A 144,179-nucleotide genomic window follows, 5' to 3' on the forward strand; every position below is an offset into this window, starting at 1 on the left:
GAATAGCTTTAACACATATATAGGTAGAGCTGACAAAAGAATTCATGTACTGGTAGATAAATCAAATGAAAGTATCATCAAGGTGACATATAAAGATAATGATTTAGAAAATAAGAAATAGCTATTAACACATATATTAGTGTTTTTTTTCTATCATAACAAATTGCCACAGATTTACTACCTTACACAACACAGATCATTACCTTTCAGTTCTATAGGTTGGAAGTCCAGTACAGGTTTTACTGGATTAAAATCAAGGTAGAGCCGACTGCTTTTATTTCTGGAAGTTGTCAAGGCAAATCTATTTCCTGCTTATCTGGGTTTTTGGAAAAATTTAGTTCCTTGTTGTTATAGGACTGATATCCCTCTTTTCTTGCTGGCTGCAATCCAATGGTCGGTCATACATATCTGTGTGAGGCCGCCATATCTCTTGACTCATGGGCCCCTTCTTATATCTTAGAGCCAGCAACGTCCATCTCAAGTTGAATTTTTTTGAAACACTCTTTTATTCATCTCCCACTTTTAAGGACTCATGCATATAAATTGAAATTACTCTGATAATTCAGGATAATCTTCCTATCTTAGGATGTTGGCCTTAATTATATCTGCAAAGTCTCTTTTGCCATGAGTGGTAACATATTCAAAGGTTTGGAGCTTAGGAATATGGGCATCTTTGAATGAGTATTATTCTATTTCTTGTAACATATAACAAAGGTAGAATTATGTGTAACCATAATTACATAAAAAGGAAAAAGAACGTAAATAAAAAATATGTAAGTAAACAGTGGCTGGTAATGTTTTCAAAATGATAAAAACACTAATCCCCAAAGAAGTTCAAGAATCTTCAAATGCGGGACGCCTGAGTGGCTCAGCAGTTGAGCATCTGCCTTCGGCTCAGGAGGTGCTCCCAGAGTACCAGGATAGAGTCCCACATCAGGCTCCCTGCAGGGAGCCTGCTTTTCCCTCTGCCTGTGCCTCTACCTCTCTCTCTCTGTCTCTCATGAATAAATGAATGAAATCTTAAAAAAAAAAAATCTCTGAAGCTCCAAGCCTGGATAGCTTCACAGGTGCATTATGTCCAGTATTTAAGGAATAATATCAATAATACCAGTCTTACATTTAAGTCTTTCAGAAAATTAAGGAAGAAAGAATAGCTCTCAATACATTTTAGGGGGTTTTCATAGATATGATACTATATCCTGGTGATTATGCTACAACAAATACAAATCAATATATCACCTATTCTCAAGGAGGAGGAAAAAGTGTCAGCAAATTGAGTTCAGCAGTATATAATTAGGAAAATGCATCATGACCAATTGATATGTATCATAAGAATGCATTAGAAACTTACTAATTATATAGCACATTATAAAGAAGGAAAATAATATATCACACTAATAGATGCTGTAAAAGTATTTGACAACACTTAGCATATACACATGCACACACACACACACAGAGAATAATCTCTTTCAGCAATCTATGAAGAGAAGGGAACTTCCTCAATCTGACAAAGAACAGTTGTGAACAAAAATCCAACACCAAAATAAATGGTAAAAATTGAAAACTTCCCACTAAGACAGGGAATATGGTGGAGATGTCCTATTAAATTATTTGCATTTGGCATTGAATTGGAGATTCTAGACAGAACACTAGAAGAAGAAAAAGAAACAAAAATTGTAAATATTGTAGAAGAAGAAGCAAAGTATTTTTATCGAGATGACAAAATTATAAATTTAAAAAATCCAAAGTAGTCTACAAGCAACTACCAGAACTGGTAGGTACAATATTGCAATTTGAAAAGTTTAGAAGTAATCAATTATGTTTCTATATACTAACAATAAAATATTAGAAAATAAAGGTATAAAAGCTATCATTTAAAATAGTAGAAAAAAAATAAAATAGAAAAATTCTAAGAAATCAATTTAAGAAAAGATGTACAAGACCTACATACTGAATATTACATAATATTTTTGGAATAAGTTAAAGATCTAAGTGAATAGAGAGATATTACATGTCTAAGGATTGGAAGAATCAATATTGTTATGAGCTATGTTTTCTCTCAATTAAATACATTTTATTCAGGCTTTTATCAGGCTTTATGAAGAAATTGACAAAATTATTTTTAAATTTATGAAAATACAAAGGACTTCTTGAACTAATGTCCTTTGTGCAGTGACTTAGCAATCCAGGAGGCAATGATCTTTTGCTCTAACTTTAAAACGGGAGTGTTATTCCATAGTAGTGACAAGAGAGGAGATAATTTGTTTGATTACATAGTTCATGGAAGTCATATTGACTTTGCTTACAACCCCTTGGCCGGAACTGACCTATGACCCCACCTAATTTCAAAGAGAGAAGGAAATCTACATTATTCGATTGACACTCTCTTGACTGAAAGAAGAAGAAAAGTGAAATTGATAAACATTAGGAATCTAGCATTGTGACCTTGAGAAAGCAGGGACATATGTGCAAAGTGACATGGACATGAATATTCACAGCAACATTATTCATAATAACTAAAAAGTTAAAATTACCCAAATACTGTTATTATTACCAAATAATACTGTTAGTTTGTAAAAATGAATAGAGGGACATCAGTGGGAATGGTGGAGCAAGGACCTCCAAAAATCTGCTCCTCCATAAAAGCAGCAACAAAACTGAAAAAAAAATTGTAAAAAATAACTTTTTCAGGACTCTTGACATTACCTAAAAACTAGCAACAATCCATAGAGCTATTAAAAAACGGCTAAATCTCAGTAAAAACAGTGACCTTGGATGTATATTAACTTGCCCTGTTCCTGTTCCATTCCTCTTAGGTCTACGGTAGCCTCAAAAACTAACAGCCCTAGTATTTCATTTTTAAAATTTTTTTTATTTATGATAGTCACAGAGAGAGAGAGAGAGAGGCAGAGACACAGGCAGAGGGAGAAGCAGGCTCCATGCTGGGAGCCCGACGTGGGACTCGATCCCAGGACTCCAGGATCGCGCCCTGGGCCAAAGGCAGGCACTAAACCTCTGAGCCACACAGGGATCCCCGTTTTTCAATTTTTAAAAATATTGTATTTATTTATTCATTTATGGGAGACACAGGGAGAAAGAGAGAGGCAGAGACACAGTCAGAGGGAGAAGCAGGCTCCATGAAGGGAGCCGGAGGTGGGACTCTATCCCAGGATTCCAGGATCACGCCGTGGGCCAAAGGCAGGTGCTAAACCACTGAGCCACCCAGGGATCCTAGCCCTAGTATTTCAATGAAAAGCAACAGTTTAGCTGTCCACTAGAGAGGACATATTAGAATTGGAGCTCTAAAAAACATCATTTTCAAAAAATTGTAATTATTTTATCTGTCTGGCAATTCCATGGAAACCCCCATTTGCAGGGCTAGTCTTTATTTGACCTGACTCAAAGCTAACTCAAGTGCAAATAGCTTTTTCCCAGCGGGGCAAGGGAATTGTCAAAAATAATCAGCAGCAACTGTTTAAATCATAACTGCCTGAGGCTGCAATAATAGTTGGGGCAAAAGAAGAAGAGACCAAAAACACTTAAAAGGAAAGCTAAGAGTGAAATATCCATTTGAAATTTTGAATTGCTCTAATATATTCCTGGGGATCTAGAGTCCACGCACATGTATAGGACAGTGCTCATACCTAGGGCTATGCAAATGCCCAGGAAAAACCTGAGAAAGCCTCTACCTAATCTTAATCTTCTGCATAAGCAACTGTTAAAGATAAGGAAAAGTTGTAAACTGCCTGCCTGAGTGAGCATTGAAGGTATTACCCCAGCACACACACAGAGCCCTTTGGCAAAGGTTTGGAGACTTACTTGTTTTCTGGGCTTTAAGATAAGCTCTATCTGATGATTAGCTAAGTACTAAGGAATACTAAGCTAATAAGATAGTTCAGTGGCCACATACAACAAAGAAAAGAATTTTCAAATTACTTCTGGAAAGTCACTAAACAAACAAAAAGCAAAAACAACCATAGCAACAGCAACAAACACTGGAGATGGGAAATCTAATTTACAGAGTTGAAACATTAATATTGTTTAACTATCTACTATTTAATAAAATGAGATATACAAAAAAAGAAAATATGGCTTATAGAGAAAAAACTAGAAATAAAAACTGTTCCATACTTAAATGTGAAAAGTCATACTTAAATCAGCTATTATAAATATGCTGATTATATTATAAATATTATAAATATTATAAATATGGCTGAGTTCAAAAAGGGTGTGGCCTGTGCTCTCCTTGAGGATTTTGATGGAATCTTGTCTCACATTTAGATCTTTCATCCATTTTGAGTTTATCTTTGTGTATGGTGAAAGAGAGTGGTCTAGTTTCATTCTTCTGCATGTGGATGTCCAATTTTCCCAGCACCATTTATTGAAGAGATTGTCTTTCTTCCAATGGATAGTCTTTCCTCCTTTATGGAATATTAGTTGACCATAAATCAGGGTCCACTTCTGGGTTCTCTATTCTGTTCCATTGATCTATGTGTCTGTTTTTGTGCCAGGACCACACTGTCTTGATGACCACAGCTTTGTAGTACAACCTGAAATTGGCATTGGGATGCTCCCAGCTATGGTTTTCTTTTTTAAAATTCCCCTGGCTATTTGGGGTCTTTTGTGATTCCACACAAACCTTAAAATAATTTGTTCCAACTCTCTGAAGAAAGTCCATGGTATTTTGATAGGGATTGCATTAAACGTGTAAATTGCCCTGGATAACATTGACATTTTCACAATATTAATTCTGCCAATCCATGAGCATGGAATATTTTTCCATCTCTTTGTGTCTTCCTCAATTTCTATCAGAAGTGTTCTGTAGTTTTTGGGGTATAGATCCTTTACCTCTTTGGTTAGGTTTATTCCTAGGTATCTTATGCTTTTGGGTGCAATTGCAAATGGGATTCACACCTTAATTTCTCTTTCTTCAGTCTCATTGTTCATGTATAGAAATGCCACTGCTTTCTGGGCATTGATTTTGTATCCTGCCAAACTGCCAAACTTCTGTAGGAGTTCTAGTAATCTTGGGGTGGAGCCTTTTGGGTTTTCTATCTAGAGTATCATGTCATCGGCGAAGAGGGAGAGTTTGACTTCTTCTTTGCCAATTTGAATGCCTTTAATGTCTTTTTGTTGTCTGATTGCTGAGGCGAGGATTTCCCGTACTATATTGAATAGCTTTGGTGAGAGTGGACATCCCTGTCTTGTTCCTGATCTTAGGGGAAAGGCTCCCGGTGCTTCCCCATTGAGAATGATATTTGCTGTGGGCTTTTCATAGATGGCTTTTAAGATTTCGAGGAAAGTTCCCTCTATCCCAACACTCTGAAGGGTTTTGATCAGGAATGGATGCTGTATTTTGTCAAATGCTTTCTCTGCATCTAATGAGAGGATCATATGGTTCTTGGTTTTTTTTGTGCTGATATGATGAATCACATTGATTGTTTTACAAGAGTTGAGCCAGCCTTGTGTCCCGGGGATAAATCCTACTTGGTCATGGTGAATAATTTTCTTAATGTGTCATTGGATCCTATTGGCTAGTATCTTGTTGAGAATTTTTCATCCATGTGCATCAGGGATATTGGTCTGTAATTCTCCTTTTGGTGGGGTCTTAGTCTGGTTTTGGAATTAAGGTGATGCTGGTCTCATAGAATGAATTTGGAAGTACTCCATCTCTTTCTATCTTTCCAAACAGCGTTAGTAGAATAGGTATGATTTCTTCTTTAAACGTTTGATAGAATTCACCTGGGAAGCCATCTGGCCGTGGACTCTTGTGTCTTGGGAGGTTTTTGATGACTACTTCAATTTCCTCCCTGGTTATTGGGCTGTTCGGATTTTCTATTTCTTCCTGCTCCAGTTTTTGTAGTTTGTGGCTTTCCAGGAATGCGTCCATTTCTTCTAGATTGCCTAATTTATTGGCGTAGAGCTGTTCATAATATGTTTTTAAAATCGTTTGTATTTCCTTGATGTTGGTAGTGATCTCTCTGTTCTCATTCATGATTTTATTAATTTGAGTCTTCTCTCTCTTCTTTTTAATAAGGTTGGCTAATGGTTTATCTATCTTATGAATTCTTTCAAAGAACCAACTCCTGGTTCTGTTGATCTGTTCCACAGTTCTTCTGGTCTCGATTTCGTTGAGTTCTGCTCGAATTTTAATTAACTCTCTTCTTCTGCTGGGCGTAGGGTCCATTTGCTGTTTTTTCTCTAGCTCCTTTATGTGTAAGGTTAGCTTTTGTATTTGATTTCTTTCCAGTATTTGAATGGATGCTTCTATTGCGATGTCTTTCCCCCTCAGGACTACGTTTGCTGTATCCCAAAGACTTTGAATGGTTTTATCTTCATTCTCATTAGTTTCCATGAATCTTTTTAATTCTTCCTTAATTTCCTGGTTGACCCTTTCATCTTGTAGCAGGAAGGATGGTCCTTAACCTCCACGTGTTTGAGGTCCTTCCAAACTTCTTGTTGTGATTTAGTTCTAATTTCAAGGCATTATGGTCTGAGAATATGCAGAGGACGATCCCAATCTTTTGGTATCGGTTCAGACCCGATTTGTGACCCAGTATGTACTCTATTCTGGAGAAAGTTCCATGTGCACTTGAGAAGAATGTGTATTCAGTTGAGTTTGGATGTAAAGTTCTGTAGATATCTGTGAAATCCATCTGGTCCAGTGTATCATTTAAAGCCCTCGTTTCTTTGGAGATGTTGTGCTTAGAAGACCTATCGAGGGTAGAAAGAGCTAGATTGAAGTCATCAAGTATAAGTGTATTATTATCTATGTATTTCTTCACTTTGGTTATTAATTGGTTTAAATATTTGGCAGCTCCCACATTCAGGGCATATATATTGAGGATTGTTAAGTCCTCCTGTTGGATAGATCCTTTCAGTATGATAGATTGTCACTCTTCACCTCTCACTGTAGTCTTCGGGGTAAATTTTAGTTTATCTGATATAAGGATGGCTACCCCTGCTTTCTTTTGAGGACCACTTGTATGGTAAAGGGTTCTCCAACCTTTTATTCTCAGGTTGTAGGTGTCCTTCTGTCTAAAATGAGTCTCTTGTAGACAGCAAATAGATGGGTCCTGCTTTTTTATCCAGTCTGAAACCCTGCACCTTTTGATGGGGTCATTAAGCCCATTCACGTTCAGAGTTTTATTGACAGATATGAGTTTAGTGTCATCATGATATCTATTCAGTCCTTGTTTTTGTGGATTGTTCCACTGAACTTCTTCTTAAAGGGGAATTTTAAGAGTCCCCCTTAAAATTTCTTGCAGAGCTGGTTTGGAGGTCGCATATTCTTTCAGTTCCTGCCTGTCTTGGAAGCTCTTTATCTCTCCTTCTATTCTGAATGAGAGCCTTGCTGGATAAAGTATTCTTGGTTGCATGTTCTTCTCATTTAGGATGCTGAATATATCCTGCCAGCCCTTTCTGGCCTGCCAGGTCTCTGTGGAGAGGTATGCTGTTACCCTAATACTCCTCCCCATAAAGGCCAGGGATTTTTTGTCTCTTGCTGCTTTCAGGATCTTCTCTTTATCTTTGGAATTTGCAAGCTTAACTACTAAATGTCGAGGTGTTGAACGGTTTTTATTGATTTTAGGGGGGGGAATCTCTCTATTTCCTGGATCTTAATGCCTGTTTCCCCTCCCAGATTAGGAAAGTTTTCAGCTATGATTTGTTCAAATACATGTTCTGGCCCTCTGTCCCTTTTGGCGCCCTCGGGAACCCCAATTAAACGTAGGTTTTTCTTCCTCAGGCTGTCGTTGATTTCCCTTAATCTGTCTTCATGGTCTTTTAATTGTCTGTCTTTTTTTCCTCAGTTTCCTTCTTTGCCATCAACTTGTCTTCTATGTCACTCACTCGTTCTTCCACCTCGTTAACCCTCATCCTTAGGACTTCTAGTTTGGATTGCATCTCATTCAATTGATTTTTAATTTCTGCCTGATTGGATCTAAATTCTGCAGTCATGAAGGCTCTTGAGTCCTATGGTTTTTTCTAGAGCCACCAGTAGCTTTATAATAATGCTTCTGAATTGGCCTTCTGACATTGAATTGTAATGAAGATTTTGTAACTCTGTGGGAGAGAGGACTGTTTCTGTTTCTTTCTTTTGAGGTGAGGTTTTCCTTCTAGTCCTTTTGCTCAGTGCAGAGTGGCCAAAAACAAGTTGTATTGTCAAAAGGAGAAAAGAGAGAGAGAGAAGAAAAGAAAAGAGAAAAAGAAAAAAGAAAAAGAAGAAAAAAAGGAAAAAAAGAAGACAAAGAGAAGGTAAAAGAAAGAAAGGTGAAAAAAAGTGTGGCGGAAGCAATCAGAAATCAAAAAAGAAAAAAACCACAAAAGCAAAAAACACGGGGGAGTATCCTATGATTCTGTATACTTTGAGTCCCTTGACCTCCCCTGGAACTGGTCCGTCTAGCTGGTCTTCTGGGGGAGGGGCCTGCTGTGCTGATTTTCAGGTGTTAGCACTTGGGGGGAGCTGCTCTGCCCCTGCCTGGTGCAGGGCCCAGTGGGGGGTTTTCACCCCGTGAGGCCCCAGGAGGAACAACCGCAGTAGCGGGGCTAGCTCTGCAGCCCTGGAGTCAGCTCCTGCAGTAGCTCCGGGGCTCTCCCTCTGCAGGGCCTGGAGGCTCCGGGGCGGGTCTGCTGATCTGCTCAGCTTGGGGCAAGAGCATGCTCGCTCACCTGGGCCCTCCCGGCCTCTGGCTGTCCCGGGGGACGCCGGATCCTGGGCTGTCCCGGCACCCTGTGCTCCGGGGCCTACGCTGTTGGATTCGCACTCTCGCCCCGCAGTCCCCTCCGCGGTGCCGCCTCCTGAGCCCCTCCGAGCTGCTCCAGGCCCCGCCGGGCGCGCTTCAGCCCTTAGGGAGCTCGGCGCACTCTCCAGGGGGCGCAGGTGCCTGTTAGTGTCCCAGGGAGCCCGAGGGCATCCCCGCCCTCCCGGGTCCTGCTCTAACTCCCTGCGGGCCCCTTTCTGCCCAGGAAGGTTGGTGCAGCTCCTGCTTCTCCGGGACGGGGCTCTCCTGTCCTGGGGACACTCGCCCCAGCCTTAGCCCGGCTCTTCGCGGGCCCCTCCCCCTTGGAGGCCTTTTGTTTCTTTATTTCATTTTCCCCGTCTTCCTACCTGCTAGAAGCGCGAACTCTTCTCACTGTAGCATTCCAGTTGGTCTCTCTTTAAATCCCAGGCCGAATTCATAGATTTTCAGGATGACTTGAAGGTTATCTAGGTAATTTGGTGGAGACAGGTGATTTGGGGACCCTACTCTTCTGCCGTCTTGCCCCGCCTCCTCGTTTTCCTCGGATTTAAAAGACATCTACAAAGTAATACATATAAACCTATGCTGATATAGATATAATGTATAAATATGTGATTTTTATCATAGTAGCACAAAGGAGAAGGGATGGGGCTATGTAGGAGCAACATTTCTATTTATTTGTTTTATTTTTTTAAAAGATTTTATTTATTTATTCATGAGAGACACAGAGACAGAGAGGCAGAGACGCAGGCCCAGGGAGAAGCAGGCTCCCCGCAGGGAGCCCAGTGTGGGACTCAATCCCATATCCTGGGATCATGCCCTGGGTCAAAGGCAGATGCTCAACTGCTGAGTCACCCAGACGTCCCAGGAGCAATGTTTTTAGATACTATTGAAATTAAGTTGGTTTTAATTTAAACTAGATTGTTTTAGTTATTAAATAAACCTCTTGGAAAATATCAGGGCCAGAACTAAGAAAATAAAAACCTGTAGTAAAAGAAATGACAGGTGAATTAAGGTGGTACACAAGAAAATATTTTGTTATAATTTTTGTACAAAAATTGCTATAATTATTTATAATTTTTGTACAAAATTTGCTATAATTATTTTGTACAAAATAATATAGTATTGGATAAATTGAGGAGTTAAAAAGACACAGACCTATATTAAAACATATAGCAAAATGGCATATGTAAATCCTATCTTAATGTCAACTACGTTAAAGGTAAATGGGTGTAACATACCAATAAAAAAGACAGAATTCAGCATAATGGATTAATAAAAAGTATAATCCAACTGTATGTTGCCCACAAGAAGCACATTTTATATTATATGGTGGAAATAAGTCAAAATTAAAAGATACAAGTAGGTTGAAAGAATGGAAAAAGATAAACAATGCACAAGGTAGCAAAAGAGAGTTGCTATGCTAATCTTAGGCAAAACAGATTTCAAGACAAAAATGTTGTTAGTATAACATTTTATAATTATAAAAGGGTTAAATCACCCAGAAAACCCAAAAATTATAAATGTATACAGGCATACTTCAGATATATTGCAGGTTCAGTTCAGGACCATTGCATTAAAGTAAATATAGCAATAAAGCAAGTCAAATGACGTTTTTGTTTTGTTTTGTTTTCTAATGTATATACAAGTTATGTGTACATTAGACTATAGTCTTGTAAGTGTGCAATAATAACTTTATATATAAAAACAGTGTACATAATTTAAAAATATTGTTTAAAATGCTAAGAATCATTTGAGCTTTTAGCAAGTCATAATCTTTTTAATTTGTGGAGGGTCTTCCCTCAATCTTGATGGCCACTTACCGATCAGGGTTGTGGTTGCCGAGGTAAGAGTAGGTATAGCAATTTTTAAAAAATGAAACAACAATGAAGTTTGTCGCATCAATTGACTCTTCCTTCCATGAACCATTTCTCTGTAGCATATGATTTTGTTTGATAGCATTTTTCTCGCAGTAGAATCTTTTTCAAAAATTGGAGTCAATCCTCTCAAACCCAGCTACTGCTTTATCAGCTAAGTTTATGTAATATTCTAAGTCCTCTATTGTTATTTCCGCAATCTTCATAGCACCTTCACCAGAGGTAGATTCCTTCCTAATAAATCACTTTCTTTTCTCATCCATGAGAAGCAACTCCTTATCCAGTCTAGTTTTACCATCAGATTGTAGCAATGCAGTCGCATCTTTATGCTTCACTTCTAGTTCTTCTATTTCCACCACTTCTTTTTTATTAATTTTATTTTTACTTTTTTTATTTCTACCACTTCTGCAGTTACTTCTTCCTTTGAAGTCTTGAGATCACTAAATTCATCCATGAATTCACTTCTTTAAAACTCCTATTAATGTTGATGTTTTTATCTCTTCCCATGAATTGTGAATGTTCTTGATGGCATCTAGAATGGTGAATTATTTTTGGAAGACTTTCAATTTACTTTGCCCAGATTCATCAAAGGAATCACTATCTATGGCAGCTAAAGCCTTATAAAATACATTTTTAAATAATAAGACTTGAGATTTGGAGTTACTCCTTGATCCATGAGCAGCAGAATGGATGTTGTGGTAGTAGCCATGAAAATATCACTCTCATTATACATTTCCATCAGAGTTGTTGGGTGACTGGGTGCATTGTTGGTGAACAATCATATTTTGAAAGGAATCTTTCTTTTTTTCCAGTAGGTGTTGACAGTGGAGTTAAGATGTTGAGTAACCATGTTGTAAACAGACGTGCTATCATCCAGGGTTTGTTTATAGAGCATAGGGTTCAACTTAAAGTCACAAGCTGCATTAACACCCACAAGAGAATCAGCCTGTTCTTTGAAGCTGTGAAGCCAGGCATTAACTTTACTCTCTAGTCAAGATAATCCTAGTTGGAATCTTCTTCCAACAGAATGTTGTTTTATTTATGTTGAAAATCTGTTGTTTAGTGTAGCTGCCTTCATGATTTATATTAGGTAGATGTTCTGGATAACTTCTGTAGTTTCTACATCAACACATGTTTCTTCACCTTGCAATTTTATGTTACAGAGACAGCTTCCTTCCTTAAACCACATGACCAGCCACTGGTCGCTTCCAACTTTTCTTCTGCAGCTTACTCAACTCTCTTAGCCTTCATAGGGATGAGAGAGTTAACGCCTTGCTCTGGATTAGGCTTTGACTTCAAGGAATGTTGTGGCTGGTTCGATTTTCTATGCAGATCACTAAAACTCTCCATATTAACAATACGATTATTTCACTTTCTTATTATTCATGTGTTCACTGGAGTAACACTTTTAATTTCCTTCAAGAAGTTTTCCTTTGCATTCACAGATTGAGTAACCAGCACAAGAAGTCTGCCTTTCACCCTATCTCACTTTTTGACATTCCTTCTTCACTAAGCTTAGTCATTTCTAGCTTCTGATGTAGTGAGATATGTGCAACTCTTCCTTTCACTTGAATGCTTAGAGGCCATTATAAGGTTATTGACTGGCATAATTTCAATATTGTTGTGTCTTAGCGAATAGGGAGGCCTAAGGAGAGGAAGAGAAATGGGAGCAGCCAGTCACTGGAGCAACCAGAAAACATACAGGTATTGATTAAGTTCACCATCTTATATGGGTATAGTTCATGGAACCCAAATCAATGATAGTAGCTTCAAAGATTACTAATCATCATAACAAATATAATAATAATGAAAATGCTTAAAATGTTGCAAGAATTACCAAAATGTGATACAGAGACATGAAGTGAGCAAATGCTGTTGGGAAAATGCACTGACAGACTTACTCAACAGAAGTTGCCAAAAACCTGCAGTTTGTAAAAAAAAAAATGCATGTCTGCTAAGTATAATAAAGTGAAGCACAATTAAACAAGATACACCCATGTAAACACGTAAACAGAGCCCCAAAATTACTGAAGTAAAAAGACTGACAGAATTTATGGGAAGAATAACCAATTCACAACATAACAATGTAAAACTTCAATACTTCACTCTCAATCATGGATAAAGGAACTAGAAAAAAGATCAACATAGAAGTAGAAGACTTGAAAAACACTATAATAACTAGACCTAACAGACATCAGTAGGACACTCCAACCAAAAACAGCAGAACATACATTCTTCTCAAGTGTGCATGGATACTCTCCAGGATTGACAGTATATTAAGCCGTAAAACAAGCTTTCCTAAATTAAAAAGGATTGTGATCATACAAATATGTTCTATGATTCCAATGGAATGGAATTATAAAATGATAAAGAAATTTGTAAATTAGTTAAAATATGGAATTTAAAACTTTCCTAAATAACCAGGTAGTCAAAGAACAAATTTCAACGGGAACTTTATTACTCTTTGAAGTAATAAAAAAAAAGAAAGCATACAAAACATAAGGAGTACAGCTGGAATGGTGCTAGAGGGAAATTTATAACTGAAAAAAAACCTGTTTTAGAAAGAAAAAAAACCTCAAATCAATGATCCAACCTTTCATTTTAAAAAGCTATAAAACAAAAAGTAAACTCAATGCAAATCTGCAGAATAGAGGAAATAATAATGACTAGAGAGAAAACAAATTGTAAAAACCCAGAAAAATAATAAAGTTAAACACAAAAGTTGATTCTTTGAAAAAAATTGATTTTAGCAAGAAAAAGAGAGGTTTTTAAATTTCTAATATCAAGAATGAAAGACAATACAGTACTACTGACCTTAAATAAATTTAAAAAATAGCATATCCTATACTATGAACAATGGTATGACAAGAACATAGATAACCTATATGAAATGGACAAATTCCTACCAAGACACAAATTACAGGATGTGACTCAAGAAGAAATAGGGAATATTAACAGACTTACAAGAAGTAAAAATATTGAACTAGTAATTTAAAAATAAATGAACATTCTGTAAAAAAAAAAAAAGGCTCAAATGGCTATTTGGTCTAATTCTTCCAAATATTTAGAATAGAAATAATATAAATTTTTACAAACATTTCCAGAAAGTAGAAGAAGAAGGAATTTTTCTCAATACATTGTATGAGACTAGCCTTTATATTAAATCCACATAAAGCCATTATAAAGGAAAAATGTGCAGAACAATTTTCTTTTTTTTTTAATTTTTTTTTAAATTTATGATAGTCACAGAGAGAGAGAGGCAGAGACACAGGCGGAGGGAGAAGCAGGCTCCATGCACCGGGAGCCTGATGTGGGATTCGATCCCGGGTCTCCAGGATCGTGCCCTGGGCCAAAGGCAGGCGCCAAACCGCTGCGCCACCCAGGGATCCCCCAGAACAATTTTCTTAATGAAAATAGACAGAAAAATCCTAAGCAGAATTACTAGCAAACTGAATCCAGCCATATACGCAAAGTAGTATAACCATAGCGTAGTAGGATTTATTCTAAGAGTGCAAGGTTATTTCAACACAAAAATAAGTCATTGTAGCACAACAAGTAAATAGAATCAATGATGATAAAACATCATTTTAGGGGGTCCCTGGGTGGTTCAGTGGTTTGGCGCCTGCCTTGGGCTCAGGGCACAATCCTGGCAGGATCAAGTCCCACGTCGGCTCCCGGCATAGAGCCTGTTTCTCCCTCCTCCTGTGTCTCTGCCCCTCCCCTCTATGTGTATCTATCATAAATAATAAATAAATAAATAAATAAATAAATAAATAAATAAATAAATAAATCTTAAAAAAAAACCATCATTTTAGTAGTCACGGAAAAAATTAGCACAAGATCCAAAAATCCTTTCATAATAAAAATACTCAACAAACTAAAGGTACATGGAACTTATCCAATCCTATAAAAGATACAAAAAAATCTAGCACTGACATTATACTTAATGAAAGACTGAACATTTTCTTAAGATCAGGAACCATGTCTAGTCTCAGTACATGTATTCAACATTAAACTAGAGGTTCTAGCCAAGACAATTAAGCTAGAAAATGAATTGAAAGGCATTCAGATGGAAAAGAAGAAGTAAAATTTTACCTACTGTAAATGACACAATCTTATATAAAGAAAATCCTTGGAGACTACAAAATTAAACCAACAACCAAGTTCATCAATGTCATAAGATTCAAAATCATTGCACAAACTCAATTATATGTCAGCACATTAGCAATGAACAATCTGAAAGTGAAATTAAGAAAATGATTCCATATATAATAGCATCAAAATGATAAAGTACTTAAGATTAAATTTAACAAAAAAATGCAAGTCTTCTACACTGAAAACTATAAAACAGTATTAAAAACTTGAAGACAACTAAATAAATGGAAGTCTCTATGTTTCTGGATTTAAAAATCTAATGTTGATCAACAGATTCCACATTTCATATGAAATCTCATACTGCATTTTTTTTGACAGAATTTGACAAGCTGATCCTAAAATTCAGAAGGAAATGCAAGGGGCCCCAAAAACCAAAGGGATCTTTAAATGGAACAAAGAGAATTTCAAAACTTAACACAAAGTGATAGTATCTAGACAATGTGGTACTGGCATGATAATAGACATATAGATCAATGAATATAATTGTGAGTTCAAAAATAAACTCTTACCTGTATGGCCAACTATTTTTCAATAAGGGTGCCCAGATAATTCAGCAGGGAACAACAGTCTTTTCAACAAATGGTTTTGGGACAACTAGAAATCCACATTCAAAAAAATGGATGTGAACCCTTACATGACACCCCTTATCAAAATTAACTCAAAATTGATTTTATTCCTAAATATAAGGGTTTAAACTGTAAAACCCCTAGAAGCAAATGTAGACATAATCCTTCATAGACTATGGATTAGGCAATGGTCTCTTAAATATGATGCCATGAACAAAAGCAAAATAAATAATAATAATAATGCACATTTCATCAAAATTGTATGCTTCAAAAGATGCTATCAAAAAACTGGAAAGAAACCTCACAAAATGGAAGTATATTTTCAAATCATATTCAATAATGGACTGGTATACAGAATATATAGAGAATTCTTACAACTTAATGAATAGACAACCCAATTAGAAATGGGCAATGCATTTGAATAAACATTTAGCACATAAAAAGATGCTCAACATCATAAGTTGTCATTATCAAAACAACAATGAAATACCACTTCACACTCCTAAGATGACTGTAATAAAAAGAAAAAGAAAAGGAAAAAGACACATAATAACAAGTGTTGACAAAGACATGGATACACTGGCATATATTTTTGGTTGAAATGGAAGATTATACAGTTGATTTGTAAAACTTTGGCATTTCCAAGTAAAACTGGGAAAAAAATAAAGTCAGAAATAGGAGTTCATTTTGCAATATGCTTATCAAGCATATGAGTTTTATTTTCTTTTCTAGATTGAAGTCTCAAAACTAAAAGCTATATCATATATTTGTTTGTACTTCCTCATTGCTTCTGGCTCAATTTTGAAGACATATTAAATAGTGATATGCTAGCAAAAATCTAATAAATGGCCCTTAGCATAGTGGAGGAAAAGATCTAATTTGTAATATTAGCCAAGTCCAGTGATGTAAATACTCCTATGATGAATGGACTATCCATGATATATAGAAAGTAGTAAAAATAATTTGCATATTTTAAATATAAGGTATCTTTAGAGAGAGTGAAAGAAAAAGAGAAATCAATGCATGGGAAGTTAGTCTGACCTACAAAGTATTTTATCAATAATTATAGAAGTACTTTTTCCATGCCAAAATCAATAAATTATCTGTCACTATTGATGTCCATATGATGTCAGCAAATAGAACTCATTATTTTTATTTTTAATCAGTTATTTTCTACCAATGTATACCAGGGCTGAAGAAGAAAATTTTTTTAAAGTATTTTATTTATTTATTTATTCATGAGAGACACAGAGAGAAACAAAGACGTAGACAGAGGGAGAAATAGGCTCCCTCTGGGGAGCCTGATGTGGGACTCCATCCCAGGACCCCAGGGATCACGACCTGAGCCAAAGGCAGATGCTCAACCACTGAGCCACCCAGGTGCCCCAAGAAAAAAAGTATCTAATATGTAGTAAGTGTGAATGAGTCATTGAGAAGTTAGGGTACTGTCATCAATTACTTGCTGCATTAGTCTACTTGGGCTGCAAAGTAATACCATAGACTAAGTGGCTTAAAAAACTGAAATTTATTGTCTCTGGGAAAATTCAATTCCTGTTGAGAAATCTCTTCCTGGCTTCCAGATAACTATCTTCTCACTGTGCCCTAACAAGACCTTTCCTTTGTGCTCACAGAAAGACTAGATCTCTGATGTCTCTTCCTCTTAAAAGGATACTGGTCCTATTTGATTAGAGCTCCTCCACCCTTATGAACTATTTAACCTTAATTACCCCCAAAATATTGTGTCCAAATGGCTTTTTCCTTCAGTGTGTACTTTTGGGGGGTAGGGACCACTATTCGTCCTGTAACACTTGTAAGTTTCCCATAAAAATATTTCTTCTCTAAAAGATATATGATAATGTGTGTTGTGCAAAGTAGATGAAGACTCAGTGTTTGAAGCGCAGTTAGGTAATTTATAAAAAGTGTTTTTGCTCCAGGGCAAAACCTTTATTTTTAAAATAGTCTAAAAAATAAAAATAATAAAGTAGTCTTAAATACCATATAGATATTTCCTTAGAGAAATATTTTTATTTGTTTTCTGTAAATTCTAGAAAAATTTCCATTTAGAAAAAAAAAAAGCAAAACAAAACATTTTCTTAGGTCTGTGGGAAATTACAAAGTATTTCATCAGATGATATGAAGCCTAAAATTCAGAAGTAAAAAGGTTAGCCTTTGAATAATTCTTTTCACTAAAAGCCTCACAAAGTGAATGCTTTAAATTATTAATGAACCAATTAACCTATTATCACCTAGAAAGTAAAAAGCCTTCAAAAATGCTAAAGGGTTGTTCTCCTTAGTAATAAAATTCTGGTCTCCTAAATAAAAATGTAAGGGGTATATAATCACTTTTCCCAAATACTAAACATAAATTCTAATACATTAATCTGTTAAATAGGAACACAGAGACATTGTGACTCAATGCCCTGTAGGAATGCCTTGGCTCTATGAATTACACTATTTTCTTTATAGTCCAAGATAATGATATACCATATATTTTTTTGAAAATGATCTTTTAGACCAGTGATTCAAGACTCCATATTTTAAAGTAAAAAAGAATAAGCAGAGTGTATAATTTCAAATTGAAGAATGAAAGAAAACTCAGCCTTAATATGATTTCAGAATCTAATTCTGATATACTGCTATTCTCCAAAAAAGCAAAAAGGCAATCACATTTCCCTGGGTGAGAAAAATACTGTCAAATCAAATCAGCTATCTTCAAGGGAACAGAAACCATACAAATTAAATGAAAACATGATTTCATTACTAATCACCAATTAGAAAAAGTGGCTGAAATCATTTGATTGGTCTTGTATGGACAGTGGGATGACATACTTTTTTTTTTTTTCATTTGAATCACCTGATTTTTAGCTTTTCTTCTAAACTGTTTGATGTCATGCAGAAAACCAATCCCAGTCAGGTTCAGACCAGTATACTAGAACCAAAAGCTGACTTTTATCAATTTAAACAGATGAATTGATTCACTCAAGCAAGAAAAGAAAAGCAAATTTGGGGCCCAAGTTATTTACCTTGGATGATCTTAATAACAGGGTGATAGCCACATCTTTATTTCACACAGTGTAATATGAGCAAAGCTAACGTATAGAATATCACAGCCCAAAGTGAAAGTGGGGATTGACCCTCATCTGAGTAATTTATATTGTATGGATTTGCTATCTGAACAATGTAAATCAAACAAGATTACATAAGATGTCTTTTGTCCACATGAAGTACCCCAGTTGCTATGTAGCTGTACATATCTAAGAAAGTCAAAGTAAAGATTAAGTTATGAGTATGAAATGTTATGTAGAGATTGATGCTGTTACCCTCCCAGCCCCAATCCATTTTCCAGCAGCTGTGAGGCTTGACCAGTAATGGCTCACGGCTGCAGCCTCAGCCAATGGAGCCATTTCCCCTGGAGGCTATATCTCTCCCTTCCTTTTCCCTTCCCCAGTCAACATGGACAGTGGCTGAGTAATAAGAAGGTACAAAACTGGTTTCCTTATTTCAAGGTAGACTAGCTCTCTGATGTAGTTAGTGCTCCAGAACACTTCCTTCTGTTATCAGAGTATAGCTGGTTCCTCAGCCGAAACAAAAATTAGGGTTAGCTATTTGTTAACTGTACTTTTTCTCATTATTGCTTTAAAAGACATGATTCCTTTTTTTAAGTGCACATTTTTATCTGTCACCAGTCTGTTTTTGTTTACTTGCTTATTTTTTTAATTTATTTTTATTGATGTATAGTTGACACACTCAGTTATAGTAGTTTTAGGTGTACAATATAGTGACTCAACATTATGCTATGCTCACCACAAGTATAGCTATGATCTGCCACCATACAATGCTATTACAACACCATTAACAATATTCCCTATATTTTACCTTTTATCCCAGTGCCATATTCATTTCATAATCAGAAGCCTGTACCCCCCAATCCCCTTCACATATTGTGCCCAACCCCCACCCTACTCCCTCCTGTTAACTATCAATTTGTTCTCTGTATTATGGGTCTGCTTCTGCTTTTTATATATTTTTGTTTTTACTTGTTTTGTTTTTTGAGATTCCATATAGGTGAAATAATATGGCATTGTCTTTCCTTTGATTTATTTCACTTACCATAATGCCTGCTAGGTGTATCCATGTCAATGCAATATATATAAGTTCCACATCTTCTTTATCCTTTCACCTATCAATGGACACTTGGGTTGGTTCCATATTTTGGCTATGGTAAAGAATGTCCAATAAACATAGGAGTACACATATCTTTTTAAATCATATTTTTATTATCTTTGGGTAAATACACAGTAGTGGAATTACTGGATCACATGGTATTTCTGTTTTTAATTTTTATAAGAAACTCCATACTGTTTTCCACAGTGGTTGCACGAATTCATGTTCCCACCAACAATACATGAAGGTTCTTTTTTCTCCACATTCTTGCCAACACTTATTTCTTATCATTTTGATTCTAGTTGTTCTGGCATATGTACTAGGTGATATCTCATTATGGATTTAATTTGCATTTCCCTAATGATTAGTGATGTTCAGCATCTTTTCATGTGTTTGTTGGCCATATGTAAATCTTCTTGGGGAAAAAAGGTCTATTTCTGTCCTCTGGTCATGTTTCAATATGATTATTTCAGGGTTTTGTTTTTGGTTTTGTTTTTTGGGTTTTGTTTTATTTTGTTGTTGAGTTGTATAAGTATTTTTAAAATATATTTTGGGGATCCCTGGGTGGCGCAGCGGTTTGGCGCCTGCCTTTGGCCCAGGGCGTGACCCTGGAGACCGGGGATCGAATCCCACATCGGGCTCCCGGTGCATGGAGGCTGCTTCTCCCTCTGCCTGTGTCTCTGCCTCTCTCTCTCTCTATCATAAGATAGAGTGTGACTATCATAAATAAATTAAAAAATTTGAAAAATAAAAAAATTTTTAAAAGATTTTATTAAAAATAAATAAATATATATATATATATATATATATATATATATATATATATATATATATATAGGATGTTAGCCTCTTATTGGATCTATCATTTGCAAGTAACTTCTCCCATTCAGTAGTTTGCCTTTTCATTTTGTTGATGGTTTCCTTCACTATGCAAAAGCTTTTTATTTTGATAAAGTCCCAATAGTTTATGTTTGCTTGTGCTTCCCTTGCCTAAGGAGACATATCTAGAAAAATGTTGCTAAGGCCAGTGTCAAAGACATTACTCCCTATGTTTTCTTTTAGGAGTTTTATGGTTTCAAGTCTCACACTTAGGGCTTTAATCCATTTTGTATTTATTTTTGTCAATGCTGTAAGAAAGTGGTCCAGTTTCATTCTTTTACATATAATTGTAATTTACATGTAATTACTAAAAAGACAGGGATTTGGGTTAGTTTTTCTACTCTAACATACTTCCCTCATTACTTTTTGTCTGACAGCATTCCCTCAATTATTAGTTTCCAGATGATCTCCCATTCTGGACTCTGCTTTAAGGAAACTTTACCTAAGAAGCAGACTTGAAGAAGGTGGGTCTACCACCTGGATAGGAAAGAAGACTCTATTACTTATAGTAGGTTGACATTGGTGGTCTTTGGCATGTTGTAGCATGTGAAGTTGCTTAAATTTTCAACTGTGATAAATTGGGGTGAGATACAAGTGGAAAGAAAAAAAGTGCTCTACCTGGGGTGTTTGAGAAGCTTCAGAAAAATAGCAACTATAAGGATTTGTTATTGAATGGCTGCTGCTGAGCACCACTGATGCTTCTAAAAGAAGTATTGTAGTTCAAATCTGTTAGTTAACAACTTAAAACAACATGTGTGACTTAGAGCTCTTCCTTGGCAGCACTTAGACTTATCTCCTGCCTGTAAAGGTCAGCCATGGCTAAAGATCAGGCACATAACTTAATTCTTTGTGTTCCAAAACTTCAGAGGACAATGAATTTCCACCTTGAGCAAACCTCCTATGCAAAATCAGGACATTAATAGGAAAGAAGTGAACTCTGAGTCTTGAGATAGGCCTGTATAAAAGATACGCCTTTCACATTTAATGTGAGATACTAATTTGTCATAGTTATATAAAGCACATCTGAGCTGAATGGCAGTCATAGGGCCTGACCCATTGGCAACAAGGGAAAAGACTCAGAACATTGTGATTTTAGAAGCAAGTTAAGTGACTGGAGTGATTGGCTTTGAAGATGGGGAAAGGAAGTACAAACCAAAGTGACCAGTAGGGACTTAAAAAGGCATAGAAGCAAATTCTGCTTTATGGCCTCCAAAAGGAACCAGTCCTGCTTACACTTTGATTTTACCCTAGTAAAACTTATTATGGACTTCTGACCTCTATAACAGTATGATAATACATATATTATATATTATATATTATATATTATATATTATATATTATTCCTTCATAAGATACTAAATCCATTGAATGAGAATAAAACTACACAATTTTAGGACCCTCAAGTTAGCAGACTTTTGGGTCTAGTGGTCTGGACCATGCTGGAAGGGTAAAAAGTACTGTATTGCACCATGCAATTTCTACCATTAAGATAGCCCTCTAAGTTTGGGAGGCAATGTATTCTGTTCTTGAAACCACCACTCAAGCATATTTATTAGATAATATGTATGCTGAAACTGTTGAGTGACACCCCAAACAATAAATAGAGGAGAGGTAAGATAAGGTAAGGTAAGGTAAGGTAAGGTAAGGTAAGACTGTTATACAAACAAGACTGATTGGGCCATGTGACTTGATAGATCCTATGGTGTTAGAGATATCTGTTAGAAAAGGACAAGATGCTTCTGCCAAGCCCCAATAGGAAAGTCACAGTGCAGAACTCAAGCTCTAGAACATAGTAATGCTGTCTTTATCAGAAAATTATAGACTATAAAAAATTTCTAATATGCTACTAAACTCTGATGTGGAACATTTTACAATGAGCTGCCAAGTGGCTATGAAGCCAGAACTGTTCTGAGTGAACTGAATACTATTATACACACCAAGGTCCAGTGGCAATCAGCCCTAATTCCAAAGTGGAAAATCTGGGGAAATGAGCTGTGTGATTGGCTTATAGACACACTTATTGATAGTCTAGAAACTTGGTGGGAGGAAATCCTCCCAATGAACATTGTCTGACATGATCTCTTGTTATCCCTTTGTATGGAGAGGGAAGTAGCCCATGGTATAGAAATAGACCTCACTTTCCTGGGTGGCTGTGTGCTTCCTCTTCTCCATACCTCAGCCTATTGTTGATTGACATGGGGTACCAAAAAGTACTTCTTGCTTTAAATCTATGATGGAATTGATGTTTACTACTCTCCTAAGAGGTCATCCCATGGCTAGTTTCTAAAATCACACTCAGATTTTTCCCCTATACTATCTTGTTTCCCACATACTCCTTTCAAAACCACACAATCAGAAATTTCCTTTTCAAGCCCTGCTTTCAGGGAGCCCAATCTAAGACATTAGATTAGGCCACAGTGTTGATGGTACCTATTAAGTGATTGTAAATCTCTTCCCTGACCTACTTTAAGAAATTTACTATCAGTAACCTTAATATTAGCACTGTAGTAACATATTATAAACTGACTTGGCTATTTAAATAAGCTAAGATTTAAAAATCTAAAATAAAGTTTGTTCCATCTTCTGGAACAAAGTTTAAGGAAAATGCTTCAGCATTATGTTTCTATTATGGCTCCCTACAGTCTTAAAATGATTCAAAAACTTAAATGGTAGAACCAGGGAACTGGTTGATGGATAACATCCCAAAATATTTTTATAAATGGAAAATTCATCTATATTATAAAAAGTCAGATCAGTTTGTCCAGTATCTCTTACTTCCTGATCAAGTTTCCTGTGTGGACTGCCTGGTTGGCAAATCAACATAGATTAGGATAAATTTCAAAGAAAACCAAGTGGAAAAGTTCTTTACAAGGAGATTGTTGACTATGCCAACATTAAGCCAAATTAGGCTTAATTACTAAAACAACTTGAATCAAGCCAGCTCTCTTTTTTGACTTCTGAATTTACAAAATTGTCTAAGATGGGCTCTCAAACTAATACTTTATCTACCAAGATTTTTAATCATTTAAGAAAATAAATGTAAATCAAATAATATAAGTACAGCTTCTAATCAGTATTTTGTAAAACTGTAGCCTAAGAAGAAGAAAGTAAGAAAGTGTACTTAAAAAAAAAAAAGTTCCATTGAAAGTGTGCTTCACTGCATGATTTTGAGTTGGATAAATGAGTAACGCCACTAGAATGTCAAAGGCCTTCAAATAAATGGATTATAGCAACTAACCCTATATTTATTTGTGGCTTTTGACATATAATAGAGACTTTATTTTTATTCCAATAAATATGGATGGTCAAAATCATCAGAGATTAACCAGTTGTTTTGTCAAAGATCACTCTAGAAATAATATCTATCTTTAGCCTTTGGCTTTCTGGCTTCTGCCAGCAGTATATTACTCAAATTCCACTCTCAAAATCACTGACAATCTTATAATCACCAAATTTCATAATTCTTAAGAGTCAAGGGAGTAAAATCAAATTAAAATTTTTCTTTGTGTTTTCACTACTAATAGCATCTAATCAATACTAAAACAGTCTGGACAAATAAGATTATCCAGCTGTTAGTGGCTTCTGTTCAGGTAGGAATGAATGATGCAGGCAAAAGATATTTCTAAAGAAGTCCATCATCCCCAAGAGCTGCATATGAAAGGATATTGTAACAGAACATGTTTGATTTATCTTAAGGTCACAAGGGAATTTTATTTCTGCTTTCATTTGAAGATTAGGTATTTGAAATCACATAAGACACCTGTTACTCAAAACAAGGACCAAAATTCAAAAGTGACTCAATAGGGAAAGTTGAGATGAAGATTGAGGATTTAAAAATACTAAAAAGTGAAAGTCAATCCAAGAAACGTAATCCAGATAGGTAGATTAGAAACTGGGAGAGTAATCTTTTTTGTAAATGGAGTAAAAATGGAAGGAAATACAGCTTCTGTTAGTAGAAGCTTCTGGTCCATTGTCTTAAGAATCCAACTTCAATCATTGTATATCAAGGCATATAGTAAAGGGTATGTCTAGAAGATATAGGGAATACACTGTTCACTGGGATTTCCATATAAAGTAAATCTCCTCAAAAACCTGTCCATTCTCATCCAATACATTAAATTTCAAAGCGTTTTTTAGAGTTTTCCCACATCATTGGAAGTGAATTCTGCCAACAACATGAATGAGCTTGCAAGACGATTTTATGCTTCAGATATGGATTTGGGTGTCAATACCTTGATATTAGCCCTCTAAGAACTGAACAGAGAACCCAGCCTTACCTACCCATTAATATGATCTTCAGAATTTATGATAAAAAGAGTGTACATGTGAAATAAGAAGAGTGTACAAGTTAGCCAGTCCCCAAAAGTAGATGCAGACAGCTGATTGTCTTTTTTTCCCAAGATTAGCAATGACATATTTGAAGTCCTTGAAGACATCTCATGCATTAAAGTTGAAATTAAATTCACAATTTGTCCATAACCTCCACTTCTCCATATTTTTACCCAATTTCATTTTGGAAAACAATAGTAAAGCCAGTCACCATTTCAAAAATCAGGAAATCATTCTACTTAGTTCTTCTCATTCAGGATGCACATCCACAAAAATAACTAAGTATTGTTGTATCTGGCCCCCAAGATCTCTACCCCCTGATATGCATGCCTTGTATAATTTCTTTTCCTTGAGTATGAGCAGGATTTATGAATAAAATGGGAAACAATCTGTGTGATTATGTTATGTCAATATGGTACACTTGACCTTAAGAGGGGATTATCCTAGGTGGGCCTCTCCTAATCAGGTGATCCTTTAAAAGGAACTATAATATTCCAGAAGAAAGAGATTGAAACCTGAGAGAATTCAGTGTGAAGGAAGCCACATGGCAAGGCACGTGTGTAGCCTCTAGGAGCTGAGAGCTGTCCTCAGCTGATAACAGGAAAACAAAAACTTCAGTCCTATAATCACAAGGAAGTGAATTCTGCCAACAACCAGAGTGAGCTTGCAAGACAAATTTATGCTTCAGATATGAATCTGGGTTCCAATACCTTAATATTATCCCTTTAAGAACTGAACAGAGGGGGATCCCTGGGTGGCGCAGTGGTTTGGCGCCTGCCTTTGGCCCAGGGCGCGATCCTGAAGACACCGGATCGAATCCCACGTCGGGCTCCTGGTGCATGGAGCCTGCTTCTCCCTATGCCTGTGTCTCTGCCTCTATCTCTCTGTGACTATCATAAATAAATAAAAATTAAAAAAATATATTTAAAAACAAAGGAGAAAGTGTGGAAATATATGTGGGTGAAGAAGTTTCTAGCACATTATTTTATTTTATTTTTTAGGTTTCTTTTAGTTTCTAACACATTAATATTGCAATTTCAGAAATGAGGCTTATTGAGGAAAAAGTGGAGCTAATAAACTAAGAATTTCTAGAGAATTTTTTTTGTAAAAAATGCATAGTAAAAACTAGGCATTAAAGAATATACTTCACCACTCTTAAAAAACCAGCAGCTCCCCAAAACTCAGAAGCACAGCTTTTCCTGTACACACCAGGTCCTAATTGTAGAACTCTTGTATGTATCCATGAGTGCTGCAGCACTATTTTAATTAGAAAATGTTATGTTCACTTTTGCTTTAGATTATTAATTCCAAGTCCTTGTATATCTATTCTAGTAGAACGGAAATGGCGATAATTACAGCTACATAAAAAAAATAATACTTTGAAGCAACTGTCCACTTATTATCAAAAAGATAAAATCTCCTTAGGAGAAATAAATTTGAGCAATATAAAGAATATCAATCTCTTTAAAGGCCCCTAGAAGTGACTGCACCCTAACAATTTCTATAGTGCCTTAAATAAACAGAACGTAAAAACACAGCCAGGGGATATAAAGTCAAAGTCTCCCATGTGATTATCCCATTATGCAAATTACAATCAGATCTATAGTCCTACTTCACTTAGAATTATACTTTATATATTGTCCAATAATGAGGACAAAATTATAAAAAGCCACAAGGTAGTATAAGCGGCTTAAATTTTACAAGTAGAATCGTACACAGGTAACAGTGTTGCTACATATATTATAATCCTCTGCAATTTGTGATTTTTGATTACATCATAGAATGGCTAATATGTAGAATGCTTGGCAGGACCTTGCACAAGCAATGCTCAGTTTTCCAAATAGAGCATTTTCAGTGTCACATGAATTAAAACATAAGACCTCAAAGTTCCTAATTTATGAGACTTATAAATCTAGCATTATCTAGATACTCTGTCCAGGATTTAGGCAACTCAGCTTAGCTATCAAGCACAAAAAGATCAGATCATCATCACCCTATAGTTTCACAGATTCAGAAATTCTCCATATTCAACAGAGGATGAGTGACCTTGAGAGGAGGGGTAGTTCAGAATAAATTAGGGTGAGTCTAGGAATTTTTATAGGAGTTCTCAGGATCTGATATCAAATTTGCTTGAGTACTTACCTCTAGGGCAGGATTGTTAAATTGCTTTTAAAAACTAGAAAATTATTCAGATAAATCTAGATTCATGGTAATCTAAACATTTTCTGTGTTTGGTTTTGTTGAAGAGGTATTGGCTCTTTGACTTCAACAAACTTTCTTATATTTCATCATATGCTTGTCAGAAAAAATTAGACTCTGCAACTGTTTATCTTTCTCTCAGGCTGTAGTGCAGATACCCTAATTCCCTGGGAGAACATGTACTCATTTCCTTTTTGCTATCAGTCTTATGTGTAACAAATGCTGTATTTCTAGAAGATGCTATGTTGGACATTCTGTGACTTTCAGTTAACATGAAGCAATGTAATGCACTGTTCAGGACACTATCCTATTTGTATGCTTTGGCAGAAACATAATTATGTGCAACTCTAAGAATCCTGGATTCCTTAATGGAAGAACATTTCCAATGTCAATAGCAGCATATTTAAAATAAAGTTTTAAAAAAGACCTGCCTAAACCTGAAAATGTGAAAAACTTCAGAGGTATATTTTTTAAAGAAAATCTTGAATTAAATTGAAATTTTTATTTTAAGTATTTATAGTTTTAGAAAGCCAAAATTGATTTGGTTGAAAAGTCCTACTTTTCACAGTGAATACCTTAGAGATGTGTAGTTTTTTTTATTACTTATGAGATTTTGTTTCTATACTTTGACAGCTCCCACTACTTTGTTTTTCAGTTACAATTAACTTTCATGTTTATCAGTAAAATTGCCTTCTCTCTCTTCAGTCTTATATTTCACACTTTCTAAATATGTTCTCTATGTATATAATTACAGGATGATACAAAGATCTGTGAAAATATTCTCATACTTTGTTTCTAAAGGTGTTAGTTAATTGATTTATTATCTTTTTATAGTAGGAATTGGATAGATCATATGAAGATGAGTTAAAATATAGTTTATGGCCTGCCATGCTTTCACATAAAATTTGTATAGAGATCTCTGCTCCTTGTGGTGGCAGTTAATGCATATAAAGTGGACTGTCACCAGCCCTTTGGCACATTATATCTGCAGTTTTTTTTAATACCCAGAATTACATAATTAATATCTAGTGCTTTTATAGCCTACCATTTTAAAGTTCTCTGGTAATAGTTTATTTTTTGCCTTTGTTTTCCCTGCCTCAGGAGATGTATCTAGTAAGAAGTTGCTACAGCAATTATCAAGGAGGTTACTGCCTGTGTTCTCTTCTAGGATTTTGATGGTTTCCTATCTTACATGTAGATCTTTCATCCATTTTGAATTTATTTTTCTGTATGGTGAAAGAAATGGTCCAGTTTCATTCTTTTGTGTGTGGCTGTCCCATTTCCTCAATACCTCCAGCTTCACTTTTCTTTTTCAAGTTTGCTTTGACTATTTGAAGTCTTTCTGGTTCCATACATATTTTAGGATAGTTTTCTTTACTTTGTGAAAAATGTTGGTAGTATTTTGATGGAAATTTTATTGAAAATGTAGATTGCTTTGGGTATTATAGACACTTTAACAGTATTTATTCTTCCAACCCAAGAGCATGGAATGTCTTTACATTTCTTTATGTCCTCTTCAATTTCTTTCATCAGTGTTTTTTAGTTTTTGGGCCCCAGATCTTACACCTCTTTGGTTAGGTTGATTCATAGACATCCATGATTTTTGGTACAACTGTAAATGGGATGGATTCCTTGACTTATCTTTCTTTTTTTAAAAAAGATTTATTTATTTGAGACTGAAAAAGAGTAGGGGGGCAAGAGAGAGAGTAAGAGGGTGAGAAGCAGACTCCTTGCTCAGCATGGAGCACAATGTGGGGCTCAGTGTAAGAACCCTGAGATCATGAGCTAAGAAGAAACTAAGACTCAAACTCTCAGCTGACTGAGCCACTCAGGCACCCCTCCTTGATTTTTCTTTCTGCTACTTCATTATCAATGTATAGAAATGCAACAGATTTTTTTCTTTTTTTTTTAATTTTTATTTATTTATGATATATATAGAGAGAGGCAGAGACATAGGCAGAGGGAGAAGCAGGCTCCATGCACCGGGAGCCTGACGTGGGATTCGATCCCGGGTCTCCAGGATCACTCCCTGGGCCAAAGGCAGGCGCTAAACCGCTGCGCCACCCAGGGATCCCGCTACAGATTTCTATATGCTGATTTTATATCCTGTGACTTTACTGAATTCATTTCTCAGTCCTAGCAATTTTTTTTGGTGAAGTCTTGGGTTTTCTACATAGAGTAGCATGCCATCTGCAAATGTGAAGGTTAGACATCTTCCTTACTCATTTGGATTCCTTTTTGTTTGTTTGTTTGTTGTCTGCTGTGGGTAGGGTTTCTAGTACTATGTTAAGTAACAGTGACGAGAGTGGACACTCTTGTTTTGTTCCTAACTGTACAGGAAAAGTTCTCAGTTTTCCCCCATTAAGGATGATGTTAACTGGATTTTTTAAAATAAAAACCATCTGCACAGTGAAGGAGACAGTCAACAAAACTGAAAGGCAGCATTCGGAATGGGAGAAGATATTTGCTAGTATCCAAAATCTACAAAGAACTTGTCAAACTCAACACCCAAAAAGCAAACAATCCAGTTTAAAAATGGGCAGCAGACATGAATAGACATGTTTCCAAGGACATACAGATGGTCAACAGACACATGGAAAAATGCTCGACAACACTTATCATTAGGGAAATACAAATCAAAACTACAAGTGAGATATTACCTCACACTTGTCAGAATGGCTAAAATGAAGAGCACAGGAAACCACAGGGGTTGAATGTGGAGAAAGGTGAACCCTGTTGCCCTGTTGGTGGGAATGCAAACTAGTATAGCCCCTCTGGAAAACATTAGGGGTGGGGTACCAGGGTGGCTCAGTGGTTGAGCATCTACCTTAGGCTCAAGCCATGATCCCAGGCTTGGGATCAAGCCCCACATCAGGCTCCTCGCAAGCAGCCTGCTTCTCCCTCTGCCTGTGTCTCTGCCTCTCCCTGTGTGTCTCTCATGAATAAATAAATAAAATCTAAAAAAAAACAAACTATGGAGGTTCCTCAAAAAGTTAAAAATAGAACTACCCTGTGATCCAACAATTTCACTATTTATGCAGAGGATACAAAAATACTGCTTCAAAGGGATACATGCACCCTGACACTTATAGCAGCTTTATCAACAATAACCAGATTATGAAAAAAGCCCAAATGCTCATTGACTGATGACTGGATAAAGAAGAGGTGGTATATATGCACAATGGAATATTATTCATCCATCAAAAGAAATGAAATCTTGCCATTTACAAGCATGTGAATAGAACTAGAGTGTATTATGCTAAGGGAAATAATAATTTGTCTTTTTTAGAGAAAGACAAATATCACATGATTTCACTCAATGTGGAATTTAAGAAACAAAACTGATGAACATAGAACAAAAAAGAGGCAAACCATAAAACAGGTTTTTAACTATAAAGAACAAAATGAGGGTTGCTTGAAGGGACGTTGGGGGGATGGGTTAAATAGGTGATAGGTATTAAGGAGAGCACTTGTGATGAGCACAGGGTGATGTGCGTAAGTGATGAATCACTAAATCTTATACCTGAAACTAACACTACACTGTATATTTACTGACTAGAATTTAAATACAAATTTGGGGGAAAAAAAGAAAGAAAGCTCTCTGGCACAAAACAGAAACAATTTTGAAAAATGGTTACAGCGTTTAGACTGATGATAAAAAAGAATTCAAGAACTAGCTTCTAACTTTCAAGGACTACCTTCTAAATACAGTGATCAGCTCCTCAAGCCCAGTCCTTCATAATAGCATCATAGATTTAAATGAGACTCTTTTTTTTTTTCTCAGACGAACTCAAGGAGTTTGCCCAAAGATTGTTGATTCTTAAAATTCCCAAAGATTGTTGAGATATCTATAGGTATGATTTCTCTTATTATTCCAATTTTCAATGAAGTTAAAGTTGTTGTAGCTTATATGTTTAAATAAAGTCCTTCTCAGAGCTTTTAGGAGTGTTTGAAAGATAATTATGTAATGAAGACCTCAGAGCTTTTTCTTAGGGTTTTACCTTCCTCTGCATTCCTCACTTCTCTTTGAAGAATCGGGTAGATCCTATTATAAAGACATGAGAAAATATAATGTTTTTACCATAATACAACCTTCTTGAGTGCAATGTTTGTTCAAACTTATTCAATAAATACAACACAATATGGAACTTCTGTGAAACCAGTATATGTGTGAAGAATAGCTTTTAGAAAAAAAAATAGGAGAGAAAATTTTCCAAACTCAGCCTGTTAAAAAAAATAATAATAAAAGCAACAAACTTGAAAGGTAGTATCAGAGTCTAGATTGAAGAAACTAAAAAGACGGCTTATTTTATTGATTAAGAACAAGAGCAATTTATCTGTCACGAGCATTCAATAGAGGGTCAGTTTGCAAACAGAGGAGTTATAGATCTTAACAACATAGTCACAGAAAATAAAAACGACTGTAAAAGGACTTTAATATCATTTATATAAAGCTTGTGACTGCTGTCAACTCTACCAAAAAATGCACAGATTCTTTCAGATACAAGTGGCTTTTTAGCAATGTTGACATAATTTTATTCACCCCTTTGACGAAGATGGGAAATTGGTTAGTGTGTTGAGGAGCAGTGTACCCAGTATTACCACATTGTTCTTCTTTACAAATAATTTTGTGATGAAATAAGGCACAACGAGTGGAAGGAAGAAAGCTTAGACGGCAGTGACTCTACAAAGCTCGTCCATTCGGCTTCTAATTTTAGGTAAAGACATTACTGAGGAAAATATGTAATTACTCTAATATATTAATTTTAAACTGAGGTTTTTCATATTCAAAAAAGTGAAATTGTTTTCACATATTTTTTCCTAACAAAGGAATTCTAACATAATTTGAGAAAGACAACACACACATATATACATGCTCATGAGCTGCGGTATTTATTCTCTACAATTTGCCTGACATAAGAGTATATAAAATATGAAAGATAATTAAAATATAAGACAGAAATAAAGTAATTTTAACTAATTAAACAAAATTCCAATAACATTTTAATTTTTAATTTAAAAATTTTTTTTAAGATTTTATTTATTTATTCATGAGAGACACAGAGAGAGAGGTAGAAACATAGGCAGAGGGAGAAGCAGGCTCCCCCAGGGGGCCTGATGTGGGACTCGATCCCAGGATCCTGGAATCACACTCTGAGCTTAAGGCAGACGCTCAACTGCTGAGCCACCCAGACATCTCCCAAAACATTTTTAATTCAGGCCAAGTTTTGGAACGAGATGTAAACATTTTAAACATGCACACACACACACACACACACACACACATACACATATATATATATGTAAACACACACAGGACAGTCATTCAGAACTAGAATAAAAATATAGACAAAATAAGTAGGCTCATAAATTGAAAGGGGCATACAACATAAACTTAATGAAAGCAGGAACTTTATTCTGTTCTTTGTTGTATGACCACAATTTTATTTTATTTTATTTTATTTTATTTTATTTTATTTTATTTTATTTATTTTATTTATTTTATTTTATTATTTTATTTTATTTTATATTTTATTTTATTTTATTATTTTATTTTATTTTAGATTTTATTTATTTATTCATGAGAGACAGACAGAGAGAGAGAGAGACACACACACACACACACAGGCAGAGGGAGAAGCAGGCTCCATGCAGGGAGCCTGACGTGGAACTCGATCCGGGAACTCCAGGATCATGTTCTGGGCCGATGGCAGGTGCTAAACTGCTGAGCCACCCAGGGGTCCCATGACCACAATTTTAAACAGACAAATGTTTAATATATATATATCTGGTAAATGAAAAAAATAATGGTAGTTTTTCAGAAAAATATATGAAATGTATAGTTAATGCAATATCACAGAAAACAAAATTCTGACATATTCATTATATGCAGATGTGAAAGCCTCAGAAAAAGTTTTATTTAAATATACCAACTACAGGGCAACCCGGGTGGCTCAGCAGTTTAGTGCCGCCTTCAGCCCAGGGCGTGACCCTGGAGACCCGGAATCGAGTCCCATGTTGGGCTCCCTACGTTGAGCCGGCTTCTCCCTCTGCCTGTGTCTCTGCCTCTCTTTCTGTCTGTGCCTCTCATGAATAAATAAATAAAATCTTTTAAAAATAAATAAATATACCAACCACAAAAAAATTTGCAAAATCGGATTAATAAAAAAATCAATATTTTATTTTTTATGAAATAAATAGTATTTTATTAAATTTGTTTTCAAACAAGGAAGCAGAAAGTAACTTATCAGTTTAGCAATATGCTTAATTAACACATGATTTATTATATTATTGATACATTATTAGGTAATTTTTAAATTTGAAAATGTGACATTAGAAACAATATAAGGGTAAGGCTTTACTAAATTAACATGGGGAAAAATTATACTTTATCATGTATGTCTCATAATAGTAAGATACAATTCCATATAGATTGTAATAGCAAGAAGAGACTTTAGTCTTCTGTTTATGCTTATAAAATATTTCCTTGAATATTTGTTTTATAAAAATTAGTAATTGTATGAACTTATTAGGGCAAATACTCAAATTGTGTATCAAATGTTCCAATTTGAGATGTTCTATATTGATTGAGTTAATGGCCCATAACTTTGTTGCATTTTTCATTCTGATTCCAGGTTTAGCCTTGAGACTTGCCTTGAAAATTCCATATTAGTAGACCCAACACTAGGAAAGGCTACTTTGAGAGTACTTGCTCTCTTGTGTCTAGGCCATCACCTCGAGAACATACTCAGGCTAGTCTGCTGCATGGTAAGTGATGTAAATATCAGAGTCAAGTTACCCTAGTTTTCTGTGCCAACGCCAGCTTTGATGCACAAACAGGCAGATATGTGAGTAATCTGGATAATCCAGATAAGAATAATGTTATCTGGATAAGAACAGGATCTGGCCAACCACCCCAGAGGCAAACAAGTTATTGTCTATGCCACTGCAGTCTCATAGGGCTTGTTTTTGTTGTTGTTCTTATCATTGGATAACAGATATCAAAGTACACACAAAAAAGTTACAGTGCTTATTTCCATGTTCCTTTTGGGGTTTCGGGGCAACCCACTAATCTTATGCCATTAAATCACAAGCATACATTTTTCGAAAAAATTTGGTAATAATTAATTCAAGCTCAATTTATCACTACTAAAATAACTGAAAAGACCACAGTAGCAGTGAAAGGATTGATAATGTCCTTTTTGTGTCCTTATGGCAAACCAAAATTTGACCTCATGAACTATTCTGTTGATATCCCAGAGGAATTCTCTCAAATGTTCTCCCTATAGATTTCTTTTTAGTTTTTCCTCCAAGAGCTTTTAGGAATTCACTAGCAACAAATAGAGATAAATCTATTTTCACTTGCAATGCCTGATTTTCTCCTGGTAATTCCTGGGCCCTTAAATTTGGAATTCACTGGAAACCTAAAGACATAAGCAAAAGCCTTTCCTTCTCCTTTTCTAAGGTTATGTAGTATAAGTATCTTGGACCAACTAAGTCAGTTTAATTTGTCCTAAAACGTATGCATATCTTTCCAAGCTTTATCATTAATACCATTTTATAAACGTTGAAAATTCAAAATATATGTTCATTTTTTCTCAAACAGCAAGTTTCAGTGTAGTGGCCTGGTAGTATATGTAATTAAATTCTGAACAGGTTGAATCAAGTAATTTAAAAATATATTAAAGTTATTTAAAAATATGCCTATTTACATATTGGGGAATTGTAGGATGAAAACTGGCCCCAAAATATGTCCACATCTTCACTTCTTGAGCCTGTGAATGTTATCTTATATGGCATGAAAGGCCTTTGCACTAAGGGGGGCACATGATGAGATGAGCACTGGGTGTTATACTATATGTTGGCAAACTGAATTTAAATATTTTTTTTTAAAATGGACTTTGCAAATATGATTGAGTCAAGGATTTTGGAAATGAGAGATTATCTGTTACCCCTCCCTGGTGGATCTGACGGAATCACAAGGGTCCTTATAGGAGGGATGTAGGAGTCTCATATCCAGAGGCAAAGAGGATATGATAATGGACATAGAGATGGGACTGATGCACGTGGAAGATGGAAGAAGAGGTCACTAGCGAAATCATACACACAGCTACCAGAAGCTGACAAAGGTGAGCAAGCAACTTCTCTCATCAGAACCTCTAGAGGAAACCAGTCTTGTCAATATTTAGATTTTACCCCAGTGAAATCACTTCAGTACTTCTGATCTCCATAATGGTAACATAATACTTTTGTGATATTATAATCTGCTAAATATGTAATAATGTAATATGGTATGGCACCAATGAGAAACTAACATGAGGCTGGTGACTTTATATGTCTATTACCTGCTATTTTAAGACAGTGTTTAATTTTATTTATCTATCTATCATCTATCTATCCATCTATCATCTATTTATCTGTTTTTTTGTTTGTTTATTTATTTATTTTTCCTTCAAATTTTGGTTGTTTCTGCTTCTGACATTCCAGTGTTGACTTCATAAATGTTTGGACTTGAAATCCATTACCTCCTCACATAGTTGGATCATGGAGTCATAGCAAGTGAGTCTGATTCACACATGGTTCTCAAAGCTATAAATACTATTACACTTGATCCTTAAACAACACAGATTTGAACTGTCCAGTTCCAATTATATACAGATTTTTAAAAATAAATACAATATAGTACTATGAATTTATTTTATCCTCCTTATGTTTCTTTTAATAACATTTTATTTTCTCTAGCTTACATTATTTTAAGAATACAGTGTATGACAATAATATGCAAAATATGTGTTAATTGACTATTTATCAGTAAGGACTCCAGTTAATAGTAGTATCCTTTAGTAGTTAAGTTTTGAGGGAGTCAAAAGTTATATATTTATTTTTGGCTGTGCAGGGATCAGTGCCCCTAATTCCCACATTGTTCAAGAGTCAACTGTACATAGAGTTCTCTGAGAAATGCGATACAAGAACTCATTTGAGGGAATTTCCCTGGGATGTTTAGGTTTGGCACAGATTATAGTAGTTGAAAGATTATTGCCTTATTATTAAAATTTTGTTCCAGTTGTTTTATGTAATACAAATTTCCTGTCTGTCTACACTTGATGTAATTTGCTGTAAATTTTACAAATTTTTCTACACTTGTATGAAGCAACATTTCCTTGTATTTGTCTTCAATGTACTATTAATCTTTCCTCAAAATGTTCTCCTTAATCTTACTACACTATATAGCAAAGAAGCCTGTGTTCTTCTACAATATAAAATATCTTGACCATTTTGACAATTTGTCTTACTTTCTTTTACAAAATCAGAGATAAAAGTTTTCTCACCAAACTCATAAATTTATGTCTTCACACACTTTGGTAGAGCCATTTACTCTTCACACAAGACTTTCAGACTTGGTTTCTTTCTTTCTTTCTTTCTTTCTTTCTTTCTTTCTTTCTTTCTTTCTTCTTTCTTTCTTTCTTTCTTTCTTTCTTTCTTTCTTTCCTTCCTTCTTTCTTCTCATTCTTTCTTTTTCTTTCTTTCTTTCTTTCTTTCTTTCTTTCTTTCTTTCTTTCTTTTTCTTTCTTTCTTTCTCTTCCTTCCTTTCTTCTTCTTCTTCTTCTTCTTCTTCTTCTTCTTCTTCTTCTTCTTCTTTCTTTCTTTCTTTCTTTCTTTCTTCCTTTCTATTTCTTTCACTTTTAATAGAATAAATTTTGGACAAAGCTGTGTATTGGACAAACATGTGCCTTATTGCTTTTATACTTTTCTAGCAATCAGACATTATCGCTTTCCTTCCTAAAACAGATCTTCTTTCTGTAACACCTATCATCCTTGACTTCATTCCAGAATTATCCTTATGTTTGCATGAGCTCTCCAACAAGATATGAGTTGATCTCTAATGAACTATGCTGTTGGCAGAAAACCAGAGGGGATCTCCCAGGGAGTCATTATAGTTTATTATTTTTTTTAATTTTAAATTTTTTAAATTTTTATTTATTTATGATAGTCACAGAGAGACAGAGAGAGAGGCAGAGACATAGGCAGAGGGAGAAACAGGCTCCATGCACCGGGAGCCTGATGTGGGATTCGATCCCGGGTCTCCAGGATCGCGCCCTGGTCGAAAGGCAAGCGCTAAACCACTGCGCCACCCAGGGATCCCAGTCATTATAGTTTAAAGAGAAATATTCAGTCATAAACTTTTTCAAAATTAAAATAATAAAACTTCACAGCTAATCACATGTGATAAGGAGGTTATTTTGGATACATTTTCCTTGTGTTAAACCTTAAACCACTCCAATAGTTTATATAACTGAACTTCTTCCCTTTTAAGTAGCTTAAAATAATTTGAGTCCGTGGGAATTCTCTTAAGAATAAGCTGCATGTATATAGTGAGAAACCATTTTAATTACACATAATGATTAATTCAAAGCCACTGAATGAAAGCACCTTTAGGTAAAAACAAAACATTGGTCCTTATCTTGTGTGTAATGCTAAGCATGCACACAGAAAGAGATAGCTTATTATACACTCATTGTATATGTTTTCCCTTGAATTACTTTATAGTGCTTTGTTAATTTTCTAATTCAGTGAATTCAGATAAATTGATCAGAGTTTTTTTTCTAAAATTCTCAATAATTAGAAGTAAATATTCCAGATAAAGGTTAAAATTCATAACTAGTGTTGGCAATTGTATTTTTGAAGTGTTTTATAATTTCTATCAAGATGCTACAGCACCTTTGGTTTTAAGGGTGCAACATCACTACGTTGAAAGTTTGTTGATAGAATAGGGAAACACTTCTTGACATATTCTCGTTTTTCAAACAAAATTATTGTGGCTTGCTACCCATATTCCTGGGTCTTTCCATTTCCTAATATTCATTAACTAAGTGCCCTTTACTGCCAGTCAAATCACATAGATGATGACATCCAGAGAGCAGCATTTCTCAGACACATTAAAGTTGCAACTTTGGCAGAGGTAAAAAATGTTGATATTCTGAATCAAAGAAGTTTTCTGAGTGGAAATCAATAGTCAAGTTCTCATAACAAATCAGGAGTGTAGGGATTGCAGATAACACATTCTAAGTTGCATTTGAGTTTACTCAGAAGATATATCCATGGTATGAATATGTGTGTGTATGTGTGTGCGTCTGTGTTCATGGCATGTCTTGTCCCACCACAAAATATTAGCCTACAGTCTAAGCATTTGTATTTTATATGTTATATGCAAGTTGACATTTCATGAAGCTTGAAAATTTCTCTTGTATGGAATGACACTTAGTTGCTTCTGGTTATTAATTCCACTAGGTTTCTGTTTTGTTTAAACAAGTACAATCTTAAGAGTTTGTTTATAGTTTCAATGTTTGGAGCAAAAGGTCCTTATAAGGATGTCTTCTCATAATGGCTTCTTTGAGAAGAAAACGGAAATAGATATACAGTAAGGATCTAGTTTTTCTTGTTGCTGTTGTTGTTATTGCAAATAAATATCAAAAAAGAATGAGAGGAAAAATGTTTAAGACTAAAAATAAAATCAGAGACTGCTTATCCTATCCTTCCTCTCCTGTTCTTTTTTGACCAAAATTCCTAAAGGACATGATCTTGCTGATTAGTTTTTCCTGGTGAATGTGAGGTTAGGTGAAACTGGAGATGGATGAAGTTAGAATCAACGAAGTGAGTAAAGAAGTATGTTATTACGGGTGAGATTACTGAGAAGGAGCCTTGGAACTATATTTTTCCTGTTGCAAAACAATGTTTCTGAATTTAGCAGCATGCTATTCGTCTTCCATATTAAATAATTGTGAAATGAATATACACTTTCAAATACAAAAAACTTGGCTTTTTCTTTCAAAGGCCTTTGGTCTTTTGCTACTATAATGATATAATAATATAAATTAAAATATGGTAAGTGTCATGTTCCTATGGTCTTACTTCTCATGAGTAACTACCTATTTTCAGATAGTCATGCAGCCTTAAGAATAAATCATATATATTTTCATCTAGAAACATTCCTGCTGACAATTACTCATTATTCATATCAATCTGAACATTTTTAGTGTGCTCAGAATTTATAATCATATACATAAAATATTCTCAATGCATTGTTACTCGTAAGAATGTGTTAAAGCTACAGATCACACATAATATATGCATTGAGTGGTAACAGCATCTTCAGTGTGAATTATATTTACATATTTATATATTTATTTAGATTGGAATAAATTATCAGTTTTGGCAAATTTTATCTAATATAATATCCTTAAGGATATCCTAAGGATAGCTTGTTAAAAAATTTTAATAACGTATATAACCTAGAAAACCTATTTTTTAAAGTACTTCAGTTTCCAATGCTATGTAATAAATGTTGGCCAAATAATTAACATTAAACATATTTCTTTTTCACAGAACTTATTAAAAAGAACCGAAATTTGTATTTACTGTACTTAACATATATGAAACTGCTTAGATATTTGGATACTTAGCGTATAATTTAGAAATATGACACAAAGAAGTAATTTAATAATAGTTTAATAGTTTAGAGCATCATCTTTGATATCAAGCTACTTGAGTTGAAGTCTTAACACTTAAATTTATTATCAAGGTGACCTTGTAAATGTGGATAATACTATAACATAAGCCAAAGTTTATTGTGAGAAAGGAATTATATGTATAGTTCTTAGAAATACTGACCTTGAGAAAAAACTCTTTAAACTATTTTTACTTTGCACTACGTTGTAACATTTTTGTCCTGTTATCATTTTTATATTTTCTTTCATTTTTTTCAAATTTTCAAATTAGATTACCCTAACATCTTATTTAAGATCTTATTTATATTGCTGAAATATGCTGTTAACATTCAATTGTTCCTTATTCCCAAATACTACCAGTTGAGGTTCTAATGAGTCAGATGTCTAGGAAGCTGTCTAAATAGAGCATTTAAAATGCCATTGTTCATGAAACATTGTTCATGAATGTAAGCAACAGCACCCTAGTGTAGTTCTGTCTATTAAACAAATCAAGACTAACATTCCTCATATTAACAGACTATGAATGGAAATGTACTGATTCTAATGAGGGCTTTACCTTTGTTATTTAAAACAAAAGACAGACAAGACATAATAGTACCTCCACAGATCTAAATAACATTTTAAATTTTTGATAAATGTAGTTATTATTAGTATAGGAGTCGGATCTAGATTGACCTTGTTGGACATATGTAGATGAATCATGATTATGACATGGATGATGAGACTTAAAACCTATTTGTTTTGCTTTTCCTTAATTTTTAATAGCCTTTATAGGATTTCTACAGTTATGTCTGTCTTATTGCTACTATACATACATTAAATTTTCATGCATCACTTATATACATTTAGAAGAGACAGTGCTTTCTAATTAAAGTATGGCTTTGGAATGGAGAGTAGAATACTATTATAATTTTTCTGTGTAACCCAATGCAAGATAAATGGTGAAAATAACTTGTGGTGGGACGCCTGGGTGGTTCAAAGGCTGAGTGCTTGCCTTTGGCCCAGGGCATGATTCTGGAGTCCCAGGATCCAGCCCCACATTGGGCTCCCTGCATGGAGTCTGCTTCTCTCTCAGTCTGTGTCTCTGCTTCTCTCCTTGTCTGTGCCTCTCATGAATAAATAAAATCTTAAAAAAAAAAAAAGAAAATAACTTGTAGGTTTTCAAACAGCTCATTTTAACTCTTACTAAAATTCTATTGGTCCAATTACTTTGACTTTTGTATTGTTATTCATGTTTATACATTTTAAAAATTGTATATATTCCTTTTTTCCTACTAAAACATTTTATTTTTTTAAAGATTTATTTATGATAGACATAGAGAGAGAGGCAGAGACATAGGCGGAGGGAGAAGCAGGCTCCATGCCGGGAGCCTGACGTGGGACTCGATCCTGTGTCTCCAGGATCACGCCCTGGGCCAAAGGCAGGTGCTGAACCACTGAGCCACCCAGGGATCCTCTCCTATTGAAACATTTTAAAATCAGGTGAGCATTTGTGGTTCTATGATTTAATAAAATTGTATTTTATAGATAAGCTTATGTTAGTCCTCTTCCCAAATGAGAAAAAAATGCATAGTAGTACATTTTTATAATACTATTTTTAAAGCTTGTTACATTTAGTTCACAGAATTGTCCTTTATTTTTAAAGTATAACTATACTTTTATTAGTATAGTAAGTGTGGCAAGTGATAGTGGCTAATTTTTTTTTTTTTGGTAAGATGTTCTTTCTTTACAAATAAACAAACAACAAAAATAAATAAAACCAAAATCCCTAACAATTATACAGGTCAATTTCCTCTTTTTTAAGGATTTTTGATATCTTATTGCTCTAGATGAAGCATAAAATTAAGAAGTCATTTGCATATTATAAATGTTCTCAATTGGTATGCTAAAGTTAACTCATTTCAAAACCTTTCCAGGTGACCAAAAGATTTGAAATACTATTACAGTTTAATTTGACAAATAGCCAATTAAACTGAAGAAGCCAAGAAATATATTTGTAGTGATATTTTTTAAATTCCAGGTATAAATCTAGTAGTGAATAATCACATCAAGCTGATTACAAACAATTAACAAGTTTCTTTCATATAGATACTAGATCATTGCCTTATGAGCCCATATTGGAATGTGTGCCCAGGGCAGTAAACCATTTAATTCAAGTAGTGACTAGGTACTGAAATGACTGAAAAAGAATGCATTATTTGTAGAAATATTTATAAAAGATGGAAAACATTGCTATAATTAGTAATTAAGTGATAATAATTTTGGGCTTCTTGTACATTCTTGTACATTTATTCCTTTAATAGTACCAAATTCCTACAATGATGTTAGAATTTCAAAGAATATTAACACAAAAGATTTAGGTGCCACTGCTCTAGTCCATGGTGTGGCATGTGAATGTGCTTGTGTTAAGGCCACCTCAAAATAGTTCTACATACAATGCACAAACACACATATAGACTAATTGTTGCAAAGGTATTAGGAAACTGAAACACAGACATGTGGAAAGTTAGGTGAAAAGATATGCATCAATAATGCTTTGCACCCTAGAAAGCATACCTTGCTCTATGTGGTAAGTGCTGGGTGTGTATTTAAAGGGATTATAATTGAGCATCTGCCTTCAGCTCAGGTTGTGATCCCCAGGTCCAGGTCCAGAGACTGAGTCTCTCATTGGGCTCCCGCAGGGAGCCTGCATCTTCCTCTGCCTGTGTCTCCACCTCTCTCTCTGTGTTTCTCATGAATAAATAAATAAAATATTAAACAAACAAACATTCACAGCCTAGGAGAGACGTATTGAGTAACCTATTAAAACACAGCAGGGGGGCAGCCCCAGTGGCCCAGCGGTTTAGCACTGCCAAAGGCCTTAAGTTAAGTGCTAGAAGGAAACTGAAGTCCTGTGCCAACACTAGTGGAATGTGGGCAGGCACAAAGAGATCTTAGGAGACCTAGAATTAAAACAGTGAATCTCCCAGAGAGAGAAAGAGAGAGAGAGAGAGAGAGACAGAGAGAGAGTCTCCCAGAAAGAGAGAGCGAGCCCCAGGCGTGATCCTGGAGACCCAGGATCGAGTCCCACGTCGGGCTCCCTGCATGGAGCCTGCTTCTCCCTCTGCCTGTGTGTCTGCCTCTCTCCTTCTCTCTCACTCTCTGCGCCTCTCATGAATATATAAAATAAAATCTTAAAAATAAATAAATAAAAAATAAAAATAAAATATGGCAGGGTCTAACTGCCAGATAGAAATAGAGGAAATGGTAATTTTCATTTTACTTTTGTAGTAAATAAATAAATAAATCTGGCTGTGATCCAAGTAAAATATAGATTATAAATTAATATATGGGAGAAAGCAGAATCTGGCAACTTTACTTCTGATTCACCATCACTCCCAAACACCACATACACATACACACACACACATGCGCACACACAGATATATATGAAAAACAGACCAAAGAAATCCACAAATGCATACACACACACAGGTGCACATGAAAGACACACAAATAATAATAATAATAAATCACAGACACATAAACACAACTATATAAAGAACTTCTAAACTTTGAGACCAGAAAGAATTGGAAGGAAAAGTGGAAAAGATCCTAAGGACCACTGTGAAAGATGTATGCAAGTCCTACCCCAAACCTGGATTAAGATCCACAGGAATAGTAGATAATTCTCCAGGAAATTTGGGGATTCAGAAGCAGAGGAGATTTGTACCCCACTTCTTTCTGTGATTCTGGGCAATGGCAGGCTCACAGGCCTTCTTTACATCACAGTGGTGAAATCAACAGAGGAGACACAGCTGAGTGGGACATAACTGTACCAAAGTGACAATATATCATTGTGAGGAAGCACTACTAACTACTGGCATTCTTCTAAGGAGAGGAGAGAGTGACCATAATTTAAGGTTCTGTCATGGATTGCACACAGAAAGTAATACCTGGGAGAGATAGCTAGCAGATTCGAGAGGTACTCTGTGCACATGTGTGCTGCCAGGAGATACAGAGTGGAAGATTAACTTGATAAGATGAAGATGAGAGTATCTCAGTGCTTGATTGTGCAGTAAAGTGAGGAGAGATTAAGAATTCATCCACGTGTTCATCTCAGCTGATGTAGGTTTAGAAAGTCATTGCCTTTCCAAAGACCAGACACATCTATTTGATATCATAATGCCAGATCGGACAACAGGACAAAGAAAAGAAAAATACTTAGAATTTTGAATTTATGATTACAAAATAACTCATTTTATTGCACTCCTCAGATATCACGTTTTTCACAAATTGAAGGTATCAGACTGCAGTGAAGGAAGTAACAACAGATGTGGTAGAAATAGCAGGAGAACTAGAATTAGAAGTAGAGCTGGAAGCTGTGACTGCATGGCTGCAATCTCATGATAAAAATCTAAAGGCTAAGGAGTTGCTTCTTATGGATGAGCAAAGAAAGCATTTTCTGGAGATGGAATCTACTTCTGGTGAAGATGCTGTGAAGATTGCTGGAATGACAACAAAGAATTTAAAGCATTACACAAACTTAGCTGATAAAGCAGCAGCAGGGTTTGAGAAGATTGACTCCAGTTTTGAAAGAAATTCTACTCTGCATAAAATGCTGTCCAACAGCATCACATGCCATAGTGAAACTGTTCATGAAAGGATGAGTCAATTGATGCTGCAGACTTGACTGTTGTCTCATCTTAAGAAATTGCCACAGCCATCCCTGCCTTCAGTGACTACCACTCTCGTCAGACAGCAGCCATCAGCTTCAGAGAAAGACCCTCCACCAGCAGAATGATTGTGACTTACTGACAGGTCAGATGATGATAGCATTTTTTAGCAACAAGGTATTTTTAAAATTAAGCCTCATACATTGCTTTCTTAGACAAAATGCTATTGGACAGGACACTAAATAGAACACAATTTAGTGTCAACATGACTTTTACATGCACTGGGAAATCAAAAATTGATTTAACCTCCTTGTAATGTTTTCTTTATTGTAGTGGTCTGGGACCAAACCAGACCAGATCTCAGAGGTAAGCCTGTAAATGTTTTACATTGAGGGTAACTTCTTTTATTTCTATTCAAAGGATAATATTTAGAAGAAATCCATTTAACTGACAAATATAAAAGAAAAACCAAAACATGTCCTTTAAAAATTTTTTAAAGTTATTTATAGATTGGGATTGGGTGAAAAAGTCAGAATGGCAACATTACTGATATCAAAAATGAATACTCAGCAATAAACCTGTAAGAGTATGAGTTAACCAATAAAATATATTTAAATGCAGGTTGGTCATGGAGTTATACATTTTATTGTTTATTTTATAAATATAAATTTAAAAATCTATCAATGGAGCCATTAGAAATCGTAAAATATAACATGACAATATTTATTTAAAAATTGCCTTATTGGAAATTAACTTGTATAGCCTGCATAATCTGGAAAAAATATTGAATGAGTCTAGAATATATTCTATTTTGCTCAGATTTCAATTCTTAGATTCCCCTTTAGGTCATTTTCAATAGTGAATCAGAGATTCTTTTTTTTTTTTTTTTTTTTTTTTTGCATAATTCATCCACCGCTACTCTTTTTTGTTCTAATTGTCATTGGTCATGCTGATAATTATTTGGGTTTCAATATTTATCGGGTCTTCTTATTTTTGTGAAAAATGAAACAAAATAGGCTTTTGTTTCATTTAGAGTTCAGTTGCAAGCAGGATATAAAACTCTGAAGATCTTGCATTTGAGCACTGTGAAAAGATTACTTCCATAGTTTTGTCATCAACTGCTAAACTAGGAGCCAAGCATGCCCAGATTATGTCAAGAGAAATGATTCCAATTCCAATATGAAGAGTTTGAAGAACCAGACATGGGGATGATACCTGAATTATCTATTTTTGCATGTTATCTTTCATCATACTAAAAACCCAGAAAGTGATTTAAGTAAGTAATATTATATTCTTTTTTGAGAGGCCAGTAAGTGACTCCTATGACACTACTTATAGTTTGATCAGTAATACATAATAGGGCTCTTTCCATCATGATTTAAAAGCTTATTTCCTCTATTCTTCTAGAAGAGAAAGAGCAGTAGTTAGATTATCCCTCAGGAAGTGGTTGTTTGGGCAGATATAATAGAAAGGATACATACATACACATTGATAATAAGACTAAGTATACGCTTCAGTCTCTGCCAGTATTAAGCCATATCTGCCAGTAACAGATTGTAAGATTGTTATAATATTAACAGATGAGTAGAACAGTCATTATCATCTTCTAACAGGAATGTCTATGGGTCTCTCGGGAAGAGAGCTGAGGGAAAATATTTTGGTTAAGGTAGTGTTAAAGTATCTGAAGTTTATCTAGTTTTAACATTAGAATCCTATTTGCTTTCTATCATCTTAGAAGGTTTAGGATCATTTCAGCAGCGAGAATTGGGTATGAATGTATGAATGTATGTATGTATGGATGGATGGATGGATGGATGTATTTAGGAGAGCAGCATACCTTTAGAAGACATAAGCCTGCCATATTTTCTGTTATTCTGGATGAACTGTGGCTAATTTATCCCTAATATGATGAGTTGTCTCAGTTTTTATTAACATCCATTTGAGATGATTTTTCAAGAGAGACATTTTATCTTTGCCAGATTATATCTTGGATTTTATAGTTTGATACTTTCCACAGTTTTCTTTCCTCTTAATTTTGTGCCAAATTTTGTGCCTTTCTCCTACAGTCCTTCAACCAGTCCATATATTTTATCAGAGATTCCTGTATAAAAGCATCAGTCAGGGTGGCCCCAAGTGGCTCAGCGGTTTAGCGCTGCCTTTGGCCCAGGGTGTGATCCTGGAGACCCGGGATCGAGTCCCTGCATGGAGCCTGCTTCTCCCTCTGCCTCTCTCTCTTTGTATGTCTCTCATTAATAAATAAATAAAATCTTTTTAAAAAAATCAGTGTGGTTTCCTTAATATAAAATATGCCAAAGCATTTCTCTTTCATAAACATACAAATAAAATGGTTTTGTATTAATCAGAAATCCTAAATAGGTAGTTCATGGAGAAGCCTTATTAAAGGCCAAATTTCTCAATGCTAAAATCTAATGAATTGAGTCACATTTTTTTTAAGTTTTTGTTTAAATTCTACTTAACATAGTGTGATATTAGTTTCAGGTGTACACTATAATGATTCCACTATTTCGTACAACACCTGGTGTTCATCACAACAAAGCACTCCTTAATCTGCATCACCTACTTAACCCCTCTCCTCACCTACATCCCCAGTGGCAACCACCTGTTTGTTTTCTATAGTTAAGAATCTGTTTCTTGGCTTGCATCTCTCTGTCTTTTTTTCCCCCTATGCTTGTTTTGCTTCTTAAATTCTACACATGAGTGAAATCATATGGTTGTTTGTCTTTCTCTGACTGATTTACTTCATTTAGCATAATCTCTAATTCTATTCATGTTATTGCAAAAGGCAAGATTTCATTCTTTTTATGGCTGAGTAATACTCCATTTTTGTGTGTGTATATGTATATACATATACACACATATTTATGTATATATACATACATATATACACACATACACACATACACACGTGTATATATATATATGTATACAATATATAGGTGTGTTTGTGTGTATGTGTGTGTATGTGTGTACCACCTCTTCTTTATGCATTTTTTACAGTCAGTGGACATTGGGCAGTTTCCATAGTTTAGCTATTGGAGATAATGCTGCTATAAATATTGGGGTAATGTATCCCTTTGAATTAGTAATGTTGTATTCTTTGGGTAAATATCTAGTAGTACAATTGCTGGATGATAGGCTAGTTCTATTTTTTAACTTTGTAAGGAAACTCCATATTGTTTTCCAGAGTGGCTGCACCAGTTTGCATTCCTACCAACAGTGCAAGAGGATTTCTTTTTCTCCACATCCTCACCAAAACCTTTTGTTTCTTGTGTTGTGTCTTTTCACCTGTCTATTGGTCATCTGTATGTCTTCTTTGGAAAAAATGTCTATTCATGTCTTCTGCCCATTTTTAATGGGATTATCCTTTTGGGAGGTGTTGAGATTTACAAGTTCTTTATATGTTGGATACTTCACTAGATATGTCATTTACAGATATCTTCCCCCATTTCATAGTTTGCCTTTTAGTTTTGTTGATTGTTTCCTCACTATGTAGAAGCTTATTATTTTGATGATGACCCAGTAGTTTATTTTTGCTTTTGTTTCCCTTGTCTCAGGAGACATACCTAGAAGAAAGTCGTTATGGCCATCATCAAAGAGATTATTTGCTGTGTTCTCCTCTAGCATTTTATGGTTTTAGGTTTCATATTTAGGTCTTTTAATCCATTCTGAAGTTATTTTTGTGTTTAGTGTAAGAAAATGGTCTGGTTTCATTTTTTTTTTTTTTTTTGCATGTAGCTGTCCAATTTTCTTGTTGAAGAGACTGACTTTTTTCCATTGGATATTCTTATTGTAATCTTATTACAAACAATCTTGTTTTTGGCGCAGTTGTAAATGGGTTTCCTTAATTTCTCTTTCTGCTGCTTCATTATTGTTGTATAGTAATGAATAGATTTCTGTATATCAATTTTGTATCCTGAGACTTTATTGAATTTTCTAAGCCATTTTAGCTGTTATTTGATGTAATCTTATGGATATCATGTTGTCTGCCAATAGTGAAAGTTTCACTTCTTACTTGCCCATTTGAATGCCCTTTCTTTCTTTCTTTCTTTCTTCTTTCTTTCTTTCTTTCTTTTCTTTCTTTCTTTCTTTCTTTCTTTCTTTCTTTCTTTCTTTCTTTCTTTCCTTTTCTTTTTCTTTTTTTCTGATTGCTGTACTTAGCTCTTCAGGTACCATGTTAAATAACACTGGTGAGAATGGACATCCCTGTCTTGTTCCTGACCAAAGAGGAAAGCTCTCATTTGTTGCCCATTGTGGATGATAATAGCTGTAGTTTTTAACATATGGCCTTTATATTGTTGAAGCACGTTTCTTCTCAGCCTACCTTGGTGAGGGTTTTCAATCATGAACGGATATTGTACTTTGTCAGATGCTTTTTCTGCGTCTGTTGAAATGATCACATGGTTCTTATCCTTTCTTTTATTAATGTGGTGTATCACCCTGATTGATTTTTGAATATTGACCCAAGCGTGCAACCCAGGAATAAATCCCATTTGATTATGATGAGTGATTTTTTTAACGTATTGTTTTGGATCCGGTTTGCTAGTATTTTATTGGGAACTTTTGCATCCGTGTTCATCAGGGATATTGGCCTGTAGTTCTCTTTTTTAGTAGAATCTTTCTCTGGTTTTGGTATCAGGGTAATACCGGCCTCATAGAATGAATCTGGAAGTTTTTCTCCCTTTTCTATTTTTTTTGGAAAAGAATGAGAAGAATAGGTATTAGCTCTTGTTTAAATGTTTGGTAGTTTTCACCTAAGAAAACATCTGGCCTTGGACTTTTGTTTGTTGGGATTTTTTTGATCACAGATTCAATTTCTTTGCTGGTTATCAGTTGTTCAAGTTTTCTATTTAGTGTGATTGGTTTATCTGTTTCTAGGCATTTGTCCCTTTCTTCTAGGTTGTCCAATATGTTGGCATGTAGTTTTTCATAATATTCTCTTATAATTGTTTGTATTTCTGTGGTGTTGGTTGTCTCTCCTCTTTCATTTGTGATTTTCTTTGGGTCCTTTCTCTTTTCTTTTTCATATATTTGTCTTGCAATTTCAGAATATGTTGTAATCCATTGCCTATAAATAGCCAATGAGTCCTAATAATACTTTTTAGATGGTTGGCCTTGGATAATCCTCAAATATTTAAGCTTTTCCTTGAAGAAGAACCTCTCTTCCACTGACAGGATATAGCTAATATCATGGAAGTTTTATAAAATTTTAGGTTTTTCTTGGAGATCATGTATTCATTATCAGTTTTTTAAAAAGGTTATATTAACAAAAAAATTAAAAAGAAGTTCTAGACATTCTCATAACTCTATAGATCAGAAGAATTAAAAAGTCAATGCCTCCATATTAAATCAGTGGAAACTACAAGGAAATTATTTTTAATTTTCTGTTTTAATCTTTTTTAAATAAGATGGGATTTCTAGGCCTATTCAGCTTGCTATAACAAAGCACCAGAGACTGTGAAGCTTATAAAAATTAAAAACAAAACAAAACAAACAACAACAAAAATCCCATACCAGAATATTTCCAAATACAGGAATTCCAGTGTTCCAACTAAGAACACAAGGAGTCCCACTGCAAAACACATTATAATTTAAATGAAAATGTTAAAGACAAGAAGAAAATATTAAAAATAACAAGAGGAAGCCAAGTGTTAAATACAAAGAAACTCCCATAAGACTGCAAATTTTTCAGCAGAAGCTGAAAGAAAAAATTCCAATCAAGACTACTCTACCCAGTAAAGTTATTGTTCAGAAGTGAAGCTGAGATAAAGAGTTTTTCAGAGAAGCAAAGGCTAAAAGAGTTTATCACTACTAAACTAGCCTTACAAAATGTGTTAAGGGATTTAGGCTGAAAATAATGGGTGCTAATTGGTAACAAGAACATATATGAAAGAATAAATCTCAATGGAAAGGTAAAGGTAATAAAAGTAGTGGATTAATTATTTATAAAACTAATATTAAGGTTAAAAGACAAAAATAGTAAAAAATAATAACTATCATTACCACAATTTGTTAAGGGATACACAAGATAGAAAGATTTAAAATGTGATATCAGGAGCATAAAATGTTTTTGGTGGGGAGGAATAAATATGTTGAATTTACAATGGGATCAAACTGAAGTTCTTATCAACTTAAAATAGACTATTACAGATATAAGTTGCTACATGTAAACCTCATGATAACCATGAAATAAAAACATTTAGTAAATACACAAGATAAAAAGAAAGGTATGTAAGCATAACACTAAAGAAAGTCATCAAACCACAGAGGAAGAGAGCAAGAGAAGAAAGACGAGCAAAGAAGAACAACAAAAACAGCCAGAAAACAATTAACAAAATGGCAATAAGCACATATCTATTAATAATTTACTTTAAATATAAATGGACTAAATCCTCCATTTGACCAACATAGAGTGACTGGGTGAATTAAAAAAGAAAGAGAATAGAAAAAAAAAACTGTCTATAAGCTGCCTACAAGAAACTGACTTTAGATGTAAGGACACACACATACTGAAAGAGATGGCATGGACAGATACTTCACGTAAAAAAAATAAAAAGAAAACTAGACTATCTATTCTTCTATCAGCCAGGTTGGCTATAAAATAAACTGTAATAGAAGACAGAAGGGTGTTACATAATGGTAAAGGGGTCAATCCAGCAAGAGGACATAACATATATAAATCTTTATGCACCCAGCATAGGAGTGCCTAAACATATGAAGCAAATATTAACACCTAAAGGGAGAAATAAATGGCAAAATTAGAATACAAGGGGATTTTAATAGTCCACTTACATCAATGAATAGGTCACCCAGATAGGAAGCCAATAAGGAAACATTGGCCTTAAATTACAAGTGAGATTAAATTAATTTAACAGATAATTTACAGAACATCCCGTCTAAAAGCAATAGAATTCACATTCTTTTCAAGTACACAGGATTATTTTCCAAGAGACATTGTATGTTAGGCCCCTGAATAAGTCTTAATAAATATAAGAGGATTGAAATTATTTCAAGCGTCTTTTCCAACCACAGTGGTATAAAACTAGAAGTTAATTACATGAAGAAAACTGGAAAACTGACAAATGTGGAAGTTAAATAACATGCCACTAACTAATTAATAGGTTAAAGAAGAAATAAAAAACACTTGGGACAAAAAATAGAAATGTAAAATACCAAAATTAATGATATGCAGCTAAACAGTTCTTTTTTCTTTTTTTTTTTTTTTAGATTTTATTTATTCGTTCATGAAAGACACACACACAGAGAGGCAGAGACACAGGCAGAGGGAGTAACAGGCTCCATGCAGGACCCTGACATGGGACTCAATCCTAGGTCTCCAGGATCACACCCTGGGCTGAAGGTGGCGCTAAACCCCTGAGCCACCCAGGCTGTCCTAAAACAGTTCTAATAGGGAAAATTATAGCAATAAATGCCTACTTGAAGGAACAAGTCTCAAATAACCCGAAATTACATCTGAAGGACCTACCAAAAAGGAACAAAACCCAAAATTAGAAGAAATAAATAGTAAACATTAGAGCATAAGTGCATAAGTAAACACAACAGAAACTAAAAAGAAAATCAGAAAAAAATCAATGAAACTTAGAGTTGGTTCTTTGACAATATAAACAAAATTGGCAGATCTTTCACTAGACTCAATAAAAAAAGAGAGTGAAGCCTCAAATGGAATCAGAAATGAAAGAGGAGATGTTACAATCGATACCACAGAAATAGAGAATCATAAGAGGCTACTTTCATTAATTATATGCTAACAAACTAGACAAGCTAGAAGTAACAGATAAATTCCTAGAAACATAGGAATTTCTATGGCTGAATCATGATGAAATAGGAAATCTGAACTGACTGATAATGAGAAAGGAGATTGAATCCATAATCAAAAATCTCTCAACACAAAAGATTAGGAGCAGAAGGCTTCACTGGTAAATTTTACCAAGCATTCAAAAATTAATACCAATCTTTCTGAAGAAGAAGAAGAAGAAGAAGAAGAAGAAGAAGAAGAAGAAGAAAGAAGAAAGCAGAAGCAGTAGAGGGAGAAACTCTTCCAAACTTATTTAATGAGGCCAGTATTACCATGATACCAAAACCAGATGAGGATGCCATAAAAAAAAGAAAATTATAGGCCAAGATCCCTGACATATATAGGTACAAAAATTCTCATTAAAATATTAATAAACCAAATTCAGCAATACATTAAATGATCATACACGATGATCAAGTCGGATTTATTCCAAGAATGCAAGGATGTTTTGACATTCACAGCAGTTCATGTGATATACCACATTAACAAAATAAAGAACAAAAGTCATATAATCTCAAAAAATGCTAAAAAGCCTTGACAAAATTCAACATACATTTGTCATAAAAACACAAAAAGCAGGTATAGAGGGAATGTACCTCTACATAATAAAGGTCACAAATAACAAACTCACAGCTAAAGTTATATTCAGTGAAGAAAAGTGGATTTTTTTTTTCAGAAACAAGACAAGGATCCCCATTCTTGCCACTTTTATTCAGCATAATATTGGAAATCCTTAGGCAAGGAAAATATATCAAAATCATCCAAATTGGAAAGGAAGAAGTAAAACTGTGACTATTTGTAGATGACATGGTATTATAGGTAAAAACCCTAAAAGAATCCATCAAAAACCTCTTTGAACTAATAAATGAATTCAGTTAAGGTGCAGGATAGAAAGTCAATAAATCAATTTTACTTCTATACACTAGTAATTAACTAGCAGAAAGTGAAATTAAAACAACTCCATTTATAATTGCATTAAAAAGAATAAATAAATATGTAGCTCAAGAGGTGCAAAACAGGTATATTGAAGTATACAAAACATTGATGAATGATATTGAAGATGATACAAATAAATGCTCAGAGATTAGAAGAACTAATTTTGTTAAAATGTCCATATTACCCAAAGGAATCTATGGATTTGAGGTAATTCTTATCAAAATCCCAATGGCATTTGTCACAGAAATAGAACAAACAATCCTAAAATTTGAATGGATCCATAAGAGACCCTGAATAGACAAAACAATATTGAGAAAGAAGAGCAAAAATGGAAGCATCACTCTCCCTGAATTCAAATTTTATTACAAAACAGAGTAGTATTGGCATAAAAACTGACATCTAAATCAATGGAATAGAATAGATAGCTCCTAATATAAACATGCAATTAATTTATGACAAAGGAGCCAAGAATAAGCAATGAGGAAAGGATAGTCTCTTAATAAATTGTGTTGAGAAAATTGGACAGTCACATGCAAAAGAATGAACTTACACCATACACAAAAATTAACTCAAAATGAATTAAAGAGTTGAACATAAAACCTGAAACCATAAAACTAGAAAAAAATATAAGTGGTAAGCTCCTTGATATAGTTCTTGGTGATAATTTTTTAACATGATAGGAAAGCAACAAAAACAGAAGTAAACAAGTGAGACTTCACCCAGCTAAAACTCTTCTACACAGTAAGGCAACCACCAAGAAAATGAGACAGCCTATTAAAGAACAGGAAATATTTACAAATTATATATCTGATAAGAGGCTTGTATCCAAAATATATAAAGAACTCCTATAATTCAATCACAAAAACGAAGCATCTGCTTAAAAAATGGACAGATCTGGGGCACCTGGGTGGTTCAGTCAATTAAGTGTCTCCCTTTGGCTCTGGTTATGATCCCAGGGTCCTGGGATGGAGCCCCATGGTGGGTTCCCTGCTCAGCACGTAGTGTGCTTCTCCATCTCCCTCTGCTCCTCCCTCCTGCTTGTGCTCCCCCTCTGTCTCTCTCAAATAAATGAAATCTTTAAAAAAATATATCTAAGTAGACATGTATCCAGAAAAGACATGCAGATGGCCAACAGGTACATTTTAAAAGGATCTATATTATTAACCAAATCACCAGGGAAATGCAAATCAAAACTACAATGATATTTTACCTCCATCTGTTAAATGGCTATTATCAAAAAGACAAGCAGCATCTGGGTGTCTCAGTCAGTTAAGCGTCTGCCTTTGGCTCAGGTCGTGATCTCAGGGTCCCAGATCAAGCCCCTGTGTTGCACTCCCTGCTCAGCAGTTAGTCTGCTTCTCCATCTCCCTCTGACCCTCCCCCTGTATTCTCTCTCTCTCTCTCTCAAATAAATAAAATCTTTTTATAAAAAACACAATAAATAACAAATATTGGCAAGGATGCAAAGGAAAGAGAACCTTCATGCACTGGTAGAAGGAATGTACATTCATGCAGCCACTGTGGAAAACAGTATGGAGATCCCTCAAAATTTTAAAATAGAATTATCCTATCATCTAGCATTCTACTTCTGGCTATTTATCCAAAGAAAACAAAAGCACTAATTTGAAAAGATATTGCACCCCTATGTTCATTGCAACATTATTTACAATTGTTAAAATATGGAAACAGCCTAAGTATTTATGAATAGATGGATGGCTAAAGATATAGATGTAGATACAGAAGTTGGAAATAGTTCAGATTTAGCTCCAGACCATTACAATAAAGTGAATATTGGAAAAAGGAAGTCAAATGAAATTTTTGGTTTCCCAGTGAATATAAAAGTTGTGTTTACACTATAATGTAGTCTATTAAGCATGCAATATCATTATGTCTAAAAACAACAGTGTATACACCTTAATTAAAAAATACTTAATGGCTAAAAATGCTATTATCTGAGCTTTCCACAAGCTATAATCACTGATCGTAGATCACCATAATACATTTAATAATAATGAAAGAATTAGAGATATTATGAGAATTAACAAAATATGGAACAAGGACATGAAGCGAATTAATGCTATTGGGAAAATGGGGCCAATCGACTTGCTTGATGCAGGGTAGCCAACACCTGCAATTTATTAAAAAATGCAATATCTGCAAAGTGCAATAGAGTGAAATATAATAAAATGAGATATGCCTGTACAGTGGAATATTATCCAGCCATTAAAAAGAATGAAATTTTGCCATTGGCAATGCAAATGGACTTCAAGGGCATAATGCTAAGTGAAATAAGTCAGACAGAAAAATACAAATATAGTATGATATTTCTGATATATATTAAGCATTTTTTTTTCTAATTTGAGAATTACTTTTTAGACAATCACTAAACCTAGATAAAATAAGTTGAGGTTGCATCTTGTTATGCTAATTTTATCTTACATACAAGCTTTGAAATTTATTTTTAAAATATCAGTATATGTAAAAATGTCTTACTAATTTTTTGTTTATTGACCATCAATATTAGACATTAGAGCATTTCATATAATAGTAAACTACAATAAAGTTATTTTTATTCACTTAAAATAATTCTTGGTACCATATAATGTGATTACTGAGTCAAAAGATAAACATCATTCAAACACATATTTTCTATACTTTCAAGTAATTTTTTTATGAATTTATTTATTCATGAGAGACATGAATAAATGGAGAGCGAGAGAGAGAGAGAGAGAGAGAGAGAGAGAGGCAAAGACACAGGCAGAAGGAGAAGCAGGCTTCTTGCAAGGAGCCTGATGCGGAACTCGATTCCAGGACCCCATAATCACGCTCTGAGCCAAAGGCAGATGCTCAACTTAATGAGCCACCCAAGCATCCCTCAAGTAATTCTTTAATTAAAATTTTGTGGGGTTTTTGTTTGGTTGGTTGTTTTTAGAGAGAGAACATGGGGGAGGGGTGGCAGAGAGAGAGAGAGAGAGAGACAATATTAAGCAGACTCTATGTCCTGTGCCAAGCGTCTGACTGTGCCGAGAGTCTGACTCGGGGCTCAGTTTCACAACCCTGAAGTCATGACCTCAGCCTAAATCAAAAGGTGGATGCCTTAGTCTGAGCCACCCAAGTGTCCTTTAAAAATGTGTTTTGTTTTTTTTAAAGATTTTATTTATTTATTCATGAGAGACACAGAGAGAGAGAGAGAGAAAGAGAGAGAGAGAGAGAGAGAGAGAGGGGGGAACAGACATGGGCATAGGGAGAAGCAGGCTCCATGCAGGGAGCCTGACATGGGACTCGATCTGGGGTATCCAGGATCACACCCTGGGCTGAAGGCAGCGCTAAACTGGTGAGCCACTGGGCTGCCCTAAAAATGCGTGTTTAATTGAAGATTTGCTTAGTATTACATTTTAAGAATGGATATATGATTCTCCTACCTTTTTTTTTTTTTAATACAGGAAAGCAGTGGCTTTTCTGTTCTCAAAATTTAGAATATTCTTAGCCAACTATTAAGGACTAAATGTTTGTGTCTAATGCAAAATCCATATGTTGAAATCCCAGTCCACAATCTGATTGTATTTAGGAGATGGAGTCTTTGGGAAATTATTAGGACATGAGCATGGAGCCCTCACAAATAAGTGCCTTTATAAGAGGAAACCAGAGAGCTTGCTCTCCCTCTTTCTTGTTCTCTGCCCTGTTGAAGACACAACTAGAACTTAGCTAATTGCAAACAGGCACTGCATCTGGCATTGGTGCCTTAATCTTGGATTTCCTAGTCTCCAGGACTATGAGAAATAAATTTCTCTTATTTATTTACTTTTTTTAATTTTTTTTTTAATTTTTATTTATTTATGATAGTCATGGAGAGAGAGGAAGGCAGAGACACAGGCAGAGGGAGAAGCAGGCTCCATGCACCGGGAACCCGACGTGGGATTCGATCCCGGGTCTCCAGGATCGCACCCTGGGCCAAAGGCAGGCACCAAACCGCTGCGCCACCCAGGGATCCCAAATTTCTCTCTTTTTTTTTTTTTCCAAATTTCTCTTATTTAAACCATCCTTTTTTGGGTATTCTGTTATAGCAGCCTGAACCAACTAAGACAACATAATAGAATTTTCATTTATATAGATCAAGAGGGTGGAAAAAAGTTTGTTCTTCCTTCTGGAATATCTTGAACATGGGCTTATAAAAGAGAATATTATTTTTTATTATATGCAACCATACCACATAAAACCTATCCCTTTTAAGTTATACTCAATTTAAACACTATTTAAACTTCTAATCAGGATATGAGATTGGGCTTTTCCTTATATAAAGTGAAAATTTGCATTTGAGGTACATTGGATTGATAAATCTTTATAATTAAGAGATAAAAATTATAGGGTTATGTGTGTGTGTTCTCCAGATTACTTAGATATAGCAATAGTTTTCAACCCTAATATATCTTAGAACCACCTGATGGTCTTACAAAAAATATTACTTTTGCTGACAAAAAAGTAAGTTAAAGGGGGAGAAGTGAAGACTGAGAATTGGTATAATTTACTAGAACTCCAAAAGATTTCATTGTGCAGTGAGGGTTAAGAACCGCCTGCCTAAGTACAGGTAGATAATTGGACAGCATTTTTTTTTTTTTTTAGTAAATCTTGCTTCTGGTGAGAGAGAGAGAGAGAGAGAGAGAGAGAGAATAGTTAGTATTAGTTGAGGAAAGCTATTTTCTTTCCTTTGGTAAAAACATATTTGTTCTTTGTCCTAGGAAAGAAACAAATGTTGAGACTGAGGGAACTCATTTGGGACTAAAATGTATTTTGGGCCATTTCCCTTTCTGTCTATCTGGGTGAAACCTTGTGACCTATCATTTTCAATATTTCTTGGTAACCTTGAGGTACTTTAACAAAGGGTTGCCACACTTGCTTTATATACTCTCCATTTCCAGTATGAGCAAATTTAGATTCATTTTCAAGTTTTTTTGCTGTAGCCAGAAAAATAAGAAAGCTTAGGCATCTACACTAAATTGTGTTTGTCTTTGCAGGGAGTACTAACAAGTTTGTTTAAGGTATTATAAGAGTTGTTGGGCCATTTTATTTTTGAGGCAGTGTAATGCCAGGACAAAAGTGCACAATCAGAAATATGTAATTTTTACATACGTCAGAGTGAGAATGCATTTTTATAAAAGTGCTCCACATTTATTACTTTATGCATTTGATTTGGCAAAATTCATTGCCATTTTCATGTACAACGCAATGCTAGTTTCAAATCTGTATATATTGAGTTTGAAAGGGTAGAAATGTGCTTGATGGATCTGTCAATAAACACCATTAGTACCAACTGTATATTTGATAATAATATATTATTAAAACAATGTCCCCATAACATTTTAACGAATCCATCATGCTTCCAGATGGTGAACATGAGATTCCGTTTTAACTTAATATCATCTTAGTTTTGGTGAGATGATGTGTATAAATTGTAGCCTTAAGAATAACTGGAGCAAACAGAGCTGTCATTTCTCCTTTTCTAAGGAAGGAAGGAAAGGAAAAAAGGACAACTGGAATTCTCTAGGACCTGCTCCTCAAACATATTTGAAGAAAGAGAGCAGAACAATGAAGTAGGTAGGCTGTGGCAGACATGGAGATGCACTTCCTAAATTGTCTTCTCAGGTAGGGTGAGTTGGCTTGTTTTCTGTATGCATATGCAAGGGATACTCATCAGACACCCTCTAAACCCTCTGCCTCCTTCCATATTGACCCTGGCAGGGTCTTAAGCTACAGCTAATGAGGGAGAGAAGGAAGGAGTTGACTTGAGAAAGAGAGGGAGGAATGATAATGATTGCTTTTGAATTGCTAAAATCCTTAATTATGGGAGGGGCAAGATGCCAGATCCTGTCCTTTGAGGTTACATGGATACAATTCTGAGTTTCAATGTCATTTTGTGGATAAGGAGAAGTTTTACGATTGAATATGATGGAGATGCTGAAGACCAAAAAGAAGTTGTGTTTGCAACCTAAAGAGTCTCACAAACTTTCATGTAAAAGGCTACTAAAATAAGTTAGGTATCTGAGGAATTTTTATCTCATTAAAAATGAAGAAACACTCCACACTGATTACATTTTAAAAGGATGGTGGGAAAGAAAAATGTGTATGTGCCTTGATTAGGTCATGAGACAATTCAATATATTCGTCATTTATATTATGTCATGTATAAGCTTTATATGATGTATGAATATACGATATATTTTAATAATTGTAAAGTATATAAATATCAATATCATGGAAACACCATGAGGGTTCAGGCTTCTTATATTTCCATTGAATGCTATAATACCAACTGTAGAAGCCTGAGCCCTCATGGTGATTCCGTGATATTGATATTTATATAATACTTTAAAATTATCAAAAGATAACATGTTCAGTTTCTTACAGTTCCATTGAATGCCATAAACCTATTATCAAAAATATTATTTTTATTTATTAAATTATATGCTATAACATGTATAATCCTAATGTTTTTATTGGGTTATATTGTTTTCTTTCTTAACATATATTTCTTTTCTTAATGATCTAAACTTTGTTGCCAGTGTGTAGGTCTGTAACTCAACTTACTTTTTTTTTTTTCAACTTACTTTTTAGACCAAACCCTTTGCTCTTCTGCTTACATTTATAAATTATTTTTTGCCATATTGTAAATTTGTTCCAAACTATATAGTGCATTATAATGCTTTACTGTTGTCTATTTGAACAACGTAGTTATTTATTTGTTTTTTATTTAAGTAGGCTCCACAGTCAGCATGAAGCCTAATGAGGTGCTTGAACTCATGACCCTGAGATTGAGACCTGGGCTGAGATCAGAAGTTGGATGCTCAACCAACTGAGCCACCCAAGTGCCCCTCAACAATGTAGTTTTAAATACTGAATTTTATCGCAAGACTTTTGAATGTTTTGGATGTGTCTTGTAATTTGTTGCTGTCATCTGTATCAGATGATGTTGTTTTAAAAAAAGATCTAGTCAATCTCCCTTGAGTTCACAGTGCAGCTATGGAAAGCTTACAACCTCTCATATCAAGCACTTTTGCTTCTTTCCTCTGGCTTTACTATCTAAAGGCTTGCTTGAGAATTTTGGGGATTCACTTAGCCCTCATGTACAGGATCATACTAGGGATTTCATGTTCCTCAACCAATGAGAGACAAGAGTTGACAGACATAACTCCTAGCCTCTCTATTCCATACAATTCTGATAGGAGCTGCTCAAAGAATTCCCAGCAGGATTGAGTCCAGTTACTCACACTGAACACTTTTTCATTGGAACACTATTGGCTGGTCTCTCCTTACTTTGTCAATTCTCTATTATTACTTGTACTTTCTAGTATCACCTCCCAAATGAAGTACCTGCCTTCCAGTGCCTGGATGTGCTTTCCAGGGAATCCAAATCAGGACAAGATCTTCTTCCATTTTTGTGTCACTGGCTCGTTTTCCTTCAGAATTAGCCTTAAGTAACATAGTACGCTGAATAATCGTCTCTCAAAGATGTTCACATCATAATTCATGGAATATGTGAATATGTTACCTTACATGGTAAAAGGGACACATGATTAAGTTAAGGTTTTTAAAATGAGATTGTCCTGAATTATCCAGGTGGTTCCCATGTTATCACAAAGATACTTACAGTGAAGAAGAATCAGAGAAGAGTAAGAGAAGAGAGACTGGAAATAGAAGACACAGTAGAAAAGATTGTATATTTCGGGTTTTGAAGATGGAAGAAGGACCACAAAACAAGGAATGTAGGGTGACATCTGGAAATTGAAAGGGCAAGGAAACAGTTTTTCATAGATCCTCCAAAGGAATGCAGCCCTGTAGACTGCATTCTTAGACTTCAGATCTCCAGAAGTATATGGCACTTAATTTGTGTTTTACGTTGTAGTATTTGTGATAATAAGTTACAGCAACAATAGGAATCTAATACAAATGTCTCTACTTAAAAAGTTTTTCGGGGGATCCCTGGGTGGCGCAGCGGTTTGGCGCCTGTCTTTGGCCCAGGGCGGATCCTGGAGACCCGGGATCGAGTCCCACGTTGGGCTCCCGGTGCATGGAGCCTGCTTCTCCCTCTCCCTCTGCCTGTGTCTCCACCTCTCTCTCTCTCGCTCTGTGTATCTCTGATGAATAAATAAATAAAATCTTTAAAAAAAAAGTTTTTCTTTATCCCCTTAACTACAGAAAATTTCCCTCAAACAACATATGGAAAATATGATCTGGTTTTGTTCTGTCCCATAGTAAGTGTCCTGCATTAAGTCAAAAATAAGGATTTCATGCACCTTTATTTTACTATTTATAGTATTATTGTCACTCAGTATTATGGAAAAATCTATGTTCCCATCTCTAACTTATGATTCACATTTAAAGATTTATTCCAAGATGGTGTCTTACCACAATTTCTGAACTTTTTCACAGACATCATTTCCTCAGGCTATTTTAGTGAAAACCCAGATAGTTTATTTTTCTGCCTTCTCAATTTGTGAGGCTACATATGCTTTACAGTTCAGAGATGTGTGTGATTTGCCAGGCACACAGTGATTTTGCACTTAGGTTATTTAACTATGCTGCTTAAGCTTCACAATAAACAATATAACTGATTATCTTCCTAATATAACTCCTTTATTACACGTCTCTAATCTCTTGTCAAAAAGGACACTTATTTGATATGTTTCCTTATCTCTCAGTGTGCATAAAACATCTCAGAGCTCTTGAGTAAAAGAAAACAAAGCAAAAGAAATAAACAAAAGATGCAAAAACCTCACCCTGACATACTCAAGTTAGGCAACCAGTTTATACCTGTTCATCACTATTATACTTTCTACTATTTAGAAAATTACTTACTTTTTCCTAGTTATCCAATGCTCAAATTTGTGGATCTTAATAGCATGTAGTGACACTTTGCTCTCCCACAGATCTCTATTGTAAATTCAACTGTTTTAATTTCTAATGTATATATTTTCCTACCTTAATTTTTGATGTGCTATTAGTTATATTTTATACTATTTTTGTTTAGCCTAGATTTTTTAGCTTACCATACCATATTTAGCAGATCATAAAATGTCATGATTAGTAAAAATCCCAAATATTCTTTTTTTCCCCAAATATTCTTTTTAAATAAGATCTCTGAAAGATCAAGAAGATTCTGAGGGCTGGTTGTGAATTAAAAAAAAAAAGCACTCTCTGTTAGATTATGGATTAATTGCTAGAAAGCTGCCTCAAATTATCCATAAATTAATGCATTTGATCATACTTTCTACAAGTATTTACTGAATACATAGGATAATAAAGACACTGTGTTAATATCTAGCATGCAGCACAAACTAAACATACACAGCCCTTGCATTCATGAAGCATCCTTGTGAGGTGTGGATAATAAAAAAACAAACAAACAAACAAAAAAACCCTTAAGCAACAAAGAAAAAACCTCCTTAGTTATGGTAAGTGCTCTAAATGATAATAGGGTATATATAAGAGAGAAAAATGGGGCAGCCCAGGTGGCTCAGTGGTTAGGTGCCACCTCCGGCCCAGGGCGTGATCCTGGAGCCCTGGGATAGAGTCCCACATTGGGCTCCCTGCATGGAGCCTGCTTTTCCCTCTGCCTATGTCTCACCGCTCTTTCTCTCTCTCTCTATCTATGTCTCTCATGAATATATAAATAAAATCTTCTAAAAAATATTTTAGAAAAATAGGAAGGATGTGTACTATTGTATCTTTGTCAAACAGTGAGAATCTCTTGGACGGTGACATAAATTGAGAGTGGTAACTGAAGAATATCCAGAAAGAAGAATGAGGCCTCCCAGAAGGAGGACACACAATATGTAACATCCCTTAGAAAAATATGTGCTCATGAAACAAAGGAAAACTAGGACAAAATGTAGGGAGAGTGGGTAAGGGTAGGATTAGATAAAATTTGACAGACTTTAACCAGAACTTGAACAATTTTTTGAAGTCATCATGAAGAGTCTGGATTCTCTTTCCATGTTGGAGGAGGTCATTAAAGGAGGTAACCACCAGTTGACTCTGAGTTACACTTGGGCAGTTAGAGGCTCCTCACCTGTCTCCTTTCTTTGGAATATATGTTTTGTCCATTATTCTCTTCCATTATTCAATGGAAGCCATTTTTAAGGTCACAGCCTTGAGAAAGCAATGTGTTGTTGAAACCATCTGGATATTATACATGACAAAACCTAGTTAAGGCTTCCGTAGAAACTTTTAAAATTTTGGCAAGTGGGTCCAGAGATCTACTTGTCTTGCAGCCACCCAAGTTTGTATGTAAGATCCCTTGCTTATTAAAACTACCACCTACTAATCTGGAATGGTCTGCCTCTTTCTCCCATTTTCCTCACCCTCAGTACACAGGGACGAGTTTGAGAACCATCATACCATTGCAATGTGATGTAGTTTTTAATGAAATGAGGTGACTTTATTTTCTTAGAGAGCACCCTAGGTACTGTGGGAAAAGAGATGGGAGTCTAGATATTCCCATTTTAAAGTAAAAAACAATAAACAAAAACAAACAAAAAATACACTGGTTTTGTTATTCTCATTCTTATACTCAATAAAGTTGACAATTTAATTTTTAAAAATATTTTATTTATTTGAGAGAGAGAGTACAAGCAGATGAGATGCAGAGGGAGAGGGAGAAGCAGATTCACTGAGCTGAGCAGGGGTGCCATCCCAGGACCCTGGGATCATGATCTGAGCCCAAGGCAGATGCTTAACCAAGTGAGTTACCCAAGCACTCTGATCATTTAAATTTTAAACCTGTAACTATTTTCCATGAAATCAGTAATTTAATTTAATTTAATTTAATTTAATTTAATTATTTAATTTAAGTGAAAGTAAAGCTACCCAACGATTCTGATTTGTCTTCAGTTGATTTTTCTTCATAAACTGTTACTCAATCCAAAACAGTGAAAGCATGGAAAACATTACATGTCAATTACTCTGTTTACCCTCTTAGGAAAGTTGTGTGGCTAATCTTAATACAGCATATTCTCAGTAGAGATTACTTTATTTTTTTCCCTTTTATAATGCTTTTATAAAATTTCTTTTTTATTCTGGATCTAAAATTATTGCTCTATTTATAGATAGTGTGTTTCTTAAAAGAAGAAGGCATCAGATTTTGCACACATAGGCCATTATATTTCCTCCCCCATCACATACAATTGATTCTTAAATTAAAATCCCTAAATAGAATTTTTCCGTAGTTTACATGCTAACAATTATTTACATCTAATGTAAGCACCCTAAAGAACTAAATCTTAATGCATAAGTTTGAGGCTAGACAAACAGATGTCTCCAAATATAATAAGATTTTGCCAAAGATCTGATTAAGAAAATGAACATTGCCTAATATATTATAAATAAGGAATAAATGCCAGTCAGTGAGTAGCAATCAATCCAAATCTCAATAAATTCTATGCAAATAGAGATGTAAAAATGATTGTTTGCTATGGCATGCAGTAGCAATAATTATAGTACTGCCAGTAGCAACAGCACTAATATAAAGAACACCAATAGGATCAGGAAGAGGAAGAGGATGTTGAGGAAAAAGAAAAGGAAGATGGGAATGAGTAAGAATAATAGCAACAGAAGCAATGTTAATAATAATCTGAATTCAAGTAAATTATGGACACAAATGGATTTCTAGTCAAAAGTCATAGCTGATTGGTCTTAATTAGCTTGGATACTACATGGTAATTTCTTTCATTCTTTTTGTTGGCTTCACTTTGGTTTCATCAATTTGGATAATTCAAAATAGGTTCTGCTAAGAAGGCTGTACTGGCCACTTGTAAATTCAGTGAGAATTACTCTCAGTGACAGCCTCAGTGGTTTTATTCAGGTTGGAAGCAGTGAAGTTTAAATGAGTGATTAATTCATTAAAACTTATATCATGAGAAATATAGTAACAGGCTGAATACATTTCTCACCTATACAACTAATTAATCTGAACTATATTTGTCTTGTAAACACTTGTCATAAAATAGAATTGACTTAAAGAATGAAAGCAGATGTTCTTTTTGTTTGTTTAATGATCTTTTTAGTGGAATGACTTATTAATGGAGGACCGCAAAACACAATTGTAACAAAACTTTGTTGCGTGCAGACAAAATGATATGGAGATTTGTGTAAATTATCTTTGTTGAGATTAATAGATGCTCTTTTGCTGGAAATGTTAGATACCCATGAGCATAATATAATTTTATGTTGTGTTGACAGGGTAAATATCATATAAAGATGCAGAGTTAATAATTTAAGGAAGTAAGCAAATGGTATCCCCATTTTACAGAGTTCTTCCAAGAAATTATTCACTGTTACTTAAAATATTAAGTCCAGGTATATAAAGCTAAACAAATATCAATATAGAAATCATGTAGTTTCTCTCACATTCATTATGGTCTATCAAAATCTGATTTTTAAATTTAATTTTCTTCTAGTTGCCTGGCATTAATTTGAGAGTGCTACTCTTGCAATTTCATATTGATTTTCATTACCAAAATAAAAGGGTCTTTTTTTTTAAGAATGTTGTTTGTATTGCTAGTTTATTTTTTTTTAATTAATTTTTATTGGTGTTCAATTTACCAACATACAGAAAAACACCCAGTGCTCATCCCGTCAAGTGTCCAAACAGTGTATGTTCTCATTCATTTGGGAAAAGGGTCTTTTTATAGCTGTTTCCTCTTCTTGCATTTGTTCCTAAAAATTACAGCACTTTAATTAAACATTTGTGTTAATGGGCTTAGGACTAGTCCCTACCTCAATAAATCAGAACTACCAAATCTGTTCAGTTTACTCAAAGTGCAATCAATGCTAATTTCCTTTTGGTTCAGCAATTTCATTTACTTGTGTATTGGAAGTTCAATTATTTGCAATTATAGTTTCAGTGTGTTAAGATAAATGTGACATACATCTAAATTGTCAATTACTGAAGCTCAATTTTTATTATTTTGTGTGTTGGAACTTATTTAGAAATAATCATAGAAAATAAATATAAATGTTCTTAATTCTAATATTTGTGTATTTTTCCTAGACATTAATTATGCAAATCTACACATAAAACTTCACTTTCAACATATACATTTTTTTAAATTTTTTTTCCAATTTTTTTTTATTTATTTATGATAGTCACAGAGAGAGAGAGAGGCAGAGACACAGGCAGAGGGAGAAGCAGGCTCCATGCACCGGCAGCCCAACGTGGGATTCGATCCCGGGTCTCCAGGATCGCGCCCTGGGCCAAAGGAAGGCGCCAAACTGCTGCGCCACCCAGGGATCCCCCAACATATACATTTCAAATGAGATGAATAGCAGCATCATGTAGCAAAAGTTGAAGTAATCCACATGTAAGCACTGTTATGTAGCATAAATATTGTACCATAGATGTTAATCTGTGCTCCCTTTCCAATTAATTGTTATTTAATATTTATGATTTTAAACAACACTAAAATTGTGGCAAAATAAACAATTTCACTTAACATCAATACAGTTTTCCACAATTATACCACAGTGATTCACATCTCCTTTATGTATCTAAAACAAAGTTGATCTTCATATTTTATCTTCATAAAAGAAATCAGTATTTTTATCACCTTCATCATTACAAAAGAATGCTTATACATGAGTAAGAGAGTTAAAAATGCCAGTTTTTTAAAATAATAAAAATGACACACAGTAAAAGTAAAACCTTAGAGAACTATTGTAATGTATTTTAAATATTACATATATTTTCCCTATAAAGTATATTATTTTTGAAATGCCAATGACACTGAATATTTTGAATAACTTCACCCTAAAAATGAGACATATTTTCTTGCAGTTGGAGAGAAAGATGTGCTGGCCTTACCTTTAAAATCAATGAAATCTTGCCAACAAGAGACTCATTTTAAAGACACTTGCAGATTGAAAGTAAAGGTATAGAAACATTTATCACACATTGTCAAAAGAAAGCCAGAGTGGCCATACTTATATCTGACAAACTAGACTTTAAAACAAAGACCAGGGCAGCCCAGGTGGCTCAGCGGTTTAGAGCCACCTTCAGCCCAGGGCGTGATCCTGGAGACCTGGGATCAAGTCCCATTTGGGCTTCCCTGCATGGAGTCTGCTTCTCCCTCTTCCTGTGTCTCTGCCTCTCTCTCTCTCTCTCTCTCTCTCTGTCTCTCATGAATAAATAAATAAAAGATTTAAAAAAGAGCATAAAAAGAGACTAAAAAAAGAGGGGGGCATTAAATAATCATAATGGGGACAATCCAACGAGAAGATATAACAATTATAAATATTTACATACCCAACATGGAAGCACCCAAATATATAAAAACAAAACCAACATAGGGGAACAAATAGATAGTAATAAATAATAATAGGGGACTTTAACACCCCATTTACATCAATGAGAGACATCTAAACAGAAAATAAGCAAAGAAACAATGGTTTTTAACTACATAGATCTAATAGATAAGTCAGGACATTCCATCCTAAAAAATCATTATAAACACTCATTTCAAATGTATATGGAACATCCTCCACACCAGATCACACATTAGGTCACAAAACAGGTCTCAATAAATTACAAGAAGATTGAAATCATACCTGCACATTTTCTGACCACAATGTCATGAAAGTAGAAGTCAACCACACACACACACACACACACACACACACACACACACACACACCTTAGAAAGGCCACAAATACATGGAGGGTAACCCCCATGCTACTAAAGAATGAATGAGTCAACCAGAAAATTAAAGAGGAAATTTAAAAATGCATGGAAACAAGTGGAAATAAAAACACAATGTCAAAAATCTTTTTGTTACAGAAAAAAAGATCTTAAGAGGGAAGTTCATAGCAATACAGGCCCTCCTCAAGAAGCAAGAAAATTCTCAAATAATCAACCTAACATAACACCTAAAGGAGCTAGAACGATAACAACACATGAAGCCTAAAGCCAACAGAGGGCAAGAAATAATAAAGACTAGAGCAGAAATAAGTGAAATAGGAATTTAAAAAACAATGGAACAAATCAGTGAATCCAGAAGCTGGTTCATTGAAATAATTATGAAAGTTGAAAAAAATATTAAAATTGATAATTTTTTTGCCAGACTTATCTAAAAGAAAAAAAAAGAAAGAACCACAAAAAATAAAATCACAACTGAGAGAGGAAAAAAATAACCAACACCACAGAAATACAAACAATTATGAGAAAATATTATGAAAAACTACATGCCAACATATTGGACAACCTAGAAGAAATGGACAAATGCCTAGAAAACTTGAACAGACTGCTAACCAGCAAAGAAATTGAATCCATGATCAAAACACTCCCAACAAACAAAAGTCCAAGGCCAGATGGTTTCTCAGGCAAAAACTACCAAACATTTAAACAAGAGTTAATACCTATTCTTCTCAATCTTTTCCAAAAAAAAAAGAAAGAAAAGGGAGAAAAACTTCCAGATTCATTCTATGAGGCTGGTATTATCCTGATACCAAAACCAGAGAAAGATTCTACTAAAAAAGAGAACTACAGGCCAATATCCCTGATGAACACGGATGCAAAAGTTCCCAATAAAATACTAGCAAACCGGATCCAAAACAATACGTTAAAAAAATCACTCATCATAATCAAGTGGGATTTATTCCTGGGTTGCACGCGTGGGTCAATATTCACAAATCAATCAGGGTGATACACCACATTAATAAAAGAAAGGATAAGAACCATGTGATCATTTCAACAGACGCAGAAAAAGCATCTGACAAAGTACAATATCCGTTCATGATTGAAAACCCTCACCAAGGTAGGCTGAGAAGAAACGTGCTTCAACAATATAAAGGCCGTATGTTAAAAACTACAGCTATTATCATCCACAATGGGCAACAACTGAGAGCTTTCCTCTTTGGTCAGGAACAAGGCAGGGATGTCCATTCTCACTAGTGTTATTTAACACAGTCCTGGAAATCCTAGCCTCAGCAATCAGACAACAAAAACAACAAAAATAAAAGGCATCCAAATGGGCAAGGAAGAAGTCAAACTTTCACTATTTGCAGATGACACGATACTCTATACAGAAAACCTGAGAGATTCTACCAAACACAGCTAGACCTGTGGTTCTAAATTCAGTAAAGTCTCAGGATACAAAATTGATGTACAGAAGTCTGTTGCATTTCTATATACCAATAATGAAGCAGCAGAAAGAGAAATTAGAGTCCATGCCATTTAAATTGCACCAGAAACCATAAGATACCTAGGTGTAAATTTAACCAGAGAGGTGAAAAACCTGTACTCTAAAAACTTTAAAACACTGATCAAAGAAGTTGAAGAAGACGTTAAAAAATGAAAAAAACATTCCATGTTCATGAATCAGAAGAATAAATACTCCAATATCTATACTACTTCATGCAATGTATACATTTAATGCAATCCCTATGAAAATAACAACAGCATTTTCACAGAACTAGCACAAACAGTCCTAAAATTTGTATGGAACCACAAAAGACCTTGAATATCCAAAGAAACTTTGAAAAAGCAAAGCAAAGCAAAGCTGAAGGTATCACAATTCTGGATATCAAGTTATATTACATGGCTTTGGTGATCAAAGCAGCCAAGTGGTATGTACTGGCTTAAAAATAGACACATAGATCAATGCAATAGAATAGAAAACCCAGAAATGAACCCACCAAATATATGGTCAATTAATATTTGACAAAGCAGGAAATATATCCAGTGGAAAATAGTATCTTCAACAAATGATGTTGGGAAAACTGAACAGCCACATACAACAGAATGAAACTAGATCACTTTCTTATACCAAACACAAAAATAAATTCTGAATGGGTGAAAGACCTAAATGTGAGACCTGAAATCATAAAAATGTTTGAGGAGAACCTAGTAACCTCTTTGACATTAGCCATAGCAACTTATTCCTAGATATGTCTCCTGAGGCAGGAGAAGCAAAAACAAAAAATGAACTATTGGGGCATTAAATTAAATAAAAAAAAACCTTTTCACAGTAATGGAAATGATTGAAAAAACTAACAGGCAACCTACAGAATGGGGGAACATATTTGTAAATGACTTATCTGATGAAGACTTAGTATCCAAAATATATTAGGAAGTTCTAAAACTCAAAACCCCAAAACTGAATAATCCAATAAAAAAATGGGTAGGAGACATGAATAGATATTTTCCAAAGAAGACATTCAGATGGCCAATAGACACATGAAAAGCTGTTCAATATCATTCATATACAGGGAAATACAAATCAAAACTACAATGGCATATCACCTCATACCACTGAGAATGGCAAAAATCAACAACACAAGAAACACTATGTGTAGAAATGGGGAACCCTCCTGCACTGTTGTTAGAAATACAAATTGGTGCACTTACTGTGGAAAACAGTATAGAGGTTCCTCAAAAAGTAAAAAAAAATAGAATTATCCTATGATCTAGCAACTAGGCTACCAGGTATTTACCCAAAGAATACAAAATTACTAATACAAAGGGATACATGCACCCTGATGTTTATAGTCGCATTATCTCCAATAGCCAAAGTACGGAAACAGTGCAAGTGTCTATGGACTGATGAATGGATAAAGAAAAAGTATTAATATGTATACACAATGGAATATAAATCAGCCATAGGAAAGAATGAAATTTGCAAATATGTGGATGGTGCTGAGGCTATTATGCTAAGCAAAATAAATCAGTCAGTGAAAGACAAATACCATATGATTTCACCTGTAAGTGGAATTTTAATAAAACAAATGAGCAAAGGTGGGGAGGAGTCAGAGGCAAACCAAGAAACAGATTCTTCATATAGAGAACAAACTGATGGTTACCAGAGCAGAGGGGAGCGGGGGATGAGTTAAACAGGTGATGCGGATTAAGGAGGGCACTTGTGATGAGCATCAGGTGTTGTATGGAAGTGTTGAATCACTATATTGTACAACTGAAACTACTATTACACTGCATGTCAACTATCTAGATAAAAACTTAAAAAGATAACAGGATCAAAAAATGAATATATTATGTATGACCATGAAAAATAAATAAAATAAATGACATATTTTTAGAAAAAATATGTATTTAATAGATGAAATTTTTTAAGGGCTCTTAAAATAATTTAAGATATTTCTGCCATCGGGAAAAGGAGAACTTTTTTACTTATTTTCCCTTGCAGTCTCCCTATGTTTCTTATATTTCTAAGGAAAAATTTTCAATCTCTTGAGATTTTAGCTTAAAAAACAGAACATTTTGGGCTCTATTAATAAAGCAGATCTTTGAAATGGAAGTATAACCAATTCTGAAAGTAATACTTGAGATTTTTACCATACTGGATTGCCTTCTAGTTGTCTTCTAATATTTTTACATTTATATTAATATCTATAAGTTTTTTATGCTTCTGACATTCAAATATTTGGTTAAGTTTTTATATTCTCACAATGATTCACAACTCTAACTGTGAAATTTCTGTTAGCTACACAATAAATGGTGGAAATAATAAATGTATTACTTTAAGGACATGTAAATATGATTCTTAACTTCTATGTCTATTCTTTTATTAAAAACTAACTGTATCTCATGTTGAATTAAAAGCCAGTGAACACAGACAGAAAACTCCTAATAATGATTTTTAAAGGAATAGCAACATTTGGGCACTTTACTGGTTAGCTGAAAGTTCACTGGTTAATAACAAGGAATGCACTTATTTTAAAGCTCTAGCTTGGACTCTGTTTACATGACTATTAATGTGTCAAATAGTTGTCTTACTCTACCTAAAGTTACAATTTACTCAGGTTTTTATTTTCTTTCAAGCCAGTTTTTTTTTTATATATTTTTTTTATTTTTTTTTTATTTTTTTTTTTTTTAAATTTTTTTTTCAATTTATTTATTTATGATAGTCACACACAGAGAGAGAGAGAGAGGCAGAGACACAGGCAGAGGGAGAAGCAGGCTCCATGCACCGGGAGCCCGATGTGGGATTCGATCCCAGGTCTCCAGGATCGCGCCCTGGGCCAAAGGCAGGCACCAAACTGCTGCGCCACCCAGGGATCCCTTATTTTTTTTTTAATTTATTTATGATAGTCACAGAGAGAGAGAGAGAGGCAGAGACACAGGCAGAGGGAGAAGCAGGCTCCATGCACCGGGAACCTGATGTGGGATTCGATCCCGGGTCTCCAGGATCGCGCCCTGGGCCAAAGGCAGGCGCCAAACCGCTGCGCCACCCAGGGATCCCTCAAGCCAGTTTTTGACACAGTCTTAAGTTAGAGAGTTTGAAAAAAAAAAAAAAACTCGGAAAACTATATACGACATGGTATTTACAGTTGTTTGCTATTAATTTTAGATGTAATATTTATAGATAATTAAGATACTTAAATTATTAATGTTGATATTTTCCAAATGTAGATAAGTTGGCTTTTGTGTTACAAGGGACATTTTTAAAATCCTTATCATTTTATAAGTACTTAACTAAAAGATAAGCTTATTTTATTTTGAAGAAAACACCCGTTAATAATTATCTAAGAGATTAGGATTACACTTGAGAATATTCAGCAAGATAGCTGGATGTAATATAAAGCAAAAATGAAGAATGCCCATGGTTAATTAAATTGCATTTCTTGAGCAAAACAGAAAGTATGCCAATCAGATATGAGGTTCCTACTCTATCTCCCTGCTAAGCATTTAAGACATCGGAAAAAAATAAAGGAGTAAATTGGGTTTAGCATTATTAAAGATGTGAACCACATCACAAGGAGATAATACCATATTATTTTTCTGGAATGACAATGAGGACATTCACCTTAAGAGCCTCCTTTTGATTCAGTCTTTAAAATCTTGAGTGAGAGATGAGTTAGGAATAAAATAGAACCACAGGTAGTGTTTTGGTTCTCAAGTTCCTAATGCTTCAAATAGGAAGAGTGAATTAACAGATGAAATACAGAATCTGTACGAAGTCTGGAAGAAACTGTTCAAATATTTAATTTTCCTGTTTAGATCTTATTAACAACAACAAAACACTTTATCACAAACATGAGCAGGGTTCAAGTAATTGCCAGTTAGAGTCATTATCATTTGTGTTCTACTATGTTAATTTTGAGTTTTGTTTTTTAGGACAAGTAAACTCTTCTTTTTTGAAAATTTACTAGTGAACACTTGTTTATAATACTTTAATCACATTTTCTTTAGAGTGCTTTTTTATTATTATTTTTAATCCATTGAGACTTTCCTTCTGGAGTAAAATTTAACTGAGGGGATATTTTTGTTTCTCTTTCCTCGCTATTAAGCTAACAGAGCAATAGTAGATAAGAAGTGCTGTGGATTTCACTTCCGGAAAAGTGCCTCACTATCAATAATTTGTGGGTGTAGTGGCTAACAGGGATTATCAGTTTGATAGATTATCAGTTTGATTTAGCTCTTTAGCTAAAGAGCTAAAGTCATGTTAACAACACTACTGGAGTATTTGTAAACTGTTTTAGTGAGTAATGGGAATACTGCTTGTTTTTCTGGGAGACAATAATATATAATGCAAAGGATAAATAAAAGAAATAAAGGAAAACCTTGCAGAATCCTGACCCTCCCCCATAAATTAATCAATTTCAAAAAAAAATAATAACATTCATATAAACTGAAGAAATATGAACAGAAAAACTGTAATAAACTTCCAGATAATTGTTCAAATGATTGCAAAAGTCATCATTAAAAAGCATACACTTGAGAGCTATTTTTTATGAATGTATAATAGTATATTTTATGGTAAAAGTTATTACTAAAATGAGGAACATTGTGGTTTAAGACTTTTGTAAAGTCACACACAGGTGGCCTCTGAGACAAAGACAAAAACTTCAAAGATTATATTCCACTATTTCTTCAGTAAAATAATACCTAAAAACTTATGAAAATGCTATGCCTTTTTAAAACATCTAAGTAACTGACAATATCACTTGATTCTAGCATGCGGCTCTTTTTTCAGTCCTTGGCAATGTGTTAAAAATAACCTTTTGAATATTTAAATAATTTAATATGTGTATTTTTTTAAAACCTAACTATGTGACTTAAATAAGAAGAGGTATTAGGAAATATATCATTGCTAATTTTTGAATAGTTTGGTTTTGATCCTTCTATAAACAAAAACCATAGCAGAGATGTGGGTCCAGGCAGGACTATAGGGTAAATTAAAGAAATTAGCTAGTAGGTCAAAAATCAAACCTTTGTTCTATCAAAAAAGGGTACCTGAACTCAGATATAACATACTGTTCTGTGAAATGTGGGTCAACGTGGCCAAATCTTCTGGTTTTTTTTTTTTTTTTTTTTAGAAAGAATAGGAATTCAGTTTCTATGTCGAGTATCCTGAGAATTAAATACAAGCAACAAAATCAAATGTTTTTGAACATTCTGTGCAAATCACGAAATAATGGGTGAGGTTTGTATTTGCCATGCATGCCTCTAGTTCTTCTTCTCAAGTCATTAAAACAAGAGGGATAAAATATTTGTTTTGAGTGTGTCATTCTTTTCACTGAGATTATTTGTTCTTGTGTGCAATTTATTCAACATTTTAAAATTCTTTGGTATGTTCAAAAGACTATTGTTCAATTTCTGAGAGTTGCAAAAATAAAAGTTTAATGATCATCTAGTCTTTAATGGGATACTGCCTAGGTATACATAAGTGCCATAATTTATATGAAGTAGTTTAAGAGTTTGGAAGAGAGATTACATCTGTTTAGTGACACTGAAAAAGTCTACTTATATGGGGTAGAACTAAAATTTGAAATTGAATATTCAACTTAAATATAGCATTTGAACTTGAATATTTTCTTTCACTTCAAGCAATTTAGTTTTAACTAATACTATGGCACATCGTTGAAATAAATTGTATAATGCTAATAACATTTGGAACAAGATTCCTAATTTTATCCTTTAGTTAGTTTTAAGACTATGAATATTCACAAATTGTTATTTTGAGGTAAATTAGTTTGAGGACTGATGATTCTATTAAGCCCCTATACTCATTCAGATTTCTCACATGCTGCTTCTGTTTACTAAATATTATCCTGGTCTCACAAGTTCTAATGAATTTTTAATTGTGAAGTGATGATATGGCTTTCTGCTAACATTCAGAAGTCATCCATCATTAAATATATTTTACAAACTGATTCTCTTCAGCTCCTGATCATTTGAAGCTTACCTACACCTTTGACAACTTATCGTTTGACTTCTTTGAAATAAAACAAGAAATATATTATTTTGCTTTTGGATTTCTTCCTTATTATGGCAACTTAAATTGCAGTTTCTAATTTATATACAGTAACACCTTAATTGGATTGTTATCTTAGTTTCTCCTGGGAAATCCTCTCTTCATATGAAACTTTGCATTTTAGGCTCATTCTTGTTGATCCTGTTTATTTGCAAACATCTATCTATTTGTTATTCATTGAAAAACTGATTGTTCATATTTTGGATATTTTCATTTTTTAAGCTAAGAGAATCTTTGCAAACTATTTAAATATGTTTAAGATTCTGTCAATTTCCCAATTTAAAAAGTGCTGTTTAGGTTACCTAAAAGATGCCATAAGATTAGTTATGAATATAATCTTCTCACTTCTACATTTGAATAGTCTGCTTTAAAAATGATTATAGCTAGCAGTGAAAACTAGTTTGACAATCAGAAAATATATGCACTGTATAACTAAGATCAAATTCTTTTTTATTAGTGTGGTGTTTTGGATGCCATGATTTTCAGGTTTTAATTTAGAACATTACCATAGGAAAAGAAATATGGCTGATTTAAGAAAAGGTAAAAGGTCAGAGAAATATTAAAGTAAGAATAGTTGCAGGGCATTCAAAGAGTCATGAGTAGAGAATCCTAAATTCAATAAATTGTTCTGCATCTTGGAATTAGATGAATTGGCCTTTTAATGTGAATTTCAGTGTAAGTAAATACTACTTCTTAGAAATAATATCAATTAAAATTAACCATTTTGGAGGGTACCTGGATGGCTCAGTCTGTTAAGCATATGCCTTTGGTTCAAGTCATGATCCCTTGGTCCTAGATTTGAGCCCTGCATCAGGCTCCCTGCTCAGCAGAAATCCTGCTTCTCCAGCTTGACTCCTGCTCTGTTGCTATCACTGTGTCTCTCTTTCTCTCTCAAATAAATAGATACAATCTTAAAAAAATAATGTTTTGTGTAGTCTTTAACCCTAAAAACATATTGAATTTCAAATATGTAATGAGTGGAAATATGTAACTGTTTATATGGTTATTTATTCATCTCTTACTTTGGTTAGATATGGCCCTTATTCAAATCCTACACTAGATACAGGAAATACTAGATAGAGCAATAACTCTGAAATTAGGTGCACACAGCACTATGTAAGAAACAAGTTTCACCTTTTATTGTATCTATCCTTTCAATTCTTGTTTCAAAACCTACCCTATGAACATATGAGCCACCACTTTCTAATAAAAGCTTCCTTATGAGTTGAGACCATAGTGGATAATCACAATCTCCAGAGCAAAGCTAGACTTCTGGTTGGAAGACTTGGTCACCATAATTTCTCCCTGATATGCCTGCCAAAGTAAATTCTAACAATTCAATGTCCATTTCTCTGGTTTAAGGTTTTGCCTACAACTGGAAAGCAAATTAAGACATAGTAACCATTAAGCCTCAGCTTGAATTATGATTCCCCAAACATGTGTCTGATCACTGTCATTTCAAATATTAATGTTGAAAACAGTAAGCTAGTAGAAAATCACATAATATAGTATTTTGGAAAAACAAAGTTTTGGAGGCGAAAAAAGTATTTGATTTTAATTGCTAGGTCTTCTATTTATGTATAATTTACTTACCTATCTATCCATAACTCACCTGTCTATAAAACTAGGAATGCCACCTCACTTCGCAGGTAGATGGTGGAACTGAAATGAAACAACATACCCATCATGGAATCTGTCCTAAATCAATGGTCTCTCCAAATATTGATGAAGAAGATTAGGGTATGTAGAGCTGAATAGGAGACAGATGTGTGGAGAGAGATGTGAAAATAAGGGAAGAAAGAGCCAAACCTAACCAGTTGAACAGGAAGCATATAGGATCAACAAAGGGAGATAAGACTTTTTTTTCCCTAAGATTTTACTTATTTACTGTTTCATCTCCCACCAAAACAACTCTGGGTGACCTCTGCTCATCATTCTAGTAATACAAGTAACTTTCATGTGTCTTAAATACAATAAAGATATTTTTAGTCATTATTTTATTTAACTACTGGGAACCGCAAAAATGTCCTGTGCTCTGCTTTGCTAAACTCTTCTTATTTGTAGTTACTCTGTAACTTTCTTTAGCCATTCTCTGTGGTTATCTCGACAAATTTCTTCATTTCATGAAAGCCAGTGCTTGGCTATTTTCTCTGTGCAGTCTCTCTCTCTGTCTAGGAGGGATTTAATGCATGCCTTGGTTCAGAAGTTATTGAATGGCCCATGTAATATTTCCATTTGGATGTCTTAAAAATACTTAAAATTCATGGCAAAAACCAGTCTTCATATCTTAAATAGGCTAGTCCAAAAAACAAGTTAAGACAGGGGTTTAGGAGTGGGTAGCTTATTGGAAAGTGTCTTCAGGAAATGAAATGAAGAACTAGAGGGAACGAGATGCTGAAGAAAGACTGTGAAGTGTGTGTGCCAGTGAGCTAGTCCTGCCACTTAGGGCTTACTTCCTCTGGTGACCTAACAAGGGAATGTATAGAATACATCAGCTTAGACCCTGCGAAGGGTAGGGTATTGAAAAAGGAAAGAAAAAGATTAATGAAATGAAATGAAAATTCTGTCCTCTAAAAACACTAACTACCAAAAATTAAAGGATAGAAAAAAATATTAAGGAGTAAATATTGGCTGGGTTTTTTGTTTTGTTTTGTTTATTATTATTATTATTTTTATTAGGTTGGCATATGAAGGATTACTTGGCTTTTTCTTATGGCACATTTCTCCATGGGGCCCTATGGAAGCTAAGGCTCCTTTCAGTCTTAAAAATAATACCCTGCAGCTATTTACCTCTTGTGGCTATTACGCTGATAATGTGATCGCCACAAATGGATGTAATGGGTGGCCATCTGCCTTTTCTTGTGTACAAACAAAATCTTCATAGTAGATTGGTCAGTGAAAAATGAAATATTGTTAGACATTAGAGTATGATCTCTTGAATGATTTTATTTATTTATTTATTTTTTAAATTTTTTTAAATTTATTTATGATAGTCAGAGAGAGAGAGAGAGAGAGGCAGAGACACAGGCAGAGGGAGAAGCAGGCTCCATGCACCGGGAGCCTGATGTGGGATTCGATCCCGGGTCTCCAGGATCACCCCCTGGGCCAAAGGCAGGCGCCAAACCGCTGCGCCACCCAGGGATCCCTCTTGAATGATTTTAATAATGAACCAATGTTCATTCTACAACCTATACATTGATTATACGTCCATCAAAAATTCTACTAAGACAGACTATTATGCATTTTAATTATTGTCAGTTTAATAGCCAGAAGACTCTGTCTTTTCAGTCTCAATTAAGCTTTTTTAATTTTTTTAAAATAGGCTTTTTGGGGATCCCTGGGTGGTGCAGCGGTTTGGCGCCTGCCTTTGGCCCAGGGCGCGATCCTGGAGACCCGGGATGGAGTCCCACGTCGGGCTCTCGGTGCATGGAGCCTGCTTCTCCCTCTGCCTGTGTCTCTGCCTCTCTCTCTCTCTCTCTGTGACTATCATAAATAAATAAAAATTTAAAACAAATAGGCTTTTTGTTTTGTAAAATATGATTTCCAACATAGAAGAAGAGAATGAGTTATATACTATTTGACTTTTTCGTTTAATCTAGAGAAGTAAAAATACAGAATAAATTGATACTGACTACTGATCTCAGTGGTGATAGTGTAAAGTTTTTGTATAATTTTGTATAATTTGAAAAATGCTTTCATGTTTTTATGACCCCTTCATAATTCTTTATAGTTGAATTTCCAGGTCATTTTCTATCCACATGCTACTTCAGTTTTCTAAATGTCTGTTTCTAATTTATTCAGGAGCTCCTCTTTTTATATATTAGTGTATATATATATGTATATATTGTATATATACTATATATTGCATATTATATCTTACTGTTCTTTGATGCTAACTATCAACTCCAAGCATTTTGAAGATATGGAGCAATCAGAAACTTTGTAGTGGGGGCTTGAGATAGCACAACACCTTTGGAAAATTCTTTGCCAGTTTCTTATTAAAACTAAGCACAAACCTAACATATGACTTATAAATTCCATTCCTAGGTATTCACCCTAGATAAATGAAAAGACATGCCCACACAGTGCATATTTATAACAACTTAAATCATAAAAAAATACCTAAAAACTGGAAACAACATAGGTCTCCATCAATAGGTGAATTGATGTATGAAGTGAGGCATATTTCTATAATACTATTCACCAATTTTTAAGCACTTACTGCTATGGGAAAAAACATAAATGAATCTCAAAAACAGTATGTTGAGTGTAAGAACCTTATGCAAATGATTATACATTATATGGTGCCATATTTATGAAGTTACAGAAGAGGAAAAAAAACCCTAATCCACTATGGAAAAAATATCCCAAGTCATTGAACTCTTTGCAGTTTATAATAGGGGTGAGGAATGACTGGTAGCAAGAAAGACGATCTGAGGCTGTAATGGGAAGTGTTCTAAATCTACCTATAACTTGGGCACACAGATGTACACATTTGTAACAATTCAGTAACTGTATATTCAATATTTTGTATTTTATGTAAACTTTACCTCATATCTACAACTGTAAACACACATTGAAATATAGTTAATGATATTTATGATGAAAAATTTAGGGGGAAATATGCTTGTTTCTGAAATTTATTAAAATTCTTCCTAAAATAAGATAGATTAACTAATAAGCACCTGGGTGGCTCAATCCATTAAGCGTTTGCCTTCCACTCAGGTCATGATCCTGGGGTCCTGGGATCAAGCCTCATATTGGGCTCTCTGCTCAGCAGGGAGTCTGCTTCTCCCTCTACCTCTCCTCCTGCCTCGTTCTCTCTCTCTCAAATAAATACATAAAATCTTTTTTTTTTAAAGATAGATTAGGGAAGCCCTGGTGGCTCAGTGGTTTAGCGCAGCCTTGGGCCCAGGGCCTGATCCCGGAGACCCGGGATCGAGTCCCATGTTGGGCTCCCTCCACGGAGCCTGCTTCTCCCTCTGCTTGTGTCTCTGCCTCTCCCTCTCTTTCTCTCTCTGTGTGTCTCTCATGAATAAATAAATACAATCTTTAATAAAATAAATAAATAAAAATAAAAGATAGATTAATAGATAAATAGAAGAATGACTAGATTAACATATATGCAATAAAGCAAACATGGTAATATGTTAATGTTAGAATTTATGTATTGTCTGTTGTATAATTCCATGCTTTATATATGTTGGTGCGCTAATTACTTTTATTTGTCAACTTGATTAACCCACAGTACCCAGAGATTCCGTCAAATATGTCCAGATGTTGCCCTGAAGATATTTTTTAAAGAGATTAATGTTCAGATTACTAGACTTTGAGTAAAGCAGATTATCCTCCTTAATATGGATGGGTTTTATCCAATCAGTTGAAGGTATTAAGAAAAAGATTGAATTCCCTTGAGGAAGAGGGAATTTGGCCAGCCTTTGCCTTCAGATTTTAACTGCAATATAATCTATTTCCTAGGTCTTCAGACTGCCCATCTATGCTGCAGGTTTTAGACTTGCCAGCCTCTGCATCCAATCATGGGAGCTAATTCCTTAACCATCAATCAGTCATTCTCTCCTCTCACTCCCTCCCTCCCTTTGTCTCTCATTACGCTAGTTTCTGGGTAACTCTCTGAGAATAATGTGCATTGCCCACAACCCTAAGTTTTCTAATTTAAGTGGTTGGATCATGGCATGTTTTATGGTTAATTTTTTCTTTTACTAAAATATTTTTGCAAAAAAAATATGCAGTGGAAATTTCTCCGTGATCATTGGTCATCACTATATTTATTAAATTTGGTTTGGTTTATAATAATAAATTCAAATATATATTATTAGTTTGTAAAGTAAGATAAAGTTAAAATAAGTAAAATACTAAGTTAAAATGGATTAAAATGCAATTCAGTCTTCCTTTTTGCTGGAAAAGAAGAGTTTTCCTGCAACTCTGCAAAGAAGCTACAGGAAAATTCAAAGACCAAGAGAAAATGTGCTCTGTCAGGCTGTAGATTAATGCTATGGGATGTTTGCTCAACATGTCCAGAAATTTAAGACAGAACTATTAGATATTTGAATCTTGGAGAATGGATAAGATACGAAGAGGAGTTGAAAAGTCTTAGGAGTATTTCTATAATATTTGGTAAGGAAAAATATTCATGAAGCCAAATTTTGCTCCACAATTAGACCTTAAAAATAATTTTGCTTTATTATGAGGATTTGGCCTTTGCTTCATTTGTATTAGGATGTACCTGCTTTATCTTTGCCTTGCACTTAACTTTTAATTTTTTGATATTTTTATGTGTGTTATTTATGTCTGGCATATTATATATATATATCTTATTTGATAGATTCTCATTGGATATTTAATTTTGAACCAACTGTAATTATTTTTAATAGGAAAGTTTCATTTTTGTATGAAAAGATTTGTGCAAAATATCAAGCTATAAAATATTTAGAACCTATTCACATAAGTAGGATAAAAACATTAACTTATACTTATCAAAAATGATCTATAACTTTCTTTCAGCATTGAGGTGTTATGTTTTTCTTAAAGATTTTATTTATTTGACAGAAAGAGAGAGCACAAACAGGGGGAGCAGCAGGGAGAGAAAGAAGCAAACTCCCACAGAGCAGGGAGCCCCTGATTCCAGGACTCCAGGATCATGACCCACACAGAAGGCAGATACTCAACCAGTTGAGCCACCCAGGTGCCCTGAGGTATGTTATTTCTTCTACTCTTTTTTTTTTCTCTTTCAGCTATATGTACTTTATAATGGCATATTACTTATATCCTCCAAAAAGTTTTTGTTTGTTTGTTTTCTTGGTCATTTGACTTGTTGCTTTTAGACACAATCAAAAGAACTTCTATCAGCTTATAAAGACTTGTAAACACTCTTAATGCAGCAATTGAAAGCAAAAATCTCAAATTACTTGGATATATTAACTATAGGAATAAAATTGACAGTTATTACAAATTTGAAAATCAAATGCACAGCAACATATATAAAGACCTATACACAAAGATCAGATACAATGAGTCATATATATGCAAGGCTGGTTTTACGTCTAGAAAACAATTAATATAAGGCCTCATCATAATAGGATAAAATAAAAAAAAGATTATCTCAATAGGTGTAATAAAATAATTTGCTAACATCTAAAACATTCACATTTTTAAAAAAGAGAACCCTCAATAACTAGTAATATAAATTATTTTTCTTACTCTGAAAATGGCATCTACAAAGTAAATAAATAAATTAAAAAAGATGACAATGAATAGCACACTTTAAATATTTCCTCTACCCCTAAGATTGGATACATGCCCTACAGGAGGTTTTATCTCAGTACTTCTGCTTAACAGTATAATAGAGATTCAAGACAATATAGTAAATTAATAAAGAATAGATAGATTGAAAAAAGAAGAAATAAAAATGGTCCTTTTTCACAAACAACACAATTTCTTATGTAGATATTTTAAAATAATTTACAAATAAATGACTAATAAGGAAATTTTAGCAAAGATGCAAGATACAATTAATGTAAAATGTCAATTGGATTTTTATCTCCTACCAAAAAAAGTCTCTGAATGTGAAATTAAGAAAGCACTCTTATTCACAATGACATAAAAAATAATAAAATATTTAAGAACAATTTCAACAAAAAAGTATAAGACAGGTACACCGAAAACTACAAAACACTCCTGAGGCAAATTAGGTATCTCTAAGTGAATGGAGAAGTATATCAAGCTCATTGATTGGAAGAATAAATATTGATAGTATGGCAATTTTTTCAAACCAATCTGCAAAATCAGTGAAGTTCCTATTGAAATCCTTATTTTGTAAATTAGCAAGCTGATGATAACATTTATTTAGAAAAGCAAAGGATAGCTACGGCAGTATTTTAAAAATAAGTACAAAACTGAAAGACTATCTGAATTCAAAACTTACTCGAAAACTAAATTAAATCTTACTAATAAAGTATAATATTTTCATAAAGATAAACATATAAATCAATGGAAAATAATAGAAAGTCCAGAAAAACACCAGCATGTTTTTGGTCAGCTGATTTAGGGTAAAAAGTGCCAGAAGATTCAATGAAAAGAGGTCAGCTTCTCAACAAACAATGAGGAAACAACTGGGTGTCCCAAAACATACATACATTTAGTATAAATTGAATGAACTTAGATCCTTACCTCACACCATGCAAGAAAACAAAAACAAAAGCGAACAAAAAAATCTAAAAATGAGCAACAGACCTATACACTATATACAAAAACTAAAATTATAAAACTAATAGAGAAAATGCAGGAAAATTTTGCGTGGTCTTAAATTAGGCAAAGGTTACTTATACATGACATCAGATGTATAATTTACAAGAGACAACATTAAAAGTGCAACTTTAGCATAATTAAAAACTGACTTCTCTGGGGGCACCAGCAGTGTATGAGGGCTCCTCATTATAGTATTATCATTTTGCTGAAGACTAAAAAAGAGAAGGATATTTTCATATACTTATTGTCCATTGGATTTTTTTTTTTTTAATAAAGTTTCTCCCTCCTTTGTAGGGACTGCTTGACTGGAGCAAGCAGTTCAAGGACTATTAGCGGATGTATGTGTCACATTTTAAGTAGAAGTGTTTTAGGGAATAAGTCTTCTCTCTTTTCTTTACTCTTAGGTATTAACTCCATCTGTTATTCTTCACTATAATTTCTCTGATGCTGTCAAAAAAGTTTTTTTTAATAGTTTGCCAAGTTTTTCTAATTCTTCTCAGTAGGAATCTATTAGTCTAATTTACCTAGACCTCCTTTAATAGAAACAGAACATACAATTCACTTTTCAACAATGTCAAGTATTTTTGTTATTTCTAAAATCAATTATCTAGACTAAAATTTTCACTTACCAACTTACATGATGTTGTGTTGGAAAAAGTTTTTTTTTTCATTTCCAAGTTTTATAATTTGGGGTCCAGGGTCACCCCCATTTTATTCATAAAATGAAATAAAATATTTTCATCATTTTAAAGTTTATAATATGTGTTAATTCTTTACAGAAAGATCGAATTAAATGAAATTTTATTTTTTAAAGATTCTATTGATTGATCAATTTATTAGAGGTCACACAAGTGGGGAAGAGACAAAGGGAGAGGGAGAAGCAGACTCCCCACTGAGCAGGAGATCCCAGGACCCTGAGATCATGACCTGAGCCAAAGGTAGACACTTATCATCTGAGCCACCCAGGTACCCTGAATTAAATGAAATTTTAATTTTATTAAGATGCAATTTTCTGATAAGTATCAGTCTAAACAAGTATTGATATTAATTTTATACCGCAGTGGCACAAGAGTGGCCTTATTGTATTACAATCATAGAATGTTACTGAACAAAAATGGGATAGATTAACTAGAGTGATCATATACATTGTTCAGAAAGAAAACCTCTGAATAACTTCCAGCTATTTTTACCTTCAAAAAGACCAAATGTCATTTTTTTAAATGATGTGTAGTTGCCTAAAAGCCATTTTTAATGCAAGAAAACAAGAAGGGAGTTTTACAGACTACTGGATTAATCAATTTTAATAAGATATTATTTTATGAGGCTATTATTATTATTATTATTATTTTTTTTAATGAACAGATATGTTCACACATGATTTTTTTAATTTTTTATTCATGATAGAGAGAGAGGGAGGGGGGCAGAGACACAGGCAAAGGGAGAAGCAGGCTCCATGCTGGGAACCCAGCGTGGGACTCTATCCCAGGACTCCTGAGCCAAAGTCAGGTGCTAAACTGATGAGCCACCCAGGCATCCCGTATAAGAGATTTTTAAAAATCACATCAGTGAATGAAATAATAGTCTAATTGATATAATTAACTTCTACGTTTGTTACAGCAGTTCTCATTTGATTATGCATGGTTTAAGAGTTACTTGAGTTAATTACTTGCTTTTTGTCCTTGTTTATAATTTATGTCATAAGACTATTCTCTATATATTCAATACCATGTTAAACATTCTAGGTGGAAGGTAATCTTCCCATCATTTGAAAGTTTAGTTTGTACTTTTATTTTAGCTTTGACTGCATAATTTAAAAGGTTATAAGAGCTAGTACAGGGATCCCTGGGTGGCGCAGCGGTTTAGCGCCTGCATTTGGCCCAGGGCGCGATCCTGGAGACCCGGGATCGAATCCCACATCGGGCTCCCGGTGCATGGAGCCTGCCACTCTCTCTCTCTCTCTGTGTGACTATCATAAATAAATTAAAACAAATTAAAAAAAAAAGAAATGAAAAAAAAGAGCTAGTACACAGAACATATTATTTAGAATAATGTTTTTACCCATTTTCTCTTTAGCACAGACTATTTTATAAATTTTGTCATTTGTTAGTATAATATTTTCTTATAGTACTTCAAAAAACTATCATTTACAAATTACTAGCAGATTTAATCTATTGTGAAAACAACTTGTGCTATATATATATACATATATATTTTTAGTATATTTGATATAGCTTTTATCTTTGGCAACTATTCATAAAATATTTATTTGTTTTAAAAACACTTAAATAAAAAATAAAAATAATAAATAAATTAAATAAATAAATAAATAAATAAAAACACTTAAATATACTGGCATTTTTCAAGCCTCTAGTTTCTTTAGCTTTGAACTGTCCAATTTATGTGACCTTTGGCTAGCTTTTGAAAATATGCTCTCAACACTTAGTTCACCACTGAGTTCCAATTTGTGATACACAGAGGGAACTCTAGGAGTCCATTTATATGACAGATAGAAACATGTCCTTTTTCTTTCACTGAATATCACTTTAAGAACCTAATAGGGGGAATGTAGCTTTCACAATATCTTCAGAGCCTCAAAAACTCAGCTAACTCTATTGAAAATTAGAAGACTGTAGATAGCTGATTTCCCCAACTTTACTCAAATGCACAGAGTCAACTTTGTATATTTCATGTATTCAGTGTACATTGCTAGCTTTTAAAAGTGTGTATTTTTAGTGTGATTATAGATCAACTGTAATTAACCTCTTTTTAAATCTCTATTTTTAAAAATGTTTATTTTATAATCTTCTATTGAAATAAAGTCAATAACTACAGATAGTGCATTAACATATCCAAGATAATTGAGAAACAAACAGATTTATATATGCCACATCCCTCAAGAATCAACTATATTTTGAAATAACTTTTGCCAAGAAAATTTTTTTAAAACTCCACATTCCCTCCGTAATTAATGAAGTTAGTTATGTCCCCTCTTCTCCAGTTTGGGCCTGTGTGGAATCACATTGGATTTAAAAAAGACTCTTTCTATAATCAAGCACTTTATAGTATCAGACCTAAGACATCTTTATGAATAAAGCATGCATGAGCAACAATGTTGGGAATTCCGTGTGGTCAATATGAAGTCTTTGTAGCACTACGAGAAAGGTTCTTCCTCAGCCGTGAACTGGTGAGGTGAATAATTCAAGTAAGAATTGACATTGCTGGAGGCCAAAATGCTGAAATATCTCTTGATTAGAATGATAAGAACATGAGAGATTTTTGGAGAGAGAATAAAGGTCATTTGGTCCATCAAGGCATAGCCTTTTTAGTACTCCATTTCCCCAAGGATGGCATCTAATTGTTTCTTGAATGACATCCCTGCTTTTTGCCTCAACAACTTTGCCTGCAGGCTCTTCTAAGCATTAATTATTCTCCACATGAAAAGGTACTTTCTGAAATATGTGGTGAATTTATTTTTTAATTTCCATTTATGTCTTTTTGTCCTATAATCTGTATTAAAATGGAAATAATAATTTGGATTGACATTATCTGTGGCAGTTAAGACTTTATATGCTTCAAATCAGACAGCTCCAACTCTGTCCTTAATATTATATGCCCAGATTTATGGTCCTAACAACAAGCACTGCATAGCAAACAGTGGTAGGGGTCCCAGTGAGAACATTTAATACTTTGAAAATTCATAATCTCTCAAGTATATATCTTTTCTTTGTAAAATAGAGATGGGTACTTACTAAAAATAACTGAAAAGTAAATGAATTAATTGGTGTATTCCCTATCACTTGCATATATACATATATATACATGTATTTTTATATACACATTTTTTACCCAAGATCAAATAATTATTTCATCATATTTGACTATTTACAAAATATAAAACATAATCACAACTTACACAAATTTAGAAATATGCATGTAAAATACATAGTATTTTCAAGTTAACTGAAAGCAAAAAAAATGCTATTATTCTGTAGACACAAAGAAATCTGAAAACTCATTTTTTCTAAACAGCAACTAACACCCTTTTGTTTTTTGTTTTTTGAAATGTTAGGAAGGGGAAATAATTACTTTTACAATACACGTCTCCCTTTTATAACATTAACTAAATTTTAGAAGATCAATTATTCTGTTGCAATGACACTAGTTAACATCTTACTTAGGCCAAATGTTGTAATGAAATCTCCATGACAAAGACGGATCCAGAGTGAATGGTAATCCAGGAGAGCCAGATAGTTAAACCAATCATTGCTTGACATTACGCTGACCACAGTGATTGGTTCTAGTTGATCCATTTAGATCAATGTTCCAAAGTTTGTTCTGACTTGTGAAAAACAATTATTTGTCTTCCCTTACATATGAAGGAGGAAATACGTGGCTTCAACTGGTGTCAGCAAATTGCCAATTATAAAATAATCTAAGACATGTGCAAATGTGAAATAGAGCCCTCCCAAAGTGGGAACTGAAGCCCTGGAGACCAATCGAAATTTCCATTTTTCAGTTACAGACCAGAGAAATTTGTTTAAACTCTTTTAGTTTAGGTGTCATTAACTGCAAATGAAAGCATTCAAGCTGGTAATCTAAATTTCATTTTTAAATTAAAATATATCATTTTTGTGTTTATATAATGTTTATGTGCTTCACATCTGTGTGAGTCTAGATATTCATAGTTATGTCATAAACTATTTTTAAGGATCATGATAAAATTTTGAATAATTAAGATACTCCAATGGCAACAGTTTAAAAGTAGGAAACACACACGCGTGCACACACACAGACACACATAGATATATGCTGGAAAAGAGGTAGATGGACTAAGGAGCCTATGAACATGGTCTACTGGCTGGTCCTGGCAACATACCTACCTCAACAGTAGCTAGTAGAAACATCAAATCTAATTTAAACTCCCCCCCCTCGCTTTTTCAGTTATTACAGTATGGTCAATACCAGCACAGTTACCCAAAATAAACTTATCCACGGGATTGACCATTCTTTACAATATCCTGAAATAGAATGTCAATTTAGACTTCTCACTTACATGTTACTTCTGAGAAAAAAAGGACATAGGTGAAGAAAAATATTCTTTTACTATTATTATTGCTTTCAGGGCCCTTGTCATTAGTTTTTATTGTCACAAAAGTAGAAGAAAGTTTCATATGATCATGAGAGATACTTTAATCACAAAGGAAGAGGAAAGTTATGACAAGAGAAGTCTTTTTCTTTTATCACAAGAGCAGCAGGAGTCTCCCTTTATCCTGAGAAAAGGGAATCTCTTTTCCCATTTCTCTTTTTGAAACACCTTTTGGAATAGAGGATCATAAATTTTAGGAAGGAAGAATTGATTCTGAGACAATTTAGAATTTTTAGGCTTATTTTCTAATTTGAAAAAGTTGTTTAACTTCTAAGATTCCTTTTTCAACTATAAAAATCATCCTAATGTATTAAACCCTAATGACCAAGGAATTAGAAAAATTAAAATAGAAAAATATAGTGATTCATAAATTTGTTTATTCATTCCTGTGATTCCTTGAGTGCTGCAGAACATTCTATGGGCACTTGGTTACTGGAGATAAGACAATATAAAATTAAAGTATGCAATATGTGCAATGTAAGACAATGTGAGACTTTAGAGTAAGAAGAACTCTTGAAATTTAGTCAACAGTCATTAGATTGAAATGACAAGTGAAAATTTACTTTTTAGTGGGTAAACTATACATTTCTTATCACACTATGTACACACTGTTCAAACTATCCCACTTCTGATTAATTTTATATTACCCATCAATTATGACTTTATTTGTAGTTAACAAAAAATGGTAAGTAGTAATAGGACTGCTTGAGGACATTCTCAAACTTATATATTCCTTCTTATGACAAATTATACTATTTTTCTAAATCATTTTAGTAATAGAAAAACTGAATTCAATACATTTTCACCATGCCAACTATTCAAATACACAGTTGAATTGATCTTGCATTTTCAAAATAGTTTAAATAAATTTTTGCTATAGTAATGAAGCATAGAGTAGAAATAAACATGCACACTTCTAAAGATTTAAATATTACATATATTATTCAGCCATTTTCAATGGCTAGCAATTTCATATAGTTAATAAACACCTATTAGCTATATTAACATAGTTAATAGAAAGACTTTTATTTTGCTAATATGTTTGGAAAAGCCAAAAGTCATGAGTATGATTAGAAAATTATATGAATCCTTGCTTTTAATAATTCAATCTAAACAACTGATTTATATTATTTGAAGTAAATGAAGATATGCTTCCCCTTTAGGTGTTAATTATTTCAGCAAAACTATAAATTCTTGATTTACAATGAAGCGTAAAGATTACTGTTCTAACATGAGCTTCATGCTTACCACATACCACAGTTACTCGAATAAATGACACCAGATTTCTTTTTTTTTTATTTTTTTATTTTTTATTTTTTTGACACCAGATTTCTAAAGCAAATAATTCCCTGTGAGTAAATTGCACTTTGGCTTGACACTGCCTCCCACAGAAGCGGGTATATCTCTTGCCAGTCTCTTCCTTCCCCATGATCTATCCGTTTTCAACAAACACATTTAACAGCTGTGGATACAAACAAGGCACATTTGGCAAAAGTAGGAACCAGATGCCAAAATCTGAATGTATGTTCTATTCAAAGCATCCGGCCCTGTTGCTAAGTCCTTGGTGTCACCGCTGTTGGCTCCCTCTCTTAATCATCTACTGGCAGGCAACAGAGGCGCATCTGGGGATATTGTCGAGGTGATGTAGCTGTGCTCTGGCTACCTTGTGAGTTGCAACCATTTTGAGGTAGCTTCCTATTTCTAAGAATGTTTTGAAAAAACTATTATGAAATATGTTATACATTATGACATATATTTATATTTTTATACTATATGAAATACACACACACACACACACATACTGTTATGAAACACTAAAAGAGCTCATTGAAAATAAAATTCCCAAATTTAAGACTTTCAAATTTCTGCCTGGGAGCAAGACACTGTTATCTGAAATAGTTAAAACACATCCTTACAAAGTATGTGTGAACAAATGTAAGGTACAAATTAATAGTGAAATCTGCATGATAAATGACTTTAGCTACCTAGGCAGAGGATTTGTTGTAGCTCAGATTCTCTTATGCCTGAGGCTAGCTTGCATGTGTGGAGTTTATTTGGAATTTGAGCCCAGAGAGCAGAAGGGAGGAACAAAGTAGTGAGGTGAGGTGGGAAGGGGCAGGTAGTTAAATAGGGAAGTAGGAAATCCAACAGTAAGGTAGGCATCTCTTGATTTTTGCTGGATCCCATGGTACACACTCTGGGGACGCTCCTGAAATATTTTTTTCAGAGATACATATCTGAGGGAGGAAAAGGGGAAACATTGATTTTTATTCCCCCATCTGAGAATTATTTCCTGCTTTCCTGGGCCACTTAGAAATTTTGGAGTTGTGCATGTGAGAATGTTGACTAGATTACTGTGGTCTCCTCATTGTGTGTAAGAGAAGAAAGGAGTATTTCACATGGCACGAGCTTGTGTCAAGGCATTGTTAAATTACACCCAAATTGCTGGATTCTGGAATCTAAGGTGGAACTTATGAGATTTGAGTTGGTAAATAAGCAGTAACAAATACACAGCTACTATTTCCTTAGCTTTCTACATACATTGTCACATTAATGTTCACAATAACTCTAAAAGTAGATATTCTTATCATTATGCTTCTGTTTTATAGTTGAAACTAAGGATGTAGAAAAGTAAGGCAGTTTTCCCAGGATCATTCAGATAGAGAGGCCCAAAACTAGAATTTGACCTTTTTCTGGATGCTGTACAAGATTCAGTCCCTGTTAACAGAGGCTCTTATCTACCAGTGACTTAAAGATCTGTTCCTCAGCACAGATGAAATGCTTTGTTCATTCCAGGTGATAGAAGGTCTGCCAGAGTTGCTACACTTGAAAATTATTCCCTAATGCTGACTCCCTAATGCTCGTGCCTCATTCTCATCTATAACCCCTGCTCAGTTGACCTTCATTTTTTTAAACAAGATTTTATTTATTTTTTGAGAGAGAGAGAGAGAGCAGGGAGAGGGGCAGAAGGAGAGGGAGAGAATCCCAGGCAGACTGTACTGAGTGCAGAGCCTAGGCAGGACTTGACTTTCCCAGGACTCTGAGGTCATGACCTGAGCCAAAAGTAAGAGTCAGACACTTACCCAACTGAGTCATCCAGGTGCCCATTAGGTGACCTTCCTATAGTGTCTCCTAGTTCCTCCCTCTGCCCCTAGGCCCTGACCCATTCACATAGTCACTTTCTTAGGGTTCTCAAAAAAGAATTGATAAATAAATCATAGCAAAACCTAACCAAACAGATTAAATATGATTTTTTTTCTTTCAAAAGTATTGAAATAACCAGTTATTCTTCAAAGGAATTATGGGTGCTGTTCAGTCACTGGAAAAGGAAAACTGAAGAAAAATAGACCAAGAAAAGGAACTAAATCATCTATATTACAACCTACCATCATTTTATGTGTAGAAGAATAACCAATTTCTACAAACTATCCCTTGATGGTTTGGTTAAATTTAAGGTCAGAAGCAAGAAAATAATATGAGTGAATTAAATGTGCATTGGTTAACATAGATAATTTAAAATAAAATGCAGATATACACAGAAGTATATGGAAGATGACAGTTTTTTTGAGTCTTACCTAGAGGTAAAAGAGTTTGCATTTCATAGGCAGAAGTGAAATCAATCTAAGTCCTCAAAGAGGAGTATGGGAGTATATAGCATTTGAAAAAGAAAATCTTTGGGCAGCCCTGGTGGTCCAGCAGTTTAGCCCTGCCTTAAGCCCAGGGCATGATTCTGGAGACCTGGGATTGAGTCCCACATCAGGCTCCCTGCATGGAGCCTGCTTCTCCCTCTGCCTGTGTCTCTGCCTCATTCTCTCTCTCTCTCTCTCTCTCTCTGTGTGTGTGTGTGTGTGTCTCTCATGAATAAATAAATAAAATCTTAAAAAAAAAAAAGAAAAGAAAATCCTAATAGCTATGTTAAGGTCTGGTGTGAATCGAAAAATCAAATTACTAAAATAAAAGAAATAAAATAGCTGATTTCTATAAAGTGAAATATGAGTTGATAAGGGATCCAGATTTGTTAAGGACAAAATTATCAAGATTTATTGATGGGAAAAGTTATGAAATACATGTATATATGTGACTCTAAGTCATATATTAGAGCATCAAGATTTACTTAGAGTGATAGAGACATTAGATAGGACTGACAATTTCTAGGAAAATACATGATGGATGCTACTTTATTAAGAGAAAGAAAAAAGGACTAGAAATGGCTGATCCCGGTAGAAAAATAAATATAAAAAGAGTTTTATTTTTTTTATTTTTATTTTTATTTTTTTATAAAAAGAGTTTTATATAGAATGTTGATCATACTACAAGCCTTCAAATGTTTTTCTAGTTAACAATTAAAGGGGAAAAGGTAGTAATGAATGAGACATAAGGTTGCCAGAAATTGAATAGAGGAATCGGGGACATTATCAATATAGAAAAAATAGTGGTGTTGGCATCCAGTCCTGCCAAAAATCTCCCCAAAGTATGGAAAAAAATCCTTAGTGTGAAGTAATTTATATCATAGAATGATTCCAGTGACAAAGAAAGAGCACCAAAATTTAAGAGATGAGGCAGGCATATAGACAAATGCAATAGAATGCTATATCAAGTTAATCTTACATTAACCAGGAAATATGATTCATCTTTAAATCTCTCAAAGTTCATTGTAGTGATAGTTGAATACAGAAAATTATTAGGTATAGTAAAATGTTTTTACTGAAACACTATAAAGTGAGCAAAATAAATGAAATATCTACTGTACTTCTGAAGGATGACCATGAAATTTTAATGCACTATAAGATTAATAATATAGCTCAATAAGATTGATATATTAAAATATATAATCTATTACTACTTAAGGAATTATAGTAGTATTTTTTTAAATTTTATTTATTTATTCATGAGAGACACAGAGAGAGAAGCAGAGACATTGGCAGAAGGAGAAGTATGCTCCCGATGAGGAGCCCGATGTGGGATGCAATCCCAGAACCCCGGGATCACAGCCTAAGCCAGAGGCAGACATCTAACCACTGAGATACCCAGGTGCCCCAAGGAATTTTAGTAGTTTGTCAGATAAACATGCAAGTCCTTTAGTTGTAGACTTCAAAATTTTAACTTCTACACCAATGAATATAAGATACATAATTATGTACGTAGTCCATTTTGCTAAGTAACGTGACTACATGCATTTGAATAGAATTTTATCTAGTGAAAGAACTAACAGCATGACAGCTATTCACTGCCTCCTATGAATTGGAAAAACGGTATTGATGGTCTAAGACATGCATTTTTATTGTTGTTCAGTCAGAACTTGAAATATACTAAGAATTCCAGGACTCTGAGAAGTATTATGAGAAGGCAGAATATATTATTTTAACATTTGAAGCAACTAATAAAAATGCCTATTCTAAACTGACATTCAAGTTTATTAATATATTAATAAGGGCAGCAATATGTTGTCATTTTTCCCTTACAGTCATGAGGAATTATTTCAAATATGAAGCTACATATTATTGATTGAGAAACTCAATATATAAAAATTAAAGATGTCACATGTAAAAAATAAGATGTTCATCAGTTAAACCCAAAATCTCTTTAATATGGTTAAAATTTTATTTTACTAATCATGTATGTAATATGCTTAAGAAGCATGGCGTTCAGAACTATATATGTCAAATACTTCACTTAAGAATTTTATTATGAGGGCAGCCCTGGTGGCTCAGCGGTTTAGTGCCGCCTTCAGCCCAAGGCATGATCCTGGAGACCCGGGATCAAGTCCCACGTCGGGCTCCCCGCATGGAGCCTGCTGCTCCCTCTGCCTATGTCTCTGCATCAATCTCTCTATTATGTCTCCCATGAATAAATAAATAAAATCTTTTTAAAAAAGAATTTGATTATGAGGGAAAACTGGATGGCATAGTGGTTGAGCATCTGCCTTCAGCCTAGGGCATGATCCTGGGGTTCCAGGATCAAGTCCCACATTGGGCTCCCTGCATGGAGTCTGCTTCTCTTTCTGCCTGTGTCTCTGCCTCTCTCTCTCTCTCTCATGAATAAATAAATAAAATATTTTTAAAAAAGAATTTAATTATGACCATGAATGCCTTTTTTATTTTAAAAGGTAAAGTTATTTTAACACACGCAATAGAGCAATGTCCACTCGTTGAATCATTTTTTTGTTTTTGTATTTTAATGATAAAGTTATAGGTGGTTGCAAGCAATATTTTTGCAATTTTAAAATTGAAAACTTTTACTTTACGAATACTAAATGGCCAAGAACTAAACATGAAGAGATGAAAAAAAGAGCAGCAGATGGGGAGGATGTGAAGCCAACCATACTTAAGAAGCCGAAACCAATTAGAAAGGTATCACTGAAAGCTATTCTACACAGCCGACCTAAAATGGAGAGCAAGTATAATAATAAAATGCCATGGTTGATAGCTCCTAAGGCCTGTGGAATGTCAAGAAGCAGTACGAGTGTAATGTTAGCACCTTAATAAGCAATTTATGAGTAATTCAATGCAAGACTGTTTCTGTTTTTGGAAATGAAAATAATCGATCGAAACGAGAAAAGTCAAATCGAAATGAAAATAATCGAATCGAAACGAAAATAATCGAATCGAAAAGAAACGAATTGAATTGAATCGAATAATATCAAATTGAATCGAAAATAATCAAATCGAATTGAAAAAAATCGAAACGAAAATAATCAAATAGAAACAAAAATAATCGAATCGAAATGAAAATAATCGAATCAAAACGAAAATAATCGAATCGAAAAGAAACAAATTGAATTGAATCGAAAAAAATCAAATCGAATCGAAATTAACCAAATTGAAACGAGAGAAATCAAATCGAATCGAAAATAATCGATTCGAATCAAAAATACACAAATCGAAATGAAAATAATCGAATCGAATCGAAAAAATTCGAATCGAAAAGAAACGAATTGAATCGATTCGAAAAAATCAAATAGAATAGAAAAACAAATAGAAACGAAAATAATCAATCGAAATGAAAATAAATGAATCGAAATGAAAAAAAATCAAGTAGAAGTGAAAAAAATCGAAACGAATCGAAAATAATCAAATCGTATCAAAAATAATCAAATCGAATCGAAAATAATCAAATAGAAACGAAAATAATCGAATCGAATCGAAAATAATCAAATCGAAATGAAAATAATCGAATTGAATCAAAAATACTCGAATCGAAACAAAAATAATCTAATAGAAATGAAAATAATCAATCGAAACGAGAAAGTCAAATCGAAACGATAATAATTGAATCGAAATGAAAATAATCGAATCCAAACGAAAAAAATCGAATCAAAACGAAAATAATCGAATTGAAAAGAAAAAAATCGAATCAAATAGCATCAAATTGAAAAAAATCGAGTCGAATCCAATTGAAAAAATAGAATCGAAACAAAAATAAACGAATCGAAACAATAATAATCGAATCGAAACGAAAATAAATGAATTGAAACGAAAATCATGTAGAAGCGAAAAAAATCAAATCGAATCGAAAATAATCAAATTGAATCGAAATTAATCGAATCGAATCGAAAATAAAAAAATAGAAACGAAAATAATCGAATCGAAATTAGAAAAGTCAAATCGAAATGAAAATAATCGAATCGAAACGAAAATAATCGAATCAAAAAGAAACAAATTGAATTGAATCGAATAATATCAAATCGAATCGAAATAATCAAACCGAATTGAAAATAATCAAATCGAAATGAGAAAAATCAAATCGAATCGAAAATAATTGAATCGAATCGAAAATAAACAAATCTAACTGAAAATAATCGAATCAAATCGAAAAAATTTGAATCGCAAAGAAACGAATTGAATCGAAAAAAATCAAATAGAATTGAAAATAATCAAATTGAAACGAAAGTAATCAATCGAAACGAAAATAATCGAATCGAAACCAAAATAATCAAATGGACACGAAAATAATCGAATTGAAAATAATCAAATCGAAACTAAAATATTCAAATCGAATCGGAAATAATCATATAGAAACGAAAATAATCGAATCGAAACGAAAATATTCAAATCGAAACCAAAATAATCAAACCGACATGAAAATAATCGAATTGAAAATAAATCGAAACTAAAATATCGAATCGAATCGAAAATAATCAAACCGAATAGAAAATAATCGAATCGAAATGAAAAAAATCAAGTACAAGCGAAAATAATCGAATCGAAACCAAAATAATTAAATCGACATGAAAATAATCAAATCGAATCGAAAATAATCGAATCAAAATGAAAATAATCGAATTGAATCGAAAATATTGAATCGAATCGAAAATAATCGAATCAAAACGAAAATATCCGAATCGAAACAAAAATAATTGAATCGAAATGAAAAAAATCGAATCAAAACGAAAATAATCGAATCGAAACGTAAATAATCAAATCGAAATGAAAATAAACGAATCGATTTAAAAAATCGAATTGAAACTAAAATAATCGAATCGAATAGAAAGTAATCGAGTTGAATCGAAAATAATTGAGTTGAAACAAAAATAATCCAATTGAAATGAAAATCGAATCGAAACGAAAATTATCGAATGGAATAAAAAGAATACAATCAAAAGAAAAATAATCAAATCGAAATGAAAAAAATGGAATCGAATCAAATCGAATCGAAGAAAATCAAATCGCATCGAATCGATAAAAATCGAATGGAATGGAATTGAATCGAAACGAAAATAATCGAATCGAAACGAAGATAATCGAATCGAATAAAAACATAATAGAAACGTAAATAATCGAATCGAAACGAAAAAAATCGCATCAAAACAAAAATAATCGAATCGAAACCAAAATAATCTATCAAAATGAAAATAATCTAATCGAATTGAAAATAATCACATCGAAACGAAAATAATCAAATCGAATCGAAAATAATCAAATCGAAATGAAAATAGGATAGAATCAAAGATAATCAAATCGAATCGAGAATAATCAAATCGAAATGAAAATAATCGAATTGAAACAAAAATAATTAATTGAAACGGAAATAATCAAATTGAAACGAAACAAATCGAATCGAAACGGACAAAATCGAATCGAAACAAAAAAATCGAATCGAAAAAAAAATCGAATTGAATAGCATCGAATCGGAAATAAAAGAATCGAAACGAAAATAAATAATCGAAACAATAGTAATTGAATCGAAACGAAAATAAATGAATCAAAACGAAAAACAAAGTAGAAGCGAAAAAATCGAAACGAATCGAAAACATCAAATCGTATTAAAAATAATCAAATCGAATAAAAAATAATCAAATAGAAACGAAAATAATCAAATTGAAACGATAAAAGTCAAATCGAAATGAAAATAATCGAACTGAAACGAAAATAATCGAATCAAAAAGAAACAAATTGAATCGAATCGAAAAAAATCAAGTCGAATCGAAAATAATCAAATCGAAACGAGAAAAATCTAATCGAGTCGAAAATAATCGAATTGAATCGAAAATAAACAAATCGAAATGAAAATAATCGAATCGAAAAAATTCGAATCGAAAAGAAACGAATTGAATCGAATCGAAAAAAATCAAATCGAATAGAAAATAATCGAATTGAAATGAAAAAATTCAAGTAGAGGCGAAAATAATCTAATCGAAACCAAAATAATTAAATCGAAATGAAAATAACCGAATCGAATAGAAAATAATCAAATCGAATTGAAAATAATCAAATTGAAACGAAAATAATCAATCGAAACAAAAATAATCGAATCGAAACGAAAATAATCAAATCGAGATGAAAATAATTGAATCGAATCAAAAATAATCAAATCGAAACTAAAATAATCGAATCGAATCGAAAAAAATCAAATAAAATAGAAAATAATCGAATCGAAATGAAAAAATCAAGTAGAAGCGAAAATAATTAAATCGAATCGAAAATAATCGAATCGAAATAAAAATAATCAAATCGAAACGAAAATAATCAAATAGAAACGAAAATAATAGAATCGAAAAGAAACGAATTGAATCGAAAAAAATCAAATCGAATCGAAAATAATCAAATCGAAATGAGAAAAATCGAATCGAATAAAAAATAATTGAATCGAATCTAAAATAAACAAATCTAACTGAAAATAATCAAATCGAATCGAAAAAATTCGAATCGAAAAGAAACGAATTGAATCGAATCGAAAAAAATCAAATCTAATCGAAAATAATGAAATCGAATAGAAAATAATCAAATCGAAATGAAAATAATCAATCGAAAAGAAAATAATCGAATCGAATTGAAAATAATCGAATCAAAACGAAAATAATTAATCGAAACGAAAAAAATCGAATTGAAACGAAAAAAATCAAATTGAAACAAAAATAATCGAATCGAAAAGAAAAAAATCGAATCGAATAGCATCGAATTGAAAAAATCGAATCAAATCGAATCGAAAATATCGAATAAAAAAGAAAATAAACGAATCAAAACAATAATGATCGAATCGAAATGAAAATAAATGAATCGAAATGAAAAAATCATGTAGAAGCGAAAAAAATCAAATCGAAAATAATCAAATAGAAATGAAAATAATCGAATTTAGATGAGAAAAGTCAAATCGAAATGAAAATAATCAAATCGAAACGAAAATAATCGAATTGAAAAGACACAAATTGAATCGAATCGAAAAAAATCAAATTGAATCGAAAATAATCAAATCGAAATGAGAAAAATCAAATCGAATCGAAAATAATCGAATGGAATCGAAAAAATTCGAATCGAAAAGAAACGAATTAAATCGACATGAAAATAATCAAATCGAATAGAAAATAATCGAATCGAAACAAAAATAATGAATCGAAACGAGAAAAATCGAATCGAAAAGAAAATAATCGAAAATAATCGAAAAAATTCGAATCGAAAAGAAACGAATTGAATCGACATGAAAATAATCGAATCGAAACGAAAATAATCAATCGAAACAAAAATAATCAAATTGAAACCAAAATAATCAAATCCACATGAAAATAATCGAATCGAATCGAAAATAATCAAATCGAAACTAAAATAATCGAATCGAATCGAAAATAACCAAATTGAATAGAAAATAATCGAATCGAAATGAAAACAATCAAGTAGAAGCGAAAATAATAGAATTGAAACCAAAATAATTAAATTGACATGAAAATAACCGAATCAAAATAAAATAGAAACGAAAATAATCGAATCCAATCGAAAATAACCGAATCGAAACGAAAATAATCGAGTCACGACCAAAATAATCGAATCGACATGAAAATAATCGAATCTAAACGAAAATAATCGAATGGTATAAAAAGAATAGAATCTAAACAAAAATAATCAAATCGAAATGAAAAAAATGGAATCGAATCACATCGAATCTAAGAAAATCAAATCGCATCGAATCGATAGAAATCGAATGGAATGGAATCGAATCGAATCGAAAAAAATCGAATCGAAATGAAAATAATCGAATCGAAACGAAGATAATCGAGTCGAATAAAAACATAATCGAAACGAAAATAATCGAATCGAAACCAAAATAATCACACAAAATGAAAATAATCGAATTGAATCGAAAATAATCACATCGAATCGAAAATAATCAAATCGAATCGAAAATAATCAATCGAAACGAAAATAATCGAAACGAAACCAAAATAATCAAATCGACATGAAAATAATGGAATCGAATCGAAAGTAATCAAATAGAAACTAAAATAATCGAATCGAATAGAAAATGATCAACTCGAAACGAAAATAATCAATCGAAATGAAAATCAAATCGAAACCAAAATAATCAAATTGACATGAAAAAAATCAAATCGAATCGAAAATTATCAAATCGAAACTAAAATCGAATGGAATTGAAAATAATCAAATTGAATCGAAATTAATCAAATCGAAACAAAAATAATCAAATCGAATCGAAAATAATCGAATCGAAACCAAAATGATCAAATCGACATGAAAATAACCGAACGAAATGCTGTGGAAGCGAACCGTACAGGCAGTCAGGATGTGGGAGGGACAGGCCATGAGCTCAACTCTCAGACATGTGTGAGCTGTGCAGGCCGACGTGTGCTGGACACTTACTGATGGGAGCTAGGACCGAGCTACACTCTCATTGAAGAAGGACATTTGCGATCTCTGCATTGAACTCAGATACACGAAGTAGAGTACTGTCGCTTCCACATGCTTTTCACACAACCTCTTCCGGCACCTCACATAAATAAAAACTCTTTAAAAAAAAATGAAAGAAGGTGTTCTTGATGTGCTCATAGTTTTAATTAAACATGAATCAAGTGACCTTTTGGCTCCTTGACATGCAGGATTCTATGTATTCAACATATAAATATTACACAGATGTTGACGTGTAAATATTACAAATAGAAGGAGAGCTAAAGAGAAAAAAATGTGATTTAACAAGAGAAAGGGGATCCCTGGGTGGCGCAGTGGTTTAGCACCTGCCTTTGGCCCAGGGCGCGATCCTGGAGACTCGGGATCAAATCCTACATCGGGCTCCCGGTGCATGGAGCCTGCTTCTCCCTCTGCCTATGTCTCTGCCTCTCTCTCTCTCTCTCTTTCTCTGTGTGACTATCATAAAAAATAAAAATTAAAAAATATAAAAATAATAAAAAAAATTTAACAAGAGAAAGGCAGTAGGTAAAAAGAAGAAAAAAACAAGTAACACAGAATACAAACCCAAAGTGAATGTACTATAAATATATTGAAGATCTTAATACCATCAATATTGCATAAATGTAAATATTAGGCTAAAAGTATTAGGTCTAATAAAGATGAACTTTATTGGGGTTAGCTCAATCAAATATTTAGAAATTAAGATGTCAACTTATGTTAAGAAGACCCCCCCCCCAAAATGCCAAATATCTGAATTATTAAAATGATATAAATATGTACTATAAAGTACATCTCAACTGTGAAGATCTTTTTACCTTTAAATATAATAAAAGAAGGACAATAGAAAGAAATTTTAGTATGTAATACAGTTCTTCCTCATTATATGGTAATGGAATTAATTTAAATGAGAATCTGTGTGACATCCTATATGTAACCTCTGTTCTACCTTTATCTGTTCTATCTTTATGAACTTCTTGGTAGTTTCACTTATTAAAAGATTCTAACAGTATTTAGCTCTCTCTAAAGGGACCTCTGAGACCAAAATGGTTGCAACAGAATCTCTCTTTCTGTAAAAGATACCATAAAACAATTAAATGTTACTTGAGTCCTCACTGAAAACCATTCTCACTAAAACTAATGATTCCCTATGTCAATATTAAAATCTATTTTTTAACCTCATTTTGGACTTATAAAAATATTAAAATATATTTCAATATCTCATACTGAATATCTAGCAGTAGCCACAAGGAAAAATAGCACAAATTTAATACTATTATACTAAAATACATTTTATCTTTATACTTCAATGTTTTAATATTAATAACAGATTCTATACTGCTTTATATTTTTCTTATTTAATCATCTCAACATCCTTGTAAAAATAGTACAGATTTATTTTAAAAATAAGGAGAAAAGCTCATGGAATAAAATATTTTGTCAGATGAACATGCATCCATTTCTTCTATATTTGTTTCTCTATAATTTATTATTGTTATTCAACTTACTTGAGATTATTTTTTTGAAAATGTTTTACACTTCCATAGTACAAATTTATGGCAAATAGAAATTATTATTTTGTTCTTTCACTCAGTAAAGAGTTTTAAAGTCAAAACAGTATAAAACTGAGCTTCAAGGGAAGAATTCTGTGGCTAAGTAGAATCATGTAAGGATGTACTTAAGAGTAGGTTGTGTGGTTAACTGATATCACCACTCCATTACTTCTATAATTTTTCATGATTTATATTGTCTTCTCCAGATATTTCCAAGCTAGTGAGGAAATTCAGAACACAGTTTCAGGGTAACTACTATGTTTCCTTTTAACTCCCTATAGTTTAACTTCCTTTACATTTTAGGAAGGACAAAGTCTAAGAAAGGCATCTTCAAAGAGAAGACATTGAGGAAACTTACTCATGGCATTTATAATCTTGCAGATTTAATTTTTTTTTATGTTCAAAATAAACAGAACCTGGAAAATTACTGAAAAGTACCTATGGGATAAAGTTTGGCATAATTCTAAAAACAGAATGAAAAAAGAAAGAAGGAAAAGAAAGAAAGAAAGAAAAGAAAGAAAAGAAAAGAAAAAGAACAAAGAAGAAAGAAAGGAGAAAAGAAAGAAGCCATTTGAATTAGAAATGAAAGAACTAGGAGTAAATTTTTTAAAGAGGAATAAAAATATTTTTTAAAGTGTCCTCCAATATTTAAATACTTTGTTAGAAGAGAAAATAGATCAATTATTCATGATTCATGACTATAGTTTTCAGATTAGTGTTTAAAAATTAAGGGGCTACACTTTTTTGACATTACAGAATAGTTAAGGTTGTCTAGAGATAGAATGAGATAGCTTTCTAGGCTTGTTTTCTCATTAATTTGGATGAGGTGGTTTCTAATATCCCTTTCAGTTTTACTATTGCAGTGTTATCTTTTTAAAAACGATTTTCTTTATTTAATAAAGAGAGAGAGAGACCACATGAGCAAGGCAGAGCTACAGGAGAGGGAGAAGCAAACTCCCCTCTGAGGAGTGAATCTGCTGTGGGGCTCCATTCTAGGACTCCAGGATCATGACCTGGCGGAAGGCAGATGCTTAACTATCTGAGCCACCCAGGCACCTTGCACGATATTATCTTCCTCTGGATATTTAGAGTGAGTGTAACATGAGACAACCCACCTGCATACATCTGCTAAGCAGTTTACAACTCCCCGAGATTATCCCCCTCTTTACATTATCCCTGATGAATACTCTTAAAAGTCGAAGTGAATTCAAAACAATCCTAATGCTGTCCCTGATGCCCATACCTCTCTTATCGCAATGTACCACTTTTTACCATTTATTATGTTTGTTTAGACATTCATTTATTTCCTTGATAGACAGTAAGCACTGCTTATAAATTGTAATTTGGTGGGAAGGATCTTCCATATTGAAATCATTTGGGGTTTTAAAAGGCAAATTCCTGGAATTGATTCTAGAACTACAGGAAGACTTGCCATTATTTTCTGTATGATACACTGAACTTTATTCTTTTAAATGCTTAGTGTTACAAAGCTACTGCTATAAATTCTTTTATTTACCTTTGTGTTTTCCAACTTCTGTCAACTCTTGGCCTAATCATTACTAATACCCAGCCTCAGCCGTACTGAGCTGCTGATTTATTTCTGAATACATCTTCAGGATGTCAGGATATCCTCAGACATCATCGTTCTGGGCAGGCTGATGTTAATCTTGTTATAAACCTTGCTCCCTAGGAGCTATTTTCTGACTGCTTTCTCCTATTTATGCCTTACTTAGGATACTGTTTCAAAATAGACCAAATGGAAACACACTCTTGCCTGACTGATGCTGTGATCTAGAATATCCTATTACACACTTTATCCATCAAGGTGAACCACACAGCATCTTGAAGATAGCCTAAATCATGCCCACATGTGCTACCTCCCTTTAATTATTCTAATTAAGACTCCTTTTCTTCCAACAAATGACCAGCCCTATACCTAAGACTCTTCTTCGGTGGCCCAGTCCTAATCACAAATATGCAATTTTACTTCTTGCTGTACCCTCAATGAGTGGAAAGCCTGGCTTCTTGTAAAAGATGAGAGAGGGTAGTCCTATCCTCAATGAGAGGGGGCATTTAAGGTAACATTATCACAAACCTCAAAACAGTTTGTCCCCTTTTCTTTTCACCTCTCTCCCCCATATGCCTAGACAGGATGAAACAGATGCTCATTAATTCTTAAAATCCCTTTAAACTATATAATGTACACTCTCAGATTAGTGAGATTAAAATACATGGTAGTTATATAATTTATAATGTGTCCAGAATTCATCAATAGATCAACAGCACTATTTGCAAGGTAGGCAGTCAGGCCTGAAGATTTTTTATCAAAAGCCCAAAAAGGAAACACTTGTCAATTTGCTATTGGTTATCATGATCTGAGCAAACAAATGGTATTGCTGCACAACGTCAATAGCCCACATTCTACGCCTTGTTTTGCTTTTTAACAGTGAGAAGACCAACAGCTGTTACTGATCTAAGAAGAACTAAAGCATTTACAGTAGGTGGTACCACCTGTGCTTTTCTTATTCCACCCTTAAAAATCTGCTACTTTATTTTGGAGCTGGATGGAGAATATGGCAGTGACTCAATGTCAGGGGGAGTGAGTAGTCAACTGTGGCTTAGTTCTGATAAGGAGTAACATGATCTTTATAAGTCACAACAATGTGTGTTGATGAATATCTTCCCTTGATTTTGCTTTATCCATTTCAAGAATCTAAGAAAAGACCATAAATAAAAAGGAAATTTGAATTCAGCTGACTGAACTGAACGAAAGATTTACAACCCAGATAAAATGCAAGATTCTATATATAGGCAATTAATGATCTTAACTATTTCATGTTTCATTTTAGCTTCTTTACCTTAAACCCTAGAAAAAATACACTTGCCACGTTACTGCCTACTTGATCCTATAGCTGTGAATTTTAAAGTTAAACAGGCAGTTGGTGAAACATGTCTTCTATTTCCAAGTGAAGTGTTTAAGAGTTTATGGAAAATAGAGAATTAACTCAATTGGGGACAAAAATAGCTTTGAAATTTGGTAGCTTGAGTTACCTAGCACTTATATAGGAAGTTTCCTCTAAATGCTAAATTTCAAAATGTTATATACAGAATAATTTAAGTCATATAATACAAAACTTTTGACAAAAGGAAATGTATCGAGTGATACATTTACTTCAACTGAATCAGGGGATCCCTACACAACCATGAGTTGATGTTTCTGCATCTTGGTGTTCTAAATTAATCAATGTTATAGAAATTCAACTAGAATTGAATTGTTCAATGAAAAAAGCGAGGTAATAATCTCTTGTCATTTTTTTTACAACTTTTCACATTTCCCATAGTAAATTGGGGGAGTAAATACCCACAGTAAATTCCCCATAGTAGATTTCCTGAGTAAATTGTTTGCCAATATGGTATATTCTAACCCGGCCTATTTTTAACAACCTTTCTTGCCTTCTGAAGCAAAGAAACAAAAAAGAAACCACTCTAGGACAAATATATATATATATATATATATATATATATATATATATATATAGCTTGAAAGCATTTCCCTTTAGATGAATTACCTAAAATTCAGCCAAGGACAGACACTGTTTTTTAATTGCTGTTTTAGAAAACATTTGGACCTACCTGGAAATATTAAATATAAGTCTCATTTATAACACTAACAATAGGTTTTATTTATAATCACGAATAGAGTGTCAACTCAAAGAATGGCCCACATTTACTCCATCTGAGTTTTGTTGTTTCTGTTACTCACCTCACACTTCTCTGTTAGTTTTTGCTTGCTGTTTTCCAATATAATAATATTAATAAATATCATATCCAAATAGTTCTTAATTATGCTAGCACATTCTTTACTGATGGAGTGTTTAGTCAGAATTTTGTGTGTTTTTTTAAATTTTTATTATTTATTTATTCATGAGAGACAGAGAGAGAGAGAGAGAGAGAGAGAGAGAGAGAGGCAGAGACATAAGCAGATGGAGATGCAGGAAGCCCAATGTGGTAATCAATACCGGGACTTGGGGATCATGCCTTAAGCCAAAGGCAGACGCTCAACTGTTGAGTCACCAGGTGTCCCCTAATTTTGTGTTTTTCTTTCCAATCCAGTGAGACACATTTTTCCCTATAGAACATGTTGGCAACAGTGTTATCACACATACAGAAATCCTATACTATTATTACCACATTATATGTTGGTATTACAGCAATGAATTTGTCTGGATAGCTGTAAAATATTTTTCTCTTATTACTATTTGTCATGTCCAGGGCAGAGTCACTGATGTTGGTGACACAGTGCTTAGATTCAGACTGCAAAATTTGGGGATTTTCTGAAAAGTGACTCTCACACTGACAGCTGAGACCCATTGCTAGGAATAGAGAACATCTCCCTGAAGGCTACATAGTTACAGTTGTTCTACATTAAGCCACCACTTACCGAGAATTACCCAATGTAAGGAACAAATCCTTCAAGTGTCTTGTTGTTGCTTCAAAAAGAATGCCAGGCTTTCCTTTACTCATCCACAATTAGTTTTGCTAACTTGAAAAGCATATGACAAGTCGACCGATCTATGAACCAGCTGCCATCTGATAGCTCACCTCTGCAAAATGAGAAGGGAGCTGATATCAAGATGCAGATTCATGAAAGACACCCTGAGAAAAATCAATGTGAAATAAAATAAAAGTGGATAAATGACGTCTGTAATTAAGGACTTAACAGGAAGCATTTACTAGATGGAATAAGTTCCAAATGAAAAATACTTTGAAAAGATAAGTCACAAAACCTGTGCTTTAAAAAAATGGTAAAAGATAAAGAGGGCAAAGTACTTAGGAATTTCTATTTTACTACTGATAAGGCCACAAATGAGAATGTTCTGCCCAGAATTAATACAAAATTTAGGTGAATATGTTGGGTTACATCTCAGTCCTCTTGGACTCTTGTCTAAGTGTTTCTTTTTGGCAGACCAGGCTATCAAATTTTAGTAGATGAGTGAAAAATCAAATCATATTTCAGATAGTGAAATGATATCAAAGTTCCTGGCCTGTCTAGAATGGGAAAAGGATAAGACCATTAATTATAAAGTGAAACCACTTAGCAACTCAAGAATTGTATTTAGGATGCTGAATGTATAGTTGACAATAGTCATCCCTAAGAGCAGAGATCATATAATTTCATCTAGAAACAAGAAAGTAGATGTGCTTACTATACCTACTTACCATGCAATGAACCTACTTGATAACCTTCCATGTACTTATTTGCTTTTTAGCAGTTCAGTCAATTAGATAAATTTGTATTAAGTACAAATTGTGTTCAAGGTACCCTTGAATGTCATGAAAGTAGGTAAACATGGTCACAGTTGACATCACCTGTGTCAGTTGGCCTTAGGTTGCCAAATCTATTTTCTCTCTCCTTGAATCTGGGTTGCCCAGATTCCCCTTCAAGGGAATACTTACTGACTAGCTATGAGATATAGTCATTAGAGAGCTTACTGTGATCATTCTGCCTCAGTTAGAAAGAACCATTATTACCTAAAGTCATTCTTTTTCCTAATTTCAGTGCCTGAGCAAGACAGGAGAATAAGAATCTAGTCTTTGTGGCCTAATGCAGGATACTCTGACAGATAAGCCTTACTCTGAAGCTTTCCACATTGGCTGAGACTGTTGGATCTACATGCAGATCAACTTCTTCCTCCACCCAATCCTATTTCCTCTCTTTTTCTTTTATAGATGTTAGTTCATAATAAATAACTTACACCCCAACTACCATCACCATATCTGCTTCTATGATGCTTGTTCTAGCCAATAAAATGTGGCCACTGTACCAGCTCTGAGACTAGACTTCAAAAAATCTTGTAGACTTTCACTCTGGGAACCCTACCAAGGCATCCTATCAACATGTCATGAGAGGCCAATAAAACAGCAATGAACCATATCAGAGGTCTTCCAAAGCAACAAGAAACCAATCAACCCAGCAGCTCACTGTACACACATAAACAGATGCATTTTAAACTAGAAGAAGAGCCTAGCTGAGCCCAGCCCAAATTGCTAAAGAGCAGAATCAGGAGCTAAATAAAAGATTGTTGTTTTAAACCATTAAATCTTTGGGATGATTTTTTATATAGCCAAAGCTATCTTATTATACAAGCATACTTAATATTTCTAAAAAGGCAATTTGTTTGAATTTTGATATTTTTATTATTTTTATAAAGGCCCTATAATAATGAACATGCAATTATCATTTAGTATAGAGTTATTTTCAGCTCTAGTCACACAGCTCTGTGCTTATTTTGTGGATGCCTGGAAATCCGGCACTGTCTTTCAGCCAAGAAAAAGGCATTTACCTTTAGGCATTTACTAATGATTTATCATGTGCTATTTAATACCTGAAACTCCCTTGTGGCTCTTAGGCCCAGTTGGTTTATTGATAGCTTACACCTTGTGTAACCAGTTAGCCTGAATTAATTATGTAAACAGGGTCATGAAAGACCTCACTGGAAACTTTCCAGTTGCTCTCCCCAAATTAGTATTTGTTTTACAAATTTTGGTAATTCAATCTAGAAACAAAATACATCCTTGTGTTCATAGTAAGGCTTAAGGCAGGTGCTTCTGGACGTTTTGGGGCCCCTAAATCTTGCCTGAACTCTTTTTTTCTGCTCTATAGTATCTCTGCCCTTATTAAAAGATTTGCATTAATATGCTTTATGGTGACTCTATAAGTCTTTTCAATTAACCGATGTGTTGCACTCTGCAGGCTGTGTGTGAGTGTTTAGGTGCTCTTCAAAAATTAAGAACAAGATTTGTGAAATTTTTCTTAGTATAGATCTAAGGAAACCATAGCTGCACAAGATCAAGGTCAAAGTTAAATTTGTTTTTTTTTTTTGTTTTTTTTTTGTTTGTTTTTTTTGTTTGTTTTTTTGCTTTTTGATAAGGGTCTTTGTGTATGTGTGTTTATGTGGTTACATTTTGTTTGAAATTCTGGTTCTGGAGCAGTGTAAAGAAGTTCAATTACAAAAAAGGGAAAAGAGAAAACATGAAAGTCAGCTTCAAACACAAAAAGTAAACATATATTATTCACAAGTATAAGGACAAGAAAATAGAAAATGATTTAACATTATAATCCAATGACAAGTCAAAAGAAAAATAAAACATTTAATAGAATCAACTTCACACATGACAACAATAGAACAGGATTAAAGGATATTAGGGCTGTAAACAGAACACATGCCCAAAGTAATATCTTTTAAATACTGGATATGTTGCCTGAATATCCCTTGATAAAAATTCCCTGAAGTTGATGATTTAAGGATTCCTGGTGAAATTCAAACATGTTACTAAAATATGGAAACAGCTTGTTAATTAAGCAATAGATGCCCCAAGACTATGAGCAAAAATATTATTTTTGTAAATTTCCTAGAGAAGAAAGTTCGTGATAAAGTTGATTGTAGCACAAAAGAGCTATGATTAAGTCAGCAAGAATATTTGAAGGTGTAGTGGAATAAAAGGACTAGAGGGTATGCTAGAGCAAAAAGTCCTAGAAACACAGGAGTAATGACTGAGAAGAGAAACACGGAAGATAATGGTTATTTCGACAAAGGAAGTAGTTACTTAATGTGGATCATGGTTTCTTCATAAATGTACAAGGGTTTACATTTACCCCATGGAGGTGTACTACAACCCCACAGATCTCTTAGAGCATACTACACCTAAAATACTGAGCTGAACACAGTGAAAATACTCAATTGTTTACTGTATCCAACATCCTCCAAGTGCAAAATACTACTAGAGAGTGGCTTAATTCCACTAATATTATGTTACTAAGTATTATGGGTTTATACACTATAAGTTTTAGTTCATGTTTATTGAATTAAATTAGTTCTGTCACCTAATAATGGAGCAGCAAAGGAAATTTTGTTTAAATGAAGGTCCCAGTAAATTATATCTGAATCAAAGAATCATGGACTTGCAGGGCCACAAGCAGGCCTAAAAGTCATCTCGTCCAACACCTCTTCTAATGCGTGAATTTACGCATTACATTCTATTTGAACACTTAATGATGAGCAGCATATACCTTCTGGAATTAGCTTATTTCATTACCAGTAGGCTCAGAGTTTTAAACTTATAAAACTTTTAAAGCTTTAAAGTTCTACTTTCAGGTCAGCAAAAGCCTACTCTCCTTTAACTTCCACCCAAAGCAAGTCTACTGATAGCTCTTTCATATCACAACCATTCAAATATTTCAAGATATAGTATCTTTTTATTTCAGAAAAAAATATTCCAAGTCTTCCAAATTTGGCTCACCAGTATGGTTCCAACTTCTGTCTCCATTCTTCAGAGTTAGGCTGACCACCATAGAATTATGCTATACCATCAACCTCCCACCCCCTTCTCCCTGTCCTTCATCTTATATTTTACAGTTCACAAGTTTATTTTTTTAAAGATTTTATTTGTTTATTCATGAGAGACGAGAGAGAGAGAGAAAGAGAGAGAGAGAGAGAGAGAGGCAGAGACACAGGCAGAGGGAGAAGCAGGCTCCACACAGGGAGCCCAACGTGGGACTCGATCCTGGGTCTCCAGGATCATGCCCCGGGCCGAAGGCAGGCGCTAAACCCGCTGAGCCAGCAGGCATCCCTAGTTCACAAGTTTATGTCACAGTCACTGTGAGATTGCTTCAGCATATTGTGAACTAAATCTCCTAAGTCTTTTCAAACAATCTGCTACTAAGGCAAGACCCTTCACCTGCTATGTAGAGGGCATGTGTGAAGAGTTGGTTTATCTCTATTAAATTTCCTCTTGTTAGAGTTTTCCATTGCTCCAGGTATGACAAGACTTCTATGAATCTTGATTCTATCATTCACTGTGATTTCTGCCCTTCTCTGATTTGTGTTATAACCAAACTGAAGGCCTAATCTTTATCAGCTCATATCAGAGTGAGCATCAAATAGCCTAAGCAGAGTGGCCTTTCTTGAAGTCTATTTCCTCAGTCTTCTCAACGTAATACATACTGAGCCAAGGTAAGATGCCTTGATGTACTGGGCTTGTGACATGGGCAGGGGGGTGGGGTGGGTGGGGGTGGGACACCACTCTCCGACACAGGTCAAACAGAGTAGAAGGCCTAGTTTTCACTGCTACCACCTCCTGAGACATGGTGTTAGATATTGTTTTAATAAAATAAACCAATCCCAAATGTCTTCGTGTAATACATGAATTTTATTTCTTTCAAGCAAATCCATTGCAGATATTTTTGATCAGGTGTATGGTAGGCAAGCTTATTCTACACAGTGTCCTTAGAATCTAGGCTCTTTCCCTCACACAACTTTTTTCTCAGTCCTTCATGTCTAGGAGTGTGGGTAAGAGAACACCTGAGAGAGGGTGAGGGATTATATGGTGGAGCATGCATGTGGCACAAAGCATTTTCACCAACATTCCTCTGGGCAGAAATCACTTGCCAGGTCTCATCTGTAAACATAGGGATTGGGAAAAATAGTGGTTTTGCTTACAGATGTGGAAAATGGAAAAAAAAATTGAAACTATATCATGAGAGGGGGAACTGGTATTTGTAACTGGGGACACTTTGCTAAGAAATATCCCCTTGGTACCAGAAAGACAAAAATAAATTGATGTAAACAATTATTTAATATTTAAATAGTCATTCCTAAGAAACTTGGGCAGTGTGCCAAAATATTCTTTCCTTTCTCTCTCACATTGTTATTTCTCTTATTTTTCAAAATATTCTTTCCTTTCTCTCTCACATTGTTATTTTTCTTATTTTTATTTTTTAACGATTTTATTTATTTATTCATGAGAGACAGAGAGAGAGAGGCAGAGACATAGGAAGAGGGAGAAGCAGGTTCCATGCAGCAAGCTTGATGTGGGAGTTGATTCCCAGACCTGGGATCACTCCCTGAGCTGAAGGCAGATGCTCAACCACTGAGCCACCAGGCCTCCCTCTTTCACATCATTAATGGAGCTGTCCTAACTGCCAACCATCTCAGTATGGCTGCCTGCAGGGCCCAGCGTACCACTCAAGAGAATAGCACCTGGAAACGGCCATAGAAACTATGTATTGTTGACTGGAATTATTACTTAGTAATAAGCAATGCCAGTCAACACTGTGTCTGGTGACTCGTATTACAAACTTTCTCATTTAAATGGTAAATATTGCAAAGTTGGACCTTTACTTTTTGAATAACTCTTTTTGCCTTATCTCCCATCTTCTCATCTGCATTTAATAATATCTCTTCCATCTTAATATATAGGAAATTAAAAACACTTTTTTCTATAATGGTTTTATTTGTATAATATAAAACCACCAACTTAAGGACAGTTTTATAAGGGGCATCCAGAATACTATTGCAAAACTAGCTAAAATAATCTAATCAAAAAGTTTAATATGCAAGATTTTAATATATGCACAAATTGCTTAAGTTTTGGTTTATTTCCCTAAACATTTTATTGAAAACTAAAATTATATCCTGCTTTACGAATACATAGTAATGGAGAGAGAAGTTAGCATAACTAAACTTTAGCAAAGATATACTCAATATATGAGATAGTCTAATAAAGTCACATTTTATATTGCATTTTAATAGAATCAGGAAAACTTAAAAAAGATGAATTAGAGCATATGGGAAAACAACAAGGTTTTGACATTTTAGTTATGGAAGCACGGTATTTAGCACTTTAAAATGAGAATCATGGTCTTTGTAACTGGTTGACTATAAGAGTACATATGAGATACTTATGAGATAAAGATAGAAGTAACACCGGAGGAGATGGTAGAGTTTATGAATAAAAACTGACAAACCGGGGCATCTGGGTGGCTCAGTCATTTAAGCCTCCAACTCTTGGTTTCAGCTCAGGTCATGATCTCAGAGTCATGAAATCAAGCCCCATATCAGGCTCCATTATGGGTGTGGAGACTGCTTAGAATTCTCTCCTTGTCTCTCTCTCACTCTCTCTCTTTGTCCCTCTCCCCCATTATACACTCTCTCTAAAACAAAACAAAACAAAACAAGACTGATTAATAAATACCATACTCTATTTGTAAAACATAAAAACACAAAGCAAAGATATGAGGTAGAGTAAAATATAAAAGGAAGGACAATCATTAAAATATAAATTCCTCAAGTTAGTATTAAAGACTTGGCCATTTTGAAAATTTCCATAGATAGTGTCAAAAAATTAAACTTACCTTTTTCTCATGTGGGTCATACTGCATGTAGAAAATTTACACAGAAAATTATGAATAACTTAATACTCAATTAATATGTACATTAATAAAATATCCACTGAAAAAACTCCAACATTCATCATCTTCTAATATGTATCATCTGATATCAACATCAATAACAAACGTAATTTTAGTGAAAAAATGAGATGAGATGGAAATAGGAATAAAAATTATTGCGCAAAAAATAGAAGAAACAAAAAAAAAAACAAAAAAAATAAAGAAATAAAAAAATAGAAGAAACAGAAAATGTTAGAGAAAACTACTTACATATTATCTACTTTTGAAAATATACTACAATGGAGTCATAGTCATATTTTCTACCTGGAGATGAAATACTACTGTTAGGGAAATAGGAGATGGAGACATAAGAGACCAAAATCTCTTTGGCAATGACATAGGCCAGTGGAAGAGACAGTGAAAGAGTAGTAGCAATGAGCCTAAAGAACATGCATATTTGTTGCATATTTTTCCCCCAACAGGAGAGACTTTGACATTATAAATAACTTGGTTTTCTTCAGGGACAAAAGCATAAAATCTTGAAAAAATAGCAAATCTCAAGGAAATAAGAAATTCGAGAGGACATGTGGTATTAAGAATAAAAAACTTATAATTCAAAATTTTGTGAATTTAATCTAGTTTCAACAATTTTAAACCATATGTGGTAAGCTTACATACATCAGTAAGCAAGTTCACATTCCCAATTTTGACATGTAAATTAGAGATGCGTCAATAAATGCTACATAATTTCACTGAAATTTTCCTTGATTTTCCAGCCAGATGAAAAGTAAAAATGATAGTTACATGGTGAACTGGGCATCCAAAATACAAAAACATCATTAAAATAATTCTGCAAATTAGCACAACTTCTTGTATATCAGTTAACAATATGGTGTATAGAAACCAGGTTAAATAGCATCTTCAACATTTCATTATTAATGTCAAACGGTTAGTTTGCAGTATAACAAGACACCTATTCCAGTGATCTATCATTCATCCCAAGACTGCATTTTGCAATTTGAGTCTAGAAAACCTATTAGAAGAAGTACTGAGACTTTCCTCTCTCTTCATTCACTAAGAAAACAAAAAATCACATTTTTCCCTTCAAGCCAATAATAAATAATAAATTATGTCAATTTATGTGTGATAAGAAACTTCTAATTCTATACAGTAATTTCTATCACCACCACCCTAATTAAAGTGTCCTTTTGTTTTGACTCTATTTTAGTATTTATGTGCCTTACAAACATTACATTTTATGGCATTTTGAAGGAGAACATTACTCTTTATGTGGCACAACCTCTTATAAAAATATAATACCACAAAGAGGATTTAACAACAACAAAAACATGGTACAGAGCTTTTTTGTGGGTTTTCGTCTACATAGTAAATGAACTCGTATACTATGGAAAATTTGGCTGTAAGTGTAGTTTTTTCTTTAAAGAATTCTGCTAAAAGACATCAACTTGACCTATTTTATGCTACTCTTTATGCTCCTAGTTTTCTACTCTTTCTACAGAATACAGACAACATGCAATTAAGACATATTTAGTAGGTATACTTTAGATTTCACAGAGACTTTTGGAAAAAAATCTTTCCAATTTAGATATGGTAGGCCTTGTATAAGAATAAATCAAGAACTAAATAAAGCTCAGAAAAAATCCTTTATATCCTCTATATCCTCAATGTATCTACTCTTTTGGTGACCTGAATTTATCTATTGTAAAGGACTATGAAAAATAGGTTGGCGACTTTATCATTGGCCTTAAATTAATTGAAAAAAAAAAAAAAGGAAATCCTTGCCATGTTATTTTTCCAACATGACAAAATTTTAGTTTTCTATATAGCTATCATAATTGAGATAAATACAATACTGTGGGTACAGAGGAGAAGAAATTAAAATTCAAGCAGTTAAGGACAATATGCAGAAGTATTACTAAGAAGTTGCATCTAAGTCTGGTAAAGAATGAGTAGATGTCTGTAGAGTGAAAAAAGAAAGAAAGGCCATCCCAAATAGAAAGAAAAGACGTGAGAGGGTATTGTTGCAAAGGAACATAAAAATGCAAAATAACTCATAAGGGCAGAATATTATGTCGGTTTTTTAAAAAGACTGATTTTGAGAGAGAGAGAGAGAACACTAGCAGGAGGGGCAGAGGGAGAGGGAGACAGACAATCTCATGTAAACTCCATGCTGAGCATGCCTGAGGTGGGGCTAGATCTCACAACCCGGAGAAAAGGACACTGAAATCAAGATCTAAGTGGAAACCAAGAGTTGCATGCTTAACCCATTGCACCACCCAGGCGCCTTGAAGATTATGTTGTAAGTAGAGATAAATACAGGAGTTGTGTGTCATGGTAAGCAGCCTGAGCTTTATTGTATAAGCAAGTTAAAATGCAATTACAAAAACAACTAAATAATTTCATTGTGCATTTACTATGGGCCAACTGGATGAGCAAGTACCTGTCCTATTTTTTTTAAGTATTTATTTATTTATTTATTTATTTATTTATTTATTTATTTATTTATTCATGAGAGGAGAGAGAGAGAGAGAGAGAGAGAGAGAGAGAAAGGCAGAGACACAGGCAGAGGAGAAGCAGGCTCCATGTAGGGAGCCTGACATGGGACTCAATCCCGGGTCTCCAGGACCACGCCCTGGGCTGAAGGCAGCGATAAACCACGGAGCCACCCGGGTTGCCCCTACTTAATTTTTAAAACATCCTTTGAGGTAGGTACTGTGAATCTTCTATTCATTAAGAGGAAAAACTGAGGGATAGATAAATTCATTTGCTTGTTTGCAAAGCCCTAAGTTGTACCTGAGCAAACAAAATCCAGAGCCTGTGTTCCTCAATGCTGCAATACTCTACCCATCCTAAGAAACCATATTTTTATATGATGATGTGGAAGTATCAATAGTCCAAAGACACTTCCTCATTATAATTACTCAGTAATGTTTAATTGTGTCAATCTAATTTTAGTTTGAAATCTAATGAACAGGATAGGGGAATCTTAAAAATATTGAAAATGCCTCATTAAGTATTCTTTCAAACTGTATTTCTTAGGTTGGTTTTTTTTTATTTTTTATTTTTTGACATCCTATAGCATTTTTCTGTTACCTTTTATGGTCTTATTTTTTCATATTAGTGTTTCAGATGTAATTGTTAGTCTGAGAGTTTCTATTCCTAGGCTTTGTTGTTTTGTTTTGTTTTGTTTTGTTTTGTAAAAAAAAAAAAAATAGTACATCAGCTTTGGTTCAAATGTATGCCTAAAATAAAATGATAAAAGACTTACTATGCTCTGGCTTTTAAGACACTGGAGTCCACGATGTAAAACAAATAAATAGAAAAAGGCTTTGGAATCTTACTCAGCTGAGTTCAAATCCCAGATCTGCCATGTATTCAAACTGACTAGGATTCCCTTGACTTGGCAAGATCACTAATTCTACTTGATGCCTTTTTCTCTTTTCTTCTTTTTCTTTCTTTTCTTTCCCTTTTCTCTTTCTTCTTTCTTTCTTTTTTTAAATATTTTATTTATTTATTCATGATAGTCACACAGAGAGAGAAAGAGAGAAGGCAGAGACACAGGCAGAGGGAGAAGCAGGCTCTGCTTCCCCCGACGTGGGATTTGATCCCGGGTCTCCAGGATCGCACCCTGGGCCAAAGGTAGGCGCTAAGCCCCTGCGCCACCCAGGGATCCCTCTTCTTTCCTTTCTTTCTTTCCTTTCTTTCCTTTCTCTTTCTTTCTTTCTTTCTTTCTTTCTTTCTTTCTTTCTTTCTTTCTTTTTCTTCTTTTTCTTTTTCACTGTAAATAATAATACTTAACTCATATGTTCCTGGTGGGAATTATATAATACAATATTAAAATGCTTGTATATTGCTATATCTAATAGATCTAAAAATGGTGCTGCCAATGTTATTGTTATTCTTGTTGTTTCTGTTGTTTGCTATCACTAAGAACTGGCCAGCTAGCCATCTTCCAAGGTCACGCATCTTGCTACCTTGGTTACTGATGTTCACTTACTGCCAGATTTCTTATGTGCAAAATCAATTATTTTTCTTTTTTTAAAAATCATCCTCTACTTAAGCTCTACTGCCAGTGAATCTCTATTAACTGATACAGTCAACTGACCATAGGATATATGTCATCCCTAAATACCTCCAGAGGTGACTCTTATGAGGGATTCTTACACTCCGTATTTAGTTTTCTTAGCATATTGATAAACTTGAAGCAAAAGATTCTTGAGACTTAAGGTAGAGAGCTTTCTTTCAACTACTCTAGCATACAAACAATACATTTAAGAAACCACATGTTGAATCTACTTGTTTTTTGTTTTGTTTTGTTTTGTTTGTTGCCAAAGACTGACAAGCTAGAATATATAATGCTACACTATGTTTTCTCTGAAACACTTACTGGTTGTCAGACAGGGTTAATATTTCTCATTAAAATTGAGAAATAGAATTTTCCCTAAGATCAGTTCAGATACTCATGACATATAAGGTTGAAAATGAGGAAAGACAAATACTATCCACTTTGCATCCTTACTAAAACTTTGAGCCCTATGATTTTCCTCAGAACATAGGTTTTAAAAGAACATCTAGAATCAACAAATGGAACAAAAAACATGTAAGTATAATTATTACACTTTTCTTTCCAATTTCAAATCTTTTCTTCTCAAAAACCTCCTTCACTTATTGCCATTACTAGCCATGCTTAAAATCAATCAGACCTTCCTTGGAGGTCTGATCCTTGAATAAATTTACATATATAGATATTAAAGATATATAAAGGTATTAAACTTTTTCAAAACATTTAAAAGTTTTAAACTTTTTCAGGCAGCCCTGGTGGCCCAGCAGTTTAGCGCTGCCTTCAGGCAGGATCCAAGTGATCCTGGAGACCCGGGATCGAGTCCCATGTCAGGCTCCCTGCACGGAGCCTGCTTCTCCCTCTGCCTGTGTTGTGTCTCTCTCTCTGTCTGTCATGAACAAATATATAAAATCTTAAAAAAAAAGCTTTAAACTTTTCTAAAGTTTTAGGTTTCCTTATAATGTAATGCAAAATGTGTTTATTAATACTATACACACATATATGTTAGACACATACACATGCATATTCACACAAAATGTGCAATTCTTAAAATCTAAGTTTTTGTTTTTAATTTACCTTTTACTTTATACCAAATTCCACTTATTTATCTGGTTCTACTTAGCCTCACTTATCTAATTCTTGTCATATGTCTAGTTAATTATACTTACTGTTATTGCAACAATCTTAAACCTGTCAAGTAAATACTTATAACTGCCCTCATAGATTTTAAGAATCAGTAAATTCTTCCAAATGTCAGTTATATATTTCTTCTGTATTTAAGCTATCCTGATAATCATTGACATTCCCATTCTTAATTTGGTTCAACTGTATTTAGTTATACTGCATTATTCACAAGTTATATGTAATGTTCTATACTTTACGTTCAAAGGTGCCAATATCTCTCCAGATCAATGGCATCTCCCAGAGTGAATGCCTAGATTTTAAATAAGAATTTAACCAATGCACTTATACACAGAAGGTATGTTTCCTATGTCAGGCTAGCAAGATGGCTACCAGGAGCCCTCTGGGGTGGCATTCATTACTTTAGCAAATCTGCTGCGGTCACAGCTCTGCCCTTCAGAACTACAGATACATAAACCTGATTTTGTCAGCACATACAGAGTGTGTCCTTCTCTCTGGACCAGATATTGACCAAGCTCATGGGACTGATGTATAAAAGCAGAAAGTCAATTGTTCTGTGGATAGAGTGCAATGGGTTCTTAAACCCTCCTTTTGGCTGTTACTCTTTGGTGTTTGTTTTCCACTTTTTTTTTTTTTTTTAATTTTATTTATTTATGATAGGCACACAGTGAGAGAGAGAGAAGCAGAGACATAGGCAGAGGAAGAAGCAGGCTCCATGCACCGGGAGCCCGACGTGGGATTCGATCCCGGGTCTCCAGGATCGCGCCCCGGGCCAAAGGCAGGCGCCAAACCGCTGCGCCACCCAGGGATCCCTTGTTTTCCACTTTTAATCAAATGATGCCTTCTACCTTACTACAAGTGCAGTTCCTTTCACACCAGAGTCTGCTAGCTGTTATGAAATGGTGAATGGAATCAGAGCATTCCCCAATTTTAGTTTTCACCCTCTTTCAGAATGTTTTCAGAAGTTATGAGCAGAATTCTCTACAACTTTTACCATATGCTCAATTTTATTTTGACAGAAAGGAAAGGAGACCAGCCCCTTATATTTAAAAACAACAATAAGAGAAATAAAGCAAACTATTCTTTAAAGTTCTCCAAACCCTAAAAGTTTAATGACTGGCTAAATCTTCACTGGCTTTACTCCTCCACTGAATACATGGTCTCTGCCTTCATAGGTCATTGAACAAAATGTTTCTAAAATACTGCTTTGCTATCCCTAAACTTGATCCCAAATGGTGTTTTCAGATAGCTTATTATCAATTACTTTAATAAGAACCAGGACATCAGATGCTTAATAGTAGATATTTCCCCTACCAGCCATGGTATTCAAACTGCATCTCCCATGATACTTATAAAAACAAAGGTATTGGCTGGCAAATGCCTATATAGGACTACACCAATTCACAAAAGTCTTTCCAAGGACAGAGAACATCTGTGATAAAACCTCAGTCAGTAGGAGATACACCAGATCCCTGATGCTCTGGTGCCAAATCAGAGAGACAAAATTCACCAGTGAATACAATGCCACTTACCTCCCCAGCAAAGAATGCAAACAATTTATTCTTCCATTAATTTAAAAAAAAAGCTGTTTATCTCAATTTAGAGACCATCCTTGGAATCTCCTATAGATGGAAAGATCATTTATCTCAGCTTGCCCAGGAAACTCTTATTTTTTTTTTCTGTAATCCTGGCATAATTCTTAATTATACTCAGTTCTTTTAAAATTGTCCCTGTTTGGAAATATTTTCCCTGTAAAGTCAATTTCAGGTCATCTTTTCCAGATCTTGTACAATTCTTATCTTTACGCAAGCAGCTCCAGCCATAGTGGCTTTCTGGTAGTCTCTTCTAAGGCATGTTTACTCTCATCATATGGCCTTTGTAAATACTGCATTAAATGACTGTTGTTTCTTGCTCAAAAGTACACATTCTTTAGATCCCAGCTCAATGGTCATTTAGGAAGTCTTTCTTGACTTCAGTGAATATCCACCTATTATTCACTTATCACCCAATCATATCTACCTATTATTCACCTCCATTGTGCAATGAACACAGTTGTGTCTATTTACATTTTTACATATAGTTATGACCCTTATATATGCTTTTGTTATCTCTACTAAACTGAAAGCTCCATAAAAGCAAAAGCTGACAAGTTTTTGAAGACTGTAAGTCTCCAGAACCTACTACCATGTGGTGAATAGTATTATCCTTTAATAGTATCTATTGAATAAACAGGCAAACAAAAGTTTATGAAGAGACATAATGAATTTAGGAACACTTATTCAACCAATTACAAATTAGCTTTCTGCTTTTCATTTATTTTTATTCTACTACAAAAGCACCCAACTGCTTCTAAGAAAACTGAAAGATAAAACATATTAGGACTAATAATGGAGGTCCTTCCACTCTGATTTGTGGAAGGACTTTGTGCTGGTATTCTTTACACTTGTAAGTCCATCTCTGAGGAGAAGAAGAAAAAGCAAATATGGAATTTGAAGGGTGCATGGCACAGTACGCATTCTTCATGTCCTGCCAGCTTGTCCCACATATTCTAAAAGAGCCTGCTAGGAAAAGTTATACTATTCTGAGAACTGAATTTTATTAATAGATACCTATAGACTTATCCTACTTCTTTGCCAATTTCCACTTATGTATTTATACTTGGGATTAAAGTCACCTGGAAAAAAAAAATAAAGTCACCTGGAAATGGTAATTTGAACTCTACAAAGAATTCTCTTCTATTTCCATCACTTTTATAAAAAGAGAATATAGGTTTGTACAAGGACTTAGCATAATGACTTTCTTATCAAAAAGGATAATTTTAATTGCATTTCTTATATATATTGCCCAATTTGAAGAAGGAACTCAAAGACAGTTCATGTGTTCAGCCTCATCCAAGTATTCAAGCCCTCGCACTTAATCTGGGATTTCCATACAGGACATTGTAGTATACCTTCTTATTTTGTAATAAAAAATTAAATTTGTTATGAGACCCGAGATTCTCAAATCCATGTGATTTCTGTATTTCATGTTTTAATCAGCTTTACAAGAGAAAGCTAGATAAAAATTAGCTTGTTTTCAAGGAATCAAAACAAAAAGGTGTATCAAATATTCAGTGACAAGAAGTTTAAGAGAGTAATCATCCATCTCACATTTAAGACAGCTCATTAACAAAAAGGGCAGGCATAAAAGAAGTGGGAATGAGAATGTGGAAAAGGATATAGGCATACAAAGCCTTTACCCATAAGAAATAGATAGATCCTGTCAAACATTATCCCTGCTATTCTCCTTTATGTAAGTTTTTGCCACTGATCAACTCCCCATATGACCATCCATTCTTTTACCAGTTGTTAGTAATAATTTACTCAGGTCACAATTAGGTCACATAGACCTGGTAAGTATTCTTTCCCCTTCCAATGACCCGAATACTCCTGCTTTGCTCTATTGTGTTAATGTCACAGTTAATGTCTCAAAGAACTATTATACTTCACTTATTTCCAAATTTTTTAATAAAACCTAACTATAGTCCTAAGTAACAAAATATTTATGTTATGCTAAATATTTCTTATACACCAGAAGTTTTATTAGTCCCTACTCATATAATATATAGGATCTCTTTAAATCCAGTCATATTAGAAGAAAATACAATGCAGGATGCCTAAGTGGCTCAGTTGGTTAAGTGTCTGCCTTCTGCTCAGGTCATGATCCCAGGATTGAGCCCCATGTCCCCTCTATCCTCCTCCCCACCACTCATGCTTGCTCTCTTGCTCTCTCGCTTGCTCTGTCAAATAAATAAAATCTTTTAAAAAAGAAAAAAATACTTGCTTAAATGCTTAATTTAGACAAACTATTTCTTTTGTTTCATAGCACAGGTCTGTGAATCCTGGCAAAAGGGCCCAGTATGTCTTGGTTAACTTGACCAATCAATAAATGTAAATATAGAACTATAATTCAGTTAAATTTATTGAACGCATTATTTTTGGTTAGGTATCATAAGTGGAAAATTCTCATCATTCTTAACAAGAATCTTTGTATTAAGATCTTTCTATATTTAGTATCTTCATTAAATCAAATGACAAAGCAAAAAATACAAAAATCTTACATCTTAATAAGATGTAACAATATCCGACAATCACTTCATACTTAACATACCTATTAAAATGATTGTGTGACCTAAGAATAATTATGATTGTGAATAACCAAAAACATAAAATTTCAAAGCCTGTTCTGTCTCCCTGTCAAGTTTAGTTCTGCTGAGGTACTGCTAAAATTTATTTCTAATATGGCTGGAACCACTACCATGACTCTCTTAATGTTTACACTTTGCTTAAATATACTTGAAGTTGAAACCTGTGCCCATGTCTGACAGCTATTTTAATTATGCTGGTCAATTGCCTCCTAAATTCAAAATCTATCATCAGATTAACTCTACACTTTTTGCCTCTACTTTGTTATTTTGTTTTTGGTCTTGAAAAGTATAGACATGGGCATTTTCTCCGTGCATGTACATTGCTTCTAGACTTTCAAAGGATGCCATCTCTAAAACTTTCTGAATTGAAGTCTAGAAGGAAGGATTCAGAATATATACTCCACATATCAGATCATGCAAAAGAAACATTTTTCTTGAAGTTTTAAGACAAAGAATAAAAAATACCTCTCTACTGTGGTCTCTGAACAATATTCTTGCCACCCTAAGCATGGTTTATGGAACATCAGTGGCATCAAGACCTAGGAGGCACCTTAGAAATGCAGACTATCAGGTCCTATCTCACACATTCTAAATTAGATTCTGTTTTTATCAAATTCTCCAGGCAAATCATATATGTACAATAAAGTTTGAGAAGCACTGGTGTAGGTAACCTTCACCAAAAATATAAATTATATTTCATGTGAATTTCTTAGAAATTTGTGCTAACTGTGCATTTATTTCAATGGATTTAGAAGTTATATTTGCATATTCTTTCCTAGTTACAAGCGCTAAGTTCAGTTCAATAAGATAATTCAAATGTTTGTACTAGGCAAACCCAAGACACATTCAAACTACGTATTTCTTTTGACATGCTGGTAGTATTAATTTTTACAATGCCAAAAGGACTTTACAATTTCTGAGTCACAGAATATTTTACAACTCTAGGCAAACATATTTCAAAAAGCAAATACTACATGTTTTGACACACCCTACAAAAATAAAAATAAATAATTTTGACTATAAAATTTTTATAAACATTAGCTACATTAAGAGTTCACAGCTAATTGTTACAGAAAACCTAAACTCATTTAAGATCATGTACTCTCCCTATGAGACAACCTGTATTTTAAAACACAAGTCAGTTTGATTTCTGCTAAACATAACAAACTACGTATTACTCATATTAAATTTTAAACACAAATGTATTTCAAAGGAATTCAATCTATATATTTTGAACTTATTTACATTTAAATTTTTTAAAGCATACTTTTGATGTCTATAAAGTTTCAAGAGTTGTGTGTGTGTATGTTAATACCAGAAACTTTAGAATATTATTCATGCATCCTGAAATTTAAAACTAAAGTTTTAAAATGTATTTAACTCAGAAAACTGTGATTTACAATTCCAGTCCAAATTAACATTTCATAAAATAATTTATTGCACCAAAGTTCCAAGATAAAAAAAATCCATTTAAAGCAATCAGTTTGCTATTTTTAACACTTTGGAGCAAAATATAGTGATAGGCTTCGATTATGCAATTTTAAGTAAAATGTTAAAACCATAGTGACATATATGGGCGAATATTTAACTTTTTCCTTATATTACCTCTCAAGTAATTTTCAAATATTAAGACTAAAAATGAGATTTTATTCATAGGCATGCTGTTTAGATATATGTGAAAGATTGATAGTAACATCCTAAAACAAAACAAATCAAAAACAAACAAATTTCCAAAAGTGCAATCGTACCAAATACCTAAGCAAAAAGTGTAGAAAAGAAAGGGAGACAATTAGTGGGGTACGTAAAGTCTAAGAGAAGGCATAAATTATACAAGCAGATCTATCACATTTCCCATAAATAAGTAAGAGAGTTGCATTAGCTTCCCTTGTAAATGAGTCAGGAATTAGCCAGGCATACTACTCATTTGTCTCTCTTTCACTAACATATTTGTCTTCTTTCTCCCTAAATCAAATGAATGATCAATATGATGTAGCTATGGAGATATTGACTTGGTTTTCCTATGGTCTCCGAGAATAAATTTCACTGTTATTTTGGTTGTATACAATTCTTACTTAAAACAAAACTAGTGAAGATGATAATCTATCATCTAATTTTAAGTACATGATAATTCTATTAAAAACAGATTTTAATGAGATTTGCTTTTTCTCTAAATTACCAGTACACTCTCCTAAGTTATTAAAACTTTATTGTGCAAGTAAACAATGCATTTTCTTATTAAGCTCATCACTAAATAACTAGAGAAGTCTATTCATTATGCTGTGCTCAAAATTAAGCAGATGTAATTGGAGTATATTTTATCACCTGTCTTTTCTGCAAGCACAACCAACTTTCAGGTATATGTGAATACACCTCTTACTTGTTTTTAATTTTTTCCTTTCTTCTATTTCCTTCCCTTTCTTCCTCCCTCTCTCCTTTTCTTTTCTTCTTCCTCTTTTCTTTCTTTCCCTTTTTCTCCAATTTTTTGTCTTTTTGCTTTGTTTTTAAACAAGGCCGGAAACTTAGTGTCGAAATCCAATCAAGGAGCTACCAAGAACAAAGAAAAACCCAAATTTTTGAAAACTTGAGGTAAAGAACTATGCCTTTTCTCTTTTGAATCTCTTCAATTTACCATGCTTGTGAATGACAGGGCCTTACTATGCTGACTTGAGTTTATTTTTAGAACGGATATGCACAGAAATATTGAAATAGTTTTACAAGTTAGAAAGCTAGAATCTCATTTTCCTCAAGGATTTTGTTTGCTAATTTTTTTTCTTTTCTTTTCTTTTCTTTCTTTCTTTTTTTTTTCATAGCAGTCCCTACACTTACAACTTAAATTTGTAACTTTAGGTAATATAAGAGTACCCTAATTAGACTGCCTTGTCATCATACATGAAGCCTCACCTAGTCCTGGGATCCCTCAAAGAGCTACCTCAAAGTTATATAGAAACAGAAGCTAATATTGATATATAAGAAACCAAATCATTGCATAAAGCTGTGGTTTCTAAAGGTCAATCCACACCTGATCATCAAGTGAAAGCCTGGGGCCATCAGGGTACATCAAATTTAGGTAACAACAGAGGTAGTAAGAACTACTAACTGACCTTAACAGAGTATGCCTTTTAAGGGGAAGATAGCTCCTGAAATATGATGTTTATGAATATTTCAGTATTTTACCATCCAGTTAACATTTTCTAAGTGCAACAGCAAAATCCTTTACACCCTACTTCTAATCTAAAAACACTAATTGGGATCCCTGGGTGGTGCAGCGGTTTAGCACCTGCCTTTGGCCCAGGGCCCAATCCTGGAGACCCGGGATCGAATCCCATGTCGGGCTCCCAGTGCATGGAGCCTGCTTCTCCCTCTGCCAATGTCTCTGCCTCTCTCTCTCTCTCTTTGTCTATCATAAATAAATAAATTTTAAAAAAATAAAAACACTAAATTTTTTTTTACCAATATCATTCCCTAAAATCTATTCAAATTCTGGAAATATAAGATCAGAAGCCAAACTTTTTAGAATCTTTACATAATTCACATATGCAAGTATTTTACATTGTAGCCCAAAAGAGTCCTTCTCAGTCCTGACGAATGAACTTGAATATTGGAAACCTGCTTGGTAAAATTTGGACAAATTAACATCTTGTCAGGTTCTGACCTTCTGACCCATTCCTTTAAACTAATTTAGCTATTTATTATACAGTACAGAATACATGTAACACATAAAATATATGTAATTGACTGTTTATGTTATCAGTAAGGCTTCTAATCAACAGTTAAGTTTTTGGATAGTCAAAAGTTGTGAGCTTCTAACTGTGCAGGAGATTGGTGTCCCTAACTTCAATATGATTCAAGGGGCAACTGCATTAGCATTTTTAAGTAGTCAAAACCAACTTCAGAGACAGAAATAATACTTTATTTAAAAATAAATTACAGAAAGTTGTATTTTTTTTTCTTGAAAAATAGATAATTTATTGAAACACGCACCCAGAAAATCCCACTAAACTTTTTTCCCCTTTTGGGTTCTTTTTTTTTTTTTTTTTTTTAAATTAATTTTTATTGGTGTTCAATTTACCAACATACAGAAAAACACCCAGTGCTCATCCCGACAAGTGTCCACCTCAGTGCCCGTCACCCATTCCCCTCCAACACCCTGAGAATCAGCACAGCAGGCCCCTCCCCCAGAAGACCAGCTAGAGGGACAGAAAGTTGTATTAAATAAATTTTCTTGACTACCTTAAGTCACTATTCTCAAACCATCTCAAATAGCAATAGGGTACTGAATGCTAAAACAAAAATAACTTATCAATGGACTCAGCAATTCTTCCTAAGAAAGTCAATAAGAAGGAGTATGGAAGAAATGAAGAAAGAAAGAGGCATAATTTTATCTCAAGGAAAAGCAATATCTGTTCTTTTCTCTTTTTCCAACATACATGAAAAAGAAAACTACAGTGAGAGAGTTTGAAGAGGCAAAAAGAGGTGCTTTGTCCTGAGTAATCTGTCTGCAAAGGCAGAGAGACAGTTACTAGCAATGGAAACAGTAAGAAATTATAAAAAATACTATAAAATGAGTGCCAAGCAGTCACTAAGAACCTTGATGTGAAGAAGTCTAAATGTTGAAAAAAATGAAAATACTTAAGTTAAAAGAAACAAATTATGTTTATTTCTATGGCAAGGGCCTATATTTATATGTAACAGAAGACCCAGAATTTCTAAATCAGTCCTACTTGGGACTGCATAGGAGTCAGACTGCCCGTATTTGAATCCAAATTCTGAATCATACTAGCTAAGCAAACTTGACCAAAATATAAATACGCCTTCCCCTCTGTCTCCATGCTCCTGGGACTATTTGTTAAAGATTAAGTTTGCAAGGCAACACACACACACACACACACACACATCAGTAAATATCATGCTCATAAAAAATTAAAGTAATAGTCATATTCACATTTTCAGGCTTGTATAAACATCTTATCGACCTACCAGTTTTTCTTCTTCAGGAATTAACATGCAAAAATAAAGCGCAAGAAGTTAGGGGATTCCTTGGTTTTAAGATTCGCTGCTCCAATTTAGCATTTCAAAGTGAGGCCTATTTACCAAAACTCCAATTACCTAAACACAATTAAAACTCATAATCACTGGAATCCCTTGGAGGAGCAACGGTTTGAAGCCTGCCTTTGGCCCAGGGCACAATCCCGGAGACCCGGGATCGAATCCCACTTCGGGATCCCAGTGCGTGGAGCCTGCTTCTCCCTCTGCCTGTGTCTCTGCCTCTCTCTCTCTCTCTGTGACTATCGTAAAGAAATAAAAATTAAAAAAAAACTCATAATCACTGATCAAAACTTAACATAGTTTGTATGAGAACATCACAACACATAAGACCTCTCTAGGAGCATCACCTGCAGAGGTGTTAATGAACAGGCACCTGAGAACATGCCTTGACATTGTTTCTATAGATAGAGGGGAAAAAGTACAACACAGGGAGGACAGAAGAAATAAGAAAGTAAGCTAGATTTAGAAAAGTTATATATAAATGCAACTTTCCAAGAAAGAATACATGAGAGGAAAAGGCTTGGGAAGACAGTTGAGTAGGAGGGCTCTAAGCTCACCTCATCCCATGTTTACAACTAGCTGAGTAAATGAACCAGAGAGTGATGCTAAGACTGGCATAACAAACTTCTCAACTAGTGTAGAGAAGCCACATTGGAGAGGTTAGGAAGGGTAGAAATGGTGATCAGGAGCTGCCTGCAGGAGGGAGGGACCTGTGGGCACTGAAAAGGGAAAATGCCAGGGAGCCTACCAGGGGAAAATGAATCCCCATAATGTCTGGCTTTGAAAACCAGAGGGGCCAAATCTTTGAGTTTGTATAACCAGGGGGCCTGGTTCTTTAAAAGTTAGCTGACTCAGGACTGAGAAAGCTGGGAAGACAAGTAATAATGAGTTCCTACCCTTAAAGAGAGAACAAGCCACAGACAGGCAACATATAAGCAACAGTTTGCACAAACCAGGGGCAAAGGGGAGGGAGATCTGTTTATACTCATTTCAGAGTGTATTGGAGGACTTCTCCAAGAACAAAGGAATTGGTAGGCGCCATTTTGCTCCTCCTCCAACCAACATAAACACAGAGCCACCTGCAGGAGGTGCTGCAGCACAGACAGTTGCTACCTAACCTACTAGCAGTGTACCGCACCCACGAATTCTCCTGAAGATGCACCCACTCCAAGCCTTCTGGCTTCAACCTTCGACTCTGGGCAAATTTTGTTAATACTGTGTGCACCCTGCCCAATCACCACCCCAGTGCTTGGTACCACACTTCAGCCACCATACTTCAGATCTCCAACCCAGAAATAGTGGCTCAGAGCAAACTTTGCTAATCCCACACAGGCATCTTGCCCATTCACCTTGTATACAGACAGGGCATCCTCAGCCACCAGTACCACCACAGTGTGCTGTGCCCTGAGTGACCACTGGCCTACGGGGGGGGGAGGATCTCACATAAGACTAGTGCTCACTACAATTTTGCTAACACTACCATCTCACTCCCTGCAATTCTTCAGTCATGCCCCCCCTGAACTGGCCTACCTGTGTCTCACTAACATCACAGAGAGCAAGCATAGCTCACAACAGGCAGAGAATCAGTAAAGACCTCTGGACTGAAAGGAAAAATGACTAAGATACAGCACAAGGATGCAAGAAAACAACATAGAAGACTCCGCTAAAGTGCCAGTTTCAGGTGAACAGAAGACACTGGACTGCAGGGCACTGCAGGACCTCTTCTTCATAAAGCCACTACTTTCAAGAGCAGAAGATATAACTGACTTTCCTCACACAGAGAAAGAGACACAGAGAGGTAGAAAAATGAGGATACAAAGAAATATGACCCACATGAAAGAACAGGACAAAATCACAGCAGGAGATCTAAGCAATACAGAATTAATATGCCATATAGAAAATTTAAAGCAATGATGATAAAGATACTCACTAGACTTCAGAGAACGATAGACAGCATCCATGGGACCCTTGAGAAAGGGATAAAAAATAACATATCAAAGATGAAGAACTCCATAAATGAAACTAAAAATACATTAGATGAAATAAATAGTAGGATACAGGAAATGGAGAAATGTATCAGTGACCTGGATGATAAAGTAATGCAAAGCATCAAGCTGACCACGTGAGCAACAAACAAATACTGCATAATGAGAATAGATGTAGAGAACTTAGTGACTCCATCAAGTGTATTAACATCCATTTTATAGGGATTCCAGAAGAAGAGAGAGAAAGGGAGGCAGAAAATGTGTTTGAAGAAATAACTGCTGGAAACTTTCCAAAGCTGGGGAAGGAAACAGAGATACAGATTCAGGAGGTACAGAGATCCCCAACAAATTCAATGTAAGGATGTCCACACCAAGACACAGTAACTAAAGTGGAAATAAAAGTGATAAAGAATGTTAAAGGTTGCAAGAGAAAAGAAGACAGTTGCATATAAAGGAAACCCTATAAGGCCATCAGCTGATATTTCATCAGAAACCTGGTAGGCCAGAAGAAAGTGGCCTGATATAGCCAAAGCGCTGAAAGGGAAAAATCTGCAGCCAGGAATAGTCTTACTGGCAAAACTGTCATTCACAATAGAAGGAGAGATAAAGAGTTTTCCAGACAAATAAAAATTAAAAGAATTCATAACCATTAAACTAGTCCTCCACGAAATGTTATGGGGGACTCTGTGAGTGAAAAACAAAACTGTAAGTAAGACTAAGAAAAACAGAAGCTCGAAAGAAAAAGAAAGCAAAACTGTTATGTAAAAATACAAATAAAAGCACAAGATAAAAGGATGTAAAATATGATACCAACTATCTGAAATGTGGATCGGAATAAAAATGAGTTCAAAATTAAGCGACAATCAGCTTAATAAAGACTGTTATATGCAGGATGTCATATATAAACCAAATGGCAACCACAAATCAAAAAAAAATTAAAAGAGTAAGAAATCTGAATATATCACTAAAGAAAGAGCAACCCATGAAAGAGAGAAAGAGAGGAAAGGATCAGAGAAAAACTACAAACAGAAACGACCACAGACAAATAACAAAATGGCAAATAAATACACGTCTATCAATAATTACTTGGAAAGTAAATGGATGAAACACCCTAATCAAAAGACATAGAATGAAAAAACAGACATAGGGTGACAAAGTGGATAAAAAATAAGACTCATCCATATGATACCTAAAAGAGACTCATTTCAGATCTAACGACACCTGCAGATTAAAAGTGAGGGGATAGAGAAATATCTACCATGTGAAAAGATGTCCAAAGAAAGCTAGAGTAACAATATTTATATTGGACAAAATAGACTTTAAAATAGAGTGTGTAAAAAGGGATCAAGAAGAACACTATATAAAAATAAAGGGGACATTCCAATAAGAAGATATAATAATTATAAATATGAATGCACCCAATATGGAAACACCCACATACGTAAAACAGTAATAACATAAAGGAACTGATAGTGATACAAAATAGTGGGAGACTTTAACAGCGTACGTACATCAATGGACAGATAATCCAAACAGAAAATCAATAAGGAAATAGTGAGTTTGAATGACACACTGGATCATTCCATACTGAAACAGCAGAATATACATTCTTTTCAAGTACACACAGAACATTCTCCAGAACAGATCGGAGAGTAGGCCATAAATAAACCCTCAACAAATTCAAAAAAATCAAAGTCATACCATGCATCTTTTCTGACCTTAAACTATGAAACCAGAAGTCAACTACAAGAAAAAAATTAGAAAAACCACAAATACTCTATGTTAAAGAACATGCTACCAAACAATGAATGGGTCAACCAAGAAACCAAACAAATAATTCAAAAGGACATGGAAACAAATGAAAATGAAACACAATGGTCCAAAACATTTGGGATGCAGCAAAAGCAATCCCAAGGTGACAGCTGATAGCTACCTCAAGAAGCAGGAACATTCTCAAGTAAACAATCTAACCTTACACCTAAATGAGCTAGAAAAAGAATAAGAGAAACCCCAAAACCAGTAGGAGGAAGGAAATAATAGACATTAGAGCAGAAACAAAGGATATAGAAACCAAGAAACAATAGAACAGATTGATGAAACCAGGAGCTGGTTCTCCAAAAAGATCAACAAAATTAATGAGTCTTGCCAGACTCATTGAGGGGGGAAGGCCTCAAATAAACAAAATCACAAATAGGAGAAATAACCACCAACACCACAAAAATGAAAACAACTGTAAGAGAATATTATGAAAAACTCTATGCCAACAAATTTGACAACCTAGAAGACATAGATGAATGCCTAGAAACAAAACCTACCAAAGCAGGAAGAAATAGAAATTTTGAATGGGCCAATTACCAGCAGGGAGATGGAATCTGTAATCAAAAATCTCCCAACGAACAAAAGTCCAGGACCAAAGAGCTTCACAGGCGAATTCTATCAAACTTTTAAAGAGTTAATTATCTATTCTTCTAAAACTATCCCCAAAAAAACAGAAAAAGAAAACTTCGAAATTCATTCCATGAGGCCACTATCATCCTGATACTAAAACCAGATAAAGACACACAGAAAAAAAGAACTACAGGACAATATCTCTGATGAATATAGATGTAAAAGTCTTCAACAAAATACTAACAGAATCCAGAAACACATTTAAAAAATCATTCAACATGATCAGGTAAGATTTATTCCCAGGCTGAAAGGGTGGTTCAAATATTCACAAATCAATCAACGTGATATGTCACATCAATATGAAAAAGGATAAAAACCATAGGATCATTTCATGAGACATGAAGTATTTGACAAAGTGAAACAACTAGTTATGATAAAAGCCCTTAACCAAGTTGGTTTAGATGGAACACACCTCAACATAATAAAGGCCATATATGAAAAACCTACAGCATAAATCATCTCAACTGGGAAAAACTGAGAGCTTTCCCCCTGAGGTCAGGAACAAGACAAAGATGTCCACTCTCACCACAGTTATTTAACATATAACTGTCTTATATGCTGTGGAAGTCCCAGGCACAGCAATGAGACAACAAAAAGAAAAGCAAGGCATCAAAATTGGTAAGGAAGAAGAAAAACTCCCTCTATTTGCCAATGACACGAGACTATACATAGAAAACCTGAAAAACTCCACCAAAAACTACTAGAACTAATACACAAATTCAGTAAAGTTGGAGTCTACAAACTCAATGGGTGGAAATATGTTACATTTCCATGCACTAATGATGAAGCAGAAGAGAAATTAGTAAAAAATGCCATTTACGATTGCACCAGAATGGTAACTTACCCAGGAATAACCCTAACCAAAGAAGTGAAAGACCTGTACTTTGAAAACTATAAAATATTGATGAAAGAAATTGAAGAGACCACAAAGAAATGGAAAGACATCCCATGCTCATGGACTGAAAGAACAAATATTATTAAAATGTCTATATTACCCAAAACAATCTACATAGTTAATGCAATGCCTATCAAAACACCAACAGCATTTTTCACAGAGCTAGAACAAAAACATCATAAAATTTACATAGAATCACAAAAGACTCTTAATAGCCAGAGCAATTTTGAAAAAAGAAAAGCAAAGCTGGGACGCCTAGGTGGCTCAGTGGTTGAACATCTAACTTTGACCCAGGACCTGATCCCTGGGTCCTGGGATTGAGTTCTACATCAGGCTCACCGCCTGCTTCTCCCTCTGCCTATGTCTCTGCCTCTCTCTGTGTGTCTCTCATGAATAAATAAATAAAATCTTAAAAAGAAGGAAAAAAAGCTGAAGGCATCACAATCCCAGGCTTCAGGTTATATTGCAGAGCTATAATAATCAAAACAATATGATAGTCACACAAAAATAGACACATAGATTAATAGAATAGAAAGACCAAAAATAAAACCACGATTATATGGTCAATTAATCTTTGACAGAGTAGGAAAGAATATCAAATGGTAAAAAAGAATATCTCTTCAAGGAATGGTGTTGGGAAAACTGGACAGCAGCATGCAAAACTATGAAACTGCATCACTCTCTTTTACCATACATAAAAGTAAACTCCAAATAGATTAAAGACCTAATTGTGAGTCCTGAAACCATCAAAATCCTAGAGGAGAGCACAGGCAATAATGTTTCTGACATTGACTGTAACAACATTTTTCTAGATATGTCTCCTGAGGCAAGAGAAACAAAATCAAAAATAAACTATTGATACTACATCAAAATAAAAAGCTTCTGCATGGCAAAGGAAAGAATCAACAAAACTAAAAGGTAACCTACTGAATGTGAGAAGATATTTTGCAAATAACATGTCCAATAAAGGGTTAGTATTCAGAATATATACTTTCACAACTCAACACCCCAAAAATGAATAATCCAATTAAAAATGGGCAAATCACTTGAATGGACATTTCTCCAAAGAAAACAACCAGATGGTCAACAGACATATAAAACGATGCTCAGCATCACTGATCATCAGGGAAATGCAAATCAAAACCAAAATGAGATTCCACCCCATACCTATCAGAATGGCAAAAATAAAAAAACACAAGAAACAACAGGTGTTGGTTAGGATGTGGAGAAAAAGCAACACTCATGTACTGTTCATGGGAATGCAGCCACTGTGGAAAACAGTAAGGAGTTTCCTCAAAACTTTAAAATAGAACTACCCTATGATCCAGTAATCACTCTACTGGATTTTTACCCCTCAAAATACAAAAACACTAATTCAAAGGGATACAGGCACCCCAATGTGTGTAGGAGCATTATTTACAATAGCCAAACTATGAAAGCAGCCCAGTGTCCACTAATAATGAATAGATAAAAAAGTAGTGTGTGTGCATGCTTGCACGGGCACACACTGTGTGTAATGGAATATTATTCACCCATAAAAAAGAATGAAATCATGTTATTTGCAATGACATGGATAGATCTAGAGAGAAAAATGGTAAGTGAATTAAGTCAGTCAAAGACAAATACCATATAGATAACACATGATTTCACTCATCAGGGGAATTTAAGAAACAAAACAAATGAGCAAAGGAAAAAAAAAAGAGAGTGGCAGAAACTAAGAAACAGATTTTTAACTAAATAGACAAATTGATAGCTACCAGAGTGGAGGTGGCTGGGGCAATGGGGAAACAGCAGATGGGGATTAAGGAATACACTTGTGATGAAGAGTGATGCATAGAATTGTTGAATCACTGTATTGTACACTTGAAACTAATATAACAGTTTATGTGAACTATCCTGGAATTGAAATAAAATAAGGAAATGTATATTCACATAATACGATGACTTTGGTTAATAAGGTATTACATGATTGAAAATTGCAAAGATATCTGTTAAAAATTCTCAGCATAAGAAAAAAGATTGCAACTGTGTAAGAAGACGGATGTTAGCTAAACTTATTGTGGTAAACACTTCTAAATATACATATATACAAATAAAAAATAAGTACCTTTCTATAGTGTATTCTCTCTATATATATTTATATATTGTGTTACTAATAAATGCTATCACAAATTCTTACAACCTTTTCTTAATAAGTTCTTATAGCAAAGTGTTTTTTATTTTTCTTCATGTAAGAAGATTATGATATTATTACCCTGATATTTAAAGAATGTTCATTATGGGAATTTTAAGAGGGACTGTATGTTGGTAAATTGAACACCAATAAAAATTAATTAAAAATAAATAAATAAATAAATAAAAGAGGGAAAGTGAGCAAGTAAATATTCTAATAAAAAAGGTGAAATAAATTCAATAGACCCAGAATATCAACCACAAATATGCATATAAAAAATAAAGCAACTAAATTTAATGATGTATCAATGGATAAACCTAGTTCTAAGAACATTTATATTTAATGGAAGAACTATTCTTGGGACATAGAATGTTAAAACATCTTAACTATTCCTCACCTGATATAAACTACCACCATTTTAGTTCAGAAAACTGTGATTTTGAACAAACTATGGATTTTCCTCCTTATGTTCACAGAATACCAATGATAGCAGACAGGAAAATTTATGCCATGTGTCCCTGTTAATTAAGCTCCCTTGCTTGTAAGCCATTTCAAGAATTGGAGAGAAATCTCAATTCAAAAGTCTCCAGATGTTAACTCATGGTTAAATCATTTCTATTACTTTAATAAATATGATTTTAATTTGCAAGAGCTCTTTTAAGAAATGGTTAACATACACAATAGATTCTCCTTTGAAACTGGTACCCCAACTAGGGCACTGATAATTTTGCATTTATATATTTATATTTATTTAATTTTGCCTTATTATACATATATAAAATGAAACTAACATAACACTGTGCTATATATATATACTAATATGAAAATGTATTATATATATACTACATAATACACACTCACACACCACACAGGCAAGCTTGGACTCAATAGTATTATCCCAATTCTTAAATGGATATATAATTAATTGTCATTAATACTGTGCATTTTGTTATGCCAGAAAGATCCAGGTTATTAGAATTCTGAGTTCCATTGATTCCTAAATGTATTACATTTTATAGGTGGAAAATTGAGCTCATTGATTATTGTTTGAAATGAAGAGCCTCATTCTCAGGCCTCTGTTTCCTTCACTAGGAGGTGCTGAAGGGTTCTTGGGGCAAAACTGGATTTCACAACCTTTGGAAGAAACAATGGCTATCTTCTTTGTGTCCCACCCTGGTTTAAAATGATTCAGGGAGGGATCCCTGGGTGGCACAGCAGTTTGGCGCCTGCCTTTGGCCCAGGGCGCGATCCTGGAGACCCGGGATCGAATCCCACGTCGGGCTCCCGGTGCATGGAGCCTGCTTCTCCCTCTGCCTGTGTCTCTGCCTCTCTCTCTATCTCTCTGTGACTATCATAAATAAAAAATAAAAAATAAAAAAAAATAAATTAAAAAAAATAAAATAAAATGATTCAGGGAGACTGTGCCTCTGAATGGTCATATCAAGGCCAAACCACAAATTAATCTGAAATTTGGTCACTGAGGCATCTACTCCAAAATATTAATTGGAAGCCTTCTGTGGATCTAGCTCCATCGTAGGCAAAGTTGGTTGGTTTGAGTATTCTTTTCCAAAGTACCTTTTCTTTACCTTTTTAAAAAAAATATTTTAGTTATTCACGAGAGAGAGAGAGGTAGAGACACAGGCAGAGGGAGAAGCAGACACCTCGCAAGGAGCCCAATGTGGGATTCGATCCCAGGGCTGGGGATCATGCACTGAGCCAAAGGCAAATTTTCATCTGCTGAGCCACCCAGGCGTCACTGGGGAATCTTTTCCTTTTTAAGAATTTATTTATTTTAGAGAGAGTGGGAGCAGCGGGAGGGGCAAAGGGAGAGGGACAAGCAGACTCGCACTGAGCAGGGATCCCGACGTGTGGCTCAATACACAGACCTTGAGATCAAAACATGAGCCAAAGTCAGATGCTTAACCAACTGAGCCACTCAGGCGCTCCTACGTGTTATTTTCATAATGTCTCAGTGGCAGAAATTAATGCCAAGTTGTGGGTGGCACTAGGATCATATATACCAATAAAGTACCTTAAAGACTAAGAACCCCAGAATATCAGTTGCATTGTCAAGAGTTAGAACACAGTGAATAGAATTAAATTTCTTTTAAAAGAGCCAAGAGTGCTTAGTGCTTAAACAATCTTTAGATCAGACAGCCTGACTTTGTAATGTGATCTGCCACATATAATCCTGGACAATTTATGCAATCTCTCCACATATCACATCTCGAAAAGGAGGATGACAGAGTCACTATGTATAACAAAGTTAGGAAATAAATAGGTGCTGTCCTTGAAGCATTTTCTATTGCAGTTGACAAATGACAAAGACTTCATAAATTTTAGCCATCATGATTAGGTTCCAGGTAGTGGAACTTGGGAGGATGAGAAGAATTAGCACAGATAGAGGAGCTAAGAAAAAATCATTTCAGCTAATAGAGTGTGAGTAAAGGCTTACATTAAAGACATTCAATACACAACCTTCATCATCCTGTATAATCTAGTTGCTACCTACCTCTCTAAACTCCTTTCAAGACATCTCAACTACATTCATTGTCATTTAGCTACACTGGCATTCACTCTGTTAAACATGCTCTGATTATTCCCGCCTTCAGATTGTCACACATACTCTTTACTTTTTATTTGCCTAAAAACTGTTCATTCTTCAAGTTTTAATTTAATGTCTCTTCTTCAGGAATACCTTCACTGAAACAGACACTCATCCCAATTTGAATGATGTGGGAAACAAAGGCAGAAGAAAAATTATTAAACTTCCTTACCATCTACAGCACACTGACAAGTCCATGAAAAAGGCAGACCAACATTCCTCCAGGGACTCAACTGTTTCAATGTTAAAACTTTGCTAAAGGCAAAAGACAAACTTAGCCTGACCCCCAGGATCCTGTTAAGTCTACTTTAACACGTAAAAATTCCTTTATAAAATTTATCTCTAGGCCTCCCAAGATACATGTTGGCAATCATCCCCCAAGCATATGGCCCACCGATACACATCTGAAGGGCCTCATGACTAAGGTTTTAATAGATGACAATAAATCACCTTTTCTCAGTTTTAGCCAGCCCCCTCAAGGTTCTGGAAACCTTGCTTCCAAAATTCTTTAGAGACTTACACTCTCCCTAATCCCCTCCCATCTTGAAAGTATATAATGGGCCACTCCTAATGCCCCCAGTGCAACTTTTCCTGCCCACAAGACCTGTACCCATGTTTTAATTAAATCACCTTTTGCACCAAAGATGTCTCAAGAATTCTTTCTTAGCCATTGGCTTCAAATCCTAATGTTTTTTTCCTACATCAATAGTAGCTTCTACTCATTTAAAATCTCACTGAATTCTGAAAAACATAATCACAATAACTTACCTGTGTAACCCGTGTAATATTTTGGTTCCCCTACTGATATGAATCCCATAGGAATAAGAACTGTATCTGTCTTCTACATCAATATAGCCCAAAAACATAAAATAGCACCTATCAGAGTCAACATTGTGTACTGCTGATACATAAATGAGTACATGATTATGCAATAAGTCTTCAATCTTTGCAGAAGTCATGTGGAAACTAAGTTAGACAAAAGAAATATTCAAGTTAGAAAATAGATTAGAAGGAGTCAGTTGACACTTTGGCTTCTCTAACTTATTTGCAAAGGCCCTTGGTTGTTACAGAAAAATCCTTAACTGTAATTGATGGTTGTTGCTGTAATAGTATATAGCCTGTATTTCTACCTCTAGTAATGGGCTTTATGTGCTAGATTTTAATATCCTTGAGCCTGGGCAAGTGCACAAGTCTTTCTAAAAGAAACATGGTTTACTTGCACAAAACTGATCACTTCTGGGAGATTGTTAATGTCCTTGAAGTGATTTTGTGGGTGTGAAACAAATGGTGAGAATTTGAATTGGTCCCTCTTATTGTAGAATTGAAATTAAGTCTACTTAATTTATCCAGTCATGTTCATGCCCTGATTTTATATGCTTGTATCTATCAATAAACATTGTGATACTTGAAAAAAAAATCAGGATGTGGTTAGGAAGTGGGAATAATGTTTTCTGTTACTCCTGATGGTGCCATGAAAAGATTATGTAATAACATATTTTAAAATAAAAAAAGTAACAACTTTTTTGCAAAAAAAGTAAAGGTTTAAGTTTTCTGTTTTTTTGTTTCTTAGCTCTCACATTCAATTCATATGCATTTATATGATAATGGTCACACAGTTTCTAGGAAACTTTTTTTTGGAAAGGATAACGATTGAACACCAAATAGGGTATTCTTAAAAACATACAAACATGATGAAGGAGGGGCAAGATGGTGGAAGAGGAGGGTCCCCAAATCACCTGTCACCACCAAATTACCTAGATAACCTTCAAATCATCCTGAAAATCTAAGAAGTCGGCCTGAGATTTAAAGAAAGACCAGCTGGATTGCTATAGTGAGAAGAGTTCACGCTTCTATCAAGGTAGGAAGACGGGGAAAAAGAAATAAAGAAACAAAAGGCCTCCAAGGGGGAGGGATCCACGAGGAGCCGGGCTGAGGCCAGGGCGAGTGTCCCCAGGACAGGAGAGCCCCGTCCCAGAGATGCAGGAGCTGCACCAACCTTCCCGGGCAGAAAGGGGCCCGCAGGGAGGTGGAGCAGGACCCAGGAGGGCGGGGATGCCCTCGGGCTCCCTGGGACACTAACAGGCACCGGCGCCCCCTGGAGAGTGCGCTGAGCTCCCTAAGGGCTGCAGCGCGCATGGCGGGACCCGAAGCAGCTCGGAGGGGCTCGGGCGGTGGCTCCGCGGAGGGGGCTGCGGGGCACGAGCGAATCTAACAGCGCAGGCCCCGGAGCACAGGGTGCCGGGACACAGCCCAGGATCCGGCCTTCCCCGGGACAGGCAGAGGCCGGGAGGGCCCAGGACAGCCAGGATGCTCCTGCCCCGAGCTGAGCAGATCAGCAGCCCTTCCCTGGAGCCTCCAGGCCCTGCAGATGGAGAGCCCTGGAGCTACTACGGGAGCTGACTCCAGGGCTGCAGAGCTGCCGCCAGCACTGCGGATGTTCCTCCTGGGGCCTCACGGGGTAAACAACCCCCACTGAGCCCTGCACCAGGCAGGGGGCAGAGCAGGCCCCCAAGTGCTAACACCTGAAAATCAGCACAACAGGCCCCTCCCCCAGAAGACCAGCGAGACGGACAAGTTCCAGAGGAGGTCAAGGGACTTAAAGTATACAGAATCAGAAGATACTCCCCGTGTTTTTTGTTATTTTGTTTTGTTTTGTTCTTCTTCTTTCTTTTTGATTTCTGATTGCTTCCCCAACCCCCTTTTTTCCACCTTTCTTTCTTTTTCTTTCTCTTTTTCTTCTCTTTTTTCCCTTTTTTTCTTTTCTCTTTTTTCTTTATCTCTTTTCTTTCCTTCTCTCTATTTTTCTCCTTTTGTCAATAAAACTTGTTTTTGGCCACTCTGCACTGAGCAAAATGACTAGAAGGAAAACCTCACCTCAAAAGAAAGAATCAGAAAGAGTCCTCTCTCCCACAGAGTTACAAAATCTGGATTACAATTCAATTTCAGAAGGCCAATTCAGAAGCACTATTATACAACTACTGGTGGCTCTAGAAAAAAGCATAAAGGACTCAAGAGACTTCATGACTGCAGAATTTAGATCCAATCAGGCAGAAATTAAAAATCAATTGAATGAGATGCAATCCAAACTAGAAGTCCTAACGACCGGGGTTAACGAGGTGGAAGAACGAGTGAGTGACATAGAAGACAAGTTGATGGCAAAGAGGGAAACTGAGGAAAAGAGAGAGAGAATTAAGAGACCATGAAGACAGATTAAGGGAAATAAACAACAGCCTGAGGAAGAAAAACCTACATTTAATTGGGGTTCCCGAGGGCACCGAAAGGGACAGAGGGCCAGAATATGTATTTGAACAAATCCTAGCAGAAAACTTTCCTAATCTGGGAAGGGAAACAGGCATTCAGAAACAGGAAATAGATAGATACCCCCCCCCCTCGCGAAATCAATAAAAACCGTTCAACACCTCGACATCTAATAGTTAAGCTTGCAAATTCCAAAGATAAAGAGAAGATCCTTAAAGCAGCAAGAGACAAGAAATCCCTGGCCTTTATGGGGAGGAGGATTAGGGTAACAGCAGACCTCTCCACAGAGACCTGGCAGGCCAGAAAGGGCTGGCAGGATATCTTCAGGGTCCTAAACGAGAAGAACATGCAACCAAGAATACTTTATCCAGCAAGGCTCTCATTCAGAATGGAAGGAGAAATAAAGACCTTCCAAGGCAGGCAGGAACTTAAAGAATATGTGACCTCCAAACCAGCTCTGCAAGAAATTTTAAAGGGACTCTTAAAATTCCCCTTTAAGAAGTTCAGTGGAACAATCCACAAAAACAAGGACTGAATAGATATCATGATGACACTAAACTCATATCTGTCAATAGTAACTCTGAACATTAACAGGCTTAATGACCCATCAAAAGGCGCAGGGTTTCAGACTGGATTAAAATCAGGACCCATCTATTTGCTGTCTACAAGAGACTCATTTTAGACAGAAGGACACCTACAACCTGAGAATAAAAGGTTGGAGAACCATTTACCATTCAAATGGTGCTCAAAAGAAAGCAGGGGTAGCCATCCTCATATCAGATAAATTAAAATTTACCCCGAAGACTATAGTGAGAGATGAAGAGGGACACTATCTCATACTCAAAGGATCTATCCAACAAGAGGACTTAACAATCCTCAATATATACGCCCCGAATGTGGGAGCTGCCAAATATTTAAACCAATTAATAACCAAACCGAAGAAATACTTTGATAATAATACACATATACTTGGTGACTTCAATCTAGCTCTCTCTATACTAGATAGGTCTTCTAAGCACAACATATCCAAAGAAACGAGAGCTTTAAATGACACACTGGACCAGATGGATTTCACAGATATCTACAAAACTTTACATCCAAACTCAACTGAATACACATTCTTCTCAATTTGCACATGGAACTCTCTCCAGAATAGACCACATACTGGGTCACAAATCAGGTCTGAACCGATACCAAAAGATCGAGATAGTCCCCTGTATATTCTCAGACCATAATGCCTTGAAATTAGAACTTAATCACAACAAGAAGTTTGGAAGGACCACAAACACGTGGAGGTTAAGGACCATCTTGCTAAAAGATGAAAAGGTCAACGAGGAAATTAAGGAAGAATTAAAAAGATTCATGGAAACTAATGATAATGAAGATACAACCATTCAAAATCTTTGCGATGCAGCAAAAGCAGTCCTGAGGGGGAAATACATCGCAATACAAGCATCTATTCAAAAACTGGAAAGAACTCAAATGCAAAAGCTAACCTTACACATAAAGGAGCTTGAGAAAAAAACAGGAAATGGACCCTACGCCCAGCAGAAGAAGAGAGTCAATTAAAATTTGAGCAGGACTCAACGAAATCAAGACCAGAAGAACTGTGGAACAGATCAACAGACCCAGGAGTTGGTTCTTTGAAAGAATTAATTGGATAGATAAACCATTAGCCAACCTTATTAAAAAGAAGAGAGAGAATACTCAAATTAATAAAATCATGAATGAGAAAGGAGAGATCACTACCAACACCAAGGAAATACAAATGATTTTAAAAACATACTATAAACAGCTCTACGCCAATAAATTAGGCAATCTAGAAGAAATGGACGTATTCTTGGAAAGCCACAAACTACCAAAACTGGGGCGGGAAGAAATAGAAAACCTGAACAAGCCAATAACCAGGGAGGAAATTGAAGCAGTCATCAAAAACCTCCCAAGAAACAAGAGTCCAGGGCCAGATGTCTTTCCAGGGGAATTCTATCAAATATTTAAAGAAGAAAACATACCTATTCTACTAAAGCTGTTTGGAAAGATAGAAAGAGATGGAGTACTTTCAAATTCGTTCTATGAGGCCAGCATCACCTTAATTCCAAAACCAAAGACCCCACCAAAAAGGAGAATTACAGACCAATATCCCTGATGAACATGGATGCAAATATTCTCAACAAGATACTAGCCAATAGGATCCAACAACACATTAAGAAAATTATTGACCATGACCAAGTAGGATTTATCCCCGGACACAAGGCTGGTTCAACACCCGTAGAACAATCAATGTGGTTCATAATATCAGCAAGAGAAAAACCAAGAACCATATGATACTCTCATTAGATGCAGAGAAAGCATTTGACAAAATACAGCATCCATTCCTGATCAAAACCCTTCAGAGTGTTGGGAAAGAGGGAACTTTCCTCGACATCTTAAAAGCCATCTACGAAACGCCCACAGCAAATATCATTCTCCATGGGGAAGCACTGGGAGCCTTTCCCCTAAGATCAGGAACAAGACAGGGATGTCCACTCTCACCACTGCTATTCAACAGAGTACTGGAAGTCCTTGCCTCAGCAATCAGACAACAAAAAGACATTAAAGGCATTCAAATTGGCAAAGAAGAAGTCAAACTCTCCCTCTTCGCTGATGACATGATACTCTACGTAGAAAACCCAAAAGCCTCCACCCCAAGATTGCTAGAACTCATAGAGCAATTTGGTAGCTAGCGTGGCAGGATACAAAATCAGTGCCCAGAAATCAATGGCATTTCTACACACGAACAATGAGACTGAAGAAAGAGAAATTAAGGAGTGAATCCCATTTACAATTGCACCCAAAAGCATAAGATACCTAGGAATAAACCTAACCAAAGACGTAAAGGATCTATACCCTAAAAACTACAGAACGCTTCTGAAAGGAATTGAGGAAGACACAAA

The sequence above is a fragment of the Vulpes vulpes genome, unplaced genomic scaffold, assembly GCF_048418805.1.
Source record: "Vulpes vulpes isolate BD-2025 unplaced genomic scaffold, VulVul3 Bu000000681, whole genome shotgun sequence".
Classification (NCBI taxonomy): Eukaryota; Metazoa; Chordata; class Mammalia; order Carnivora; family Canidae; genus Vulpes; species Vulpes vulpes.